This window comes from Salminus brasiliensis, chromosome 7 (genome assembly GCF_030463535.1).
Source record: "Salminus brasiliensis chromosome 7, fSalBra1.hap2, whole genome shotgun sequence".
Classification (NCBI taxonomy): Eukaryota; Metazoa; Chordata; class Actinopteri; order Characiformes; family Bryconidae; genus Salminus; species Salminus brasiliensis.
In genome coordinates this window covers 5,442,216-5,582,348 of record NC_132884.1, presented here as the reverse complement: position 1 = coordinate 5,582,348, position 140,133 = coordinate 5,442,216, and the positions used below count along the sequence as shown (strand labels likewise).

Here is a 140,133-nt window from a genome sequence, read left to right as displayed (position 1 = left end):
TACACAAATCCCTTGATTTATTATAACTCCTGCAGAAACTCACTGAGTGTATGATGCCTCTCCCAAAATTTATTTATATATTGTGTGTGTGTAGCTGCTGCGCTGTGCTCTGAGAGAGCTGCTGGAACTGCAGGAGGTGAAGAAGAATGTTCTGCAGGTCCACCTGAGCGGTGAGTGATGGCAGATGTGCGAAACGGCCCGTGGCTGTGGCTGTTGCCAGGGTGATTGCTCTGTTGACAGCGCTGTGTCTCTTGCAGGCTTGCTACAGACGGATGACCGGATCGCTCTGAAGGAAATTACTCGCCAGCTCCACCTGGAGAACGTCGTAGGGGACAAAGTCTTTGTGAGTCCGCGTGCGTGAACTGCAGCTGCGCAATACGAACTGAAGACAGTACTCAGATTCAGAACTGCAGCTATTTCAGTACCTCAGATTGAACTTTATCGGGGACTTTGCTTTGTTTTGCAGGGCAGCTTTGCAGAGAATCTAGTCTTTCTTCTGGAGGCTCTCAAGAAGGGTTAGTACCACTCTACTGAGTTTCTATAACCCTGTTTACATGTAGCTCTCTCATAACTCTCTCATTCTCAGTCATTTATCTTAAAGCTATCCTGAACTCTGCTGTCAAGTAGCAGTGGGCAGTGCTAGGTTATTGATCATAGGTGGTGTGGGTTCAAAACCTGTGTCCACTAAGATGCCACTATTGAAGCCTTAAGCCTTTAAACTCTAAAGGTCTGTACATAGACCAAGACTCCAATTCATGACCCCTAAACAGCATAAGTTACATAATTAGTTTTATAGTAGTTACTGAATCATTTATAGTAGATACAGAATCATATATAGGAATGACTAAATCATTTCTAACAGTCATTGAATCATTTCTAGTAGACAATTATTTTTGATGGATAATGAATCATTTATAACCGTTTCAGAATCATTACAGAAACATCTGACTCCTTTTAATCGAATCACTTATAGTAGTTACAGAATCATTTTAATAGATGTGAAATCATTTATAGCAGTTATCAAATTTTAATGGGTACAGAATCATTTATAATAAAAACTGAATCGTTTGTAATAGTTGCTGAATAATAGGGTCTTAAAATAAGTCTAGGATTTGAGCATCCTTACCCTCTCTTCTGGGGTGCTGTATACTGGCTGACCCTGTGCCATGTCGTCCTGTGCCTTGCAAAGAGAACCATTACAGTATACAGCTCAAATATACAATGACAGAGGTACTTAAGTACAATGGTAGTTAAACAAATAATATGAATAACCATATCTCTCTCTCTCTCTCTCTCTCTCTCTCTCTCTCTCTCTCTCTCTCTCTCTCTCTCTCTCTCTCTCTCTCACTATAGGTGATAAGAGCAGTAGTCGCCCGGTGTTCTTCATTCTGGACGAGTTTGATCTGTTCGCACATCATAAGAACCAGACCCTCCTCTACAACCTGCTGGATGTGTCTCAGTCTGCTCAGGCTCCTGTGGCTGTAGTTGGCCTTACCTGCAGACTGGTGAGTCTTACTAGTTTAACACACCTAATTAGGACCGCGTCTACACACACTTTTAAAAATGTACGCTAGCTTTTAAAAATGGGCTTACACAAGCACTACGAGTCACTGAAAACTAACAACTGGCTTTACTTTTCATTATACACACACACACACACACACACACACACACATTTGGATAAACTAATTGAGGTTTGAGTCTGTCTGAGTTATGAAAGCCTGCTGTTTGAACACAGTGTCAGAAAATACTTGTTAGAAAAGCTGCTTCAGCTTCATGCTGTGTTTAGGTCTATTTTGGGGGTTACACTTTCTTCTAGATGAATTTCACACGGTCTAGCCTGCTCACGCAAGCATTTCAGAGCTGTATTTGCAGAAACACTGTTGGAGGCAGATAGGAAAACCTATAGCTGAGCTTAATGCTCTGCGGTGTTCACTATCCCCTACATGTGAAAGTCCAGATCACTAAATAGAACATTATTATAAGGAACAGAATTTGTGAGGTACTAAACGATTTTGGGCGCGTTGTGTGTGAGCTCAGTTGGAGTGTGTTGCCTGACCAGTCGGAAAGTCTGGCTTCCTCAGGGAAGCTGTGCATGAATCTTTAAACCAAACAATGCAATACATTATGGGAATTCCATGGCAATTTAGTGTACATCGTTTGTACACAATGTAAGTCACCATGCATTGTGGGATAGTTACAGTGCACTGAGCGTTTGGCAAAAAAGAAAAAGTGAATAGAGCACAGTTCAGACATGGCTTATGTTTTAAAAATATGCAAATACATGTGGGCGGAGCCTAAAATGATCAAACCAGGTGAATCTGATTGGAGGCGAATAAACAGGACCTGAAGTAATATAGCATTTAGCACATAGTCTTAGACTTGCTACTGAACTGTGTTGTCAGACTCATGTTATGAGTTAAGCATATGACTGTGACTTCTGGACAAAAGTATTGGGACACCTGCTTATTCATTGTTTCTTCTGAAATCAAGGATATTTAAAATAGTTTATTTGCTTTCTACCAGATTTTGGAGCGTTGCTTTGAAGATTTGATAGCTTTTAGGGACAAGAGCATTAGTGATGTCAGCATGATGAATGATCACCTCCCCAATTCATCCCAAAAGTCGCTGGATGGAACGCCATCCATTATTCCAAAAAACACAGTTCCACTGCTCAACAGCTCAATGCTGGGGGGGATTTATACCCCTTCAGAGAGTCCTATTCCATTGGCAGTACTTCTCTACAGGGATTAGACAAGCTGTGTGTGTGTACATTTGCATGTGTTGACAATGGAAGCAACTTTAATGTAGCTGCATTCATTAGAAGGGGTGTACACGTACATTTGGACACAGTGTATTGCTATGCTATCGCATGTTAATTATGGTGTGTGTGTGTGTGTGTGTGTGTGTGTGTGTGTGTGTGTGTGTGTGTGTGTGTGTGTGTGTGTGTTTGCAGGATGTACTGGAGCTGTTAGAAAAGCGAGTCAAGTCACGGTTCTCCCACAGACAGATCCATCTGCTGAGTTCGATGACTTTCCGTCAGTATCAAGGCGCGTTCTGCTCCGAGCTCTCCTTGCCGAACACATTCCCGGACAGCAAGTTCTCCCAGGAATGGAACCTTAGTATCTCGGTACTCCACATAATGCTATACTCCAATAAAAGCTGGGATAACGTTTTATTGGTGAAAATTAAGACTGAGTGGCTTTCTGTTGAAAATGCAGTCAACATGTGATGGTGCCACCTAGTGTTCAAAAAAGAAATTCCAGTTTCAACTGTTTTGATTAGGCTGGTAGGCTGCAGATGACCTGCACACCTACCTATTTAGTCTCCCAGAGTGAGGATTTTGCAGCAGGATGTTGGAATTTATGGATTGGGGGTTGAGATGTAAGGAATGAATAAATAGGTAAATAAATAAAAATGAGAACAGAGCTGCCCCTTATGCCTCTTGGCCTCTCTCTCTCTCTCTCTCTCTCTCTCTCTCTCTCTCTCTCTCTCTCTCTCTCTCTCTCTCCCTCCTTCAGAAACTGTGTGAGGATAAGTCAGTGGAGGAGACTTTGCAGAAGCATTTTAACTCCAGCAAAGATTTCCGTTCGCTACACTTGCTGCTGGTGAGAAGAGCTGCCCAAATTCACTAGCATCAGTGTGCTGTTCCTGTGCTATCCTACAGCAGCTGACCCTAAACCATGTGTGTGTACGTGTTTTTCTTTCTCTCAGCTGTTGGCGTTGAGTCGTGTGTCTACCTCGAACCCGACTCTGCGAGCCGCAGACATACTGGAGGCCAGTCGGATGAGCTCTGCTGACTCAAAAGCCAACATTCTCCACGGTGAGTGTCAAGCGCACAAAGTACTCTGAACTAGTGTATGCAAAAATACACCAGAGATCACATGAGCTTAGCCAGCATGCTACAGATCCAATAGCGTGAAACAGGATGCAGCCTCCGGCCAGCCCAAAATTCTGGGGGAGAATCCCACCTCTCCCTCCAAACATAGCAGAGCAGCAGTTCATATTAGTATTTATCCGGCCCACAGATTTATTGGAGCACACCTCCTCAGATGATCACAAGTGGCAATTATCGGGGTCAAAGCACTGTGCACCATTATGGTGCCCGTAGGGCACAAATGATGGACAGTGTTTTTATTATGTAGATTTATGTAGATGTGGGGTCTCAAAAAGAGAATTTGGGACAATAATTGATTATTATTATTATTATTATTATTATTATTATTGTGCCCGTTAACCATAATCATTGTTTATTTTTACCACCACTACTGTTGACTATCAGCACACCTGAGCATAACAGTCAGACTAATGTGATGATACTGTGACTTTATCAGAAGTAGTTCTGCTTTCAGTTTTTCAGACCTCAGTTTTTAATTTATTTTTATCTAAATTTGCATAGTTGAACTGGAAAGATTCCTCCGAAAGTCTGTTGCATGGGGTTGGTCTTCTAACAGCATGAGAGCAAATCAAAATAAAATCTGTATCACTTGCAGGTCTGTCCATCCTGGAGTTATGTTTGATTATCGCTATGAAGCATTTGAATGATATCTACGAAGGAGAGCCCTTCAACTTCCAGATGGTTCACAATGGTATAAATTAATTTTTATTACTGGTACTAAGTCTAATAGGTTCCTTGTAAATTCACCACAGCTGCTATAGTAAGTGCACGTAGTAAGCGCATGTATCTCAGGACTCTTTCGGAAGTCATTAAGGTAATGGATAAATGATTTGGTTCAAACAAACAAAAGGGAGCATTCTGTCTCCCCTGGAGTTATTTCTGAAATTCACATATGTAGTACTGTATAAGAAGGTTATAATTTCTTTTCATTTTTAAAGCACATTATGTAATTATAGTAGGTGTCTCTTTACTTGGATGTTGCATTATAGATGCTCACCAGACTTTCTTTTGTTAAACTGAGTCTGAGGATACTTCAGGTGACACGTTTCTTTTTCGTCATTCCTCCACAGAGTTTAAGAAGTTTATTCAGAGGAAATCTCACTCCATTCATAACTTTGAGAAGCCAGTGGTGATTAAGGTGAGAAACAAAGACCTTCACCTGTGCTCAAACCCTCTCACTTAGTAAGCCCCCATCACAAATACCCAACATACACCGTCTGTAAGCTACCAGTCTTAACTCTGACTTTCAAAATGTTAGTTCGCAATGAGACTATGTAACCATGTATTGGTTCTGGGTGGTGAAACTGAGTTATTATGAAATGTACTTATAAAGAAAAGATGTGTAAGATAAGTGGAAAGTAACTAAAATAAGCACATGCTAATCAAAATATGATTGCGTGGAGTTTATATTTTAAATGTCCTATTTCTTCTAAAATGATTTCAGATCAGTTCTATTCATTTTGGCAAAATGCTATATGGCAATATGGTATAAATCAATTCTATGTGTTTTTGGATTTCATAAATCCAAAATGCTTTAGAATATGTGGTGAGCAATTTTTATTTCCAGGTTATTATTGTGTTAATCTCTATAGTATTTGGCCTATAGTGCAGCTATGCTGCCATCTAGAGGTCAAACTTGCATAGAAGAACATATTGCTGGTTTTCAGGCAAACCCTTCTTTGACCCCTGTAATATAACAACTAGTGCAGTTGTGGTCAGAAGTTTACACCCACTCATCATGGACGGGATGAATGTCATGGCAGTATTGGCCTTTCAGTTGTTCATTGGACTGTTTTATAGGGTAGAATGTGTGATGACATACAGCGCTAATGAATAAAAAAAATAATATATATATACACACACACATATATACACGTGTGTGTGTGTGTGTGTGTGTGTGTGTGTGTATGTATGTATGTATGTATGTATGTATGTATGTATGTATATATATATATATATATATATATATATATATATATATATATATATATATATATATATAACAAAAATGTGTTGTTTTTTGAGGTTTACTGAACTCAACACTGGGTCAAAGTGATAAGTACAAGGTCAAAAAACGCATATACATGTTTGGAAGATCAATTTAGTGGTGCTAAAAGTTCCAAAACTTTCTAATTTTCCTGTAAGTGATCATGATTGACTACCTGCTGGTAGCTTCTCGGAGACCTCAAAAGTGGTCTGTTTGACAGCATTCATTGAATTGACTTGCGCACACAGTACAATGGGGAAAGTCCAGGGAGCTCAATGCAGATCTGAGAAGAATGATCATGGATGGTCATAGAAGTCAGGAATGTCTATTGGAGACATTTCTAAACAACTTCAAATGCCAAGATCATCATTTCAAACAATGGGACATGAATACAAGGGGTGGGAGGTGTAGCCACTTTGCAAAGGTCTGGAAGAAGACCCAAACAGTCACCCTCGGTTAAGAGGAAATCGGTTCAGATGGTCAGGAACAACCCAAAAACCACCAAGACACATGCTTGCCATGAACTAAAGGCTGAAACACCAGTGTCTCTGTCTACAGTCAGTCAATCATGTTTTATACCACCATGGACTGAGAGGCTGCCCTCCAAGAAATAAGTCCCTGCTCCAAAATTGACTTCCAAGCTTGACAGAAGTTGCAGCTGAACCACATAGACTAAGAGAAAGCCTTCTGGAGGAATGTTTATGATCAAATGAGATAAAGACTCAGTTGTTTGGTCAAAGTGAGGCATTCAACCCTAAGAATACTCCTCGACTGTTAAGCATGGTGGTGGTAGCGTCATGATCCAAGGCTGTTTTGCTGCCAGTTGAACTGCTACGAAATGGATAGAATAATGAACTACCTCAGAATTCTTCAGGTTCACCTCAAACTTTCAGCTAGACGGTTAAAACTTGGACACAACTGGGCTTTCCAACAGGACAGTGACCCCCAAATGCATCATATATGCTTGTGGAATAGATGAAGCCGAATAACATGGAGCTTTTAAAGTGGTCTTCCCAAAGTCCAGACCTCAGCCCTATCAAAAATATGAGGCCTGTGCTTAAAAGTCAGGTATATGATAGCGGACCAGTGAATTTTACTGAACCCTACTAATTCCTCAACTAGAAGAGTGGTCCAATATCCATCCAGAATTCTGAGAGAAGCTTGTTAATGGATACCAAAAGCATCTGATTGAGGTGCGGCTTGCTAAAAGACATTGAACCAAATGTTCATTTTACCTTCCAAAATCCTAGCAGTTTAATAATCTTCAGAATTGTGCATTACGAAGCAGTTTTACATCCCGTGTGTGTGTAGGAAAATTTGTGCTGCTTTAGCTCAAGGTTTTGAATACCAGGTTACTGTTTTATGCTCCAGTGCACCTGAATCAACTGATCAGGTAATTATCGAGTTGACTCAGGTGCATGAAGCCGAAAGAAACACACACAGACACACTTACACACCCACACTCTGCTGCATTCCCTCAGGAGCCTGAGTACCCCCGATTTAGCTGATGTGATAATAGTAATTATAGCCTTATTACAGAGCTTCATCTGTGTGTGTGTGTGTTTTTGCGTAATGTGCTGTAGGCGTTTGAGCACCTGCTGCAGCTGGAGCTGATCCGGCCGGTGGATGGCGGAGTGTGTAAGGTGCAGAGAGAGTACCAGCTGATGCGGCTGATGCTGGATCACACGCAAGTAATGGAGGCTCTGCAGAGATACCCACAGTGCCCCACCGACGTCAAGCAGTGGGCCGTCTCCTCCTTCGGGTGACCTCCTTGTAAATGATGTAAAGATGTGTATTTTCAGCAGCAGAGAAAGTAGTATTTTGTGCATCTGTTGGACTCGATACCTCAACTGGAGGCACTTAGTCCAGCTTGGAAAGAGTATTATGGGGGAAAGAGCCGTGAATCTCATGCCTTGAAACTCTGAAGACTGAATTGTCTGCAGGTAAACATTTGATATGTTAGTATATGCTGCACTCATGGATCTTTACACACTCACAATACAAGGATGAGGATGAGACCAACGCTGATTATGTAAAGCCCTCATCAAACTTTTCCTCTAAATGTTTACTGTTGGAATTCAGCAACTGCCCAAGGGTGTGTATTTTGTTTGTTTGTTTGTTTGTTTGTTTGTTTGTTTTTGGAAAGCACAGGCAAACGTGCTGAAATTGTCTGCAGTAATACAGACACAGGCTGGATATCCCTTTAAAAAGCTTTATTGTAGGCTAAGTAATGTGTAAAAGTGTGTTGAAAAAAAGGAAAGTGCCTGAGAGAAAGCAAATGAACAACTCCACAACGTTTATAAGAAGAAGAACCAAAACAACACCAGTGGGGAAATTTGCTGGGAAAGTTGACTTACATGGCAAAGATAATAAAGTAAGCTAAACTAAATATCAACCGCTTCTGTTCACGACCTTCATATTCGAGAGTACAGTTACTTCCAAAAGTATTCACCTCCTTTAAAAGTCATAAGCTTCTCTTGGATTACAAATGACCGATTGATCCTATTGCAAACCAGTGGAGTCTTCAAGTAACATTCTCAAAAGCTCCATTTCATTATGTGTCAGCAAGTGAAAGCTAGAAATCTGCTGCTCACGTCATTTTTGTTTCCATAATTCATTTTTTTAAGTTGGAAGCTCTTTATAACTGCAGAGGCAAAGAAGTTCTGCTATGGGACCACTTGTTTGTAATGCTGCTATTGTGGTCAACCAGCACAACACCAGTATAAACCAGCATACAGCAGCAATTTGAACAGTGGTATGTTGGTCAATCCGTGCCACACACCAGTATCAGACCAGTATGAACCAGCATGAATCAGCATTTGTTGTGTTCTGAACACTGCTATGCTAGTCAACCAGCACAACACCAGCAATTTGAACAGTGGTATGCTGGTCAATCCGTGCCAAACCAACATCAGACCAGTATGAACCAGCTTTTGTTGTGTTCTTAACACTGGTATGCTGGTCTACCAACTGCACACCTGTATAAACCAGCATACAGCAGCAATTTGAACAATGGCAACCAACCCCACACCAGTACAGGACCAGTATGAACCAGCATTTGTTGTGTTTGGAACACTGCTATGCTGGTTAACCAACCCCACACCAGTATCAGACCAGTATGAACCAGCATTTCTTTTGTTCTTAACACTGCTATGCTGGTTAACCACTCCCACACCAGTATAAACCAGCACACAGCTGTGATTTGAACAATGGCAACCAACCCCACACCAGTATCGGACCAGTATGAACCAGCATTTGTTGTGTTTGGAACACTGCTATGCTGGTTAACCAACCCCACACCAGTATCAGACCAGTATGAACCAGCATTTCTTGTGTTCTTAACACTGCTATGCTGGTTAACCAACCCCACACCAGTATAAACCAGCACACAGCTGTGATTTGAACAATGGCAACCAACCCCACACCAGTATCGGACCAGTATGAACCAGCATTTGTTGTGTTTGGAACACTGCTATGCTGGTTAACCAACCCCACACCAGTATCAGACCAGTATGAACCAGCATTTCTTGTGTTCTTAACACTGCTATGCTGGTTAACCAACCCCACACCAGTATAAACCAGCACACAGCTGTGATTTGAACAATGGCAACCAACCCCACACCAGTATCGGACCAGTATGAACCAGCATTTGTTGTGTTCTGAACACTGCTATGCTGGTCAACCAGCACCGGCCTCATACAACCCAGCTTAGAATTCATGCTGGTCTATGCAACAGTTGTATGACTGGAGGCTTAGGCAGGAAGTCGGAGCTCAGCAATATTTCCTGGATGAATCTCAGCTGGAAGCTTCTGCACATGCAGCCATTCCGATATCCCACACCTGCATCCAATCTGCACCAACCTGGACCAATCACCATCTTTCTACATGCCTGACTTGAGCTGGTGTCTGACATCTGACAGCACATGCCTCTGAGCGCGTGTGATTCTACAGTTATAGCGCTACGCTAAGTTCACATACTTCTACACATTAGCAAGTGTAAATGTTGTTCATGTGCTGACGAGAAGGCCGGGCCTCTGGATGGACCTGCTTATAAATAACTGTGTTTACCAGAATGCGCAGTGGAGGGGTCACACCCAGTGACTGATACGAGAGAAAGAGAAGACAGACGAGACGTGAGGAGATGTTGAAATGTCAAATAAATGATGCTGAAGAACCCAGTGACCCTCTCTCTCTCTCTGCCTGTCTCTCACTCTCACTCTCTCTCTCTGCTTCAGCCTTTTTCCTCATAGGTAACGCAGCTCCTGATGTGATTCTTGCTGACAGCGTGTCCCCTCAGAACGCCGCGGCCTCACAAGAAGCACAAAAATAAACAACAAACAGCATGGTAGGTTGGATTTCAGCACTAACACACCACACACTCGGCTCATTGAAGACTTTGAGGACGTGCCGCGTTGTATTGCATTAACCCCTGGGACCCTGCATGTAAGCCCACTGCTGTAGAATAAACGTCAGTTTCACAGGCCCCAAAATTAAACCCTGTGGGACTCACAAGATATCAAGGTATGCTAAACTTAATGGTTAATTCACAACTGTGTCTGCACTAAGCTCAATAACTGAATACTAAACGTAGGGTTCTAGGGGTCAACGATGGTCACCAAGAGGAAAGATAGAGAGGGATTAGATATGTCCACATTTTGGGGGTTGGGGTTAGTCCAACCTTGTTTTAGGTGGAGATGAGAACTTACACACACACACACACACTGTATATAGAGTATACACCGATCAGTCATAACATTAACGCCACCTCCTTGGTTCTACACTTATTGCTCATTAAATCAGCTCCACTCACCATATAGGAGCACTTTGTAGTTCTATAAAACCAGACTGTAGACCATGTGTTTCTTTGTGTACTCCCATAGGAATGCACTGAAATGTGTCTGTAAACTTTTGACCCATAAATTCAAACCTACAGGGAACATTTAGGCCTCAAATTCTGTTCAATTGTTTACGCTCAGAAAATCAGCAAAAGGTGTCCTTTGACCGGGGGCGCCAATCAGACTGTAGATGGCATTAGATATGGCAATAATAATTCATTTTTACAAATATATCACATCATATGCTATTTCCTCCCATTACCCCCCCCCCCCCCCCCCCACCTTTTTACTTTTCTGACCAAATTGACACCCACTGTTACAAACAACTTGCTAAGGTATATTTCACAGTACTGCTTATCATATTGAATATACACATTATTGATATATGTGTTATTTTCTTGAAGTAAAAGCTTCATCCTAATGAGCTTGGACCACATCACAGGGCGTGGTCTCTTCTATAAAATGACACGAATGTGATTACATCAAATAGGGATCATAAGCTCTGAACAGAGCAGATCTGAGCATGCTCAATAGCCCTGCACTGGTTACTCCTGCTCCTGTTCATATTGCATCATCTCTGTCTGAGCTTCTGCACATACTGGCATTCAAACACACACACACACACACACACACACACACACAGAGAGAGACACCCTGCCTACCCTAAATCTTTCACACATGCTGTGTTTGTGTGTGCAGTCATAAAATGATGGACAGCCAACAGCTGGACTCTCCCTAATGTCAATTTCTCGTTGTTTGGCCGCAGAATAATAAACTAAAGGAAAAGTAGGTGTCTTCATGGAAATCTGAGGACGATGATTTTTAGAAAGCCAGGCAACCTTAAATGTATCTGTGTGTGAACAAATGTGTGTGTAAGTAATTATAAAAAAAAATAATAATAATAATATATATACACACACATATGTATGTATGTACTTCTGGCAGGTTTCCAGTATCCGTTGGTCAGGACCTACCAAAAGTGGTCCAAGGAAACAACAGGGTCATGGGCACCTAAGGCTCATTAATGCAATCCATGGAGGCCCCACCTCACAACCTACAGGACTTAAAGGATCTGCTGCTAATGCATTAGAACCACAGGACACTTCAGAGGTCTTTTGGATGCCTGGAATGGTCAGATCTGTTAGAGTCCATCATAGCAACACAAAGACTGCGTTTACACCTGGTCATATCAATTGACTAGTATCTGGATTATATCTTTATTCGATTTTAGCCACGTACGTTTACACTGGGTAGTCAAATGCGTCTCTGGTTGGTCAGACTGAAATCTGATTATTATTAGGACAGAATATGTAAATTTGCTTGTTGAGTGGCGATTATTACTAGTGTTTCGGGTTGACCTGGGAGGGGCTTTGGTTGTTTGATGTATCTTGGAGAGATGGATGCGTTTACACTGAACCTGTGTACACCTGGTCACTTCATGCGTCTGAAGAATCAGGATTAGATCTGGATAAGATCTGGATTAAAACGCGAGTGTAAACGCATTTACACTGCATTTAAACCAGATCCAAATCTGACCAAAACCTGACCAAGACCTCAAACAGATCACTTCAGGAGGTGGTCCGAGACGCATTTGAGCCACGTTACAGCAAGTTTATGCATCTTGATCTTACCCAGATCTAATCCTGATACTCGCGTCGGATGAAGTGACCAGGTGTAAGCGGGGTCACAGATATTCTGACCACATGTTCAACCATGGCAGAGCCTCCTGTAATGTGCTGCATTTACTGGCATCATGCTCAACACTGACCTGTGACCCCTTTTTTTATTTTTATTTTAAAGCAGTTCTGAACAGGGACCCCCGTAAAGCTGGAAAGTGTAATAAGCTGTGTCCAACTCGACGTCACTACACTCCACTACATTCCCCAGCAGTCTTGTTTTCTGAGAGCGAAAAAGAAAAGCCTGACAGCTGTTCCACCACACCACAGCCATCAAGAGCGGTAATTAGCATGATTAATATTAATTTGCTCACTTTGCATAAAAACATGTTTCATTAATTAGATTCGTCAACTCAGCAACTGGCCGCCCAGCACGGTCACAGTGACGGCAACCTCAGCACAATTTACCCTTTCCTTTATTTCGTTTTAAATAAATAAATAAATAAATAAATAAATAACATGCTGTCGGCAGAGTCTAATGGCACCTGCTAAATACTGCAGTTTCCACATAAACTTGGCATGAGAACATGGGTCTGCTGTTATCTAGAACCACTCATTCACTTCAATATCAGCACAGTAGAACGATGACTTCTCTTCTACAGTGTTCATGGGTTGAGCTCTCGAGGATTGGAGGAGCACCTGTGGAGGAAGGGGTTAATAGGTAGACAGGCAGACTGACACTATATGTCCAAAACCTCTCTTATCCACACATTCAGCTACATACACAGATACATGCAAACAGCTTGTCCTGTCCCTGTAGAGAAGTACTACCAAAAGAATAGGACTCTGTGGAGCAGACAGACATGATTTTTTTGGCACCATGCCAGGCACAGGCTAGAGGGGTATAAATACTGTGAACTCTGGAATGATGGTTGGTGCTCCATCAAATATTAGTTTGGGGTGATCATCCAACATCCTGACCTTGCTAATGCTTGTCGCTGAATGCAATCAAATCCTCACAGCAATGCTCCTCCAATTTTGAAGTACCACTGAATTAGGAAGAAAAAATGAATATCCATATAGTATAGATCCACAGATCGATAGATAGATAGATAAAAAGACAAACAGGTAGATAGACAGACAGGTAGACAGACAAGTAGATAGAAATACAGGCAGGCAGATAGATAGGTAGATAGACAGACAAGTAGCAAGACAGAGAGACAGGTAAATAGATAGACATGTAGATATGTAGATAGATAGACAGACAGTCAGACAGATAGAAAGATAGATAGACAGGTAGACAGACAAGTAGATAGACAGGCGGGCAGATAGATAGACAGACAAGTAGCTAGACAGAGAGACAGGTAAATAGATAAACAAGTAGATAGACAGGCGGGCAGATAGATAGACAGACAAGTAGCTAGACAGAGAGACAGGTAAATAGATAGACATGTAGATATATAGATAGATAGATAGATAGATAGATAGATAGACAGGTAGACAGACGGGTAGACAGAAAGACAAGTAGACAGAAAGACAAACAGGTAGATAGACAGGTAGACAGACAAGTAGATAGATAGATATATAAATAGACAGGGAGACAGACAGATAGATATAGACATAGACGGACAAGTAGGTAGATAAACAGGCAGATATATAGACAGACAGGTAGATAGACAGAGAGACAGGTAAATAGATAGACATGTAGATATATAGATAGATAGACAGACAGACACACAGATAAATAGACAGATAGATAGATAGACAGACGGGTAGACAGACAGACAGACAAGTAGACAGAAAGACAAACAGATAGATAGATAGGGAGACAGACATAGATAGATATAGACATAGACGGACAAGTAGGTAGATAAACAGGCAGATAGATAGACAGGTTGATAGACAGAGAGACAGGTAAATAGATAGATAGACATGTAGATATATAGATAGACAGATAGACAGACAGGGAAAACAGACAGGTAGATACAGACAGATAGCTACATAGATAGATAGGCAGATAGATAGATAGACAGACGGGTAAACAGACAGGTAGATAGACAGGTAGATACAGATAGATAGCTACATAGATAGACAGGCAGATAGATAGACAGATGGGTAAACAGACAGGTAGATAGACAGGTAGATACAGATAGATAGATAGATAGATAGACAGACAGACAGATAGATAGACAGACGGGTAAACAGACAGGTAGATACAGATAGATAGCTACATAGATAGACAGGCAGATAGACAGATGGGTAAACAGACAGGTAGATAGACAGGTAGATATCGATAGATAGACAGACAGACAGATAGATAGACAGACGGGTAAACAGACAGGTAGATACAGATAGATAGCTACATAGATAGACAGGCAGATAGATAGACAGATGGGTAAACAGACAGGTAGATACAGATAGATAGCTATATAGATAGACAGGCAGATAGACAGATAGACAGATACAGTATTTTATACAGTCCACAATAAATACAGCAGTCTGCTGTTGGCGAGGACGCCGTCAGCAGGTCTGAGGTCAGTATGAAGAGGACAGAAGCAGCAGGTCTGACAGAGCAGTCACTTTATTGAAGGGAAGAGCATACATTTCATCATCTGTACAGTATTTATTTAACAAGCACTCCTTCAAGGCCTGTTCCCAGATCAGCGGGTGACACTCTGCAGCACGAGAGAGACGATGATGGCGCGAGAGAGAGAGAGAGAGAAAGAGAGAGAGAGAGAGAGAGAGAGGTCCGGCAGAGCGGAGACACGGCGCAGGTGTCCCCATCACAGAGGTAATGCGTTTGGTAGAAGATAAACAATAAAAAACAACACTGCTGGCCAGTCCCATGCTAGCGTTCAGGCTCTGAACTCACAAAGCTTCTTTTTCTTAAACATCAACACTGATCTAGGATCAGCTCTCCTGCTATCCTTCACCAACCTCTGTCCCGGTGTGTGGCGCAACATGGAACTGATCCAGAATCAGCCCTCCTGTACTGAGATTGCTGGTGAACAGGAGTCACGTGGACAGAACATTGAGACCACAGTGGCTAAATCCAGTTGGGGGGGGGGGTGGGTGGGTGGGTGTAGTGCACTAGGAAGAGGGTCTGTCTGTACAGTGCACTCCACAACTCTACACTGTGTAAAAGTCATGGGCAGCCTCGATTAATGCTTAGACTGGTCATTTCAGCAGGCTGTATTTATTTAAATGAAACAATATATGGGTCAAAGACAAAGAGGGCATTAAAAATGTATATTTTATTTTAAAAATGATTTTACACACAGGCATGGGGAGAACATTACCGGCTGCTCCATCATGCCACCGGTCATGCTTTCTAAATTCCTAATCGACATGGATATAAAAAATACCCATATAGCGAACACTGGTCAGCGTGTGGGTTGTAAAGTTGTGGGTCAGTGAAGTTCTATAAGATGTTGGTTCGAAGAACACTGGCCTGGCTGGTGGCTTGGTGAACTCCAGCCATTGTATGGGTTAGTTCAGGTCTACCAGTGGCTCACCTGATTTACTTTAACGCAGGACTGATTGGATAAAGTAGGTGTTGGACGGGAACTGGGAGTAATGTCCTGTTCTCCTACAAGAGAGCTCAGGACATCGTTGAGCTCACACGAGTGTTTATCTGCAGGCCTTTGTGTGGCTTCTGACTTCTGCACAGTCTGTGTCTCCACGCCCTTCATAGTGCACTACATAGTGAACTAGGGAGTCTTTTTCTTTTCACATTTAGCCAGTGTGGTCTTACTCTGCCAGCACAGCGGCCATCCAGGGTGTCCATGCTTTCAGTAAGTCTCCGAGGTAAAGAAAGACAGGCGCCTTTCGGTGCGATTTTGTCTGATCCGAGGGAAAAAATAAAAATACATAAATATGAACACAAAATAAAACACTCTGAATCTAAAAAAACTACCCAAAAAACAAAAAACAGGGCCTTAAGTGAGTTTTGTTTTGGGGCTTCACAAAAAAATAATAATAAATACAATCTGGATTGTTTATCAAAAAAAAAAAAAAAAAAAAAAAAAAAAGGAATATCTTACTATGGAATCGTTACTTTACACTCCTCAAAATACAGGTGCTACAAACGGGCTTTCCATAGAAGAACCACCCTGAATCCATAAAGATCATATTTGTAAATTGTGTAGATGTGAGTGTGAAGGACCTTTAAATAGGAAAAGAATGTTTATAGGGACTTCTTTAAACCATTAAAAGGTTCTCAGCAGACAGACAAAAGTATTGGGACACCTGCCAATTCTGTCCTTCTTTCAAGGGTATTAATTTAATAATAATAATAATAATAATAATAATAATCTACTATACTATCCAGAATGGATTTCTAAAAGCTTTTGGAGCAGCACTGCTGTCAGGATTTGTTTGCATTCAGCAACAACCGCAGCGTTAATGAGGTCAGGATGTTGGATGAAGATCACCACCCCACCTCATCATCCTCAACTCCCCAACCCATCCCAAAAGCACTGGATGGAGCACCAACCATCATCCCAGAGAACACAGTTCCTCCACTGCTCCACAGCTCAATACTGGGGGGCTTCATACCCCTCTAGCCCACGCCTGGCATCAGGTTCACATTTATCTGCTCCTGATATAGAGTCCTATTCTATTGGCAATACTTTTCTACAAGCTAGACAAGCTGTGTGTGTGCATTTGCACATCTGTGTCAGCAGTAGGTGCAACGAATGCATTCATTAGAAGGGGCGTCCACAAACTTTTGGATGTAGAGTGCATCTCTCTTACAGAAGTGTTTCTTAATGGAACCAACAGCAGCCTTCCTCGAAGAACCCTTTGTAGCATCTCTAATTGTAAGAGTGTAAAAATAAAAAGACTTTTCATATGTATTATTTTTTGTGTCATAATTATAATTACTTCGGAAAATAAAACCCACCTCATGCTATATTGAGAATCTACGTACAACATTCACACCGTATTTACAGGTATGTGCAGTTCCACGAGGCCAGAGGCTCCCCGATGGGGCCATTCCTTAAGAAGGAAACATTAGCAGGCTCGTTTAAACATGACTGTCTGTGTATGCGTGTGTGCGCATGAGAGTGTGTGTGTGTGTGTGTGTGTGTATCCCTCTGTACAATAGTAACTCAACCCCCCCCCCCCCTCCCCCTCCCCACGCCACTGTGTTGATGTGTCACTCCTTCGACTGGTTGCCAAAACATCAGCATACACCGTAAGATCATTAAAGCACCTTTCTGAGACCCAGTTCCTCAGCAAGACCCCTGGGTGATGAGCAACAGTGTGGTTTAGTCTGGTTCGGTGTATTCCAGCATGTCGCCGCTGTCCAGCAAAAGCCTTGTATCTCCATGACATTTCACATTAGCCATTTTTCACTTTTTGGCATAATGTAAATGTAAATGCTGTTTTGGAGATACGAGGTTGTTGCATGACTGCAACAATGTGTTTGTTTGAGCAGCTCTGTATGTGTGTGTTTTAGTGTATGCTTTGAAGCGTTGGCACCCGTCCCCTTCAGGTACGCCTGACAATAAATAATAACCAAAGCAGCCCAATCGAGAGTTCAAAAATGCTACAGTTACAGAACGCTGCTGCCTCACCTGGTATGATTGCATAATTACTGTAACCTCTGCAAAAGCATAGTGCTGAATCCCTGAATACTGATGTAGTGTTTCCATACGGGGAGAGGGAGAGGGAGAGAGAGAGAGAGAGAGAGAGAGAGAGAGAGAGAGAGGAGAGAAGAGAGGAGAGAGAGAGAGGAGAGAGAGAGAGAGAGAGAGAGAGAGAGAGAGAGAGAGAGAGAGAGTCAACAAACAGGAGTGAGTGTCGTCACGGTGGCGACTGAACTGCATCAGATTTATGGGTGAAATAATAGAGCATGCACTGGTTTTGGAGTAAGGTCTGACCGATATGACAATCTTGTGGCCGATACTGAAAAAAATCTATAACCAATAATTGAATTTTCTTAATAGTTTAGTGAAACAGTGCTTTCCTGGCATGATTGTACGTTCTCCATTGTCACACATTTTAAACAGTAGAAACTTAGAGAAATACATATGTATACACACACACACACACACACACACACACACGTTATAGAATTGGGGGCGGAGTTATGCATAATTCTAACCCATTATAGGTTTCAGTTCATTGTTTATTCCATAAATTTCCATAAATTCTCTGAATTACAAAAGTGTTTATGTTAACTATAGGTGAGGTCTGGATGCACAGAGGTCTACATGTATCTTAATGGTGTTCAGTTCACCTGTAGGGTCAGTCTGTATTGCTGTGATACAGGTAAACTGGGGAACTCAGGGTGTTAGGGTTAATGTTTTGCCCTCAAATGCAGAAATGACTGTAATATTTACACTGATATTGATAAACCAGCAGATCCTCGATATCGGCCAAATGATATACCGGTCAGCCCCCAACTGAGGCCCAAAGAAAGTATTGCTTTCACCGCCTATACTGCACTGTGTAATTAGGCCCTCCACTCACACTAGTGTGTTCAGTGTGTTCAGAAGTGTTTCCTAAACAACCCAACAATCGTAACGTCGTCCTAATTGAGATGTTGTGAGGTCAGAGATTTACCAGAAGCACACACACACACACACACACACACACACACACACACACACACACACACACAGAAAACGAACAGTAAAGGTGCAGAGAGCTCCAGAAATAATGAAGTGGTGCTCAGGGCAGAGAGAGTACTGCAGTGACACGGCCTACAGTAAAGACCTCAAAGCTCAAAGTCATATCAGAATATTAGGACCACCCTTCCACTTCCCATACAGGAGCACTGTGTAGGTCTATCCTTCCAGACTGTGGTCCATCATCTGTTCCTCTACATGTTCTGTTAGCCTCATTTCACCCTGTTCTTCAATGGTCCCATGGTTCAGGACCCCACAGATCTGACCACCACAGAGAAGGCAGTATTTGGGTGGTGGATCATTCTCAGCACTGTAGTTGTGGTTTTAATATTCTGAAATGACTGTGTGTGTGTGTGTGTGTGTGTGTGTGTGTGTGTGTGTGTGTGTGTGTGTGTATAAAACCTTGTAATCATTCATTGTAAAAAGGCTTTTTTCTGCAAGGTTGCCGTTGTGGAGATGCAATGTTTTTGTGTCACATCAAACTTATGTATTTATACAGAGTACTGTGCAGATGTTTCTGACACCTAATCCCATTATTTAAAGCCACATCTCTCAGAGAGAGTTTCTACAGTAGAAGCTCCAGATCTCATCAGAACAGATAAAGCAGGTGAACAGAAATCCAGTAAAAAGGAGAAACAAGAGCTTCTCATTCTGAAGAAAGAAAGTAGTGAGATCTTGTCAGTGAGCTAGTCTGAAGAACAGAGCTCGGTTCCTCCAGGTTTCTCCTGGCCGCCCCCCAGTCCAGCCAGCACAGCGTGGAGGATGTGTTCAACTCCATCAGCAGCAGCAGCTCACCTGATTTACCAAACCAGGTGTTACTGATATCTACTTAATACTACAGTCCATGAGGAGAACCTTGGAGATGTTCTAATGATGAACACAGTGATGGAAAGACAACAACGTTTTGTATGAATAATAATATTATTAGGGAATATCAGGAGCTTCTTCACTCTAATTGTCCTAGGGGCCTAAAACTACTGCACAGTACTGTGTAAAATGTAATGTAATGTAAAATGGACAGGATGCAGAAGTCAATTAACACAACTAAAAGAAGCAAAAGAAGAGAAGTGACTCCCTCTCTCGGTCTCGTCAAGTGACTGCACCCACATCCCCACTTCATACTGTCCACTCAGACACGCACTTCCTCAATAAAGACGATTAATACCAGTCCATTCAAATCCAGCGGACACAAGTGCAGAACTGAAACCAGTACTGTGTAGTGTGACATGGAAAGGCAGAAACACTAGATTTGTAAGAGTGTGTGTGTGTGTGTGTGTGTGTGTGTGTGTGTGTGTTAGGGCTGGGGTCAGAACGGTCTGCTAAAACAACAACAGTACTGATTCAATTGCATTTTGAATCAACAGGGGAAGTGGAAACATCTTCAGATTTTCTGCATTTTTGTCAATCTGACACTTTCCCACAAATCAGACCTTGTTAACGCTCCAAAATCTGAACATTAAAGCAACTTTATGTAGATTTGTTTTTTTACCCTAAAATAGCAGCTTCAAAATCACTGTGATGCTCCTCTGACTGTAATAGGGACATCAGCTTCTTTACCTTCCAGGGGCGCGTCTGCATTCTTCTCAGCTTGTCCAGAAATGCCTGTGTAAAGCGTGTCCTTTAGTTGTGGCTTAAAGCACAAATTACACTTCCCGACTGTAAGGGGAGCTTAGTAGCAATACCAAAATACCAATTTTTGCGTAATGCTGCTTTAAAGGGAACGAGGTTTATTCCCAGCATTTTTAGAGCATTTGAAATCACTGAGAGGGCAGTTTGCATTTTCAAAATGTTTACAAAATGTTTAAAGCAACATTATGTAGAATTTTCCTGTAAAACAGCAGCTTCAGAATCATGCAGGACATAAATATCTATATAGGGGGAGCCCAAGAGCAAAAAAATAAATATGACAATTCTCACATTATGGTGTTTTAGGGGAACAAGATTTATTCTGTTTGTTTGATTGTTTATTTATTTATTTATTTAAATGTTAATCTTCTTGTTCTGATACCCAGGGTCGACCAGAGGAGGATGCGTTCCCTTTGTGAGTCTTGATTTATTTTACTTGCCGCTGTCACCCTTGGTTTGCTCAAAGGAGGCTCGGAGCAGGACCTCCGTAAAGCTACTTTGCGAAAACATTCGTTATACAGCGCTACACAAATACATCTGACCTGAATATGGATTCAAATTCCAATAAAAAGCCATTTTGGAGCATTTTTATTGGCCCAAACGTGACACGTTTATCAATACAGGCGTTTCCAACAAATACACCCTCGCCGACATGCCTCACTAAAAAGACAGAGGAAAAACAGAAGCTTCCTGTGAAGCCAGAGGTCAGTGAGGTCCAGGGCATGTCGAATGTCATGAACGATGCTTCCAACCCCCCTGTTTGATTCAAACGGGTGAATCAAATGTGAACGGTTTCAAACTCCTACGCTCTGAAAGTGCCCCCTGGCCCAGTGTGTATGGCTGTGTTGTGTATTTGGCTGGTTCCTGTTCAGCTCGAGCAGGGCCAGCTGCTTCTCTGAGAGGCTGGCTCTCAGCTAGCTCTGTGTTACAGAGGGGAGGGGGGTTGAGAAGGAGCATATGGCGGACTGACTGAGGTATACCTGGTTCAGGGAGGTCGATGCTTGATCTGATGCTGCAGCGCTGTGAAAGAAAACGATTCCCCAGCAGATTTGACGACGATGTGTGTGTGTGTGTGTGTGTGTGTGTGTGTGTGTGTGTAGGTGTGTATGCGTGTGTGTGTGTGTGTGTGTGTGTGTTGAGCAGTAGTACACTGGACATTCAGAAGCGGTTTCTTATTGGCATTACAATAATCATGTATAGAAACACGCCAAGAAAAATAATAGCCAATGTAGTCTGAATAGTTTTGCCCTTTCTTAAAATGAAAGTTTTCATTTTTTTCTCACTTGTGATAAAAGTTTTCACTCTTAAAAAAAAGAAGAAAAAATTGAAGAAAACAAGAAAATAAACAAACAAACAAACAAAGATCAAGGAGTCTCCCGCTTGTAGAAAAGAACAGTTTTGGTGCAAACGGCGACTTCCTTAAGCCTCCACTGTGAAGGTCCTTTGCTTGTGTGTGTGTGTGTGTGTGTGTGTGTGTGTTTTGCTTCACGAGTCTGAAGTGGTTCATTTCTCTCCATCTGTGCACAGGAGTCTGTAATGAGTAAATAGTCTCTCTCACACACACGTACACCTACACTTACGCACACACGCCTGGGGCTAGAGGTGCTCCTGATGCAGGCCAGGTCACACGCACCTCGCAACCCATGTCCTCCTGTTGCTGCAGTCTGATTGGTGCGTGTCTGGGCGACGTACTGCATCATAGGCTGGACTCCTTGGGCGGGTAGTCCAGGTTGGTCACCATGGTGACGACGGTGAGGATGTCGTCGGGGGCGATGAGGTTGGTCTGTCGCTGCATAGTGATGATGCGCTCCTCCACGCAGCCGGCCGAGAGCCGCGCCTCTGCCTCGTGATCCCAGCACTCCTCGATGGTCTCGCACAGCATGGCCAGTCCCTGCCACACACACACACACACACACACACACACATTATAAGAATTATATGCAACTGAGTGTAACATGAAATTATACACTATTACAACATCACAGCTCATTTTCTGCTTCTGCTGGAACGCTTTTCAACAGAATTCAAGGTGCTCTACGTTTTAGTCTCAATTAACAACTACATGGAAGCTGACTGTTCAGAGCAATAATAATAAGTAGAAAAGTGCATTTTCTGAAGGAAACACAGAATGGTTGCACAGCTAAGGTCGGTTTCATCCGTTTTTATGGTATCCCAGGCGGTTGCTATGGTGTTGCTATGGTGTAGCTGATGGTTTCTAAGCTAGGTGGCTAGGTGGTTGCAAGGGTGTTGTTATGCTGTAGGTGTGTGGTAAAATGTGGGGTGTCAAAACCTTTGGGGCAAAAGTACATCCAATATGTTGGCTAATAGAGCTGTGTCCACAAACATTTCGCTAAAATGCAGAGTACCATAATTTCTGCCCAAAAGATGGTTGGTTGAAAAGTTCATCCAGTATGTTTGCCTAAATGAGCTATGGCCACCAACCTTTGGGCAAAATGTGCAGTGCCAAGACATTTGCCTAAAAGCACATCCAAAACGACTGGCTAATAGAGCTGTGTCCACAAACTTTTGTCCACAAACTTTTCATTTCTATGGCAAAAAAAATTACGATAATTTTATGGGAAACTGTACGTCAGATGGGTCCATAAAGCATAAAGCATAGTCCATAAGTCTGCACTATTAGTTCTACGATTTTGGAGTTTCTAGCTTAGAAAATGTGATCAGTAGAGAAGTAGAGAAACTTTTGGTCAAAAGTTTGCGGACAAATTTCAATGTGATTTACCCTAATTTTACCTCACCTGAAATTTACCCTTCATGGCTCGGCATGTACCTGTACTGCTATTTTAAGGGACAATTGCTGAATAATGCTGCTCTTACAAGCTGTAGTTCACATGCAGGTATAAGTGTGTGTGTGTGTGTGTGTGTGTGTGTGTGTGTGTGTGTGTATGTCTATACAGACAGACGCTGGCTGTCTGTCTGCGTCTGCCTCAGTGTCTCACCGTGTGTTTCTGCCAGTACTCTCTTAAGGTGGGTCGGAGTTTCTTGTGTACGACGACTTCCTGCATGTCCTCTAATGATGGGTGCTGCCCCACCTCCTCCTCAAACGGCAATGCGTATTCATCAACTGGACCTAAGAACACACACACATACACACACACACACACACACACACAACCACTCAGTCAACCCTGTCTCTGCATGTGTGCTTTGAGGGGTGTGAAGGGCAGGTCAGTAGGATCATGTTCTGTGTGGTAAGCACTAATTTCACACACCCAGCCCCCTACACCCTCGCCCCACTCAGAGTCCCTCACGGATCCTTACACACACTCACACACACACGCCATGTATGTTAAGAGTTGCGGACATAGACATTTGATAATGACTGTGTGTAAATATGCATGTAAGTATGCAGCTGTGTGTGTGTTTGTGAGAGTGTGAGTGAGTGAGAGAGCGTGTAGGAGAGGGAGTTGACATATGTGTATATGTGTGTATGAGTGTGTTACCGTCAGCAGCAGTGCAACGGGACGCCAGTTCCCACAGAACAAGTCCCACAGTGTACATGTCGATCCTCAGGAAGGCGTCTCGCTGAAAATTTATAGCCCCCTCCAACACCTCTGGAGCCATGTAGCGTCGAGTGCCCACCTTAACAACACACACACAGACACACATTTACACTAAAAGCCATAGTGTGTAGAGATGGACCAATCAGTGCTTTTTTGGGCAATTCCATTGCCGTTCATGTCGGAGGCCTGCTGTAATCCCTAACTCATGAATACGATCTGATCAGCTCTCAGGATCAGCCAGGTCGATCGGATCGGATTTAGCCTTCTCTTACCATTTCTCAAAAAAATCCCCCTTGGTGTGTGAAGTTTGCACTAGAGCAAAGGTGGAGGTCATGGAAGCTTATACCCTCCAATTAGTTACTGCATGCCTAGATCATCACACACGTTCCTCAGACAGCTGGGGTACACACTTTTGGTGTGAGGGGGTGTATACATTTATATAAACAGGGCGCCTTCCTGCACACCACACTACACCACACAAAAGCCACTGACGTGCACAGAAGGGCTGACCACTTGCCATCTCTCAGACCAGCGCTGTGGTGCCAGTTGTGCTTGTAAAAGAGGAGCACATGTGGGGGTCAGCTCACCTGTCCATGCGTGTCACCCGCAGACTTTCCTGTCTCGAATTTGAGTGCCAGGCCAAAATCAGCAATGCAGGCAGTCAAGTTGGTCTTCAAGAGTATATTCTTACTCTTTATATCCCTGAGAGAGAGAGATTGCGTTAGACCCTCCTGGTCACAATTTCTGTTACTATGAATAGGAAGGTTTCAAAATTCAGACATTTTGAGCTCAAGAGGTCTCTGGAGAACTGTGAACTATGGTCATGGACCTTAATTTAAGCTTGTTAGGGCTATGTCTTCTTCACAGTCATTGTTCAGACCTCTCCTCATCAAACCCTGTCCCAACAATCAGCAGCCATGGCTTAGCTCCTGTAAGCAGCTGCCTAGCTGTCTGAAAATGAACATAGCTGATGCCCACAAAGCAGGAGACTACCATAAGAAGCATTTTCAGGTTAATAAGAACAGCAGCGGTCAAGTGGTCAAAACCCCTGTCTGACTGCAAAAGAGCTTTAGGAAGATTTAGCAGACTCTGGAGTGGGGGTGCACTGTTCTACTGTGCAGCGATGCCTGCACTTATAAGACCCTTACAGAAGAGTCATCAGAAGAAAAGCTGTCCTGCGACCTGACCATGAAATTCAGACTCAGATGTTTTCAAAGGAACATCTATGCATCTGTAGACTGATGAAGTCTATTATTTGCTTAGCTGTCCGGGGTGCCCAAACTTTTGCATGCCACTCTAAAGTCTATTAAGGATAAGCAGATAAAACCCCCCAGCAAAATCAATTAAATTAAAGTTGAGTTAGAGGGTCATTCTGCCCTAAAACTAAAATTTTACATCCTTTTTTAGTATTCATACCATCAGTATACTCTTACTACAGTACCCAGCATGCATTTACCACACCACCCTCCACCCCCACCTCCCCCCGGTGTAAATGCATGCTGGGATCCCGCGGAGTGACAAAAAATCTTTGTAGAGGCCAGAGTGCCCCTTTAAGACCAGTGTAGAGCGTGTGAAGCCAATCAGAGCGCACCTGTGTGCAATGGCCGGCTTATGACCATCCTTCAGTCCGGGGATGTCCTCATGCAGATACGCCAAGCCCCGCGCAAACGTCTGCGCTATGTGACACAGTTCATTCCAGGACACCACGTTTGCCTTCAGGTAGTCAGTCAAGGAGCCCTGCGGATACACAAAGACACACACACACATGCACAGGTCATCAAACAGTGTGAGATACTGTGGTGGCCACCAGGGGTCAGGTGTGAGCTGGGAGTGAATGGCAGGAGCATCTGCTGCCCACAGCCAAACAATGGTTGAATAGAACGGCCTAAAAATGTCATTAAACGAGAGTGTGTGTGTTGGTGTGTGAGTGTTTGTGGGGCGGTATGCCACACAAAAAAGCAAATACACTATATGTCCAAAAGTTTGTGGACACTCTATCTAATAAATGCATTCAGCTATGCATTTAAGTTGCACCCATTGCTGACACAGATGTGCACATGCGCGCACACACACACACACACACACACAGCTTGTCTAGTCCCTATAGAGAAGTACTGCCAATAGAATAGGACTCTTTGGAGCAGATAAACATGAACCTATTGGCACAATGTCTAATGCCAGTCGTGGGCTAAATGGGTATAAAGTATACTGCACATACGTGTGTGTGTGTGTGTGTGTGTGTGTATACCTTCTCATGGTAAGTCGTAATGAGCCACAGCTCAATGTCCATGCCGTTTCCTCTCTTCTCGGCTCCGATGAAGTTGAGAAGGTTCTCATGTTTCATCCCACTTATACTGTAAATCTCATACTCGTTCTGCCAAGACTGCTTATTCTGCGAGAGAAAACACACACACACACACACACTAAGTCATGTAGTCTTAGCACCTTTTAGGGATGTAAATACATGAATTAGCATCAAACACATTTACACACACACACTCCATTCTCTGTGTTACCTGTATGGGGAAGATCTTCACAGCCACATGTTCGTTCAGTAGCTGTGCCTTCCACACGCAGCCGAAGCGGCCCCTGGCTTTGACTTCCAGCAACTGCAGTGGCTTCTGGCCCAGGAGCGGAGAGGGGGGAGTTGGCCCAGGGTCCTGCAGAAAGGCCAGCAACGACTCAGTGCAGCAAAAAGCAAAACAGCCACAGGAAACTGACTATAAAAGTAATGGAAGCTGGAGTTGAATGAGTAGTAACGCTGGCGAGTGTACATTTTGGGGTGTGAATATTAATGAGTCAAAACTGTTATGCAACATTTCCCGGGGTTCTGGTATCGGCCTGTTGTAGAGCTCTGTTGTGAGTCTGTGGGATTTTCTTCTCTGACTGAAGAGACGGCAGAGCTGTAATACAGACTCTGTGGCCAGGAGCTGCCTGCTTTGACAGGAGAGACTCATTTGACTGACGTGAAAAAAGGCTAACCATAAACGGCTGTTTTTGGAGGATGTCCTGGCAGAGCGTCTCAGACATGCTGCTGGTGATGTGCTAGTGTTCAGCCTGATAGTCAGACGTTTGTGTCCAGAGGTGCATGGTCCCGTTCCACGTTTTCAAATACTCTGATGAGCTGATTTTATTGAACACTAACTGCCGCCCCAGGACGACTATCACCAGGTTTTAGAATTATTTCCATTCTGTTTTATTCCAACACAATTAAGACACAGTCATCTTTTCAGCTTGCTACCTTATACGTCACAGTAAAAGTTTCAGTATATACCCGGGTTTAAAGGTTTGAACAATATAATAGCAAAAGTTGGACAGCTTTGATATAATTTAATATATATAATGGCATAGAATAATACACATTTCAGATGGTTTTGGAATACATCCCAGTATAATGAAAACTTGGGTTGGTTTCAATATATATATATCATGGTATAATTACTATATAACTTTGAACAGTTTTTAAATAAATTAGGTATTATTACAATTAAATTTGTTATTAAAATTATTTATTATTAAAATATAAAAAAATAAAAACATAAAAATAATAAAAACTATTATTATTTTATATATATTCTAGAAATTATATATATATATATATATATATATATATATATATATATATATATATATATATATATATCAGGGTATAACTGAACATTTGGAATATATAACATGATATAATTAAAAACTGGGACAGTTTTAGTATATATAATCAGGGTATTATTCAAATTTTCTTCTGTTTGGGATATATAAAATGGTATATTTAAACTTTTATGGTATTATTTAAAAGGTATGATTATAAGTTCAGACAGTATCATGGTATAATTAAAATTTTCAAATGTATTTATATACAGTCATGCCCGAAAGTATTCATACCCCTGGCAAAGTTTGACTTAAATTTACTTTTATTTAACCAGAAGTTATATTTTTGCCTTGGAAGGACACAGGCATCTCCCAGGAGATAACACGATGATGTACATGAGGCATCATTGTGGGAAAAAGTATTTCTCAGCTTTTATACACATTTGAACAAAAAGTGGCATGTCCAAAATTATTCATACCCTTTGAAAACTGTCACAGTATATGGGAAAATCCAAAGTTCTATACCATTCCAAATAGTCCAAGCTGTTTTAAAGCATCCTAATTACCCTGATTCATTGGGAACAGCTGTTTTAATCAACTCAACAGGAGAAAAACAGCAGCTCTCTGCAGTTGGTTTGTGGACAGTCATGGCTAAGACAAAGGAGCTCACTAAGGACCTGCGGCTGTGCATTGTGGCCGCTCACAAGTCAGGAAAGGGCTATAAAGCCATATCAAAATGTTTTCAAGTTCCAGTGGCTACAGTGCAAAGTATTATTAAAAAATACAAGAAGTTCCACACTGTGGAAAATCTCAGAAGATGTGGTCGGAAGCCAAAAGTGACACCTGTGCTGGCCAGGAGAATAGTGAGAGAGGTGAAGAAAAATCCAAGGATCACCACCAAGGCCATCCTGGTGAATCTGGACTCTGCTGGTGGCGACATCTCAAGGCAGACAGTTCAACGGACACTGCACACTGCTGGGTTCCACGGACGCAGGCCAAGGAGGACACCACTTCTCCAGAAAAGGCACACAAAAGCCCGCTTGACCTTTGCAAATGCTCATCTGGACAAAGAAGAAGACTTCTGGTGTTCTGTTTTATGGTCAGATGAAACAAAAATTGAATTGTTTGGCCACAATGATGTGTGCACCATTTGGCGTAAAAAAGGAGAAGCCTTCAACCCTAAGAACACCATCCCCACTGTCAAACATGGTGGTGGGAACCTAATGTTTTGGGGGTGTTTTTCAGCCAATGGACCAGGGAACTTGATCGCAGTAAATGGCACCATGAAAAAAGAGCAATACATCAAGATTCTCAACAACAACATCAGGCAGTCTGCAGAGAAACTTGGCCTTGGGAACCGGTGGACATTTCAGCACGACAACGACCCAAAACACACAGCCAAAGTGGTGAAGAAATGGTTAGCAGACAAAAACATTAATGTTTTGCAGTGGCCCAGCCAGAGTCCTGACTTGAATCCAATTGATAGCCAATAAAGGCTTTTCTATTAATTATTGAGAAGGGTATGAATAATTTTGGACATGCCACTTTTTGTTCAAATGTGTATAAAAGCTGAGAAATATTTTTTCCCACAATGATGCCTCTTGTACATCATTGTGTTATCTCCTAGGAGATGCCTGTGTCATTTCCAGGCAAAAATATAATTTCTGGTTAAATAAAAGTCAAATTTATTTAAATTTAAGTCAAACTTTGACAGGGGTATGAATACTTTCGGGCATGACTGTATATCATGGTAAAACTCAATTCTGATATATATATATATCATTGTATAATTAAAATTTCTGATTGTTTCAGACATTTGATTTTCTGACAGTTTCAGTATCCCAACTAAAACTTGGGACAGTTTCAGTATATATATATATATATATATAATCACACACATATAGTCTTCAGACTGTAAATCTTTGCAGTGCTAATTTGTTGTGAACACTATTACAGTAGGCTGGAATGTTCTAGTGTACGACCCACTACTACTGTTCCCTCTGCTCATGTTCACAGTGCCAGATGCTGTGAGGTTAAGCAACAGCCTCACAGCGAGCTGTAATCTGTGCTCCGCCTCCCACTACCCTTTACTCCTCACTAATCAGAAGGAGAAGATCGGGAGGGAGAGGCTTGTCTCTCTGAGGGGACAGAGGGAGAAAGAGAACGAGGGGTGTGCGAGGCTGCTTTGACATTGGTCAGGGTCGCGCGGGTGGTAAACATGCGCAGCTACATGCTTACGTTTTGACTTTTCCTCCGCTCTCAATTATTAAAGAGACGCTGAGAGCTGACAGTGGAACTGAAAACGCTTTAAACCTAGGAGCAGTTTCTCCCTGAGCCCTGACACACACACTCACATCCACACAATCACACACACACACACACTCCTAGAAGCACAGAATGCCTGTATAGTACAGTACTAATAGTATATAGTACTTTCCTGTAATACTGAATTCATACTGGATTAGAAAGGCTTGTTCAGCATGAGAGATCCTGTGATGGGAAATTCCTCCTGGAGCAGGAAGATCTTTTCAATACAGAGAAAACCAAAGGCCTGCATAACAACACAGCATTCACACACAGACGTCCATATATTACCATGCAATACACCCACATCCTTACCCTCAACCCCTCCACCCCCCCCAACCAAAACCCCAGCGCCCTGCTCACACATTCCTTCCTACTATTATAGAGATGTGTCCATCTGCTGTAACCAATCAGCTGTTACCAAAACATAGAGAAGAAAGCAGACAGACAGACGGACAGACAGACAGACAGACATCACCATCAGCATCCATCCATCCATCCATGCACTCTAGAAATACACTCATACAAACACAGATCTGACAAGAAGCGTCCTTCCATGCAAACTGAAAAGACTCTGACAGGAATGAGACGATGGGGGGGGGAAAGTGTTTAAAGAAACCTGAATGGGGCAGCAGAGAAAACGAGGCAATATCAGCCACCAATAAATAAATAAATAAATAAATATAAAAATAAATATAAAAATAAATAAATCACTGAAACGAAGAAGAGAAGAAGAGAAAGTGACTTCATGAGTTAATTAAACAGTTCTTACCTCTATCATTATATGAAAGGCGTGCTAGCGAAAGAGAAGAAAGGCAAAAGCATTACTGCCTCCAGCACAGAGAGAGAGAGAGAAAGAGGAGGATGAAGGATGGACAGAAAAAGGGAAAGAGGCAGGGCAGGGGATTTTACCACCCCTACGGTTAGTCCACTGTTTCAAAAGCCAGGAGGAGGTGAGGGATTTCGGGCTTGTTTGGAATTGCGATTTAATATGAAAAACGCAATAAAAACCCCGAAAAGTTGATCGAACGCATTAAGGAGAAACGAAAATGAAAAAAAAGACAGTGAGAGAGAAAAGCGAAAGGACGACACAAAGAAAGAAATTCAAAGAAAGAGAGAAAAAGAGACAAAGAAAGAAAAAAGACAAGTGAAAACAAGGGGAAAAGAATGAAAAAACAAAAGAAATCATGAAAGAAAAAAGACAAATAAAAAGAACAAGAAGGAAAGAGATACAAAAACGACAGACAGAAAGACAAAATATAAAGAAAGAAAAAGGACAGAAAGTAAGAGAACAACCAAAAAAGAAAAACAACCAAAAAAGAAAAACAACCAAAAAAGTCCAAAACAAAGAAAGAAAAGGGAAAGACAGAAAAGGGAAAGCTCAGAGAGGACAGACGGACAGAGCCCTGAAACCTTTTTTAATGTTCACAGAAACACACAAACGTCCATGCCTGAGTCTGAGTCATGTGACAGAGATCTGTGTCATGCAGCCAATCAGACGCAGCGCTGAGTAAATCTACAATATTGATCTAAAATTCTCATACTGGGATTTCTCTCTCTCACTCAGCTCCCGACACACACACACACACACACACACACACACTGCCCAACAGCTTTTTATAGCTTGTCAGACATGCTGTATTATTCATGTGCATGTTCTGGGCCTTCCATCACCCAAAGCGCTCAATGAGTGTGTGTGTGTGTGTGTCAGAGGGGTCAGGAAAAATGCAGTAAGAAAGACAACGTGCAATAAGCTCTCCTCACACAAGCCACACAGCCTCCAGCACAACACACACGGCTGGAAAACATTCTCACTCTCATTCTCACTCACTCACTCACTCACACACACACACACACACTTCAGCTCAGTTTTAATCACTCACATAAAAAAACACCCACCCCCCCCAGCCACGCACACACACAGTCCTTGCTTTAATCTTGACCCTCATTAAGAGCGCAGTCTGTCATGGTTGTGTAGGTGTATGTGTGCAGAGGGCAGTAGGGCTTACCTGGGTGGGCACAAGCACAGCTGGGTAGGCCAACTTATGGTGGCGGTACATCCAGAAGGAAAAGAGCAGGATGGCAGCGATGCCCATGATGGGCACCAGAGAGTACAGCAGCGTGTTAAAGATATCCGGCTTCGGCGGGAAGGGGTTTGATGTGGCTGCAACAGAGAGAGAGAGAGAGAGAGAGAGAGAGAGAGAGAGAGAGAGAGATAAGATGACTGTTTGACCACCCACTTCACACAACCAACAAACTAACCAGCCATTTACCTAACTGAATAACTAACTAACCAGCTGTCTACACTCTATGGACAAAAGTATTGGGACACCAGCTCAGTCACTTCAGGGACTAGACAAGCTGTGTGAGTGTATTGTGAGCACTTGCACATCTGTGCTCAGCCATGGGTGCAACCTAAAGTAGCTGAATGCATTTATTAGAAGGGGTGTCCACAAACATTTGGACATATAGTGCGTGCCAATTTACCAACCATCCAATTAGGCAACTGACCAACCAATCAATCAGTTAATCAATTAACTAACCTAACTAACCAACCAGAGCGTCGCCCATGGGGGGTTTAAATCCCCCCAGGCCTTTGCTCTGTAGAGCAGGAGCTGCATTTTCTGCAGTGTCGCCTAGAGGGGTATAAATCTCCCCAGCGTTTGGGCTATAGAGCACGTAATGCGCTTTCTGGAGCAACAGAGCCCCATCCAATACCTCACTGCAATGAGTTAGAGTGGCGTTCGTGATCCTATCATCCAACATCAGCATCTAACCTCATTAATGCTCTCAAGGCTGACTACAAGCAAATCCTCACCACAATGTTCCAGCATCAAGTGTAAATCCTTCCAAGAAGAGTAAAGGCTGTAATTCACCGGCCGGATAAACAGAAGGTCAGACAGCGAGATTAGCTTCGGCTAGTCTCCACGTCACGCTTCCCAACACGCCACCGAAACCCCTCGCCACGCTCGCCACCTGCTCAGCAGCACACGGAGCACGCCAGCAGCCCTTATCTCACAGCCACACACACGTGTGTGTGGTGTGCTCGGCCAGCTAGCGCTGCACCTGCTAAGTTCGGGAGTGCTCCCTGTTACAAAAATAAGAGGAATTACACAGCCTCTCTAATCTAACTGCTCTCCCGGGGGTTCGACTGCTGACCTGGGATCAGCGCTGCCCTTCCAGCTCCCAAAGCACTCAATTACATTACTGTGGAAAACTGATCCCAGAGCAGCTAAGAGCTGCGGCTAAGAAGCTTACAGTTTACCGTCCGTGACACTTAGGAGGTGATGTGATTATGTACAGTAGTGTGTAACTTTTGACACCTGTGTGTATGGGTGTGTGTGTGTGTGTGTGTTCACTGCACGGATGGGGCAAAGGCGGAGGCCAAATTCGATGTGTCCAACACTAACGGTGAATATGGCGGTCTTGTCTTGTCTAGTCTTGTTAGGAGACACGTACAAGTACAACACTGGCTCTAATGGGTTTATGCAGCAGCTTGTGAGCTCCATGGTTCCATCTAACGGTTGAACGAGGAACTGCAGCGTCCTGTGACCAGGGGCGGCATAAGGTGGGGGGTTTGGGTTGTCGAGTTTGACGATTCATACAAGGGCCTGTGACCTAGCAGTAGGATCGTCTGATGGCTTCACTGGACATCAGCTCTAATAAATATTATATACAAATAATTTTGGACAAAGTATTTCTATTACTTTTTTAAAAATATATAAAAATGTAAGTAGAATTATTGAATAAAATACTGCTGAAATAACTAATTAAGATTAAACATAGTCTAAATTAATATAATCATATATTAATATTCACTTTTACCTAAAGCAGACAAAATACTGACCACTACTGAATCTCTCACCTCCCAGCTGTGGTGCTGGTGTCTTATCCCAGCATGCCTAGAGCCACAGGACATGCAATCACATCCAACCCAGTAGTGCCTATTCACCATGACCCGCTGTTGTGCCTCAGCACTGCGGCTGAACCAGCTGAGGATCTCAGCTGAGGATTCTAGCTGTGGGCCATGGACTGAAGACGCACATAATCACAACTCAAAGCAGAGCAGGACAGTGCGGCAGTGTGTGTGTGTGTGTGTGTGTGTGTAAGGGGGTTATTCTTAGAGCACTAAAACCTCACAATCACAACTTGCTGAGTGTGTGTGTGTGTGTGTGTGTTACTCACTCTGAACAGCTTGTGTGTCCGGGCTGTAGTAAATCTTCTCGTTGCACATGTTTCCCTCACAGCAACAGAAGAACACTTCGGGACTGTCCTTCCTCTCCACACACTCCCCGCTGCAGAGACAGAGAACAGCCGAGAGAATGAGGGGAGGAAAGAGAAAGTGTGTGTGTGTGTGTGTGCAGTCACGTGAATCAATTAAGACACCCCAAGAAACCTTTTTGTCTACGTTAACGTTGGGTGGGTGGGGTGGGGTGGTGATCATCAGTCAACATCCTGACCTCACTAACTTGTGCTCTTGTCACTGAATGCAATCAGATCCTCACAGCAATGCTCCTCCAAAATGTAGCAGAAAGCCTTTCTCACTGGACAGTAGAGACAGTTACTCCAACATAAGCAGGATACACTTATTAAATATCCTTGATATTGGAAGAGACAATGGATGGGAAGGTGTCCCAATACTTTTGTTTATTTCGTTTTTTGAAGGAGGGGGGAGCATCAAACAGTCATCTGTCTCTGTGTTGTAGCCAGCCTCTAAAGAAGAAACGATGAATGGGCAGGTGTCCCAATACTTTTGCCCATATAATATATGGCTCTATTGGTTATATGTCTCTCCTGGTTCTTCTACAGCCTACGGTGTGCGCTGATATTCACGACACTCTATGGAAACAGCCAGACGTCCTAGTCTACCTTGAGTGGACACAGTGGGTCTCAGGTCCTAATGTAGGGTTCATGCAGCTGCAGAGGTTCCTAGGGGAGTTCCTAAAGCAGTCGTATACCTGTCATAGCAGTTGACGTCATCCAGCCAGCAGCCTTGCTTGACGATCTCGATGGTTCCCGAGTTGTTCTTCCAGGTGGAGAAGCAATGCTGCCGTTTATCTTTCTCTCCGGAGCAGAGCTCGATGCCGCTGCGATTCGTCCGGTCTTTTTCCCAGCTCGTGTTGTAGAACACACACTCCTGTGTTTCTGAGCGGCCCAGGATTGCTCCTGAGAGAGAGAAGGAGAGAGAGAGAGATGTTAGCTGAGGTGTTCCAAATAAAGCCAAGTTTCAGGATAATCAATAGCGCCGAGCTCCGTGGGCAGTTATTAAAGAGAGATTGGATACGGAACATCACAACAACTTAAAGAAAAGCAAACAGGAATCAAGAAAAGCTTCGATCTTCTCAGGAGAGCCAAAACATACAGGTTTCTAATTGCTCTCACAGCACAAGGGATCTTACTACTCAGCATTAGGCAGGTGGTATTAATGTTATGGCAGATCGATTTATACACCAACACGCTCTTACGCTCTAGCTGCTGTCGAACCATTGGAAGCTGTGGTGGAAAATTTCCTGCAGTTAATTGGTTACATCATTTAATTGCTATCACTAAATTGACAAAAGAATTGGGACACCTGTTTATTCGATGTTTCTGCCAAAATAAAAGGATATTTATAAGGGCGTAGATCCTGCTTTTGTTGGAGGAACCGCCTCTAGGCTTTCTAATACATTCTGGAGCATTGCTGTGAGGATCTGATTGCATTCAGATGCAAGAGCGTTAGAGAGGTCAGGATGCTGGATGATCACCACCACCACCTCATCATCCCCAACTCTCTAAATAATCCCTAAATTACTGGATGCAGCACAAGGGATCCTACTACTCAGCATTAGGCAGGTGGTGTTAATGTTATGGCTGCGATGCTCAGATGACGCTCTGACTGCTGTGGAATCGCTGGAAGCTCTGGTGAAAAAATGTCCTGCAGTCGTTCCTGCAGTCGAATATGATCCCCATATCCTCAGCATTCCATTAATCACGATATGGACAAAAGTATTGGGACACCTGCTCATACGTTGTATTGGATTGGAGCACAAGGGAGACCCACTACTTAGCAGTGGGCAGGTGGTGTTAATGTTATGGCTGTGATGCTCAGACGAGGCTCTGACTGCTGTGCCATCACTGGAAGCTCTGGTGGAAAATGTCCTGCAGTCATGTTGGCGATAACCCACCCTCCTAACTCCTGTACACCCTTTTTTTGGTATTCTGCTTCATAAGATAAAACTTAAAAAAAGTAAAATGACATAGAAACTAAACTGAAATGTAAAACAAAATAATTTACATCTAAAAACATAAAACTGATTAAAATAAATATTAAAAAAACACAAATACAAACAGAAAACAAAAGTTAAACAACAACAATCCTGGTCTTGAGAGATCGATTAGAAAAAAAAAGAGAAAAAGAGAGATCCGCTCTGCTTGTCCCTTTTCCTCTGCCGTACATTCACCTGCCAGCTCCACCTGAACCTCCTGCGGGACCAAATATGACTCACGTGGCTCTCGTTCAATCAGTTACTCACACACACTCACACACACACACACCTGGCCGTGTGCCGAGTAATAGAGCAGTAGCGAGTGGGGTAAAGTCCAGCAGTGTGGGAGAGAATCAGCTCTTATACGCAGGAACTGCTGCTCTATAAAATGTAGGAATGTGATCCGCAGCTTCACACAACCACGGAGAAATTAGGCCGAAACGGGATACAGCTAAAACAAAGAAGGGAACACCACTGAAACTGAAATCACAGACAGATCAATCGCTGTTTTTGGGGCCGATATCGATCGTCTCGCCCTGCCTTTAATTGGTATCTGCGATTGGCCGATCGAGGGCGAGGCTAGGTGCCATAATAACATTAACCATTCCAGGCAAACTTGATAACACATCATCAGGCACAGATTCTGTAGCGTCCCTTTACTTTTTGGAATCGTCCACATTTAAAACTCTGAGATGTAGCACAGTATTCCATAAGCCTTCGGTTTCCGTACAGGACACACACTAAATTTCCATAAAATCGCTTTGTGTGACCACCTACATTCTGTTTTGCCTTCAGGTAGTGAGGGACCACCAGCATGGCGTGCAAATACTAAAGGGGGGGGGATTTCAGCAGGTGTTGGGAATACTGACGCCACCTCATCCTGAACTCCCCAACTCCTCCCAAAAGAGAACACAGGTACTCCACTGCTACACAGCTCAATGCTGGGGGGCTTTATACCCCTCTAGCCCACACCTGGTTCATGCCTATTCTTTAGGTATCTGCTCCAGAGAGTCCTATTCTATTGGCAGAATGTCTTCACAGGGACTAGATAAGCTGTGTGTGCACATCTGTGTCAGCAGCAATGGGTGCAGCTTAAAGTAGTTGAATCCATTCATTAGAAAAGGTGTCCATAAATATTTGGACATATAGTGTAGGTAGACAGTTCCAAGACCAGGAATTAGCAATGCTTTTGTGTGTTGTGTGCCTCTGGTTCTAAAAACACACATTCAAGCACACCTAACAACACACACACACACACACACACACACACACACACACACACACACACACACACACACTCATTCATTCATACGGCTGGGCCTAGTCCGGGGGTTTAAACAGGCTGTTTGCCTCGGCTCTCCAAGCTAATACAATATCATCCCTCAAAGACGTGAACCTCAACTGTCACTCACACACACACACACACTCACACTCACACACACACACACACACACACACACACACACACACACCCTCAAACACCTTCAGTTCATTTCCCAGAATAAACAGCAGGCCAGGTCAGGCCGAGGCTGAACAAACAGAGAGCGAGAAAAGCTACAGAAGTGCTTCATCATCATCATCATCATCAATCTGCAGAGAGAACACTGCGAGTCCACCTCCGCATCAACATGCCAACGGACACACCTGAGAAACACACACACACACACACACACACACACATATACATATATATATAAATAAATACACACACACCTACACACTGTTGCACAAGCTTGGGATCTGAACCTGAACACCTGAGGCCACACCTCTGGATACACCAGGATGTTCGCTTTGTGAAGTGCTGGCAGGATCTAAGGGCAAAAACGCTGGTCTTTAGGAAGTGCTGACTGAGGGATGTCATGGTAACCTGATTAAACTCCATTACATGATTTAAATATTTTTATTATATTTAGGTTTTATCAAGATTAATAATATAATAATAGTTTTCTGAGAGTCGCCAGTAATTACAGCAATAATTCAGCGAAAAATGAATTCCCGGATAATTTGTGGTTTGTAGCGGCTTTAATATGATTTCTGTAGGTTCTTAGAATGTTAATGTGTTTATCAAAACAACTGAATATGGCTTTTTGAAATATTATCATAATTTATATTTTTTATACTATGTATTTGTATACGACACATAATTACACTGATCTCACACGGTCAGTGTAATTATGTAGTGTATGTTTAGTGTATGTTATATGTGTGTGTGTGTGTGTGTGTATAATAGTATAAAAAATATAAATTATAATCATATTTTAAAAATCCATATTCAGTTGTTTATCAAAGCTCTGATTAGATTAGTCGATTAATACTCAAAAATACTCAGTATCATTTCTCAGTACATTACTAAAACAACCGTCACAGTCCCTGATAAAAAAAAACTCCAGCTACAGAGGTCTATTCACCCATACAGACCCTTAATATGCAGGTGGCCTGTGGTTTCTGCTACTAACCTCGGCGCTCCTGCTGGAATGGATGTGGCCCTGTTGTTGGTGCTTTCTGGTTAGGCCATTCCCATTGTATCTTACAGGAAAAACACTGACGTAATATGGTGAAGGATTCTTAAAAAACAGGCCTGTTATGACACATTCATCCTCTGACGAGCACCTTGGGCCACTTCCTCATACAATATTACAGCAATAATAGTAAAGGAAAACAAGCCTGCCAGCCCGAGTGAAAAAAGAGAGAAGTTGATCAATTTTGTGGACCATTTTATACAAATAAAAGCACAAGTTGTAGTCGATCATGAAGTTCAAAGTTTGTATTGGTGACTTTTACTTTACTTAGTGACTGTTCGTTTGTATTAGTGACTTATTCTGACATGGTTTGTTTGTTTGTGTAACTGACTTTTATTTTGATGCAGTCTTTTTGGTAGTTTGTATGTGACTTTTATCTAGACATGTTTGTATTAGTGACTTATTTTGACACAGCCTGTTCGTTTGTTCATCTTAGTTACTTTTATTTTGCCACTGTCGGCTGGTTCATTTGTATTAGCGACTTTTATTTTGCCGCTGTCGGCTGGTTCATTTGTATTAGCGACTTTTATTTTGCCGCTGTCGGCTGGTTCAATTGTATTAGCGACTTTTATTTTGCCACTGTCGGCTGGTTCATTTGTATTAGCGACTTTTATTTTGCCACTGTTGGCTGGTTCATTTGTATTAGCGACTTTTATTTAGCCACTGTCGGCTGGTTCATTTATATTAGTGACTTTTATTTTGTCACTGTCGGCTGGTTCATTTGTATTAGCGACTTTTATTTTGCCACTGTCGGCTGGTTCATTTGTATTAGCGACTTTTATTTAGCCACTGTCGGCTGGTTCATTTGTATTAGCGACTTTTATTTTGCCACTGTCGGCTGGTTCATTTATATTAGTGACTTTTATTTTGCCACTGTCGGCTGGTTCATTTATATTAGCGACTTTTATTTTGCCACTGTCTGCTGGTTCATTTATATTAGCGACTTTTATTTTGCCACTGTCTGCTGGTTCATTTATATTAGTGACTTTTATTTTGTCACTGTCGGCTGGTTCATTTGCATTAGTGACTTTTATTTTAACATGGTCAGTTTGTTTGGTCAGCTTAGTGACTCTTATTTTGACAGGGATAATGGATTATGGATCGGGTATGGGCTATTTTAATCCAGTTCTGAGTCTTCGTTTTAACCACGGTGTTCAGAGAGCGCCATCTGCTGGCCTCAAGGCCTCATTAACAGACACTGCCCCCAGTCTGCAGCAGCGCGGACGTTCTCAGAAGGTAAATAAAGGAGTGGAGGTTCTGCAGTGTGGAGCGATTTTACAGTGGAACCTGAAAACAGACCATAATATCTGACCCTTTATAAAACTCTCACTTTCACCAGCGGGAGAACCGGAGAACGCTTCAGGATCTAACAGAGACAGTAGAGAGACAGGTTCCCCAACCAAAGCAGGACAAGCTCTTTTTTCTAATACCCTTGATTTCAGAAGAAAACAACGAATAAGCAGGTGTCCCAAAACTTTTGTCTATTTAGTGTACACTGGTCAGAATGTGCATGCCTTGCGTGCGGTTATTTATCTAGTCCACTTGGCCTTTGACAGCGCAAGCATTTGCAAATTCCTTGTCCACATCCTCGTGATTCACATCTCCAGAACAATCAATCAAAGTCCACAAACTCCACCCTCTCCATAACCACCACGACCGCAGCAGGCCCCAGAACCACCACGACTATGGTTTTTGGGTCGAGCAGTTAACGCTGATGAGGCGAACGACGGCGTGCTTCATATACGAGCTGCTCTCCAGGGAAAGGCCGTAGAGATACGGCTGCTGCGAGCAAGACCAAAAAATCCCCAGCCGTGACAAAAGTATTGGGACACCTGCCCATTCAGTGCTTCTTCTGAAATCAAAGGTATTAAAAGGAGCTGATCCTGCTTTTGTTGGGAGTGACCGTCTCTACCGTTCAAGGCAGAAGGCTTTCTACTAGATTTTGGAGAAGCACTGCTGTGAGAATTTGATTGCATTCGATCAGTAACAAGAGCATTAGTGAGGTCAAGATGATCCCACCTCATCTTCCCCAACTCCCTCAACTCATCCAACTCACAAAAGTATTGAATGGAGCACCAACCAACCATCATTCCACAGCTCAATGCTGGGGGGCTTTACACCCCTCCAGCCCACGCCTGGCATTAGGCAGAAAGGTGCCAACAGGCTCAAGCATCTCTGCTCCAGAGGGTCCTATCCTACTGGTAATCTCTCTCCACAGGGACTAGACGAGCTGGGATGCGGGATGCGTTCGTTAGATAGGGTGTCCACAAATATTTGGACACACAGAGTCTAACATTTTTGCATTGATACTAGAGCTTGTTTGCTGCAAAGCTGTCCCTGAATCCAGGCCTTGAGCCTCACACCGTGCACTCGCGACCTCAGCGGATCAATCTAAACAAACATGCACGCGAACGGATTACCGGCAAAGCACCAGAGAGAGTCCGAGAACTTGGGATGCGACCCAATAAAGAAACCCTGGCAGTTGTCTGGCAGCAAACAGAGATACAGCTCTGAAACACAGCACGGTCAACAGCTGCAGTGTGCAGTGCGATGGGAACGTGGAGTAAAGGAAGCGGCATCCGTAAATCAGCGCTGTTTAAGTAATTAAATGTACTCAAGCCGGGTTTACGAGACAAGCAGGGAAAAAACGGGATGCCATTTAGAGATGTAGAGCAACATCGAGCTCCGCTAACGCCACCAGATAAAGACACAATAAAGCTTTTTTATGGAGCTAAACTGAATATTAGCCACCAGACGACCTGCTATCCCTCCTCTCTCTCCCTCTTAGATAGGCAGCGGCAGTGGAGCGCTTTGTCGGAGAGGACCGGAGGGCTGATTAGGAAGGACTCCACTCAGTCTGGAAAGAAAACCGCTCTCCAGTCCCAGCTATGCCACGCTGCTCCTCTTGTTCATTGTCCTAAATGTCAGTGCACAGTAATCAGCCAAGATCTACTGAAGAGTTAAAACTGTCCTGCGGGAGGGACGCTCTCGGAAAGCAGCTTTCTCCTCCTAGGAAGGAGCTACGATTGCAAAACTGGGGAGATTTGTTATCCTTGCATCATTTCAGTGATTCATGCCAGCCTGAACTTTGTCTATAGGGAGGACCATGGGTGACATTTGGGGAATTTGCTCCCCCTTAAATGTTTGTCAGCTCATTTTGATAGAAATATTGATAATCTGGAAACTATCTACTTAAATCAGAGACTGAACTCGCCGAACAGAGACGACACTAAGGGGCAGCCAAGTAGTGATAATATCGTAAATCGCAAAAAATAATAGCTAAAATACATAGCACAGCACAGCCCAGAGATGGACACACCTGTCCGTGTTTTGCCACAGACGTCTCTGCGGCCACAGGATTAATTGGGACCGAGAGGCAGCGCCATGCTAGCATCGACGACTAAGATGCGGGAGTCTCGACTCAGACGATTTCCAAAAATATAACACTGGCAAATGTGTGTCTGCCTCTAGTGTGAGTAGTGTTTTCTGCTGCTTTAGACTTAGACATCTTAGACATCTTGGCTCACCAATTGATAATTTGCTTGCTGTAGGATTAATAGGACTCAATGATTGCTGGGATTGCTAGGACTCATTGAGATTGCACAGGATTGCTAGGACTCATTGGGATTGCACAGGATTGCTAGGACTCATTGGGATTGCACAGGATTGCTAGGACTCATTGGGATTGCACAGGATTGCTAGGACTCACTGGGACTGCATAGGATTGCTAGGACTCACTGGGACTGCATAGGATTGCTAGGACTCACTGGGACTGCATAGGATTGCTAGGACTCACTGAGACTGCATAGGATTGCTAGGACTCATTGGGATTGTGTAAGATTGCTAGGACTCACTGGGACTGCATGGACTCACTGGGACTGCGTAGGATTGCTAAGACTCACTGGGACTGCATAGGATTGCTAAGACTCACTGGGACTGCATAGGATTGCTATGACTCATTGGGATTGTGTAGGATTGCTAGGACTCATTGGGATTGTGTAGGATTGCTAGGACTCATTTTTTGATTGTGTAGGATTGCTAAGACTCACTGGGACTGCGTAGGATTACTAGGACTCACTGAGATTGCAAAGGATCGCTAGAATTCTAAGGTCACCATCTCAATGCAAAAAACACAAGATCGTTGACTCTGGGACGATACCATCACCAGCTTCCCCAAGCCAAGTCATACGGGATCATGCAAACTACTCTTCGAAGTTCTGCTATGAGTGTAGAATAGCTTCTGGAGGTCTGTGTATTCATAGCTAATGAATACAAGCAAATCCAATTTGGGGCCACACAAGCCTAGCTGCTCTTACTGGAATTCAGCCGTAGCGTAGCGTAGTGATAATGGAGCTGCTTGCACTGAGCTCATCTCTGGGCCATCTCTTGATTAAGAATATATTCATTACTGCCAGAGGCCTGAGACTGCAGGAATTATCTCTGGTTCATGGACTTGCCATTATCTGAATTCTAGAAGGAATGCACAGGAATGTCTGGCAGTGTGTCAAACGGACAGGCTTTACTGCGTTTGGGTTTAAGAGCTACTCAGCACAGAGCTGTATTTGAAAAGGGCCGTTTAATCACCATTAAACAAACCAGCGTGAAACTGTAAAGAACTCTCCAAGCGCAATGTGTAGGAGGATCGGAGCGCTGCGCAACTGCTGCGACTTTTTTACGAAATCTTCCTTTTTCCGTAATCTGCTCCGGAAACGGTGAGAAAAAAGTGTGGAGGCACATTAAAGATACTAGAGTGGTGTTTTTGGTGATTGGATCAAGTTCGGACTTTACTTGACGACATGGAGGGCCAGGTTTTTAACCGTCCGGAACGCTGCAATCAGATTATGATGTAAACATTACCCTCCAACCACATCCGGGCTGATATCAACAGAATGTGCTAGGACTCGCTGGGATTGTTAGGACTCGCTGGGATTGTGTAGGACTGCTAGGACTCATTGATTGGTAGGACTCACTGGGATTGGTAGGACTCGCTGGGATTGTGAAGGATTTCTAGGACTCATTGATTGGTAGGACTCGCTGGGATTGTGAAGGATTTCTAGGACTCATTGATTGGTAGGACTCGCTGGGATTGTGAAGGATTTCTAGGACTCATTGATTGGTAGGACTCGCTGGGATTGTTAGGACTCGCTGGGATTGTGTAGGATTGCTAGGACTCATTGGTAAGACTCGCTGGGATTGTTAGGACTCGCTGGGATTGTGTAGGATTGCTAGGACTCATTGGTAGGACTCGCTGGGATTGTTAGGACTTGCTGGGATTGTGTAGGATTGCTAGGACTCATTGGTAGGACTCGCTGGGATTGTTAGGACTTGCTGGGATTGTGTAGGATTGCTAGGACTCATTGGTAGGACTTGCTGGGATTGTTAGGACTCGCTGGGATTGTGAAAGATTTCTAGGACTCATTGATTGGTAGGACTCACTGGGATTGGTAGGACTCGCTGGGATTGTGAAGGATTTCTAGGACTCATTGATTGGTAGGACTCGCTGGGATTGTGAAGGATTTCTAGGACTCATTGATTGGTAGGACTCGCTGGGATTGTGAAGGATTTCTAGGACTCATTGATTGGTAGGACTTGCTGGGATTGTTAGGACTCGCTGGGATTGTGAAGGATTTCTAGGACTCACTGGTAGGACTCGCTGGGATTGTTAGGACTTGCTGGGATTGTGTAGGATTGCTAGGACTCATTGGTAGGACTCGCTGGGATTGTTAGGACTTGCTGGGATTGTGTAGGATTGCTAGGACTCATTGGTAGGACTCGCTGGGATTGTTAGGACTTGCTGGGATTGTGTAGGATTGCTAGGACTCATTGGTAGGACTCGCTGGGATTGTTAGGACTTGCTGGGATTGTGAAAGATTTCTAGGACTCATTGATTGGTAGGACTCACTGGGATTGGTAGGACTCGCTGGGATTGTGAAGGATTTCTAGGACTCATTGATTGGTAGGACTCGCTGGGATTGTGAAGGATTTCTAGGACTCATTGATTGGTAGGACTCGCTGGGATTGTGAAGGATTTCTAGGACTCATTGATTGGTAGGACTTGCTGGGATTGTTAGGACTCGCTGGGATTGTGTAGGATTGCTAGGACTCATTGGTAGGACTCGCTGGGATTGTTAGGACTTGCTGGGATTGTGTAGGATTGCTAGGACTCACTGGTAGGACTCGCTGGTAGGACTCGCTGGTAGGACTCGCTGGGATTGGTAGGACTCGCTGGGATTGTGTAGGATTGCTAGGACTCGCTGGTAGGACTCGCTGGGATTGTTAGGACTTGCTGGGATTGTGTAGGATTGCTAGGACTCACTGGTAGGACTCGCTGGTAGGACTCGCTGGTAGGACTCGCTGGGATTGGTAGGACTCGCTGGGATTGTGTAGGATTGCTAGGACTCATTGATTGCTAGGATTGCTGCACCTTACAGTGCAAATAAACCAACTAATTGATTAACAATTAAGTTCCTTTTTTCCATAATCTACTTCGGAAACAGTGAGAAGAAGTGTAGAGGCACATTAAAGAGACGTTTTTGGTGATTGGATCAAGTTCAAATTTCACTTGACGACATGGAGGGCCAGGTTTTTACCCGTCCGGAACGCTGCAATCAGATTATGATGTAATCGGGTCCCTCTAACCACATCCGGGCTGGAATCAACGGAATGTGTTTTCCGTGTCCGGATACAGTTAGGCAAGCTGACACTCGTCTGTTGGAAAAGTTAAGAAGAGCGTGCGGGCGCTTATTTACCAGTAGATGATCGACCACAGCTGGCAGTATTCCAACGTGCGTTCATCAAAACTGGCCACGATCTTCCGCCTGAAACCACACCCACTTCTTCTCTGTTGTGTCCAAAAAGTCCTGTCCTCTGGACAGTAGTGGACAGCACAATCGGATCTCATTTGATTAATGCATTCGGATACTTTAGCTTGCACTCATTGCTGACATACACACACACACACAGCTGGTCTAGCCGCTATAGAGCAGTACTGCCAATAGAATAGGACTCTCTGGAGCCTATTCACGCCAGGCGTGGGCTAGAAGGGAATAAAGCCCCCAGCAGGGAACTGTGGAGCAGTGGAGGAACTGTGTTCTCGGGGATGATGTACGGTGATCCATCCAATACATTTGGGATGAGAAGGGAAGTCGGGCAAGAGTTGGATGAGGCTAGGTCCCAATACTTTTGTCCATATCGTGTATATCCACATGCTATCTGGATATGAAACACGAGCTAAGGCAAGGTGTAAACAGCCTGTCAGTTATTCTCACGTAATAATTCTGGTCTATTTCTAGATGAAAATATTTCTGAAACATAAAACACTCCACACACATCCCATTTAAACCATTACATGCTGGTGGTGCGACCGAACAGAGCGAAAACAGCAACGATGAAAGGAAGTCAACACCGACTGTTTCTTAATCACCATCATTCACTGAAACTGAGCCACATTAAGATACAGGTCAGGCCTTATGAAGACGTTTGTGTGGGAGACCACTATATAAGGCCCTGGCTCTGCAGCAAAAGCTGAAAGCTACTCAAAATCTGTCCATCTGCTCTTGCTATGCCTGTCCCCGGCTCTGGCTCGGGCTCGGGCCCACGCTCCGTCATTGTCTCCTTCGCTTGGCTTGTAGTGAAGGAAACAGGATTAAGTGAAAGGGAAGTGCTTTGACAAATTGCCAGTGTGGTTCATTCATTCCCGGCCTGTGCCGGGCTCCGTGCTGCAGAAGCCTGCGACGGGGCTCGGGGACTACGCCACTTTTGGCTGCTGATGGAAGACTTAGCCGCACCTGCGCGCCTGCCGGAAACCCGGCCTGTCATAACCCGGGCCGAGCGAAGGGGAGACGAGAGTTACCGGATTCCTACCCACCCCCACCACCCCCCTCTCCGGGAGCACTCTCTAGGTGAGGAAGTGACAGGTAGAGGCATTTAGACATGACAGGTGTGGCAGCTCTCAAAGAGCAGCGCTAAATATTTTAGCACGCCTCTGCTGCGACGCAGGAAGTGTCGCGTGTCCTTGGAGCAGAGCGAGCGTTGTGCGAAAGGCTTTCAAGCAGCAAAACGAACCCATCGCATTAATCAGGCGCCGCTTTGTGGGTCTGAATGCCTTTAAAACAATACACAGAAGAGCATGTCGGGATTCCCTGGAGGGGAGGGGGGTGATCTGGGGAACTGTCAAGCAGATGCTGGGTTTGAAAGGGGAGGTACAATACAGTTAGGGTGAACATCTTCATGGTTGCACTGAGGTCCCACTAGAAACAGCCTTCATCCAGAATCCATCCAGAAAGTGTGAATTTGATTGTGATTGGATGAGAAGTATAAACATCTACCATTCTGACTCCCTATTGGTTTATAAGAGATCCATCACACCTGCACACGTCCCGTCACTCTCCAGCGAGCTCACAGCAGACGTCTGTAGTCTAGTATGAAGACTGTGTCCGTGGCAGAGACTCAAGAGACCTGCAGTGAAACGTCCCGACTGAGCCCCACATTTACCTTCCAATAAAGCTTATTGATCACACGCCTCTGAAGTCTGACTTTCTGCAGCATTACAAAACTTCTAGACAACGACTCCTCATATTTTCCTCCATGAAGCTCATGTTGATGCTCAGTAGAGCACAGAGACGCTCCTTTAATAGAGCTGATATTACTGAAATGCTTCATTTTCAATGGGCAGATCTGCAGCTGAAACAGGAGCCTAGTGCAGCCCAACATTTTCAACATCAACATTTTAATAGATCATTCTCCTCATTATGGCTTTTAGATAATTTTTGGGGAAGGGGGGGGGGGGGTAGTGCAATATAGACAGACCCCTGTGGTGCGGCCTAAGCTTTCGGCCTTTGTTTTCCTTCCATTACTTTTACTTTTCTACTTGAAGTCGTTCTGAAACCAGTACTTTTACACTTTTACTGGAGTAAAAAACTTCAGTTGATACTTCAGCTTCTATAAAAGTCTTTTAAACCCTAGTATCTCCACTCACTTCTACCTGAGGAATGAGTGTGAATACTTTTGACACTTTTGGTGAAAGCACACATACTGAGCAATCCAGGCAAAATTTTCCTGGGTGGCCTTGAGGATCTTGAGAAAAGAAACTTGAGAAAAGGTGTCTCGCTTGAGGAATTGTAGGTGGGGTAGGTGTCCCAATACTTTTGTCAATATAGTGTCGGTTGACTTTCTTACTAAACCGTGATGATTATAATAGTTATCCTCGTGATCTTTCATGTACCTACTCTCAAGTTGCATAGGAATTGCGTCAGGCCTCTCAAACCTGCCAATGGCTGGCTCAAAGTTTCACAGGCCAACCTGGGTTGTTTATTTATGGGAGGCAATGGCTTCAGGGGTTAAAGAGTATACTTTGACCAAGTGTGCTGCCTCGGCTAGCGCTGAATACAACCAAACACAGGGCTGTGGGGCGTTACGCTCTGATTCATAGCCTGCCACCTTTCGCTTACAGCCATGTCAGCTTTTTGGATGAGCTGTTCCTTCAAGAGCTCTGAGCTGTTGTTGTAATGGAGCGGCAGTTGGTTCAAATCCTGGGTGGGGCGCCGAAGAATTTGGTCTCAGGCCTCAGAGCACTGCTGTTGTGCTTGCCCTGAGCGAGAAGGTCAGCAAGTCTCTTTAACCTGACCCAGTCCGTAAGTCCTTATTTCATACAAAACTCGAGTGACAACATCAAGTACAGAGAGAACAGCAAGGCCACAAAGCGCTGGTCGGGACCCAGGAGACACCAAACATCAAAACCCGAAAGAAGAACGGACTGAACTCGGATGCTGATCCAGTCCAATCAGGCAAGTGAACCTACTCGGACTCTGCAGTCGATTGGGTGACCAGCATTTGACAGGTACGGTAGTAAATAGGTCGTAAAAGGACTTTCCCTCCCCTCAGACATGATATTGCATCCTATTTCAGTAAAAGGCTGCAATCCCTAAGCACTGTTAGGCCTACTGTCATCCCCCCAGCCCTTACCGAGCGGGACAAGCCAATCTGAAGACAACTCTGGCTGAGGCTGAAACAATCAGCAGAGGGTTTAAACCTGAAGTCAGCGACCAAAAGCCTAAAAGCTCCAATTACACCCTTCTGGCATCAGGAGAGAGAGCAGTAGAGAGAGACAGAGGGAGGCTTGGCTCTCATTAATTTGAGGTAGAGCTGCTAGCTGGAACAATGCAGTGATTCTGGGACCGCCTGGCATCATTTCGGTCGTTCTGTCAATCAAACTGCCAAAATAAGCCAATTAGAGTCGGCCGTACTACTGTTCAACAATCAAACAATCAAACTGTGGGGACGCTCAGAGAAGGAACGCCGGCCTAAAAAACCCACTCACAGCAACTTCCTCTTACCTCCAATTTCATCACTTCCATTTCCCCAATGTATCCCCCCTCCCCACCATCAACAGGAGCTCGAGACTCACCTCTGAGACTCACCTCTGAGGGTACATGTACTGAAATGTACAGCGTATCTCAACACCGATCAGCCTCAACATTAGCACCACCTGCCTGATACCGAGCAGGGCCCACCAACAGCTCTGACCATTCCAGTCATGACCTCTGAAGGTGTTGCGGGGTGTCTGGCACCAAGATGTTAGCAGCAGATCCCATTAAAGTCCTGCAAGTTGTGACGTGGGTGGGTGGATCGCATCAATGAGCCTTAGGTTCACCGGCTGTCCTTTCTTGGACCATTTGTGGTAGATACTGACCACTGCATTGACCTGCCTGATGTTTTGGAGATGTTCTGACCCAGCCGTGTAGACATCACAATTTGGGCCTTGTCAGAGGGGCTCAGATCCTTATGCCGGCCCCATTTTGCCCTGCTTTAAACACATGTGCAGCATCGCCGGGCAGCCGACAGCCGACAGCATGGCTAATTGTGCTCTCTCTGAATCCGGCCACCGATGGCAAAGCGGCATAGCTGGGGATTTGACCTTGCAACCTCCTGTACATAGTGGTGGTACATTAGATGGCGGAGCCACGCGAGCCACTCTGAGCCCCCTTTTGTATTTATGTTAACCTGCATTTTCCATCCAACAGTATGGGGACAGAATCAGAGACAAAGGAGAGACTGAAAGGAGGAGACAGAGAGAGAGAGAGCGTGAGAGAGCACGAGCGAGACAGAGGTAAAGGTTGTATTACATACAACAACTGGTGGAAGGGACAAGGGCTGGGAGAGAGAAGTCTCCGAGCTGTTCAACATTTCTGCTGACAGACATCTTTGACCCCTCTCAATAATTCAGCGAGCTCAAAAGATTCCCACTCCAGCAGTACAATCTCAAACACACACACACACACACACACATACATCACAGAGAGAGAGAGAGAGAGAGAGAGAGAGGGGGGTTGAGTGAGATCAGAAGAAAGTGGCTGAATGTTTTACAGTGTTTGTCGTTTATGAAATAAATATGATGTTTTTGCTCAAAACGCCCGACTGACAGTCAACTTACTTAAAGCTCTTTAATCTACTATTCAAAGCTCAGCGGAGGGAGTAGCACACGCATACAACCAAACACCACCACGCCACCGACTACTAACCAATACATGGTCAGGTCCGATAGGATAAAAAAAACTCCCAGTATGCCCATAGCTGTTCTATGGCGTTTAACTATAGCGGCAAAGGCACACGACCAACCTACACTGCATGTCCAAATGTTTGTGGACACCCCTGCTGCACCCATAGCAGACACTCATATAGCTTGTCTAGTCCCTGTAGAGAAGTACTGCCAGTAGAATAGGACTCTCTGGAGCAGATAATACACATATTCCTAGTAGCACCATGCTGCCTAATAATGCCAGACCCAGTAGAGGGGTATAATAAAGCCCCCCAGCATTGAGCTGTGAAGCAGTAGAAGAACTGTGCTCTCTGGAATGCTGGCTGGTGCTTCATCCAATACTTTTGGATGGGAGGAGTTGGCGAGTTGGGAACGAGTTGGGCTGGTGATCATAATCGGCAGGACCAAACTGGTAGAAAAAGGGTAAAAAAAAAAAAAAAAAAAAAAAAAAAAAAGAAATATATATATATATATATATATATATATATATATATATATATATATATATATATATATATATATATATATATATATATATAGTTCTTCTACGGCCTTGTTCAAAGGACCCTCTGTAGGACCGTTATTCCCTAAGAGTATACGGTCATTTCTTAGAAATGGTGCGCAAGGTCAATTTAAGACCATGATAATCGCTCCATCAGGCTGAGCCACATCTGGGTCGGTCGCAGACTTGTGGCCGGAGAACTTGGCGATGACCCAGGAAGTCATGGGTTCGATCCTGACTGATAGCATCCTGCTGCGGTCAGTGTGCCCTTAAGGGAAAAGCACTTAACCCGCCGAGCCGCTCCACAGAGGCTGACCCTGTAAATGGCATCTGTGAGCCACTCTGGACAAGAGAGCCTTCTAAACGAATACGATTCACTGTAATGTCCTTTTCAGGAAAAAGACAGCGGAAGGAAGGGCGGCATTTCCTAGTCACAAACATATTAATATTCTGTATCTGAAGGAAATTACGCATCGTGTATCGCGTCCTATTCAGAAGCGCTACGCTCAAATTCTTGAAAGAACGCGGTAGCAGTTTCTCCAACGGATCTCAATCTGTCGCAGCTGCAGCATATGGCCAATTACCACGGCCAGTAATTCGGATGCGTCTCCCGGTGCTTCGCGAAAGGAACAGAACACCTGTTGACTTGAACACGTGTTTGATAGAAGATAATAGACAGGGGATATATACACCGATCAGCCATAACATTAGCACCACTGACAGGTGACGCGGAAAATGTTCATTATCTTCACATACAGTGCGGGATGACTGGGTCAGAACTGGGTCCTCCGGACAGGATCAGTAGCTTCCAAAACTGCTCCAAGAAAAGAACAACCGGTGAACTGGAAACATGATCATGGACACCATGAGGCTCACTGACTGATGCGGTCCATCATGTAGGCCCCACCGCACCCCACCTGGTTGGTTCTGGTCTTGGACTGCTTTTGGTAGGTACCTGCCTGATGTTTTGGAGATGCTCTGACCCAGTCATCGTCTAGGAGGCCGCATCACAGTTTGGGCCTTGTGAAAGTGGCTCAGATTCTTACGCTTGCCCATTTCTCTAGCCTTTATCGCCTTCAAGAGCTGACTGTTCACTTGCTGCCTAATATGTAGGTCCCACCTTGACGGATGAAGCCACTGTAGACGATAATAATCAATATTTTTGATTATGAATCACCTCACCGGTCATCCCTAGTTTTAGTGCGGGTTTCACTCCTCTCACGACTCTCTCGCTTCTCCACTTTCTGGGTTGTGCTCAGCCCTCCACCGCACTCACTGCCAGCAATAAAAAGTCAGATATTGTGTGATCCCAAGTGGGACGGTGTGTAATTCTCGACAATTCGCCAAAATTAAATAAATAAAAGTTTGTATGTGTGTATATATATAGTTTCATGAAATCATGAGGTGTATGAGAGTCTTTAAGGAAATGGAAAAATACAAGCTCTGCACTGAAAAGGAGACATAGGGCGAAGGTTTCACAAGCGTATCCCTCCTTTTCCCTGAAGGAATAACTTATTAACTGCTGAACTGGCTGCACATAAAACTGGCAGGGGCCGCCTTAACTTCAGCACATCCCAAAACCGGACTATTCTCCAACCCCGTCCAATAATGCATGTACAAATAAAGCACCAGCAAAAGTGAACCTCCCGACCATACCCCTAAAAAAACAAAAAAGGGACACAATAAAAGACGAGGCTGTATGGACAGCATTGAGGCCTTTCAGGACGAACAGAAGCATTTGCGAGACAACCAACTGTTTGTGTTAGCAAATTGAGCAGGTTCCTTCATCATGTACACGCTATTGCTAATTCCTGAGCCAAACACACAAGCTTTGTGCCCTCAAACGTCAAGATGTACTTCAATTTCCCATTAATTATAGTATATTCGTTTCAGAGTAGCTGAGTCACCTTTAAAATACTGGGAGAATTTGAACCTGCAGTGTTTATTGAGCCCAAAAAACACGATCTCCGAGAAACTACCATACCATTTTTCTCATGTGTCATTAGTACACGACCAAATCTCTATAATTTTCAGGATTACATGTGTGTGACCTTGTTTACATGATAAATGTATTAAAAAAAAGCCTTATATATTTGTGTGTGCCCCTCAGTTGGACTTACCACCCCGTCACACAAGCTCATTTTGTCTCGAAATAATGTACTGTTGCTTTAAACGGCATCGCAAACAGGAAGTGACATCATTTGAGGCTTCATTGAAGCGGCCAAGAACAAACAAGGCATTTACATTGTTTACGTATAGCTTTTTACGTTAGACAGGGTGCGTCAAGCATGAACCAACCACCCTGTCATGGGAAACTGTCTGGATTTCCCAAATGGATTGGTATGGGTATGTGTGCTAGGTCGGGAACTTGGTCACATGGAGACCCTGCAGACATTTGGGATGAAATTTACCACCCAGTCACATTTTTATTGTGAATATGGCTCCCGTGTCTGAATAGGAAAGGGATAATATTAATGAATTTTATGCCTCAGGTAGGAAAAGAGGTTTTTAGAGGATAAACGTGGAAATAAATGGCACTCGACTCCTGAATAATAAGGATAAAAGGTTGAAAAAGAGGCCTAAAGGTGGAAGAGCTTAAACCTAAAATGAGTAGAGAGAGAGAGAATGAGAATGCGAAAGAGCAGAGAGTTTGAAAGGCAGGCCTCTTTCCATAGGGGCGGTAAACAGCAGAACTCTTGCCGCAGAATCTGATCTCTTAATCCAGGCTGGAATGCAGCGCAGCCGATCAGTCTCCACTTCAATTACACTGCAGGGCGGCAGCTGTCCCGGCACAAAACACCCCCGCTGAAACTGTACTCCCACACTGTACGCGAGACACTAAATACCCAAATCCAAACACCAATACTGTACTTTTTACTGTACGCTCGGTCTCAGTTGCGGCCATGGTGACGAGCTCTAAGACGACGTCTGGATCTGATGTCCTGCTATGGGGTGTAGGATGGCACGGGAGGTTGGGGGGTATTCTAACCTCTTTTTAATCTACTAGCCTCTATTAATAACGACGAAGCCTCACTGATACAGTTACGTTTACTTGATAGACAATCAACCAGCCGTCCCAGTCCTGCTCAAGACGAGCTTCACTCTTTTCAGGTCAACAACCACCTGAGGTCAGCAACCTGGCTGCTGTGGTTATCAGGCTAGGTCCTGAAGGCCACGGTCCTGCATATCTTCCGCTGGATTGCAGATTGAGCTGGATTAGTTATGTGCTGGTTGCAGAGAATACCTGAAACCTGTGCCGGACAGTGGGTCCAGTATTCCAGCTAGGGCTGTCCTGTCTTTACCCCCCTTACCATCGTTTAATGTCATCTGGTATTAAACTAGTCATACATGGGGACAGAATACCTCCCTATCCCCAGACCATCAACACCTCACCCACCTCAGCAGCATTCTGCCACTCCACCCAGATGCTAGCAGTGAGGGCGCCCTGAAACATAAACGCTGACCTCGTCTCCTCACTGCGCTGCATTCATTCCTGCCTCCAGATCTGCCTTCTCCACTCCTCTGCTGCCCAGTCAACAGCGCTCTGCATTCCTGCCTGGTGCCCTTCAGGCCAGCCAGCCTGCACATAGCGGTCATTCTTCCTGCTCAACCCTGCAGGAGAGCGCCTCTGAACGGCTCTTTAACATAAACCAGGGGCAGCGTCTGGAGTTCAATGCACAGAGCGGTGCGATAAGGGCCGAGGGGGCAGGTTTAAGGGGCCTGGATGGCATAGGGAGAAGGCGGGGGTGGATAATTTAGTGGGCACTGTGGGAAGGCTTGCGCAACAGGAGCTTAGGAAGCATATGGGCCTGCTTCATTAGGAGCTGGAGAAGATTCAGCAGTACTGGAGTCCTGGAAAGCACAGGGCAATCACTAATAGTGGACTGGGCGGAGTGGACTAAGCTTACAACGTGCAGAACTGGCAAATTCTTGATTCTTGGGAAGACATGAAAGACAGATTTACAAGTGTTAACATGCAATTTAGCGTTATCGCCAAAGCCGGAACAGCTAGCTTCAGTAGGGCGCTACCTTTACTGCACTATACTTAAAGCAGCATTATGCAAGAATTGGGATTTCACGCTCCTGGGCTCCGCCCTATAGTCGGGAAGTGGAATTTGTGCTTTGAGCCACCACTAAAGGACACATGCATTCCTGGACAAGCTGAAAGATATTCATATTGAAAGATATCACCGTGAAACTGTGGACATAGTTCGGGCGAGTGTTGTCCTACACGCTTCTCCAAAGTTACATAGTGCCGTTAGCTGCGTTCAGAGTGCAGACAGGCAATGATAGAGGCGCTATTCTCCCTATTTAAAATTTTAAGCTGCTATGTCAAGGTAAAAATGCTACATATTGCTGCTTTAACATCACTGAACCACCCGTCTCCTCTGTTTTCACCATGCAATAAGTCCATAGCCATGTGTATGTGGGTTATAGCAATCTGTTTTAAAAAAAAAATTTGGTTATTAATAGGGATCTGATCTGATCTGATCTGATCCAGGCATTTTTACTGGATCGGGAATAGACTTTTAAGGCTGTTAAGGCTCCAATCCACTTCTGATCATTAGGTTTGCTGCAGCAGAGTGCCATCTGACGTCCTCTAGGCGTTGTTAATAGACATAATTTTTTATAGAATCACAAAAAGATCTGATCTGCTTGGTCCGATTCAATATTAAGAGTTTCAGAATGTGAGTGTGTTTGTGTTTGGGGGGCACTTTTTATTTGGGCACTTTTTCTGCTACTGCTCCTGCTATTACTACTACTTCTATTACTAGTAGAAGTAGTAACAGTAAAGCAATACTGTAGAGTACAGGCTCCAGCACCCCTGGAGCAGAGAGGGTTATTAGCAGATCCCACAGCCCTGTGATCCATAACTCTGCAGTCTAACCACTGAGCCACCACCGTCCAAGTAGTACCTACCTTCAGAGCTCTGAATAGCACTGGACAGGGCCATTATTGTTATTCTATTATTACCAGTACCACCGTTTATTACTATCATTATCACCGCACTGCAGAGCAGAGCAGGCCCATAATGACTATTTTCAGAGCTCTGAATGGAGCTATGGTTGTTTTTATTATTACTATTATTAGTTTTACAACAACACCACCACTGTAAATGGTGTTAAATTGTCCTAGGAGATTTCCTTGACATAGGTAAATAATGAGAGTTCAGTAGTTGGAAATGACAAACCATGAACCTCAAACACAGCTGCTAACCAAAACAGAGCTGGAAAACGGGTCGATTCCAAAACCCCCAAACTGTTACATCACAGTCTTGACTCCTTCTATTTGCATACACCCAGCCCACTAGCGGAAGCCTTTCGAACCTAAACCCAACACCTACTTTGGGAGAATTCGGAAAACAGAGGCTAACAAGATAAAAGCTAGCCACAGACCAACCAGAGAAGCGCTGCTATGGGTATTATTCTGCAGGAGTGGCTAATCGGTAACGCTAGGCTGACTAGCGAAGGGCCTCCAGGAGGGAGCTGGTGATGCGAGTTGGTGCTAGCCTGAAAACTAACCAAGCTGACTGGCTACTATGTCTTCAGGTAGCTAACCAAACACCAAGCCATCGGGACACTGAGGGCAGCAACAATAGGCGTATAGTTATATATATCTAAGGTGCACGTTTCCCATAGTTACGATAGCAAAGACACATCGCCACGCCCTCACTCAAATCTTAAATGCGTTGGACAGCCCTGAACTGTCCATCTGATCTAAATCCAAAACAACCTGAAAACCCTTCAGTCACGTTTAGGTTCATTCTGCCCTTTGGATCCTGACCTCAAACCCAGGCTGAGGCACGCGGCAATCACAGAGAGGTCATTACAGTACAGGACAGTCTGCGTGGCCAGAAGCCTCAGTTCAGCAATACAGCAAAGCAGCGAATTAAAGCCAATGATAAGAGGCACCTTGGACTTTGGACCAAAATAAAGAAACATGGCAAGTCACACTTTATGGACAAAAGTGTTGGGACACATCACTAAATACAATCTAATTCATCCCGCAGTATTGGCTTGAGCACCATCATTCCAGAGAACACAGTTCCACTGCTCCACAGCGCAATGCTGGTGGGGCTTATTATGCCCCTCTTTGTTCCGTAATGTTCCAGGATGTGTGAAGAAGGGGGAAGAACCTTGAACTTGGTCAAATGAAGGTTCTTTAAATCTTTAAAAGGTTCTTGACATTCACACTTTTTTCCCCAAACATAGTTCTTCATGGAATCAACACTGGTTCTTACCACAGAAGATTACATCTATTACAACCGCTTTGGTTCTTCATAGAACCCATAGTGGTTCTTTATGGAACCCACAGTGGTTCTTGCCATAGAAGAACCACATGTTTGCTAGAGACGTGAGAGACCTTTACCTTTAAATTGGTAAGGAACCTTTTTACTTTAAATGAAGGTTCATTCAACACACACACACACACACACACACACACACACACACACACACATGTCTATTACAAACATTTAGATTTTTCATAGAACCCACAGTGGTTCTTGCCGTAAGAGAACCACATTTTTGTTAGAGAGATGTGAGAGAGACCTTTTTTGACGTCAAATAAAGAAACACACTCACACATGTCTATTACAAACATTGTGGTTCTTCATGGAACCAACGCTGTACAAATACATCTGATTTGATTCCATTCTTATAATTGAAGAACCACATTTGTTGTAATAAAGACGTGTGGCAAACCTTTAAATTTGACCTCAAATGAAGGTTCTTCAAGTCGTTCAGCGTTACAAACATGGTTCTTCATGGAACCAACTGTAGTTCTTGCCCCATTTTTTCTATAGAGACCTTTAAATTAATAAAGAACCTTTTACATTTAAATGAAGTCGTTTATCACACTCACACACGTCTATTACAAATGTTTTGATTCTCCATAGAACCAAGGCTGGTTCTTGCCATGGAAATGTGTGAGAGACCTTTAGATAAATAAAGAACCTTTTTACCTCAAAAGAAGGAACACACTGACGCAAGTCTATTACAAACATTCCGGTTCTTCATGGAACCAACGCTGGTTCTGTCGCCGTTGGCTTGCACACTGGGGGTCTTAGATTTTTCATATCTTGCATTATACAAATACATTTGATTTGATTCTTGGTAAAGAACCTTTAACCTCAAATGAAGGTTCTTCAAGTCGTTCAGCGTTACAAACATGGTTCTTCATAGAACCAACGCTGGTTCTTGCCACAGACGAACCACTTTTTTGTAATAAAGACGTGTGACTTTCAGCATCTTAAACATGGTTCTTCATGGAACCAACGCTGGTTCTTGCCATAGAAGAACCACATTTGTTGCAATAGAGACGTGTAATGAAGAGTGAAGACCTTGGCGGTTCTCACATTTCGGTTACAGACGTGGTTCTTCGGGGAACTAATGGCATCTTTCAAAAACCTTCTGTAGCTCCTTTATTTGTAAGAGTTTATTATGAGAGCGAGGAACATCAGAGCTGATCCCGTTCCTCAGAGCTTTCACAGGATGGCTGGAGAGAGGGAGTATGGAGATGAGGTGGCGAGTGAAGGGAATACTAAGTAAAGGAAGAGATGGAGAAGAAGGCAGAAGAGAACCTGGAGAACTTTAAACAACGCAGTGTGTGAGATAAACGTACAACATCTAGTTTTAATGAAGGATCAAAGCGGAGTGCAGCAGCCAGTGTGTCTAGACTGCAGTCTGCTGGAGGAAAGGCTCTTAGGCATATAAAGCACCATCTGTAACTCTGATTAATCTCACTACTCTCTCTCTCTCTCTCTCTCTCTCTCCCCCAGCAGTTACTGCTGTCTTAAACACACACACACACACACACACACACACACACACACACACACACTCACTACTGTCATAACACCACAACCCATTAATCTCCCAGCAGTTACTGATATCAGACAAGGCCCTTACTTAAACACACATATACAGGCATCAGTCTCACTTACAGTCATTTATTTATTTAATTAATTACTTTATTTATGTTTATTTATGTCATAGCGTAAATCTGGCCGTGAATTCCCCGATCAACGGACCAATAGAAATGAAAAGTCCCATTAAAAGTTACGAAGTTGCCATTTCGGAAACACTACACATGCATTCAGCTACTTTAAATAGCACCCATTGCTGACACAGATGTGCAAATGCACACACACACACACACACACACACACACACACACACACACACACACACACACACACAGCCCTGTTGAAAAGTACTGCCAATTGAATAGGACTCTCTAGAGCAGATAAACATGAACCTATTGGCACCACGCTTGAGGCGTGGGCTATAGCAGGATATAAAGCCCCCCAGCATTGAGCTGCGGAGCAGTGGAGGAACTGTGTTCTCTGGAATGATGGTTTCTGCTCCTTCCAGTACTGCTGGGATGAGCTGGGGAGTCCAACATCCTGACGTCGCCAACACTCTTGTTGCTAATTGCAATCAAATCCTTACGGCAATGCTCCTCCGAAAAGTAGAAAGCCTTTCCTGGACAGTAGAGACAGCTACTCCAACAAAGTATAAAGTATAAAGCTGTGCTCTCTGGAATGATGGTTGGTGCCCCATCCAGTACTTAGGGGATGAATTAAGGATGAAGTGGGGTGGTGATCATGCTGGACAACACGCTGGCCTCGCTAATGCTCCTCCAAAACCTAGCCAAAAAAAAAAAAAGCCTACTTTCCCGGACAGTAAAGACAGGATAATGGATAAGCAGGTGTCCCAATACTTTTGTCCATATGATGGGTGTACAAGGTTCTTGTGTGACCGTGTCAACTTGTGGAGGGAATGTTGCTCAAACTGTAGAATTCGGATCAATACAATGCAAGGGGTCTTCATTTGATCTTTTCTTGATGACTCTTGACATTAGGAGTGGGAAACGGGCCTTTAGCATCTTCAATATTGTAAAAGTGATTCAGAAAAGGTGGAGACGCCGGCAATATCCCACGCAGCATGTACAGTATGTACGTCCTGCTCATAAAGTTGTGGTAAAAACCCTGCAGAAATGTGGGATCTACAAAGTGGAACTTTTTTGCATGCCGGTGTGGTGTTATGAATCATTAACGGCACATGCAAACGAGGGAAACGGGGGGTAGTGCCAGATGTCACACAAGTTGTAAAGCGGCCTGTTACATCACAGTAATCTGGTGGTGTGGTTTACGAGTCCTGATGTCTAAGTATTTATGCTTTTGTTGATTTGAAACATTCAGTTGCTCAGAGGTTAAGTACTGATTATATCAACCCTAAATTGTATTTTAAACATTATTAAGACGTTAACGAAGACACACGCACACGCGCCAAAACAAGGCAACTTCTCAACCTTCTCAACTTTCAATGGAAGTAAATGTGTAGTATTCTGGTTTATTCCAGGTCATTTTAGAGCATTTCTATTGGTCTGTTCGTCATGAAATTCTGATACAACGCAAAAGAACAACTGCCAGATGAACACCATTATCGAGCACCACTTCCAGCGTGAGGTCCCATGTGAGAGCCTTTCCATGTTTGTAATAGAGATATGAGTGTGTGAGGATGTGAAAAACCGTCATATTGGTAAATAAACTTTACATGGCGTCTGTGTATGAGTGAAGTCCTGCACTTCAGCAATAAGAGCTGTAATCAGCTTGCTGGTTACGCTGCAAGTGGAGTTGGATCAAAGCCCACCTCGATCCCACCATAAGATCCAAGTACAAGCGCAGTATCCAATACTAGCTAGAAAGCTTGAGCCAGACGCTACAAACGACGCAGACCTTCAGTTTTCAGTATTATTCAGCCTCTTCCCTTTCACAGAGATGAGAGCCGGGTCTCGTGTCACTGGAAAGAACTTGACTGATACAGTATTAGTGTTAAAAAGCCGTGCTGTGGTCTCTAATATCCCTACGGTTAGAGCGCTTCTCGACCAATCAGACTGTGAGGTCGGAAACCAAATGCTGTATAGCTGAAAATAGCAGCTTCAGGATCATGCTAATGCTCCACTGGCCTGTTGTGAGGCGAACGGCGCCTCGATTGTTGCTGCTGCTGCTCTGGGGCTCGACCTGTTATAGCAGTCTCGGTCCACATGCGCCTTCCACTTTCAGTGACTATTCTGTATCTCTCAGCTTGTCCAGAAACTCTTCCTGACGGGGGGCTCGAAGCACACATTCCTCATCCTGACTGTAGGGGGAGCACAAGAGCAAGAACTACCAATTTTCGCATAATGCTGCTTTAATCGGCGTCACAGAATTGTGCGGAAGCTGGCAGGCGTGTGTGCATATATATATATATATATATATATATATATATATATATATATATATATATATATATATATATATATATATATATATATATATATATATGCGCATACACACACATACCAACCTGCCTGTCCGGTTATCCGACAGTAAGCCTGCTCTACACGTGGAGGACGCAAGAACGTTGATACTGATGAGGAGAAATCAGGACAGCGCTAGGCTCGTATCCTGATGTTTGAGAAAGTGTGTGTATGTGTGTGTGTGTGTGTGGTTTAGAAGACTTGTCCGAACAAATGCACTTGAGCTCGCTGAGCTCTGAAGATTTTTCTCTGTCTCTTTTTGCATACACACAGCTCTTGTTCAGCCAGAATGAGAGTGTGTGGGTTTGGACAGTGATGCTAAGCTCCTTCTCCACTCTCCTGCCGCTGTGAGGGTGACGGTTCTGCTCACTGTGCACTGCTTTGTGTTCTGATAAGCAGGGATGATTAGAAATAATGGGCTAATATGAGCTTTAATTGTGCTGGTGGTGAAGGACTGAGGTGGAGAGCGCTGCGGTGAATTCAGTTGAATAGAAACAGTACTCAGCTCTGCTACCTGAAAGCCCAGTCTCAGTAGTGTTTGTAGAAGCAGTGGTAGCGGCTTCTGGTTTTCGGCCAGCGGTTTTGGCCCTCAAGGTTCATGTCGATGCATCAATACTTTGCACGTAAAAAAAAAAAAAACAATTAAAAAAGGGATCCACATCGAACCGAAAAACGTATAGTTTGTTATACATACACCATATGGTCGAAAGTATTGGGACACCTGCACAAAGAAAGGACTCTATCCTGCTTTACATTTTTACATTTTTATGGCATTTAGCAGACGCTCTTATCCAGAGCGACTTACAAGGTGACTGGTATTACAGAGGAGGGTCAGGGTAGTGTTAGGAGTCTTGCCCAGGGACTCTTATTGATGTAGCGCAGCACAGTCACCCAGACTGGGAATCGAACCCCAGCCTCCCACATGGTGTGATAGCTTAGTGGCAGGTAGTTGGAGTAACTGTCTCTACTGTCCAGGGACGAAACAGTTTGGAACACTGTTTTGAGGATTTGATTGCATTCAGTGAAAAGAGGTAAATTAGTGAGGTCAGGATGCTGGATGATCAGCACCCCACCGTATCCCTAAATGCAGCACCATCATTCCAGAGAACACAGTTCCACTGCTCTGCAGCCCAAAGCTGGGGGTTGTCCGCAAACATTTGGACTATTTAAACATCCAAATGGTTCTTTGAGATGCCATGATTCGATATAGAACCACTGCCCCTTACTAAAGAACCCTTGAAGAGCCCCCCCCCCCCCTTTTTTTTTTAAAAGGAGTGCAGACAGAATGTAAAACCACCTGGCTAGTATTGTGAAGGTCCCCCTTATGTTGCCAAAATGACCAAACCATTGAGGCGTGGGCTCCACAAGACCGCTGAAGGTGTCCTGTGGTATCTGAGACCAAGACGTTAGCAGCAGATCCTTCAAGTCCTGCAAGTCGTATAGTAGGGCCTCGATGGACTGCATCAATAAACCTTGGGTGCCAATGCCTCTGTCGCCAGGTCACTGGTAGACCTTCATTGGAGCTCTTTTGATATGACCACTGCATACCGGGAACTCCCCACAATACCTGCCTCCTGTTTTAGAGATGCTCTGACCCAGTCGTATAGCCATCACAGTCGGTTCTGGTCAAAGTGTCTCAGATCTTTACACATCACCTTCAAGAACCGACTGTTCACTGGTTGCCTAATGTGTGGATCCCAGCAGATAATCAGTGTTATTCACTGGACTCTGTCCCTGGTTGTAATGTAATGGCTGGTTGGTGTATATTAAACACCATCTCCAACAACACTCAACTATATTTAAAGAGCTCAGTGCTTTTGTGGAGAAGGAAAAACAGATGCAACCATGTCATTTTAACACATTACACCTGGACCGGGATGCTATGCTAGCCAGAAGGGACAAAATATACACAGGGCTGCCAGATCCACACAGGAAGAGAAATCAATATACCTCCTGGCTCTTTGCTTAGTACTCACTGAAGACATGCAAGGAGGAAGATAAGAGAACCACAGACGCTGTTTAAAAATAGTCTGCCCAGACTGGCAGGCAAGGAGTGCCGAGCTGACTACTAGTGGCTTTAGCATCATCATCAGCAGCATCATCATCATCAACGGCGTCATAATATGGATGTGTAATCCTAGCAAAACCGCCAGACATGCTGGGGGAGTTGAGGCGGCGTACGTATGAATGTGTGGTTGGGTGTGTCTGAGAAAGCACTAAACAAAGCCATACACAGATTACAATAAAATACAGATGTGTTGATGTATAGATACAAAGAGCAAGCCAGGACGCCATGCAGATGACTAGAAGTGAGCAATAGGATGATGATTAACACTAAACAGCTGGATGTTTCACTACATATAGAGCATATTTAGACTTAGTTAGGCTTAATTGGGTAAACATGATGAACAATAAACAATGAATAATAATGATTTTGAAGAAATCTGGCACTATTAGGGCATTTTATCTGCGTGTCAAAACATAGTGCATCACGAAAATGTCTAACTATCGTGATACACGCCTGCTCACTCAAGTTTATCCTGCTTGCGTTGGTCCAGGGAAGAAGGCAGCTTTCTATTAGATTTTAAAGAAATACTGTGAGAATTTGAGAGTTTACAGCAATAGGAAGTTCAGGATGTTGGACGATCACTACCCCACCTCAACCCCAACTTCCTAACCCTCCGAAATATATTGGATGGAGAGAGAACACAGTTCCTCCACTGCTCAGTGCTGGGATCCTTTACACCCCTATAGCCCACATTAGGCATTAGGCAGCATGGTGCCAATAGGCTCAAGTTTATCTGCTCCAGAGAGTCCTATTCTATTGGCAGTACTTCTCTACAGGGCCTAGACAAGCTGTGTGAGTGTGTGCACTTGCACATATGTGGTTGTCAGCAATGGGAATAAGTCATGCATTCATGAGAAGGGGTGTCCACTAACATTTGGACGTATAGTGTAGGTTAGCCGTGTGCCGTTACCGCTAGCGGTAGAACAGATATGGCTGTATTGGCAGTTTTCCTTATTGGACCAGACTGTGTATTGGTTAGTAGTCAGTGACAGGGTGGTGTTTGGTTGTATGCGTGTGCTACTCCTTACTGCCCAGATCAGGAGCTCTTCATTGTAATTTCTACAGAGGCCTAAAACTGCTGCACAGTACTGTACATGTATAAAAGCAGTCTATAAAGTTCCGAGCTCAATTCTGCAACCCTCTAATAATTCTGGCACATTTGTCCTTGAGTGCCCCCGAATGCCGCTGCCCGGACCCTCGAATGCACACACCCACACACACAAGCAAACACTGCCAACACACAAACACATCCACTCAAACAGACTAATGCTGGCAGACTTCGCTGCTTCCTTTCCCAGTAACACCCTCGCCCTCCTTGCTTTCTAGCGCACGATCACACACACACACACACACACACACACACACGATTTCTCAGATCGTCTCAGTGTGCTCTTTGCGAGTGTGAAGAGGCTCCAGGTCGCGGTTCTGGGTGTATGTGGTGTGCTGTGCCGATGAAGAGGAGCTTTAGTGTGAATGACACGCAGTGAAGCTGTGCAGTGAACTAATGGACGGTTCTCAATGGTCGATCCTCTGGAGTAGGGAGGCAACAGTGGTGTGTTTTAATAAAGAACCACAGTAGGAAACTCTGGGCCTCTGGGCTTGCCTGCTCTCAGCAGGAGAATTCAGAATGGAGGGAAACCCCAGCCATGAACCAGCAGACCTCAGTGACCCAGCCTGAGCTGATGAACTTCACTAGTGACCTCCTAACATCACCCTGCCTTCTCAAGACTCCTTAACGAGCCACAAGACTGCCACAAAAATCTAAAAATCTACCCGAACGTCATCAATCAGCTAAGACCATGTATGTGTTGTCTGACGTTTGCTTCGGTTGTTTCTAATACTGTACAGTATGGCATATAGCGAACAACTGCAGGCCATGTTTCTATACCAGTCCGTCATACAGTGTCAGAAATAAGCAAGTCTATTAGCATGATGCTAATTGCAGGGTTATCAGGTTCCACTCCTTATTAACTGCTAAGGGTTTTCCATTTATTTTCATTTCAGCTAGGCTTAGTTCAAGCTAGGCATGGTATGTCGCTAACTCGCTACCAGCTTAGAGCTTAAGACGGAGGCTCCCGACCTTCTTCATGCTGCCTAGACCCACCTGTATCTGCTTATATTCAGTGTAGTGTTCCTAAACAATAATAACGACCTCCATTTGTTCCACATTTGATGTGATCCAATTATCTCCAATATACAGAGTAAATTCCACCGATACAGTTGAGTGATATTTAGACTGATGGGTTGTCTGCTCTATGGCTGGGTTCCCTGTCAGCATCACATGACGGAGTCCCTCATCATTAAGAATGATTGCAATACAGTGAAGCGGTTAAGAAACTGCCTTGGCGTCAGATCGGCTGCTCTGTACTTGATCAACTGGGAAATATCCAGTCACTATGTACCGAACCATGACGTCCGTACTGAATTCATGTGACATTACATAGATATTTGGCGCATTCGTGCAGTGACAGTGAGCACACATGCCCGAAGCAGTGGGCAGCCATCCCTTGGACGCCCAGGGAGCAGAGAGGGTAAAGGGCCTTGCTCAAAGTGGAAGCTTGCTGAGCCTGGGTATCGAACCCACAACCCTGTCATCAATAGCCCGGAGCTCAAACCACTGAGCCACCAGACATGTCTTGGCTAAGGTCTTCTAGTTGTTGAGGTAATGGAGCACGCAGTGCGTGTCTGTATATATGTATGTATATGATACTCCTCTGTCAGATAAACAGGAAAACATCTATCTACTCAAAGCCCACTGCAAGCCGAAGCTGTGTTCTGACACCACTTGACACACTGGCATAACATGAGGGTGCTGTACGGTGCTGCAGGCTGTGTCTTGACGCTGTAGAAAAGTTCTGTAAGCTGCCAAAAATCCCATCATCTGTATAATAAAGTTAAGCTGCCTTCATTCCTGCCTTCTTTCTAACAGAGGCCTTCCAGAGTGAGTGTGTGTGTGTGTGTGTGTTCGTGCGTGTGCGTTTGAGGGCAGGGATTTTCTGAGCTACATTAACCTTGGCATATGTCGGACGGAGCTCTGTGGGCTTAAGTTAAAGAGGATGAAGCCTGCTGTAGACCTTTGGCCTATTTCGGAAGCAGACAAGCGAGAGCCGGGTCTCCAACTGCGACCCTATAGTCAAAATACAGCGCTCTGTTCTGTAAAGTGCGCCGTCACTTCTAATAACTACGTACAACACCGCTAATCGGCAATGAAAGAACGATCATTGTGGCAGCGAGGCCTGCAATTAGCTTTCCTGAGAAAGCAAACATTGTGCCAGGACACGCATGTCTCGAGTTGGGTAATGTGACACTGCTAACACTGCGGTATTTGTCATCATCCTGACATTCTAATACTACGGTTCATGATTCAGAACACCAGGATTTCGCAGCTTTTGGGACTGTTTGATGAGTCTTTGAATAGCTCAGCTGGAGAGTTCCTGTTAAATACAAATTAAAAGGTGTCCTGGAATGGAAGAACTGTATTTACCTTGGAAGAGCCGAATAATGAGAACTCATTGTACATGGAAGTGACAAACCGTGAGCTTCAAACTGTAAACCATTGGGCCAGTTTCAATACTTCAAACATCGCATACACCCAGCCCACTAGCAAAAACCTGGAGGTAGAGATGCACAGATCTGACATTAGGATCGGATATCAGTCCTGATATTAACAAAATTAGCTGGATCGAGTATCAGATAATTAGGCTAATCCATGGAACCAATCCTTTCACTTTAATTTGTTGGTGTGAGACTGCACTAAATGTGCAAATAAATAAATAAATAAAATGGCGATTTCTATATCTGTGTTAATTTGTTATGTTATATTATATACAGTAATGTTTAAGTCAGTCCTGACGCCTCAAGTCTCTCCCACATAGAGAGGTTTCCGTTGCATTAATTCAGCAATGGTATCGAACAGGTATCGAGTATTGATCGATATGCAAAGTTTATGTATCAGAACTGAAAAAGCCAGATCGGTGCATCCCTACCTGGAAGCAAGGCTCAAACGGCCAAAAGATCACGCCAGGCCGACTGAAGGGAAAACAGGAGTATCTGGAGGCATGGCCAACGAAGCAAAAAGGTGTTAGGTGGGTGCAAAGCTAAATAAATAACCCAGCTGACCGGCTACAACCTCTTCATTTAGCTAACCGCACACCTCTCCGACTGGAACCTTAGGAGGACACTGCAGAGAGGACATCAACACTTTACAGTAAATCTTATCTGGTTACAGAGCTAGGCAAGGCAATGCTGGGCTAGGCTATGTGGCTACTGTGTGCCGCCATCACGGTGACATAACCCAGCCAATTGTGCCCCCCCTACACACACACACACACACACACGCTCATAAAAGGTCAAATCAGTGTGTTCAACCCATCGAAACTGGCTCAACACCAGCATTGAAGTGGAAAGAAATAACAGCAGCTAAAAATATATATATATAGAATAATAGCATAATAATAATATTAATATTAACAGCAGCATAGCACCCCCGGGCGGAGAATTTTCTGCCAGTTTACGGTAGGTGCGTGAGGTACTTTGCATTTAAGAATAAAGCTGAACTCCATACGTCTCCCTGCTCCCTAGTGCTCTATGTGAGTCATAAAACGCACGCCTTCTACAGTACTGGACGAGCCGTAGGCTCTTTGTTAGACATATAATGCACTGTTTGAGTACAGAAGCCTCTATCTTCATCACCTATGCAGTGTATTATGTAGGGAGTAGAAAGCCACTTGAGATTAAAGGCCGTTTTCTGGTTAGTCAGACAGTAATCCGATTGCTGTGTGGGACGGGATATGCAAATTCACTCCTTTTGTGGCAATTATCACGGGTGTTTTAGTTGTACTGGGAGGGGTTTTGGATCTTGAATGCACGTTAGAGAGACGGATGCGTTATCACTGCTATAACGTGGCTCAAATGAAGTGCATGAAGTGACCAGGTGTAAACAAGTAAGGGTTGGGGAAACTCCAGTTCTGGAGGGGCAGATTTCTACATAGTTTGGTAGTGTATAAATAGTACATTAACATTAGCAGACCAAGTGTATGTAGTTATAAGCCCAGATTTACATGTTAATTTGCAAAATTTACATTTACGGCTTTTGACTGCCTGATACATAAAACATTGCACAGGTAGGTGAATGTGGCATTAGGAGTCTTCCCCAAGGAGTCTTATTGGTGTACTGTGGTGCAGCTTGCCTGGCAGGGAAATCAAACCCTAGTCAGCCACAGGAAAGACAGTGTTGTTAGCCACTAAGCTACACCAACCACCTACATTATACAAACATTTCATGTGTCAATCAAAAAGGCCCAATATTACATTAGGTTACATGGCTTTTCCTTCTCCTAAACAAGTTCCCAGCTCAGAGATCCGAGTTCCAGTTACGACAGCAAAGGTCCGCGAAGGTATGTCCGTTTCAAGCTTTTACTCTCTCTCATCATCCAATCAACTGCCTGCACATGTCGGTTCATGAGAACTCCGGTGTAATCCTAAGAGTGGCAAGGACAAAGGTCACAGCTGCGTAATACTATTCCTCTTACTTGTGTCATCAGCCTTTAGAGGATCCTCTTGAGCAGCCAACTGTCGGGCAGCTTTAAAAAGCAGCGTTATTGTGCTTAATGTGAGTGAGCAGGTGAGCGGGGACAGGACAGCGCACTGAAAGCAGCAGAGCAGGGGCTTCACAATGCATTATGCAGAGCAGAACACAAGCCAGTACAATACAGAACAGAGGAGCACATCCATGTCCAAAAGTATCCGGACACCCCATATAATTAACAAATGCTGACGGCTTAAGATACATACCCATTATCACTCCAGTATGAAGCTCCATTCAATACCATTGGGACGGATCTAATCTTCCCTGCCCTCACGGATGCTTTCATGGCTGAATACAATCAAATCCGCACAGTATCATTCCAACTTGTTGTTCCCAGAAGAGTGGAGACTGTTAACAAAGATAATGGGCTGCAAAATCCCAAATACTACCCTTCATTTAAGAGGAAATGATGGAGGAGGAGGCCCCTACGAGGCCCACTCCACACGACCATCAACAAGTCTTGGGCACTCATGACCCTGTTGTCCATCCATGACCATCTTCTGCATACCAGAAACAGCCTACAAGACCTGCCTGATGTTTTGGAGATGTTCTGACCCAGTCGTCTAGCCGTCACAGTTTGAGCTTTGTCAAAGTAGCTCAGAGTCTCAGAGCTCAGAGCAAACGCTGTTCACTTGCAGCCTAATATGTAGATCCCACCCTGATTTTGGCTGCCCAAACTAGGGCTGCACACTTTCTCGCAATCTCTGCCTTTGCAATACCGATACTGCCGAAGGCTGCATGCACCAATACGTCTCTATCAAACTGCTATTAGCTGTGAGAATCCTGACCAAACCACTGCTGACCCCCAAGACGTTTCTAAGGCTGAAGATGTTCTCCAGGTCCCCTATCAAGGATACACTCATGTTTTATCACACCGCACGGCACGCTGCCATCCCAGCATAACTCAAGGTGCCCGACGCTCTCTTCTGAACTCAGATTAGCCGATTCCTTGGTATCGCACTCAAACGAATGCCAAAGCTTTTGATCCGAATCTCTGCAACTGTTTTCATATGGAGGCCAAAACGCTGAGCAAGCAGGCTGCAACAGGCAGGCAACTGATATGACTCGCTGTCATTCTCACACACACACACACACACTCTTACACACACAAGCCCCAAAGCGTAATTCCTCATCTGGAATACATGCGTTCACTGCATGTCCCGAAAACGTCTCGTAGATTCAGTCCTTCTGTTCTTATCTAATCCCATCCCTCCCTCCACGAGAAGAGTGAAAGCGTAATTAACCTTGTTCTGGGCACCAGCCCAACTCTACAACTGAACACACACATACACACGTACGGCGTTACACAACCACGAATGCACCATGTTACACACCCTCAAAACAGAGCAAGACATACTGAAACACTAGCAAGAAACACATTTGCGGAGTGTGTGCAATGTTGTTATGATCCTCTGTCAAGGTCAAACCTGCTGAGGAGCAAATAAGGGGAAAATAAGGAAATAATTAAATAGCAGAATTTCATACGGAATAATATACTAGACTAGAACAGCAAAATACAAGCTATAATCTAATCTAGGTTTATTAGAACCCTAAGGAGAACCCAGAAACCCAGCAGAGGAGATCTTGGATACATCAGAGGAACCCCCCTTTCCCAGCACATCCACCCTGAATCCTCTGCACACAGGATGAGCAAAGCTGGCCGTGCTTCACCATCAGCACAGCAGCTCCAGCCAAACACAACTGTTGCGAGAGAGCGGACAGAAGCGTTCCCCCTCGCTTGTAAGCAGGGCCTGCTGGGACACCAACAAGCCAGCCAACGCAACAGGCTTACAGCGTGCTGCTGCTGCTGCTGCTGCTGCTGCAATTTATTGAGTGCAAACGCTGCATCGCACATAATCCGACCCATGCAGCAAAAGCCTTGCACGACTGCAGCTACTGGTTTCACCACCAGCAAACGGTGGGATCACTCCCACTTCCATACCAGGGGGGCTCCAATCCCCACTCAAACACTCCCTAGCATAGCAGCAGCAGCAGCAGCTGGAGGAGGAGGAGGAGGATGATGATGATGATGATGATGAGGAGGAGGAGGAGGAGGAGGATCAAAATTTAATGCAACCATTCCGCAGAAATGATTACAGCAAGAATGACGTGACACAGATTACAGATTACGAGGTCACGTGGGTGCGATCATGGGCTTCGTCCTGGTGGAGGAGAAAGGCGTGCGCGCGCGCGCGTGTGCGTGCGTGCGTGCAGATGGTTAGCTAGCTACCCACCTGAGGAGCAGGAGATGAGGAAAACGGCGATTGCAAGCTTGGTTGCAGACCCCATGCTCAGCCCCAAGCCCAGCTTCCTTCACTGGGGTAAATCCGTCGGGCTGTAAATGTCCCTCCGACCACGCGGGGATGAGTGAAGACGCCGGCACGAGCACGAGCACGAGCAGCACCAGCAGCACGAGCAGCAGGGAGAGAGAGAGAGAGGGACCTTCAGCAGGAGGCTGGAAGAGCAGCTCCTCTCCGGCTCTGGAGACACTCCGGCCAGCCGAGAGCAAACATCTTCAGTCTCAGGGCTTCTGATTTAATGAAAAAGAGCCAGAGAAGCAGCAACAGCATGGAGCCAGCCAATGTTAGACGTAACGTAGCTAGCTATATATGGCCCATATGTTCTTTAATGAGCCTGAAAGTCAAAAAAAGCTCCGAAATGTGGACAATACGCCGAAACCTGGCTGCCTGGCTAGCTATTCCTGTCAGGTCTTGAGTTACGAGTTCATAAATAAGCCTCAGAAAGCTCAGGTTTCGGGGTAAATACTAATATAGCCGAGCTAGCTCGTAGCTATTGTCCAGGACGACCGTTGGTGCTGCCCACCTGACCGAGCGACCGACCGAGCGAGTGTCAGTTAGTCAGGGCGAACAGCTGAGGGCTCAAACTCTCCCTCATTCAGCCTAATCTTCATAGAGTTCCTTAAATCCTCCCACTCGAGGAGGATAGTGATGGTGATGATGGTAATGATGAAGGTGGTGGTGGTGGTAATGGCCACACGGGTAAATCAATATCATCCTGGTGTAAAAGAAGGAACCGCAGAAGTGTCCTCAGGTCTCCTCAAAATACCAAAAATATTTCCCCCGTCAAGCAGACGTTCACCCGTTAATGTTAGCTATAGCTAGCACTAGCTAGTTTCCACAGTGGCTTTAGCCAGCAGGCACCAGCCAGGCAGCCAGACAGGTAGCCAGGCAGGCAGGCAGGCAGGCAGGCTAGCTCTCCACCGAGCCGAGTGAAAGTGCGTTATCAGCCGAAGCCGATCCGACCGGGCTCGTCCCGATCTTCCTCCAGAGGTGCTCGGAAATCTCCACACAAACGGCCCGCTCCGGCTCCGGCTTAGTCTTCCCAGATTATTTCGGCTGCAAATAATAAACGTCGAGAGACTTGACTTGACTTTCCCCTCCTCCTTCTTCTCCTTCTCCTTCTCCTTCTCAAGCCCAGAGCGCTGGCTGGCTCCCTCTCCTCATTCAGGGGAAACTACACTGGATTCAAGATGGCGTTCAGCTCGGGGTTGTTTTTGTTTTTTTCTGCCTCGCGCTCAGCTCCTCCTCGACCTGCCCCTTTTCCCGCCCGTTTTCCACCAGGCCCCGCCCACTGCGCCGGGATTGGCTACTGCTTCACACTGACAACTCGATGATTGATTACTATACAGTCACAGTCACGAAGTACAACATGTACAGGGCACCTCTGCTGGTGCAGGTGGCAACACAAACCCCCCTCTATATTTATTTATATATATATATATATATATATATATATATATATATATATATATTAGTTAGATTTTTTTAATAAATACATTTTTATTACATTTAATTATTACATTATGGATTGTATATATTTTGTTAGATTTTTATATATGTATATATTGTTATATTATAGATTTGCTAAGTATTTTGTAATATTTTGTCAGAATCTTTATATATATTGAATATATATAAATGTATAGAAATACATTTTTAGAATTTTTTCGATTTTTAAATTGTTACATTATGGATTGTATATATTTTGTTAGCTGTTTGTATATATGTATATATTGTTATATTATAGATTTGCTAAGTATTTTGTAATATTTTGTCAGAATCTTTATATATATTGAATATATATATATAAATGTATAGAAATACATTTTTAGAATTTTTTTCGATTTTTAAATTGTTACATTATGGATTGTATATATTTTGTTAGCTGTTTGTATATATGTATATATTGTTATATTTTAGATTTGATAAATATTTTGTTATATTTTGTCAGAATCTTTATATTTATATTTTGATGTATTATAGATGTTATATATATTGTTAGATTATATATATTATATAACTAAATATATTTATAAAAAATCTATAATATAAAAATATATAAAATATAACAAAACATATATGTAATCTATAATATATCTATCTATAATATGATACTACATAAAATATAACAATATATATACAATTTATAAAAGATCAAAATATAAATATTTAGATTATGACATAATATAACAAAACACTTATAAAATCTAAAATATAACAATACATACATATATAAAATCTAACAAAATATATACAATCCATAATGTAATAATTAAAAAATGTAAAAAAATCTAACTATATATTTCTATACATTTATATACATGCTAACAATATATATATAAAGATTCTGACAAAAATACTTAGCAAATCCATCATATACCAATATTTAAATATATAAAATATAACAAAGTATAACTTTAAATAATAATAAATGTATAAATATATTTATATTATATATATATCAAATATAAACACAAAAAATAAGGTTACCTAAATGGTAGTGTTACCTGTTTTAAAGCATTTAGGGCATATTTGAACACAGTGGATAATAACTGAAAGTTAACTAAAGTATTTACCTCGACACAGGTGGATATCTGGTCACTAGTGTTTCAGGAATATAGGCTAGTCTAGGTTCTGACTGTAGGATTTGGCAGCATCTCGTTTGAGGTCTCTTTTGGGTTCTAGCCTGAACAGTGAAGCACCTCTGTAAGAGAAGAGGATCTGCCAAATCTCTTAAATGTAAACAACGTAAAAAAGGACATTCAGCTTATCACGTCCAGTTAGAAAGTAGCTGTATATGCGGCCATAAGCACAGCGGCACTGACTGCAGAAGAGGGGACGTGGGATTGGTCCTATAGAGGCACCTGTTGGGACACTACTCGCCAATCACGGCGCAGTGGGGCGGGACCCTACCGGTTAATCGTAAGGCAGGTGGCTGAATCTTACTAACCAATAACGAGGCAGGAGGCGGGGCGCTAGCCACCAATCCGGTTGAAGTGGGCGGGGCTGTCGAAAGCAGTGCCCCGCCTTCTCCTCTAGTCTTCAGCTCCGCTCGGAATCCAGTCGGAGGGGAGTTTGATTGACACCTGAACGCGTCCAATCAGTTTAGAGGAAAACCGCACGAGAGGCGAATAAATGGATAAACTAACGTGCCCAGATCTCCCAGTGTGGAAATTGTAGGGGCTGTTCATGTGTGGGCTGGACAGAAACAGCGTGCGCACAGTTAGTTGGGGATAAAGCTCACACACACACACACACACACACAGAGCCACAGCTGTAGCTAAGGGAAATGTGAGCATGTGAGCATGCATGATTTTATACAGTTAGAAGCCAGATGTTGGTGTAAAGGTAGTTACAGCTGGTGTCCTGTTATCACAGCAAGCACTCATTAGCATTTTTATGGCATTTTAAGTTATCATATGATGTATAAATAGTAAGCATGTGACTTGTTTGGGGGTGAAATATTATATACAAGCCTATCTACCACCCTGTTATTGTGCCTCAGATGCTGATTAGCTTTTATGGTGGACGTATGGGGCAAAATGATAAGCTCTCATTTTACTGGCTGGTAATGGCACTGCAATGTCACTAGCTTAGCATAGCTTTGAACAATGGCACAGATAGCGAATCTCAGCAGATAGTGTTGCTGTCCTCTCTGCGTCCAGTCGAAATTGAAAAAAATTGCAGTAAGGTCTGGTGGGGTTAGCTCTTAGGTTTAGCTCTACCTGCCGAGCGCCTGTTTGCTTCACTGGCTCTGGCACCAGCACTGTGTGGCACTCACAGCTCCCCCCTTAGCTATTCAGGTTCCTCTAGACGGCCCTTTCGGCCCAGTGGTGCTTCACCTGTTTGGCTGTTATTAGTGTTTAGCCTTATTAGCCCCGAAGCCGTATTCTCCCAATGCTGGCTTTGCAGTTTGCTTAAATATATGTATTGATATATGTAGGGCTCTTACTTGTAGATGAACTGTACTGTCCATACAATCCATTTATGGACGCTAAGCAAAAATATGCATTCATTGTCTTTGGTATGTCATGTGAGTGGTAACCTATGGGCCACTGGTGCTGTTAATTACTGTATATGTATATATAGACAATCATATCACAATATTATGATCCCGAAAGTGTTCAAAGTATTGGATGGAGCGCCACCTCCATTTCCAGAGCTCCACAGCTCAATGCTGGGGGCCTGTATGCCCATTTCGCTCATGTCTGGCATTAGGCACAGTGCCCATAGGTTCAGAGAGTCCTATTGTATTAGCAGTACTTCTCTACGAGCACAATAACTGCTGTTTCACCAATGGCTGCAACTTAGAGTAGCATAATGGATTCATAAGTGTCCACAAACTTTTGGACACACAGGCTGTCATTAGCGTTTAGCCGTTTTAGCCTCGAAGTCGTATTATCCCAAAGCTATACTGTCCATTTAATCCATATATGGACGCTAGGCAAAAATACGCATTCATTGTCTTTGGGATATTATCAGCACCACACGTTTCCATATGTCTGCCTACAGCAGTTTAGCCCCGCCCATTCCGGCTGAAGTTATAAGGAGTGTTTCAGGCTGGACTGTACTTTAAATGGGACAGAGTACAGGCCAGCCAGCAATTTGCATATACAATATGCACATCAGTAAAAACACTGTTATAAAATTGCATGAAACCATGCAGAAATATGAGGTATGGGGCCTTTAAATGTCACACTGTGGTAAAATATTGCTTTTTCTGATTTTTTAATAATAATCTCCGCCTCCCCTCTCTCTCTCTGTCTTGCCCTATAGGGCTCAAAAACACTGGAGCACAGTTTCTTCCTCCCACATCTCGTGCGCTGGACTCATTTTCACACAATGGCAGCTTGTGGACTATAGAGTTTCAGGGCTGAGTGACAGGTGGTTGTTTATGCAGTTCTGCTTTAAAGGGAAGGTATCATTGCTCCGTCAGTGAATTACTGAGCCATTTTAGTTTAAGTGTGGAGCCCTGGGATCCAGCAGACAGCATGAACACACACGCACACACCGTTACTGTACACTGAACCAAGACCGCCCAACCAGCAGCCAGAGTTCAGGAGTGCAAACACAGACAAATAAAAATGTTTATGGGAAGAGCTCTACCATTCCTGTCCCATGCCGTGAAGAAGTCTTTGCCCCCGTCTGAGTTCTTGAATTGGTGCACCTTAGACCAAACCCTAATACCTTATTGGCCTCAGAGGAAACACGAAACCTCCTGTGTGAGACAGTGATTGCCCGCTCCCTTTCGGAAGTTGGTTTACATCCCTGTTTGCAACAATAACTGCAGCCAAAGTTGTTCCTTAGTGTCTCGAGTTTAAGCTGCACGTTTCAGGTCACAGCGTTTTAATTTTCTTTGATTTGTTGTGGATCATTTTCTTGTAATTGGACCAAAGGGACAGTTGACGTGACATTTTCATGACATATATGCTAACTTTAAGGGAAAAGGCCTCTTAACTCTCAATAGAAGTCAAGGTAAAAAGACAAAAATCCATCCAAGTCATTTCAGGGCATTTCTTAGACCATTCATCATGGAAAAACAGTGAACAGTGAACAGTGACCCCCTCAGTGACCCCCACAGTGACTCCTCCCACATTGAGTGCCACATGGGCCATTGATGCTGTTAATTACTATATATATACAGTGAGTCCAAGAAGTATTTGATCCCTTGCTGATTTTCTTTGTTTGCCCACTAATAAAGACACTATCCTTCTGCACTTTTAATGGTAGATATATTCTAACATGGAGAGACAGAATATCAAGACAAAAATCCAGAATATAATTTTAAAGAATATATTTTAATTAATTTGTATTTCAATGAGGAAAATAAGTATTTGATCCCTCTTGCCAAACACACTCAATACTTAGTGGCAAAGCCTTTGTTTGCAAGCACAGCGGTGAGACGTTTGTTGTAGTTAACCACAAGTTTAGCACACACACCAGGGGGAATTTTGGCCCACTCTTCTTTGCAGATCCTCTCTAAATCATGAAGGTTGGTGGGCTGTCGCTTGGCAACTCTGACCTTCAGCTCCCTCCATAGATTTTCGATCGGATTGAGGTCTGGCGACTGGCTGGGCCACTCCATGACCTTAATGTGATTTTTCTTGAGCCAATCCTTTGTTGCCTTTGCTGTATGTTTAGGGTCGTTATCATGTTGGAAGACCCAACCACGGCCCATTTTCAGATCCCTGGCAGAGGGGAGGAGGTTGTCCCTCAGGATTGTGCGGTACATGGCTCCATCCATCTTCCCAGTGATGCGGTGAAGTAGCCCTGTACCCTTGGCAGAGAAACACCCCCAAAACATTATGCTTCCACCTCCATGCTTGACGGTGGGCACAGTGTTCTTGGGGTCATAGGCAGCATTTTTCTTCCTCCACACATGGCGGGTGGAGTTGAGGCCAAAAAGTTCAATTTTGGTCTCGTCTGACCACAAAACCTTCTCCCAATAACTTGGTTCATCTTTCAAATGATCATTGGCATACTTGAGGCGCGCCTCCACATGTGCTCTCTTCAGCAGGGGTACCTTTCGGGCACTGCAGGATGTGAATCCATTGTTGCGCAAAGTGTTGCCAATTGTTTCCTTGCAAACTGTGGTCCCAGCTGCCTTCAGGTCATTTGCTAACTCCTGCCGAGTGGTTGCAGGACGATTTCTGACTGTTCTCAGCATCATTGCCACCCCACGAGGCGAAATCTTCTTTGGAGCACCGGGCCGAGGTCTGTTGATTGTCATGTTATACTCTTTAAACTTTCTGATAATTGCACCAATAGTTGTTACTTTCACATCCAACACCTTACTAATCTTTTTGTAGCCCATTCCAGCTTTGTGAAGGTCAACAATTCTGACTCTGAGGTCCTGTGACAGCTCTTTGGTTTTACCCATGTTGGAGACTTGAAATCTGTGTGATCTGTCTGATTCTGTGGACAGGTGTTTTTCACACAAGTGATTAGTGAGAACAGGTGGCTTCAGGTCAGGTAACAAGTTGATTGGGAGTGTCTAACTGGTCTGTAAAAGCCAGAACTGCTAATGAATACTAAGGGATCAAATACTTATTTCACTCCATGAAATACAAATCAATTAATATATATTCCTTAGATTTATTTTCTGGATTTTCTTTTTAATATTCTGTCTCTCCATGTAAGAATACATCTACCATTAAAAGTATAGAATGATCATGTCTTTATTAGTGGGCCAACGAAGAAAATCAGCAAGGGATCAAATACTTCTTGGACTCACTGTATATATATCATCATATCAATCATATCACAATATTATGATCCCAAAAGTGTTCAAAGTGCACCACCTTCATTTCCAGAGAACACAGTTCCAGAGCTCCACAGCTCAATGCTGGGGGCCTTTATACCCATTTTGCTCATGTCTGGCATTAGGCACGGTGCCAATAGGTTCAGAGAGTCCTATTGTATTGGCAGTACTTCTCTACGGGTACTATAGCTGCTGTTTTATGAATGGCTGCAACTTAGAGTAGCAGAATCCATTCATAAGTGTCCACAAACTTTTGGACATATAGTGTATAAATCCACACAGACATGGGGCATGTTATTACTACATATATAAGTATAGTAATACAGTATATGCTATTATTATTATTATTATTATTATTAATAACAATATCATTATTATTATTATTATTATTATGAATGATCTGCCTGTATGACCACATGTCCTCCTGCTGCGGTAAAACAAGGAGACACAGAGTGACAGAGAGAACGAGGAAGGGTGAGGGAGGCCAGTTATTTGTGATTGACTGAGTGATGAGCTTGTATATCTGTGAATGTGTGTGTGTGTATATATAAGTGTGTGTGTGTGTGTGTGTGTGTGTGTGTGTTTGTGGTGGTTATTCTGAGAGAGCTGTTCTCTAGGGGTCTGGAGCAACATTCCAAAATGCACGCCCAAGGTCTTTGAGGTCAAATAGTTCTTACTTGATGGATGAGGTTGTGATGAGGTAGCACCCAATCTTACACAAAACACACACACACACACACACGTACACATACTCTGCAGCGTGAACACACAACACCTCTGTCCTGCCATTCCACATTTATCCCTCCATACAAGGTCTAGCCCTCCAGGCTAAGCCCCCTGGAAAGCTTTGTCGCCAGCAGCAATTTGTCATCGAACGTTTTTTTTTATTTTTGTGTTTTGTTTTCTTTTTTTTGTCCATTTTGAACGTATGACGCTGACTCTCCCACAGAGGTTCACTCATGATACACCAACACGGGTCAGGGTTGCTATAATAAATCGGGTTGCTGGGCAAAAGTGGCTGGTGCTGGGCTTAAGATGCCAGGAGCACGAGAGGTGAGTTATGAGCTGAAACGTAACCCTAAAGATGGCGGTGTGCTTTCTGTGTTTGTTTTTCTGCAGTAAATCTGGTAACTTGGCAAACACACGTATGATGGATTACCAAGCACAACAATTCAGCCTTTATGGCACCCACACACACAGAGGGGGGAGAGAGAAAAGCTGGACGTTTAATACAAAAAGCACTTAACTGCATATTATCTTAGCGGCACAAGTCAGATTGATGTGATGAATGTGATTATTAAAGCAATCAGTTATCAAATATCAAAATATATCAAATATAAATACAGGTATTATAAAATCACTCCTACCACTGGGGACACATGGGCATCCATTGTGGTTAGGACACTGTGGTCGGGGAGCTTAAAGTAAGCCTTAAGTTATAGAACCCTGGCAGTGTGTGTGTGTGTGTGTGTGTGTGTGTGTGTGTGTGTGAGAGAGAGAGAGAGAGAGAGGGTAGGAGGGAGTTAAATACCTCTAAATTCATGCATAAATATTTATATATTATTATTATATATTTATACTCAATTACCAAAACGAATAAATAGCCTGGATAGCCTACATGGCCAAATCACCACCAGCTTATGTATGAACTTAAGCAGTTTGACCAATGGTTGGTGTAGATACAGGTACATATAGACCAATAGTGGTGGTGAGAAGGCGGGGCTTAATTAGATTGACCAATGGTTGGTGTAGATGCAGGTACATTTAGACAAATAATGGTGGTGAGAAGGTGGGGCTTAATTAGATTGACCAATGGTTGATGTAGATGCAAGTACACGTAGACCAGTAGTGGCGGTGAGAAGGCGGGGCTTAATTAGATTGACCAATGGTTGATGTAGATGCAAGTACATGTAGATCAACAGTGACCTTGAGAAGGCGGGACTTAAGCAGTTTTAGCAGTGGTTGGTGTAGATGCAGGTACATATAGACCAATAGTGGTGGTGAGAAGGTGGGGTTTAATTAGATTGACCAATGGTTGATGTAGATGCAAGTACATGTAGACCAGTAGTGACGGTGAGGCTAGTACATTTACTAGCATTTGGCACAGTTTACAGTTACATGATATGGACAAAAGTATTGGGACATCTGCTGTATATAAGTCTAAAGTGTACTGAAGAAGAAAACTTTGTCTACGAAATACAATATATGGACAAAAGTATTGGGACACCTGGTCATGGTCAATGGACAATAAAAATGATGGTCCTTTGCTGCTTATAATAGATGTCTATATTTACAGTAGCCATAAAGTAAGGCCATTACCATACGATGGGTTGCTCTAGGCCAGCTTTACAGAAGCCATAATGGTCATTACGGCCATACCAAGGGTCAGTATAGGACAGTGGAGCCCAACAGTAAAGCTGGGTTCTCTACAGTGGTGGATCTCCATCCAATATCGTTTCGATGAGTTGGAGTGGTGTTTGTGATCCAGAACGAATAATCCAACGAATGCAATCAAATCCTCACAGCAATGCTCCAGAAGAATAGAGGCCATTTCTGCAACTAAAGGTTGGACAGTCTCTCTGTTGACACTCTTTCAGAAGAAACGTTAGGTGTCCACAACTTGTGGACTTTTTGGACATATATTACATGCAAAACACCTCCACCCTCAACACACACACACACACACACCCTCTGTGACAGTTGACAGTTAACCTGACGTTCTCAGCTGCCGTGGAATTTCCCTTCACACAAACGAGGGCTGTCCAATTTCACTCCTGCCGTTAAATGCTAATCCCGGCGTAGGACACACAACCTGGGAGGAAAGCTCAATCAGCAGACGCCCTGGACTGTGTGTAAAATGGCTATATGGAGGAGCCTAAATGACGCGGTTCAGACCCGTCATTCAGAGGGAGACAACTGAACGTTAGCAGGAAAATAATCCTCTCAGTTTACAGTAATCTGATATGAACTACTGCTGAACTTTCAACTCACAGCTGAACCAGCGATATGTTCCAAGTAGGAGACAGTGGGGTTGCTTGGCACAGCTTTCACTCTCTGCCGCATCCACAAGTTCCTCAAAAAGCCAGTGGGCCCTTCCATGACACCCTCGTTATTCCTGCTTATTGGTTTTGTGCTTCTGGACGCACTAGAACCAAAAACATGTCCAAATATTTGTGGACACCCCTTCTAATGAACGCATTTAGCTACTTCAAGTTGCACCTATTGCTGACACAAATGTGCAAATGCACACAGATACACACAAACAGCTTGTCTAGTTCCTGTAGAGAAGTACTGCCAATAGAATAGGATTCTCTGGAGCAGATTAACATGATGTCTAATGCCAGGCATTGGCTAGAGGGGTATAAAGCCCTCCACCCCCCCAGCATTGAGCTCCATCCAATACTGCTGGAATGAGTTGGAGAATTGGGAATGAAGATGGGGTGGTGGTCATCCAAACATCTTGACCTTCCAAACGCTCTTGTCGCAACCCTCACAGCAATGCTCCTTCAGAGACAGTTACTCTGCAAACAGAAGCAGGGTCAACTCTTTTTTAAATACACTTGGATTCATTCGCTCAAAAAACAATGAATGAGCAGGTGTCCCAATACTTTTGTCCAAATACTGTATGTAATATAATACACCACTGATGTGTACATACATCACTGCAAGTTCTCCTGCCACCAATGCCGCTGCACTTGCATTGGTACCCACCATTTTAGCAGCTCCTCCCTTTGTGTTTTGCATTGCATTGTGGGATAATAGTGTTTATGGTAACCACACTCAGTATATGCACTATGAAGACTGGGTAGTATTACTAATTGGGACGTACCCACTGTCCCAACCAACCCCTGTGCTGCTTAACCCCTTAACGCAGGAAGGCTTATAAGGCATGTTACTTAGTAACTACAGGGACATCTGTACAAACCGGTGGAGCTATTCTCTGGTAGGCCAGTGGGCCATAGGCTTTTTAAGGGGTTACAAATGACTTCCTGACAAATCGATAAAGTCCTCTGGCTCCTAACTTCCTCAACTTGAACTTTATCCCAAAATAACTTTGCTGGTTACAGTACTGGGTGTTCCTTACTGTCGGGACTGAATCACTTACTGTCAAACCTCCCTGATCTCACCTCTGACCTCTAATTTTAACCTCTACTGATGATACGGAGGCACATGGCCATGAGTCAATGATCAAATTTACACTGTTCCCCCACCTTCTACCCCAAATGTAGTCCTTCCATCAGCATGTTCCTCAAGTTCCTCAGTTTTGCACTGAAGCTACAAGGCTAAAGTATCTAACAGGCACTGGAAGCTTACAGTGACCAGTTCAGTATTGTGCAAACTACATGCCTAAACACACAACTCACACCATGTCCAGATGTGCTAATGTGGTTTTAGACACAGGCACTGACGCAAATGCTTATCTTCTTGAGTTAGTTACCTCCAAAAAGCTAAAATAAATAGATAGCTTAGCTAAAAACAGTACTAGCTGTTATGTTGAACGCCAAATTAATAGAAAATACACCAGCAAAAACCAGCATATGCTGTGTGTTGAACGCTGCTATGCTAGTTAACCAACATCTCACCTGCATAATCTAGTTTAGCCAGTTTAGATTAGCATGATATGAAATGTTAGGCTAAGCTAAGCTTGGTTGGACAATGCTTGGTTTCAGTGCCTGTTAGCATTATTAGCCTCATAGCTCCAGTACAAAACTGCAGAGAAAAACCTCAGCTTCCAAATCCACTATATGGACAAAAGTATTGGGACACCTGCTCATTCATTGTTTCTTCTGAAATCAAGGGTATCAAAACGAGGTAATCCTGCTTTTGTTGGAGTAACTATCTCTACTGTCCAGCAAAGGCTTTCTACGTTTTGGAGGAGCATTGCCGTAAGGATTTGATTGCATTCAAGCGACAAGAGTGTTAGCTAGGCCAGGTGGTTGGATGATCACCACCACACCTCATCATCCCCAACTCCCCAGCTCATCCCAGCAGTACTGGAAGGAGCAGAAACCATCATTCCAGAGAACACAGTTCCTCCACTGCTCCACAGCTCAATGCTGGGGGGCTTTATACCCCTCTACTAGCCCACGCCTGGCATTAGGCAGCATAGTGCCAATAGGTTCATGTTCATCTGCTCCAGAGAGTCCTATTCTATGTAGTACTTCTCTACAGGGACTAGACAAGCTGTGTGTGTGTATGTGCACATCTGTGTCAGCAAGCCAAATGCAGTCATTAGAAGGGGTGTCCACAAATATTTGGACATATAGTGCATGCCTTTTGGGGGAAAACTGACCATCAAACTTGCCTCTGGTGCACGTTTTTTTTTTTTCTCCAAAGGTGCACGTTTTTTTTTGTCACTGTACAGTGAAATGTGTCCTCTGCATTTAACCCATCCAGTAGTGAACACACACTCACACACATGTGTTAGGGGCAGTGAGTACACACACAAACCCAGAGCAGTGGGCAGCCAACTCCAGCGCCCAGGGAGCAGAGAGAGTAAAGGGCCTTGCTCAAGGGCCCAACAGTGGCAGCTTGCCGAGCCCGGGAATCGAACCCACAACCCTGTTATCGATAACCCGGCGCTCCAACTGCTGAGCCACCACTACCCAGTGGGCGAAAATCTACCCCATGCTGGTTGACCAGCTGGTTTAAGTGGTTTTATGTGGTTATTGTGGTGTTTGGTGGAGTAGCTGGGCCTTGGGCTTGACTAAACTGACAAAGTTCTTCAAGCTGGTCATACTGGTTGACTAGTTTGGTCATGCTGGTCAACCTGGTAGACCATCCAAGCCATCAAACTGCTTGACCAGCTTGAGTTAGCCTGGCTGTTTCCTTTTTCCAGCAGGTAACTGGAGCAGGGAGCTGCGTTTCTCCTCCACTCTCGTCACAGCAGTCACCTTCTCTCTGAAGATGATCACCCTCCTCTCACTCTCTTGTTAATTTCACACTTTCTGACAGGGAGTGAAAAGGAATGGCAGGAACGACATCTGTATTCACCTCCACTCATTAACTTTTCCTTTCCAAAGATGGGAGATTATTGAGATGGATGTGTGTGTGTGTGTGTGTGTAGGTGTGTATAACCTGTTTGTCCTACAGTTGTTGGAGGGTGGACTCGTCTGTCTCTCGTGCTGTCTCATGCCCTCTCGCTGTCTCCGTGCCCTTCAGGAAATGAACACACATCGCAGCGAAGGTGCTCACCGCAGCTTATTAATAACAGCAAGTGTCGTATTTCAATTTCATATTTGTCCAAATGTTTGTGGACGCCCCTTCTAATGATTGCATACTTTAAGATTCTTTAAGTTGCACCCATTGCTGTAAAGCTAATCAGAACAGGATGTGCAAATGCCAATGTATTTCCAATAGAATAGGACTTTCTTGATGTTAAATTTTACAGCTCCTTGTACCCCCTAATTTTGGTCTGATTGCAAATACGTCCATATGAATGTAAAGCTAATCAGAACTTGAGAGCCTGGTCCAGACGAAGGGAACCTAACTAGAAGTATAAACATACCCTTTAAGGCAATCCTGGCTTTGTGCACGCCTTCAAACAGAGTACATGTCCAAGACTAATCAACGATGAAGTACAAAATGTCCTCCAGTTACTTTCCAGCACACAACGAGTACCAGTCTTCTTGGTGGAGAACCAGCACTGAGGGTGGAGTTTACAGTCAGATGGTATCAGACTGTTTTGTGTCTGTTTACGGGAAACAGCTCTCAGCATTACTGAAGAAACAAACACACTCCATGACAGTACAGAGCCTGTTTGAAATGGTACGAACCCATGAACCAGGCTATGGGCAATCACTGGAGAAGTTCCAGCCTGCAGCAGGATGAGCTCTGGGTTTATTTCAGAGATCTGTGCGTCATAACCTTCGGCTGTTGCTGCTGTTTCAGCCGCCTTTGTTGCTGAAAATATTGCGGAGGTGCAGAATTTCTGGAATGCCAGATTGGATGCCCGAGTGTTGACACTCTATCGAGTGGCTAGGGTTCAAAGGACCTGACTGAAACCTCCTTCCCATAGCTGTGACTTGATGGATGATCTCATGCCAGTTGGTGTGAGATAGAAGAACAGTGCTTGTTTATGGAGTCAGAACAGGCGTTATGGCCAACCTATCACACACATACTCGAATGCAGTCATCCTGTATATGATACACTGTAAAATAAGTAAATAAATAAAATGGTAAAATGATTAACTGATTAGCTGAAGTAACTTATTGTAGTCGAAAGTTCTTCTAACTCACATTTTTTAACTTCTGCATCTCAGTTTGGCCAACAATACATACTGAGTTGAGCCTCCAAATCGTTAGTAAATGAGCTGCAGCTGAAACTGATTCAATATTGTGTTAGATGTTTAGTCTGTGGCTCCGCCCCCTCAATCTGTTTACTGTTTATTACCATCTGCAGGTTAGAACTCCCCCATCACATGACGTCGCCAGACTGGGAGACTTTGGACAATGGAGCGCTGAAACCTTGCTGGGATTTGAATATACGATCTGCTCACACTTAATACACAGGCAGTTAGACTGTAGGGCCACCCTAGAGCTGTGAAATTACACTGCATAAAAACACAGTGCTAGGTAAACACACTTTTTCCTTCTTTCTTGGACACAGATGTTGTATGTAGATGGCGTCACAGCTCTAAAGAGGCCCTACTGTCTAACTGCCTGCTTCTCAAGAGATTCAGGAGATCATGAGTTAGAATCCCTTCAACACCACAGCCCTCCATGGTCAGGAGTCTGAGAATAGGATGTCCTTCCCTCTAGTTCTAACCTGTGGATAGGAATACATAGTAAACAGATTAAGGGGCGGAGTCAGAGACTAAATATCTCACACAGTATTGAATCAGTTTCAGCTGCAGCTCATTTATTAATGATTTTGAGACTCAATTAAAAATGTTTTGTTGATCAAACTCAGATGTTTTGAGAACTTTTGAATAAAGTAAGTTGAGTCATATTACCCACCCCTGCCACTGCATGCTGACCAACCAATCAGCTTAAAGAAGAATTCCACCAACTTAACATAATCAAATATTTGACCTAACTCTTTAACTAACATTCAGCAGTCTAACAGCTAACTAACAGCAGTCTAGAATCTTACTCACCCCCATTTCCTAACAGCCGTGATGATGGTAAACAGGGCTCATGTCACATTTACAAGGCAAATATAGCCATTTTGTACTATCCAAAACCACTAGGTTTAATAGCTTTCTGTGAGATCTGTGAGAATCTTGCTAGACCACCTAGTGGGCCGGCCCATAAGACGCAGTTTCGCTTACTGCCAGGCTGAGTTGAATGAGGGACTAACTGACTGTTGTTGTTGAATGCCCATGCTCAAGGACATGCCTCCTGCTTGCGTAGAACAGACATTTTCTCATCCCGGCAGTCTGAAGACTACAGTTAGCCACAACGCTAATGAATATCTGTGCTGTTGAGAGGAGATGTTATCTCAGACAAGCTGAGGTTCGATCTCCTTGCTTCTGGTGTGAAGACATTCTGTGATGTTGGAGTCAAAATCTGCAGCAATAGCATGTCAACTAAACATCGCTACCGTGGCTGCCGGCCTCAGCCTGCATCACTACTGTGGCATTAGCCTTGCTAGTGCGCTGACTGCCATACACATCTAGACTTAGGAGGGCACGGCTTGAGGCCTTTACCAGGCAGGGTCACATGAGTTCATTCTATGCCACAGAACCTTTTTCACAATAAAGAGCAGATATTTTTGACCTGAACTCCCCTCTGTTGAAATGCCATTCTAACAATTCTATGCAGCCAACGGCAGTCTAAGAGCATTAGACTCTTCAGACGTCTCGTTCTATTCACTGCCACTATGAACAGTTCTGACTTGGTAAGTTTCCCTAGAATAGAGCATTTCACACCAGACCACTCAGACCTACCTTTGTTGAAACCCTCCCTGTTCACTTACTGTTTAAAGAAACAAGGAATTCCCCTGTAACCCTTGTGTTGGTGTTGCCTTAGGGGTCCCAGCAGCGTCTCTACTTCCTCTGGAAGCTGAGAAAGGCCCGTCTCCCTCCACCCATCCTCACCCTCTTCTATAGAGGGACCATAGAGAGCATCCTAAGCAGCTGCATCACTGCCTGGTTTGGGATCTGCACAGCTTCTGACCGCAAGACCCTCCAACGCATTGTGAGGACAGCTGAGAGGATCATCGGAGTCTCTCTCCCCTCCGTCATGGACATTTACACTGTCCGCTGCATCTGCAAAGCAACCAGCATTGTAGATGACTCCACCCACCCTTCACACAGACTGTTCTCCCTCCTGCCATCAGGAAGAAGGTACCGCAGCATCCGGTCCAACACGACTAGACTCTGCAATAGCTTCTTCCCCCAAGCCATCAGACTTCTCAACTCCAGAGACTGAACTGATGTTTTTTTCTGTTCCATGCACACTCCCTTTGTTCCTACTTCCATGAAAGCTGTCCACCACAGGGTACACTGATTGTCTTCGGGACAAGGGGAGTATACAGAATGTAAAGACCACATAAGGGTTAACTCTCTCGTGTGTTGTGTGAGGTAGGCCACATAGCGGATTCTGTTTTTCCTTGTTCCAGAGTTAGTTACAGTTCTGGCAAATGCCAGTAAGAGGATCCTGGACCAGAGGGAGTCGTCTCTTGCAGAAATGATGATTTCTTCCCATCTGCTGGGGTCACGAATGGCCAGCACTAGTTGCCATAGGAACACCAGTCATATAGGCCAGATTACGGAGATGGCAGTCCTGTTGGCTAGTTGTGGTTGGACAAAACTAAGAGGCTGGAGCATCACCATGGAAATCGATGGAGCCCATTGATCCATACATCAGTGGCGTTGTTGGCGTTGCTGACAGTGTTTCTATCCTACAGATTGCAACAGCTGAGCAGCAGGAGTAGACCTGCCCTATTTAGCCATTTCCCCCTGCAAACTCCAGCCAACTTTGAAAGCGGAGGAGGGTCAAAGACTGGATTTTGTCCCCCTGTCCCCTGTGTAAAGTACGCTTATGAGGCAACCCGTGGCTGCTTAACCCGATTTCGGTCCCAGAATAACAACCCCATATCTGCAAGGCCCGGCTATAAATTCTGCAGGTCTTGTTTATTTGATAGATTGATTTCGGTAGAAAAATTCTAGGACAGCAGCTGAAGTGGGCGGAGCTTGGGTGGTGGCTCTGGTCGTCCAGATGAGCCGATTCTGGGTTTTGTTTGGGCTGGCTCTACAGCAAGGGCTTCTGTTTGGGAGGTCTGTTCTGCGCCCATAATTAGCTTTCCTGTCCAGAGTAATGAACCAGCACTCTGCCAGCTGGGACCCTCGCCAACACCAGCACCGGGCAGAAGCTTGGTGTACACACACACACACACACACACACACACACACACACACACACATACTAAAACCTGCTGAGACCTCCCATAGTGCTGCACTTAGTGTTGAAATCCAGCTCTGGCGGTTTTGGGCTTTGCAGCCGTAAACACCTCCAACCACAAACAAATCAAACAGGCTCCCTTTGGCAAAGAGCAACCGGCCACGTGTGTGTGTGTGTGAGTGTGCAACTGTAAGTGTGATGTTGAGAGATTTATGGGAAATGTAGTTCTAAATGGATTCTGGCATGGCTGGATTGCACTGTGGATTGTTGGTTACATGCATATGGTTGTAGTGTGCACTGTAACAGTGCCATGTCCTGCTCTAATATAAGGCAGAATTAACACACTGAATAATCTATAGTGGTTACTTGACAATTCTTAATAGATACTGAATAATTCTTCGTAGATACTGTATGATACTGTCAGCCCCTCGGTATCGCGCCCTCCCCCGGGGCAATTCCGTGCCACCGCTCACAGGCCCAAATAAGGACTTCCTCCTCATTTGTGTTCATGTTTGGTTCACTGTGTCGATTCAGGTTGATTTGGTTCATGAGTTACACCTGGGATTGGGGGTATTTAAGAAGCCATTCGGTGCCGAGAATTGTATCGTCTGGAACCTTGAGGCCACCCGAGAGGTTCCCCGTTAGACTAGCGGTGTGTTAAGGTCAGCTTCAGCTCGACTTCCACGTTCAGGATCAGGTCACCCTGCCAATCAAGTCATCAGCGAGGCTCGCTCGCTCATGGCCAGGAGTTACTGGCTACCCACGTCTCAGCTAGGCAACCCACGCTCACGGCAGCACTCTGCGGTTCCAGGTTTGGTCGGCCTAGTCGTTCTTGCTAAGTAGCTGGTCCCCCAGCTTAACCCCCAGTCACTGTCCTTCATGTTTTGCTGCTTTTTTGCCTTACTTGCCCCCTTTTGTTTGTCTCACAGCGTTAATAAATCTGCTTGCTTTGACTCCATCTCTGCGAGTGTTCATCCCTTCGTGTCTGGCCTAGCATGCCAAGACAGATTCACAGTGGTTATTGAATAATGGGTAGGAGTTTGCGTAGTAGAGTATACTAACAATCACAGTGGTTCCTTAATAATTCTTCATAGCTACTGAATAATTCACAGTGGATATGTAATTCATAGTGGATGCTGAATAAATTATAGTGCTTACTAAATAGTTTGTAGTGGTTACTGAATCATTCATAGTAGGTCATATATAATTCATAGTGGTTACAGGATAATTGTAGGAGATACTAAATAATTCATAGTGATCAATGTATAATAAACCTCAAAATTAGGTCTCACATGTGCTTAAATGTCATTTGGCATGATTGACAACCAAGGGCACAGGATAGAGGCTAGACAGAGTGCAGTGGACGATGGTGTGGGTGGATACTATTGTACTATATGCATTATATTAGTGCATGTTGATAGTAAGTAAGTAACAGCTGTAACAGGTTGGACTGTTGTCACACATGTCATATCACAATTATGTAGATAAAGGTGATAAACAGAGATGAGGTAGCTAAGTCTGAACGCAACTGACCAACAAGACTTCCAGGAACATCTGTTAAGCCTAAGGGAAGGCAGGCGAACTCTTAATGTGTCTAGAGGACTTTGCCCGGGCGATCTGTAGCCTGCATCCAAACAGGAGGGATGCAAGGGATGGAAAGATATCCTTCCTAATGCTGCAGGCTTTCCTCATACACCACTTGGCATAGATATCCTTATAGGCAGGAAAACTTGACCCAGTAATGCACTGGGCAGTCCCCCTGCAGTGATTCACCACCTGCTGCAGTGCTTTCCAGGCTGAGATGGAGCAGCATCCATACAAGACAGTGATGCTGGAGGTCATGATGCTCGTTATGATGCTTCTGTAGAAGCAGTTGAGAATAAGTGCACTCATGCAGGTCTTCTTCAGGCCTTCGTCTCCTCAGGAAGTAGAGTCGCTGACGAGCCTTCTTCACAAAGTAGGACATTTTCAGAGGCTGTCAGTAATACGACTTTCTAGGAATCGGCATGAGGTGCTTGCATCCTTCTGAAGTCCACAATCATCTATTTTGTCATGCTGACATTCAGAGAGAGTCCTTGCCCTACTGTCTTACTGATGTTGGAGATGAACTCCACAACTGGAAACCAAACACATCTGACGACATAGCCATGTGTGAGCAGGAGAGGGCTCTGTAATTATTCCTAGGGGGGGCTCTGGTGTTTAAGGTTTATGATTATTTAGATTAATGGAGGGTGATCATGGACACCACAATCACCAGACCTAACACCCATTGAGAACTTATTAGGAAATAGGTAAATAAAAACATGACATCAAGCCATTAAACCTCTCTTGAAGACTGGAGGAGGACCTTCCAGACTGGAGGAGGATCCTCTGGACCAGTCCCATGCGCTAATTAAGCAACGGCCCAATGATGTTCTTTGGAGGTAAGTCATGAGTCGACAACAACAGAGATGAGGTTGAAAGATTCTGGACAACTCCTTTACAAAAATAAAAATGCTAAAGCAAAGCTTTTTCAACCTGTTAAAAGACTTCCCTCATTGACCATCAGCTTTCAAGGTCTTCGATTGTATGTGTGCCTGTGTGTGGGAGCACTACAGACAGTCTGTCAATGTGTGACGGCAGTCGGCATCAGCTGAAGTGCTTACTGTAGAGTAAACCCAGTGAACTCTCCCTCATGTTATTCGAGAGTAGCGAGAAAGAAACCGAGAGCCAGGCAGAAAACATCAGCTAGAATGAAGCTAGAATCCTCTCAAGACCGAACCTGTTTTTCTCTGAAGGCCTGTGTCTGAAAGCTGACCTTTATTCAAGTGCTGTGATCAGACTGAGCCGACAGCAAAACATCAGCCTGCTCACTCTCAGATTCACCCAGCCTTCAGGGTAAACTTGATGAACCTTGGATTTGGGAGCTGCTCCATCATTCTGAACCACTTTTGACTCCGAACTACTGAACGGTATGAGCTATGTTGATTATATTCAGCGATCAGTCAGAATATTAGACACTTTATACACAATAGACACTTTAACAGTGGTTAAACTTTTGCAAAGTCCTCCAATGAAGGACAACAAGTGACCTGGCGACAGGGTCATGGGTGCCTCGAGCTGATGTGGATGTGATCCATGGACTTAATTGCCAGTGCCACTGGCTGCAGCACAAACCCCAAACTTCACAGTTGGCAAGATGGTCTTTTCATGAATTACGGTTCATTTTTGTCCAAATGCAGCTTTGCTGATTGTGACCAAAAAATAGCACTGCACTTGTTTCCATTCAACTCACCTGGCTTCTCTGGGTGTTCTGTAGCATACGTCAGACATGGCTCTACCCTGAAGATCGTTTGTGCAAGTAGCACTGCATAGTCGAACAGTGCACCAGGTTCTTGAAAGTCATGCAGGGTTTTGATTGGCCTCTCTTGACTGCATATGAGCAGTAATCTCCAAGAGTTTTCTTGGTCTTCCAGGTCTCATCTTGACCTCTACAGTTCCCCTAACCGTTTCCTCATAATTTCATAATAACAGTTTGCACTGTAGAAACCACAGGCCTCAGTTACTTTTGCTTTCAGATCTATAGACAGTTGCTTGGAGGAGCCTATGTCTGATGAGTGTTAGGTTTGTCCATTGTTGAGAGGACATCTACAGCATCTCATCCAGAACGACTTACAAGTTTACTCATTCTACAGTGGCGAGTTTATGTTTATGAGGTCCCCTCTACCTGCATCAGACCAGCTACCAGGACCTACCAGTCCAACCAGCAAGCCCTGTTCCCACCACCACCCATGCCAGACCAGCGGCACACCCTCCTACCACTGCTACCTGCCTAATGACCATGTTAAAATCTAAATGGACTCTTAACTATATAAGATAAGATAAGATAAGATAGTCCTTTATTAGTCTCGCAGTGGGGAAATTCCCAGAATTTGCCAGGATATGCCACTATTAATATCACCACTATTAACCTTCATTACTCTGACCATCACTGCCATGACTATATTAAGTTCTACTACACCATGATTATTATATTATGATTATGATCAGAGCAGTTCAACAGTATAGATGGTTTGGTGAGTTATATTAATAAATATTTCTGATCAGAGGAGGACGGGTCGGGTCCTCCTTGTAAGTCTTGGTTCCTCACAAGGTTTCTTCCTCCAGCTCTGAGGGAGTCACCATTGTCTGCTCACTGGGGGTCTTGGATTTTCGACATGATTTTCTTAAGTTTCTTGGTGTAGTGCAGCATAGTCAGCCGTGACTGGGACTCAAACCCTAGTCCACCACATGGTGTGTTACCCACAGGCAGGTAGTGGTGTTATCTGTTGCACCACACCAACCACTACCATAGTTCGTAATAACAATTGGTAACAATTTGCATTGAGCCATGGACATGACTCAGGCCTGGTTTGCTAATCAAGATCTAACCAAAGACCATTTGCATCACCTAGCTACAAGATAAGCTACAGCAACATCGCCTAGCTCCGTTAAACTGGAACCCCAACCTCATGTAGTACCTCCAACCCAAATTCATTAGGTTCAGCAGGATTTTTGCCAACAGCTGCTTTGTGGGAGGAGCACGGATAGGTCAACCAAGGGTCCAGCATGCCACTGAAGACAATGGAGGTGATGGACTCCGAGGCATGACACAGAATACTCTCCACCTGTGCCAAAACCAGCCATCAACAGCTATCAGCTATGGATTCTAAACTTCTTTTGAGGCACCATGCCAAGCTTTCAGCTCTTAAGAAGAAGAAAAAAGCAAAGCCTTCTCCAGAATATCACTCAATTCAAGCTGAGACAAATTACTAGGATCAAATTCACACATGAAACAGCAGGCTGGTGAGCTCACAAATGACAGCTTTATTTTTGAAGAGGGACCTGCTGTGACAATAGGGGTTTATGATGGATGTTGCAATGCCAAGTGCGAACCCATCCCCCTCTCTTTTCTTCTCTTACGCACTTAGTTACGCTGTGCTATGAATTTCGGCAAATGTCACAACATATGCACGTTTCACAATTTCCAATCCGAAGTGTCTATAAATGCACGCTTTAGGTAGACGTTCTCATCTAGAACGGCTTACAAAGAGGTAAAGTAGCACAAAAGGTGATCAAAGCTGTACAGTATGTTTTTGCATTCATTTCAGTCTCCAGGAAAGTCATGTTTGAGCATTTCTATTGGTCCATTCATCTGAAAGAATATCTGTCAAACCAGGAAGATACAAGGTCTCAGGGCTCAACAGTGACAATACACACAAGCCTACGTACAGAACAAGTTAAATATTTTGACACATCTATTCATGCATTATGTGGACAAAAGTATTGAGACACCTTCTCATTCATTGCTTCTTCTGAAATCAAGGGTGTATTTGTTTATCTTGTTTTTGTTGGAGTAGCTGTCTTGACTACTGTCCAGGAAAGACGTGATGTGCTTTCCTCTAGATTTTGGAGTGTGTTCACTGCTGTGCGGATTGGATTCAGGGTGTTAATCAAGATATTGGATGATCACTACCTTACCTCAAACCCAAAAGGTTTGTGTTTGTGTATCTGCTCCAGAAAGTCCTATTCTATGGGCAATACCTCTCTACGATGACTAGACAAGCTGTGTGTGGTTCATTAGTTAGTTTATTACAGCGTCCACAAATATTTGGACATATAGTGGAAATATTTTCCACATTTGAGCATACACTCTTTAGATGGTTCTTTGAATGATGCCAATAGATCAACATAGATATTTCCTATGGACCTAAAAGTGGTTCTTCTATGGCATCGCCATTCTTCTGCATTTTTAGACCCACTATGTAGAAACTACACCAAGGACATGGATCTACAAGGAACCAGCTCAAAGCATAAATGGATTGAATTGGCAATGAATGGCCCAAATCCATCCAGAACCATCTGAAACCATCAAAGGTTGGTTTTGCACCATGTTTTCATGCTGCAAACCAACCAAACCACCAAGACCACCTATTTTGGTTGGATCAACTTTTGGTTCTTTGGTCCCGACCCTGATTTGAGGCACCTTTCACACCTGCTATTTCGGATAGGACCAAAATAGTCTGAAGTCTGAAGGTCCTGACCAAACAAGGTAGGTGTGAAAGCACTTTAGTCTTAGAGCCATACAAGCTCACCACAACCACCCAAGCAAGGTCTGTCCACAACACTAACAATAAGACCACCATAAGATGCTGGAGCAGATATCACCTTCGGTATTGCCTCATCTCTCGGCTGCCTCAGATTAATCTCACGCTATGTTGCTACTGAGACACTGAGCTCAGTGTGTTTATCAGCCAATCGCAGCCTCCGTCCTGTTCCCTCAACCAATCGGGTTCTCAGGGCCGTCCTGGTCTGAACTCAGACACTGGATCTTTCCCAGCTGTAAAATGTAAATCTCCCTTACTGTTTTGCACACCCAGTTTCACATGCTGAGTAATGCACATATGAACCCACCCACCGCACACACACGGACCACTTCACACACACCGTTTAATACACATCAATCACCAGGCCTTGAAGAGCATTCCTCAGAGTCTAGTTTCGCTCACATAGAACATCAAAAAGCCATCATTTCTTCACTAACTGTTTTTATAGCATTGAGGTGGGTGGATGTCTATGTGTGTGTGTGTGTATATATATATATATATATATATATATATATATATATATATATATATATATATATGCATATCTGTGTGTGTGTGAGAAAGAAAATGTGTGTAGCAGCAAATCACCATGACCTCCTTACAGTTGGTGGACAGAGGTGGATTTACGCAGAAGAATATGATATATGAGCTGTGTGTGTAAGAATGTGTGTGTGTGTGTGTGTAAGAATGTGTGTGTGTGTGTGTGTTTGAATGGTGGTACATGTGGAAGCACCTGAGCTCAGAGAGAAATGATGCAATATGAACAGAAGCAAGGAAAACTGGCACACGGCCACCGAGCATGCTCAGGTGCATTCTCACCTTCCTGCAGTCCATTTGCAATTTTGGAGACAAAAAACTACACAATCTGGACAAAAGTATTGGGACACCTGCTCATTCATTGTTTCTTCTGAAATCAGGGGTATTAAGAAAGTGCTTATCTTGCTTTTGCTGGAGTGATTGTCTCTACTGTCCAGGAAAGAAGGCTTTCTACTAGATTTTGGAGGAGCATTGCTGTGAGGACTTGATTGCATTCACTGACAAGATCTTCACCCCACCTCGTCATCCCCAACTCTCCAAGTCATCCCAAAAGTACTGGATGGGGCACCAACCATCATTCCACAGTTCTACTACTCCACAGCTCAATGCTGGGGGCCTTTATATACCTCTAGCACGATTTGTAAGATGACAGTGTACATACTTACGAGCCCTCAAACTAAACCAACATGCCTTTGGTTTAGTTTATAACACTGTTATGAAGCTTCTTATAAGACCTATAAGGTCTTATAAGAAAAAGAACATTGAGATTGGACATTAGTTGGACTCTTTCAGAGTGGGCATTGGCTGGATTAATTTAGATTGGACATTGGATGGATTCTTTTAAATTGGGCATTGGATGGATTCTTTCAGACAGAGCACTGGTTGAGATTGGACACTGGTTGGATTTGTTAAGATTGGTTATTAGGCAGCCTTTTTTATAAAGTGAGCATTGGCTGGTTTCATTTAGATTAGACATGGGTTGGATTCAGTGAGATTGGGCATTAAATGGACCCTTTTAGTGTGGGAATTGACTGAATTTAATTAGATTGGACATTGGTTGGATTCATTACTGGTTGGATTAATTGAGATTGTATAGACTTAGGCCTTTGGTTTAGTTTATAACACTGTTGTGAAGATTCTTTACTATGTACTATGAAGCTTCTTCTACTAGATTGGAAGTTGGTTGGATTCTTTCAGATTGGGCATTGGACAAATTCTTTTGGTTTAGTTTATAACACTGTGATGAAGCTTCTTTACCATGTTATAGTGCTATAAGGTCTTATAAGAGGCTTATAAGATCACTGTATAGCAGTTCCATGTCCAGTTCTGTATATTCCCTATATGCCAGTTCTGTGGACGTTTCTGAGACCTAAGTAATAATTTTTATACATATTCTTTCATAAATATTGCTAAGCATGTTTCATAGTTCAACTGAGACAGCACGTGGCCTCTGCCTTAAAAGACCATTTGTCCGATAGAATTGCTTCAATTTTATGATACCTTGACAAGTAGCCTACATTATCTGTCATTATGCATCCTGTTAAGTCTGAAGTAATTGTGAGTAAATGTGAGGTAGGAAGGTTGAGGTGTTTGATAAGCATGCTTCCATATCTGATTAAGTGGAATTTAACTCTTGCATGACTTTTACAGAGGAACTAATGTTACATTTACTAGTTCAGAGCAAACATTGAGATTGGACATTGGTAGGATACTTTCAGAGGCGGTACTGGTTGGATTAATTGAGATTGGGCATTGGTAGATTCTTTGAGATTGGGCATTGATTGAATATATTAATAGTGAGCATTGTTGAATTCATTCAGATTGGGCATTGCTCAAATTAGTTGAGATTGGGCATTGATTATGTTCATTCAGATTGGATTTTGGTTGGATTCATTTAGTGGGGGCATTGAACACATTAGCTGAGATTGGGCATTAGTTGAACTCTTTCAGAGTGGGCATTGGCTGGGTTCATTCAGATTGGATAGAGGGATTGGGTATTGGTTTGATTATTTCAGAGGGGACACTGGTTGAGGTTGGACATTGATTGGATTTATTGAAATGGAGCATTAGTCTCACTCTTTAAGTGTATGCATTTGTTGGGTTCATTCAGATTGGGCATTGTTGGATTCTTTCAGAGGGGGAACTGGATGGATTATCTGAGCATTGGTTTAATTGAGATTGGGAATTGGTTTCCTTGAGATTGGGCATTGGTTGAAAGCATTCAGAGTGAGCATTGTGGAATTCATTCAGATTGGGCATTGGTCAAAATTGCTGAGATTGGGCATTGGTTGGGTTAATTCAGATTGGCCACTGGTTGGATTCTTTCAGATGGGCATTGGTTGGATTTATTAAGAATGTGTAGTGGTCACTTTAGCTGAGTTTGGGCATTGGTTGGGTTCATTTAGATTGAGCATGGGTTAGATTCTTTCAGAAGAAGCACTGGCTGGAATCATTGTTCTGAATAAAAACCCCTCAGAAAATCTACCAGAAGTGAAAACACCAAAACCAACACTAATAATAATAATAAACCAATAATTTGAATTCTGTTTTTTTTAGTTGACATGTTCAAACATATTTGGAATCTTTGAGATAAAAAAATATCCTGCAATAAAGGACAATTTGTGGCTCATTTATATGTTTATAGAGACATGGTTCACAGATGTCTAATTCTACATGCTGATAATTTTGCTTCATCAATGCTGCTGTACCCATGCTGTAACTCCACAGGCAGCAGATTTAAATTATTTTCAAAAATCCAACCAGTAGTTGGTTGCTGGGTAAATTTTAGTGAGTAAGCATTTTTGTTAGGTTCAAGAATAACACTATTAGTCCAAAGGTGGCTTTAGATACCTGCAAGCTACTACGCACTAAAGCCAGAAGTCCAGGCCAATCACAACCAATCATCTACCCATAAAACCAGAGATTCAATAACTAAATGGCTCACTCCCAGCAGGCCTTTAGTTTGATTGAAGTTAATGCCATTAGTTCAAGCTGGGCTTGATTGCAGCCTGCTATCAGCCTCACTTTGGAAATCGTACACAGTGAAACCCAGATGGTTGCAGACTGTGAAAGTGCAAATGAAGAGGAGAGGGAAGCTTCAATTCTCAACTTTCAACACTACACCCTTCCAGCACAAGCTGTGCTCCTGGTGACTCCCTTTCGATTTGAATTTAACCCCTCCCTGCTTGAGGGAGTAATTACAGCTGTAGCATATGGTGGAGATGTGCCTTAATATCCAACCATAAGTCCTGAGGTCACAAGGTCACATATTTGTGCTGCTGTGTGATCTTTTACTGAAATTAAGCAAACGCCTTTAACCCCTTAACACAGAAAGGCTTATTAGACAGTAAGTGTATTACTCAGTAACTACAGGGACTTCATGCAAACTGGTGGAGCTATTCTTCTATATATACTGAAATATTCATATTAGAAAGAGTGGACATTGGCAGTATTCAGTGAGATTGGACATTGGTTGGATTCTTTTAGATCAGGCATTGACTTGATTCTTTCAGAGGGGGCATTGGTTGAGATTTGACATTGGTTGGTTTTGTTGAGATTGGGCAGTAGTCTGACTCTTTTAGAGTTGGAATTGATTGGGTTTATTGATTTTTATATTAGTTAGATTAATTGAGATTTGATGTTGGTTGGATTCTTTAAGATTGGTTTAAGTTACAACAATTAAGTGGGAATTGTCTGGGTTTGGTGAGATTGGGCATTGGTTAGATTCTTTTAGAGGGGCATTGGTTGAGATTGGACATTGGTTGGTTTTGTTGAGATTGGGCAGTAGTCTGACTCTTTTAGTCAAGTCAAGTCAAGTCAAATTTATTTGTATAGCGCTTTTTACAACTGTTGTCGTCACAAAGCAGCTTTACATAATTATTACTTAATATTACTTAATAGAGAGTTGGAATTGATTGGGTTTATTGATTTTTACATTAGTTAGATTAATTGAGATTTGATGTTGGTTGGATTCTTTAAGATTGGTTTAAGTTACAACAATTAAGTGGGAATTGTCTGGGTTTGGTGAGATTGGGCATTGGTTAGATTCTTTTAGAGGGGCATTGGTTGAGATTGGACATTGATTAGTTCTGTTTAGATTGGGCATTAGTATGACTCCTTTAAAGTGGGAAATGTCTGGGTTCAGTGAGATTGGGCATTGGTTGGATTTTTTCAGACAGTGCATTGTTTGAGATTTGACATTGGTTGGTTTTGTTGAGATTGGGCATTGGTCGGACTCTTTTAGAGTTGGAATTGATTGGGTTAATTGATTTTTATATTAGTTGGATTAATTGAAATCGGATGTTGGTTGGATTCTTTAAAATTGGGTATGGTTTGATTCTTGGGGCATTGGTTGAGATTGGACATTGGTTAAGGACATTTGTTGGTTTTTAAGGGGTTCAAATGTGAGGTGTTGAATCTGAGATGTTCTCTTAAGAAAGAGTGGGTATTGGCTGGATTTATTGACACTGAGTATTGGTTAGATTCTTTTAGAGTGGCATTGGTTGAGATTGAACATTGGTTGGTTTTGTTGAGATTGGGCATTGGTTAGATTCTTTTAGAAGGGCATTGTTTGAGGTTGGATTCATTGAGATTGGGCATTAGTCACACTATTTCATGGTCCACAGGTTTTTGTAAGGGGTTAAAATGTCTTCTGAACCTGGATTAAGAAGAAAATACAACAAAGTTCTGAGTTGTTTTCTTCATAATGTTCGAAAATCTTAATTATCTTCTAAAGTAGGCTCCTAGGGTGTTTATCATGCTACAGCTGATCACAGACGGCACTAGATACATTTACAATTATAATGGCTTGGCTCTAGCCTAGAGGACTGAAGACAATATGGAAATGTAGGAAAACAGCCATATGTTAAAAACATTTAGCAAACAAGAAGGGTTGGTGCCAAACTGCCAAAAGTTGCAGGCAGAATTTTTTTCCAAAAAAAAAAAGTTGAAGAGAAACTGACTGAACTAACGTTCAACACCACATATAGCACATGGGTATAATACAACAACATTTACCAATAAACCTTTTCATAGACTATATGAGCCATACTGGTGTCTGTTTTGAACCTGCTGGGTTCACTGGGTTCCAGTTGTGCTAAATATATCCAGGGTCAAGCACTGGCAAGGTGAAAAGGGTCAATTCGGATTCTGTTCCCTTAGAAACTTCTGTGAACATGAGAGGCTGAAGCTGATTAATCTGCGGACAGAATCATTTCAGGTCGAGTCGCGAGTCAGTTAAGGCAGACTTTTGTATTGAGTTGTAAATAAGTTAAGGATGAAATCGAGTCAAGTTGTGAGTGAGTCAAGGGCGAGTTCAAACCCAGTTGTGAATCAGTTAAGTGCAACTTTCAAAGTCAAGTCGCATGTTAATTATGGGTGAGTCAATCAAGGGAAGTTCACATCTAGTTTTGAGTCAGTTAACAAAACGTCTGAGTCACAAATCAGTTAAACAATTTCACACAGTTTCAATTAATGTTATTTTAAAGTCATTACTGATGTGACTTAATTAGTTAAGTCACATCAGTGACTTGAATTGAGCAGCGAGTCGGTTTAGGATCAATTTGAGTTGTGAGCCACTGAAAGGCAATTATGAGTCAAGTTAAAACTGAGTTTAAGTCGAATTGCTGGTCAGGTATGGTGTTACAGGGTTACGGGGTGTCAAATTGTGAGCCACCTAATGAGTTGAGAGAGTGAGTTGAGTCACGATTCAGTCAGTCAACTTTAAATTGAGTGGTGAGTCCTTAAAGGGTGAATTTGAGTTGAATCGTGAATCAAGTTGCGAATCAGCTAAAGGAATCTTCGAAATGAGATGTGAGTCAGTTAATGGTCACTTAATGGCAAGATTGAGTTGAGTCACGAGTCAGTTAGGGAAAACTTAACCAAGTTATTAGTCAGTTTAAGGAATCTTGAGCTTTGAGTTAGTCAACATCCCACTTGAGTGTGACTTGGAGGCGCCTTTCACTCTGCAATAACGCTCCAGAGGATCACACGGTGTGTCCGTACTGGCTTACAGCATTACACACTACTGAAGCATCTGCAGTATTTATTTTCGTGCTTCCTGTGAGGCTGGCCTTGGACACAAAGCCAGGCATGAACCTGTAAGAAAAAAAAGCAAAAAGAGAGACAGATGGACAGACGGAGACAGAGGAGGTCACCGAGTTCTTCAGCATCATGTATTTCGCATTTCAACATCTCTCCACGTCTCGTCTGTCCTCTGCTTCTCCCATGTCGGCGGCTGCGCGTGACCTGCAGCTCCGGGTTCAAACCCTGATAAACACCCAGTTATTTATGAGCGCTTACAGTAGTGCCTTATATTTAGGGGTGGATGGATGGGGGTGAATCTCTATGTCAGCAGCCCTTAAATAACATTAACACTATTGATGCCCTGTGATGTATGAACTCAGCACAGGGTCATAAACTTACATTACAGGGGTATGTGTGCGCTCAACAAATCTGACACCTTATTTTAGGTGCCATGCCGACATGCTTGGCCTGTGCTGTCACGGTGGACGCTCGGGACAGGGGCTAGAAAAGCCCTATCCAGTCAAATAAGAGCCAAGTCAGCTCATAAACATCCGTGCACTGCAAAGCTCAGACAGCAGGGCGATCGTGTGATTCCCGTTTATAAACACTCGCATACGCTGCCTGTCAAAAGTTTGAGGACGTGCCTGCTAGGGCTTGTCTAAGCTGAAGTTAAGCTGTAGCTTCTCAGTAAGTTGCTGCAGCTCCAGGCCTTAACTGTCTTGATGTGACAAATGTTGCAAATGCAGTATGATGACATTCAAACCAGCGTTATCCTAATTACATGGCCAACGCTTAGGCAGATGGGCCACCTGGGAGCCCCATATACACAAGTTTAAGTGTTTAATAAATACATAATTCACATTATTATTCATCAGAATTGTAGTTATCAATTTAAACCACTTCAGAATTTCGAATTTTAGCCTGCTTAACCAAAGATGCATTGGACTACCCAGTGTAAATGCCTGTGTACAATCCAGATACTAGTCACACGAAGTGACCAGGTGCAAACTGGACTTACATTCTCCTGTAGAACCTGCAGGTGCTATCCAGAATTCATCGGTCAATCAATAATGGCTATTCGTCCTGGACCTGAGGCAGCTTGAACAGCCCCAATCCATTATTACAAATTATATTTTACAGTTTTCATTGAAACTAAAACCCATCTGTCCCATCTGTCCACAGAACATTCTTCCAGTAGGCTTCTGGCTTATCCATCTGGTCTTAAGCTAAGGTGACCACACATTTTTTTTTAAAAAGAGGACACTGGACACATGAGCATCTGTCATGGTTAGGATGTTGTGTTGGGGGGACTGTAGGCCTTAAGTTGTACATCAGTGCACAAATATTTACTCCATAGACCAATAGTGATGGTGAGAAGGCAGGGCTTAAGCACTCTGACCAATGGTTAATGAAAACCTCTACGTAGTAGCTTGTTGGTCACCTGTTGGCCCGCATTGTGTGTGCGCAGAGAACTGTGGGTAACCAAGAACCGGGAAGAATACATCAGGTGTGTCTCCCAAATCGCCCGAACGTAGGCTGCATTTCTGGCCTGTATACAAAGTGTCCTTTACTTTGCAACAGCCTTCTATGACCTAGCGGCTAAGAAATGCAGCCTAAGCTTCGGAACACAGCCTCAGTGTGTGTAGATGCAGGTACATATTGACCAATAGTTGTGGCGAGAGGGTGGGACTTAAGCAGTGCGACCAATAGTTGATGTAGATGCAGGTACATATAGACCAATAGTTGCGGTGAGAATTTGGGGCTTAAGCAATCTGACCAATGGTCGAGGCAGGTATGTGTAGACCAATAGTGGTGGTGAGAGAGTGGGACCTAAGCGGTGCGACCAATAGTTGATGTAGATGCAGATACATATAGACCAATAGTTGCGGTAAGAAAGTTTTTGGGCTTAAGCAATCTGACCAATGATCGATGTCAATGCAGGTATGTGTAGACCAACAGTGGTGGTGAGAGGGTGGGACCTAAGCGGTGCGACCAATGGTTGATGTAGATACAGGCACACATAGACCAATAATTGCAGTGAGAAGGCGGGGCTTAGACAGACACATTAAAAGCTATAAAAATCCACACACAGCTGCTTACCAAAGCCTATCATGGACAGACTTCTTCTTAGTAGCCTGCTGGTCACCTGGACGTTCGGTCAGCCTACTTAAGCAAACTTAAGGCCTGTTCTCTCCGGACAACAGAGGCTCTCTCCTGCCATCCTGCTTTTCCTGATGGTGGACTCACTGAACACTGGCATCTCCTAATGCGAGAGAGGCCTTTGCTTTAGGCTTTAAGGCTGCAATCCCATTGGTTGCGAGCGGTGGTTTCTGCCGAAGGAAGGGTTGCTAAGGTATCCAAACATCAGCAGAACAATAACACCCGTATTCCTAATGTCCACCGCCATTAGGCAGAACTTTATCGGGTGGAGGACGGGTGGCCTGATACGATATTTCGGAAATGACTCTCCATGGGCTCTTGACATGGGCTGTTTTTTTAAAGGATATGATTTACACAGGGAAGCCAGATAACACAGTAAACTGCGTACGAGGGAACAATTCCTCAGAGCAGCTGGATTTTATCTGGAAGGAGGAAACGGTGGAGCACACAGAACCGCCTCAGATCAGGGCCGGAGAGGATGGAGTGGGTTGTGTACAGTGTACTAATTGTCGCTCTGAATGAAGAGAAGAAAGTGGGTTTTATCTCAGAGGCAAATCCTAACTCACCACATTCTTTAAGTGCTCTCTCGCCCACGTACACTTCAAAGGAGGCCTTCTGAACCTGCCTGATCTACATGCAGTTTGCATACATCCTTTTTCCTCAAACACACACACACACACACACACACGCACACACACACTCATACACACTCACACATGGACACACAGCTCTCGTATAAGGCCTAGGGACTGCATATGTTTATGTGGCTTGAGTGTGTGTGTGTGTGTGTGTGTGTGTGTGTGTGCTCCAGGAAGCTCCTGGCCAGTCTGAGATTCATGCTTGATAAGTGGCGCCAGCAGTGATCTCACCATCTCTGGCTGTGGCCCATTTCTTTTTCTATCTCTCTCTCTTTCTCTCTTACACACACACACACACACACACACACACACACACACTCACACACTCAACACCCCCCCAGTCTTGGCTGTGTTCCAAAAATGTCAAATATTTCCCTTAAACTGGACGAACCAGTAAACAATAGGGGGTCAAGCAGGCTGGGTGGCTACTGGCCCAAATCGTCGGCTGTGTGTCTACTACAGCTCTCTCTCTCTCTCTCTCTCTCTCTCTTCCCCCTAACACCCACACACACACATAGTCCAGGCTGAGCTCTAGGGTGGCCAAAGTTTCTCACTTAGTCCGAGGAGATTCGTTTTCTGTCTCTCATGACCCCATGCCCCCTCTCACACTCACTCTCTCTCTCTTTCTCTCTCTCTCTCTCTCTCTCTCTCTGTAGAATCCTAATCAGTCAGGTAGCTCGGTTGGAGTGTCCTCCTCAGCTGAAGAAACTGCACTGCATACAGAGCAAGCATGACTCATGTTGTCGTGTCTCACCTAAGCCGTGTGTCGATGCTGAAAAAGACAAAGATGCAAGTGTGCAGATGCCAGTTTAGCACATACAATATAGGGACAAAAGTATTGGGACACCTGCTCATTAATCCGTTCGTCCAAGTTTAATATTCTTTTGTTGGAGGAACTGTCTCTACTGTCCAGGAAACATGGCTTTTTGCAAAATTTTGAAGGAGCATGGCAATGAGGATTTGATTGCATTCAGCGACAAAAGCGTTAGTGAGGTCAGTGCAACTCATCCCAGCAATATTGGATGGAGCACCAACCATCATTCCAGAGAACACAGTTCCACTACCCCACAGCTCAAGCGCTCGGGGGCTTTATCTCCCTCTAGCCCACACCTGGCAGTAAGCAGGATGGTGCCAATAGGTTCATATTGGTGGCTCTAGAACGTCCCACAAAGTCAGCCACCCTTCGCTCGGTTCCCATTTATCATGCCCTTTAGGACTTTAACCATATCATGTCCTTTACCTATGATGATTTGATGTTGGGTGCTCTGCTACAGCTGACTGATGTGCTTTCTTTATTTATACGCGCAGCAAACCCTGTCCCGTGACATCTGTGACGTCCCAGGCCGGGGTTGACCCTGTTATACTGATTCCCTCAACAATAAACAGCTCCTAAAATATCTACTCCTGGCGTGAGCCGGGGGATTTCACCAGACTGCATTTGCTGTTAAAAAGGGTAAACCAACATGAAAACCACAGAGCTGTCTATGGAAGAAAAGCAAGCTATTTAGAAGCCGAGATAAAGGAAGGGGAGATTGTTGCACAACCCTTGGCTACAGTCAGTTCGGCAGTTTGGAATGTCCTGAAAGAGAAATAAACCAACTGGTCTGCTAGTCTGCTAACAAGCAGACATCCAATGGGTCGGCCAAAGAAAACAGCAGTCGACGACAGAAATATTGTTAACAAAAAAAAAACAAAGACAACAGCCAGTGACATCACCAACAATCTCCATAGGGCTGGGGTGAAGGTGTCGCAATCCACCGCTTGAAGAAGCAGAACTATGCAGACCATACCACAAGATACAAGCCATTATCTTGTCAGGTTGCCGGGTTGAAACACAAGGATGATGAGCCACAAAACATTGAAAACAAAGTTTTATGGATGGAGGAGACCAAGACTGAAAGAATGATGCAAAGGCAGAGGATGAAGATGGAGAAGCACAAATGAGCTTATCTGTCAAGCATGGTGGAGGTAGTGTCATGGCTGCTTCTGGAACAGGCTCGCTAATCTTCAAAGCCAATTTTTCAGGAGCAGCATTAAAGACAATGAAAGACTTGGAATGGAAGACTCTCTGCTCTACACTGGTGGCTGGTCTGCCACCAAAGGTATGATGTTGTGAGTTTTTGAACACATCAGATTAGCAGAACTTCTGGTATCATCAGACTCCGGAGACATGAGTGCAGCGAAGCTTACATTTCATCTCGACAGATACTGAGATGGGAAGGATGTTAGCAAGCTGAAATTCTTAGCTGATGGATAGAATCTCTGGCGTAGGCCCCACTGCCAGCCCAGGACTTCCAACATGAGGCCTCCCGCAGATCCTGCCGAGGTCCGGGTCCCTAGGTGGAGTCTAGTGATTGGCTAAAGAAAGGAGATGCTGCATTAGGGTCTCCTGGGTTGAACTTTCGCTATTTTGATCTCAAATATAAAAACAAATGCATAAACAGAATTCAGAATTCAGGTCAGACACTATTTCACTGGACACTTCTCAGTCCTCCTGGTCTGAGGGACAGGCTATAACTGTGTATGACATTGATGTGATTATTGATTTGGACTTGGATTTGATTGGAATTGATTTGGTTATTTTTTATTTATTAATGTATTTTTTTAACAGCATTTGAATCTGGCAGCTGTTCTTCATACTGTGGTAGAAGTTCATGATTGATGGACATCTGATGATCTACTCATCTTATTCACCTTACTCATCCATTCTACACCCGCACACCACAGCTGACACCAACATCTGCCACAAGCTAACACCAACCTTCCAGAATTGTTGCTGAAGGCGGTGGGCGCTATTAGCTGGCTAGCGCTGCGTTGTATCCTCTCACTCACTGAGTCACCCGGCTAAGCTCCTGTTCCCTTTTTGTCTTTGACTGGTTGGTGTCCACTCTTTACACTCGGACAAAATGGACAAATTCAGACCTCAAAGCAGCTGCTGCTACTAACTTTAGCTACAAGTTAGCTAGTTAGCTCAGAAACCTCATAAGCAAGCTGATTTGAGACTAGTTAATACCTTAATTTCAGCTAAGTGTGATTATTCATGCTAGCGGTTTTCACAGTGCTAACTGATGGCTACACAGTTGCATTAGCCCCACATTAGCATCTCAGCTACACTGGAGTGTAAAATTGGTCACCACACACCTTACCTTAATGAAGTCATTACATTTAGGCTAAGACCTATATGTATATGTGTGTAAATGTAAATTTGTACACATTTTGTGTTTAAAATTATTAAGATTTATCAATAAAAATATATACTATTATCATTAGTTCCCAGATAGCGAGCACATATCGGTTTGCTGGCGCCCCATTGAGTGTGTGCCACTGCTGGTAGTACCTTAGCCCACCCAGATAATTCTCATGTGTACAAGAGCTAACTAGTTTCAGTCTTCTCAAACCGAGACTTTTATTTTGGAAAATAACACAAATATTACAAACAACTGAGAGAAATAATAATAATAATAATAATAATAATAATAATAATTACTACTACTAATAATAATAAAAAATAAAAATAATAATGACTAGGTCTAATATAAAACGATTTAGTTAAAATGTTGTTGCTGAAGCTGATTTACTACATTAATTTATAAAGGATAAATAATTTATTAAGGATAACACATGTAAAAAAAAAAAGAAAGAAGGTAAAATAAGTAAATCAGGTTGTTTGTGGAAAATAAGCAATGAAAAGTGGCTTTTTGTCTAATAGCATGTTTAACCATGTCATGGCGTGTACGGCCAGACCAAGAAAGATATACACTCGCAGAGATGTAATCAAAGCAAGCCGTTTTATTAACAGGGTAACAGAAAGGGCATGTGAGGTGAAAGGCAGCAACTAAGGGTTACAACGATAAACAAAACCAAGACGGGACAACCAAAATGGGATACAAAAGGGGAAAACAGAGAGGGAACCTGAACAAAAACCTACAGGCAGAGCCTGGGCTTCGGGGCGTTAAAGTAAACAGAGGCTAGAGCCGCGCTCTATAAACTACAGAGGGGTAGCTGGGGAACCAGCCCCTAGACCAAACGGCGAGGCCGACCTAACCTGAATTTGCAGCGTGCTGCCGTGAACGTGGGTCGCCTTGCTTGAACGTGGGTTGCCTGGAAACCTGGACAGGAAGCGAGCGTGCCCTGCTTGCCACGAGAGTTGACGAGAGACCTACTCCTGAACGTGAGTCGAGAGCTAGAGCTGACCTGAACCCGCCGGTAATGTGTGTGGAACCTCAGGGTGTCCAGATGAGTCAATTCTTGGCAGTGAACTAAGGGGGTACAGCTCCTTAAGTACTCCCAGTCCCAGGTGCAACACATGAACAAAACCAGTGAACAATGAACGATCACAAATGAACATGAATCAACCCAAGTGAACAGAACCAAACACACATAAACAAAAAAAAGGCAGAACTGAGGTGGAAATCCTTATTTGGGCCAGCGGGCGCGATAACGAGGGCCTGACACACCACCGGCGGTCCTCCCAGAAAACACTTCGCTGTTAGTGAGCCACTAATCTTTTGCTATTATAGTTATTAGCTCCGGTGCTAACAAAAATGATCACTACATGCCTTACTTTGATTAAACTGATTGATTAGATTTGGGGTAAGAGGAAAATTTATTTAGATTATTATTAAGATTATTAAGAAAATAGGCCTAATTATCAGTTAGCATTATCACTATTTCCCTACAGTTAGCTTCAGTTGATTCTCCTTAATGGAACATCATGGCTTGTAACTCACTCACTCAGATTTAGCAGGATTCTCCACAAGGAGGCACTCTTCATACTGGATTAGCTTGTGGTGCTCTGCATCAATGACACTGTGTGCTTGTTTTCCAAGCGATCATTAAGGGGAATTTTGTTTTAGTTGTTTAATCAATGGATTGATAAAAAATATATAGTCCAGTCAGTCCAGACATGTTTGGTGTCTGAAGTTCGTTAATACATTTTTGTAATTCAGAAAGATTTCAGGTGAATTTTCATAGGCTGCCATTACTTGTTAGCTACATTTGCTAAATACTTCTTGGGTAAAACTTCAGAAGGAAACTTTAGAAACCAGAAATATATTTGCTAATGAAATAAGTTAGAAATAGAGGAAAAATAGTGAACATTTGATTGTTCACCAACCTATTCCTTTAACTCCTTAAACCCTGTACATAGGCCTACACCTCAGGTATTCACCCTCACAGCTACATTGCTGCTATAATTAATGGTATCAGTACATCAGTTCCATAGGCCCTAAAATAGAACCCTGTGGGACACAAAATTGAAATACTTAATTTTTCTAACATATATATACATATACAAATATATTAACAATATTAATAAACCTATGGTTCAAGGGGTCAAGTGCTTTAACATGTAAAAATACCACCCTTTGACAAAGCTGCCACGCCAGCCTTTAGCCTCGAGTGTTTTTTCCAAGCTCCTCTTGGAAGGTAGGTCTGGCTATTCTTATAAACGGGCCCACAAGCTCTTTCAAGACGGACCTCATCGACTGCTCACCCACTTAATGCATCGGTGGAACATTAAAACCAGCGGACCTCCAGAACCCAAATATCAGACACCCAATCCTGCACACAATGAGGGAGGCTCGCACTCTAATGTACGTCTTCCCTTCACCCTCTCCCACCCAGTCAATACCCCCGGCGCCATGCACACACGCCTCCATCACTCATGCCCTGACGCACCGCTCAGACGACCTGTTGCGGCGTGAAAAAATGTGTGTGGGTGCAAGTGTGTGCTTGAGATAGAGGAAGGTCCCGTTGGCCTTTTGACTGCCTTTTTCTCTCTGTGGGTTTGGAGCTCAGTGTGTGTGTGTGTGTGTGTGTGTGTGTGTGTGTATGTATGTGTGTATGTAACTTTAGATGCTTAGCCCTGCACAGAATAGCCATTCTATCCCTCTGGTCAATACCCACTCCCTGCTCTTTCTGCTAGCCCTGCAGGCCACAATAGTGGACAGGGACAGCAGGAGAAGGAGCAGGAAGGAATAAATGGCACTTTCCCCTTTGCAGGGAGGGAGGGTGGATGGGCGAACACCGTACATTAGCCCGGTCTGGAGCTTTAGGCTAACGGTAATACAAATCAGTGAATTAAAACTGCCTAATCTCCTTTTAGCCCACGCTGGGGAGACCAGACTCTACATGTTACACTGGTCACCAAATCCTGATAGTACGGCTAATGAGACGCAAGGGAGCGGAAGCGAAGATGGAGGTGGAGGGGAAAAGCCAGGGGGCTGCACAAGTGGCGTAGCTAGAGTTTCATTTTAGCGGGCCTGGTTACAGTTTGTGGGGTGGGGGGGTGGGGATGCGTAGGAGCAGGTAGGAAGCACTATTGCCTTGAGATATCGGCAACGTGAGGATGACAACCATCAGCTAGCCAAGCTTGCCTGCTTGTTTAAAGCTCCTATGAACAGAGAGTTGGCTAGAAAGACATAGGGCTGCGTCCCAATTGCGTCCTACGATGTAGACTGTGTACTAGAGCTGGGCAATATGACGATATTTTATTGTATCGTGATAAACTTTGTTATTGTGATAACAACATGCTTTTCTAAGCAGATGGAGGAGACTGTAAGTGCCTAATAAACACTGATCAGCTGCAGAGTATAAGTCACTGTATTCAGTACGGGAGGGAATCTGAATAGTAGTTTTTAAGAATCTGTCACTACTGATGTATTTAGTCTGTGATTTATATGTATCGTGATAAATATCGTGTATCGCGAAAAAAGTCTTTAAATATCGTGATATAGTATTTGTACCATATCGCCCAGCCCTAATATGTACTAATCTTAATAGGCAGGTTTTGTACTAACAGGAAGTGATGTAGCATTGCTATGCCAATCCAATATAAGTAGTTCTCCTGCCACTATCGCCAACCGTTCCGTTTCGCACTGCATTGTGGGATAATAGCGTCCATCGTAAACACTCAAAAACTGACAAGTACTCAACTTTGACACTTTTATACATACTACATACTACATACTACGACCTACATACCAAGTCAGATTAGTCAATATTAGTAATTAGTACGCAAACCGGACACACCCGTAATTGCTGACCTGCCGTTTCACCTCCTGTCCTGTAGGCCTCATAATGGACAGTCCGAATGGAAATCGCCTGGTTGAATATTTTTGTGTTTTTTGTGTTTCTATTGCTGTAAACATTAAATACGACCAAGAGATCGAACTCGTAATCTCTCAGCCCACTTCTCTGAGACCTGTTTTCTGGTTATCAAGACACACAATATGGACAAAGGTATTGGGACACCTGCTTATTCATTGCTTCTTTTGAAATCAAGCTTTTGTTGGAGGAACTGTCTCTACTGTCCAAGGGAAGAAGATTTTGACTAGATTTTGAAGGAACATTTTGGATGATAGATGATGATCACCACCCCACCTCATCATGCCCAACTCCCCAACTTATCCCAAAATACTGGATGGAGCACCAACCATCATTCCAGAGAACACAGTTCTTCTAATGCTCCACAGCTCAATGCTGAGGGGGCTTTATACCCTTCTAGCCCACGCCTGGCATTTAGTCAGCATGACGTCAATAGGTTAATCTGTGTCAGCAATAGGTGCAACTTTAAGTAGCTGAATGCATTCATTAGGAGGGCTGTCCACAAACGTTTGGACAAATATATATTACTCTACACCTGATAATATGATACATATCACAGGGGTTATGAAAGAACAGTGTGTTCCTTTTTTATCCAATCAGAACAGTGGGATCTAGGGGTATAATGGTCAGAGGTTTAAACACAACCCACAATGAACCACTGCCGGCCACCAATATCTCAATACTTCGATATGTCAATGTCTTCTTACAGCCTGACTGAGTAACACGAGTCAAATGAAGGTCACTCTGGATAAGATTGTGTGAAATGCTGCCAGTATACTGTAGTATAACTGTACTCCAGCAGCCCCCATGTAACCTCCACCACAGCCTGTACAGCACTACTTGGGTGTAGTGAATAAAAGTTGTTATTTCATGACCTACATAGTGCACTACGTAGGGAGCTGGGAGCCACGTGAGATTCAGGGAGCGAGAGACATAGACAGAGCTAGAGAGAGACAGAGAAAGAGGAACCTTGAAAGGAAACAATAGGTCAGAAACCCAATCCACTGAAAATTAGTCCAAATGAAAGGCGAGTTCGTGTAGCTGGAAAGGCTGCGGTTTCAAGTACAGATGTTAAGGAAGGCCCGTCCGGGCCCCACAGCCGGAATCAACACTATGGCTGCAGGCTGGCGCTCCGGAGATATACGGTGAAATCCATACGAACGGCGGCAATGACATCATTGCGCATCTGCTCAGCCTTTCTGCATGAGAGGCATGAAAAATACATGGCCTCTCTCTCTCTCTCTCTCTTTATCTCTCTCTCTCTCTCTCTCTCTCTCTCTCTCTTTATCTCTCTCTCTCTCTTTTTCTCTCGCGCTGTGGTATGATTCAATCAGTGTAATGCTACAAAATCAATGATGTATACCGCCTGCATGTACACCACTCTGCCATCAGGAGGACATTCTGACCTACTTACACACACTCACACATACACACACACACACACACACACACACACACTGCATGTGCCTGTACAGTGCTCTACATGTTGTTGTGGTGGTTTATCAGTGGCCTTTCCCAAAGGCCTGGTATTACTGAACGATCTTTAAAAATAAAGGTGCTACAACGGGTTCTTTAGGCAATGCCATAGAAGAACCATTAGTGTTAAAGATCAGCTGACAGGTGCTAGCATTATACTAGCTATTACACAGAAAAAGAGAGAGAGAGAGTGAAGAAGGTTCTTCGCCAGCTTAAAGGTTCTGCCCAGTCAGATCTCTTTAGAAAAATGACTGTTATTCTACTACAGCTTCGCTCAAGGAACCCATTCTGGATTCACGGTGCCAATAAAGAACGTTAAATTGAGAAGATGAGAACTCAGCCGTCCGTGAATTTAGCGCTAATAGTCTACGCCTAGCAGTCAGAAGCCGTGTTGCCTATAACCTGCGTGCATTTGCCTGTAGTACTGAGGCCCATCATGGCAGATCATCGCAGGGGTGTATGAATTAGTGTTGGTAATTGTGTTTGCTGTGAAGACAGAGCGGCTAAGCGATGCGATGGCTGTTCATTTTTGGCCGTCCTGTTCGGTAAGTGGCCTAATGTTAGCAGAGCCTCTGGCGTTGAGGCTCATCTGCTCCCAAATGCGGCATTATGCAAGTGCTTATTCTTTCCACATGGTGTGGAGCCACATTTACGTGTTAGATCTGACAGCTCTGCGCTGAAGAACTGCAGCTCCGCCGCGCAGGATGTGAAATGCACAGTGTTTCTTAACACCGCAACAGCTGAAGGCACTGACGCACCGCACAGTGTCATACGACCCCCTTCCCGCTGCTCTCACATACAGCATGTACACACATAGATACATGCACATACACACCACACACATGCACACACACATACACATCGCAGAGCCTTGTAACTGTATAGCACCTGAGCATGCTATTATGTGAAAACGAGTCTTGCTCATAGTGTTCCAGTATGTCAGTGACTCAGAGAGGCCACAGGCAGGAGGTCTAGGAGCTGATCTGTAGTTAAAGCCATAGCTGAATGTCTGTCAGAGTAGGCATAGGCAAGTTAGTGTATGTAGTGACGTTGCTTTGTGAGTGAGTTTTGCACTCGAGCTGGAAGCTAGGCTGAGCTAACCTGAGCTAACCTCCTGTTTACCAGCATGAAAGCAAGTGAGACCGAGCCAGAAAGGAAGATTTAGCAGGCCCTTGAGTGGTGGTGCACTGTTCTACTGTGCAGCAGTTCATGGAAGAGTCACTAAAAAATAACCTTTCCAGTATCCAGTGGTTTTCAAAGGAACATCAAAACCAGCCAGTGACAATTAAACTTTTAGGTCACAATCAGCAAAGGTATATTTGGAATAGAAGGGGTGCATGAAAAGAACACCTTTCCAACTGTTAAGCACAGGGGGTGCTTAACAACTACACCAATAAGAGTCCTTGGGCAAGACTCCTAACACTGCATTGGCCCACCCACCTCTGTAATACCAATAACCTTGTAAGCCGCTCTGGAAAAGAGTGCCTGCTAAGTGGCGTAAAGGTAAATGTAGGGGGTGGATCAACCATGCTTCGGGGTTGTGTTGCAGCCAGTGGCACGGGGAACCTTTCACTTGTATATACTCACTTACTTAACTTGTTCGAATGTGTTGTCCGTGGTTGGTGTGGCACAACAGATAACAACACTACCAGCCAATGAGCTACTACACCATAGAGGGAGACTGGGGTTCGATTCCCAGTCTGGGTGACTGTGTGGCTGTGCTACACCAATAAGAGTCCTTGGGCAAGACTCCTAACACTCACTCGCCCACCTCTGTAATACGACTACTGTAATATGTAATCTGGATAAGAGCGTCTGCTAAATGCCATAAATGTAAATGTTGTGGGTGCAGGACTGTATTCCTTGGACAGCTGCACTGGGGCTTTGTGTTGCTATATGATACGGCAGGGTGAGATTTTCCCTGTCCCTGGGTTTCACAGAGGAATTTTCCTCTGTGAAACCCATAAGAAGATACATTAGAAGTCTAAAGGGTTTGTCAACCCCTAAGGGCGTTTCACACCGGTCCGAACCATGGTTCGTCTTTTTCTTACATTGTATACTGGACGTTTGGTCCGGTTGGTTTTGGGCTCACACTGCACTAAAGGTGACCTACGTCACCTACGTACATTTGCTGAATCTGCTTATACTTTACACTGATTGGTTTGTAGAAGGACGTGCGTCTGACATTGGTGTGTTGTCAATCTGACGGGTCACCTTTCACGAATATAATGATTGCACACAGCTTGTCTGGTACCTGTAGAGAAATACTGCCGATAGAATAGGACTCTCTGGAGCAGATAAACATGAACCTATTGGCACCATGCTGCCTAATGCCAGGTGTGGGCTATAGCGGGGTATAAAGGCCCCTCAGTAGTGAACTCAGAAGACACAATGAATAAGAAGGTGTCCTAATACTTTTGTCCAGTGCAAAACTGAGGAAGCAAAGTTTGGAAACTCAGCCTGTTTGCCTGATTGACTAGGGGATTAGGGGTAAATGAGACTTCTGGTCATCTCTCTTTTTACGGCAGTTTTTAATGCAGACTCTCAGGCGTCGTGGGTCGCTGGAAAAAACGGCTGGTGTGTGCATGTGTGTATGTGCAGCTCACTAACGGGAGCGTACCCCCACCCCATACCCCCCCACCCCCACGCCTGGCTCTTTTTGTTATGGCTGTGAAAATCAGAAACATAAGGACCGAGAGATAATCCAGCGTAAAACACGATTTGTTAAGTGCTTACAAATGGGCTGTGGAAAATGATTACCTTCATTCATTCGGCTCGTTCATACTTAATTGGGTTGCGTAACTTATGCTCATAAGCACAGCGTGCCCACAACAACTGCTTATCCGATTCCTTAAAAAAACGCATTTCTCGGAAAAGCAGAAAGACAGAAATAAGAAAATGTTCTGAAGGGAGATTCGGGAATCAGCAGCTCTTGGTTTGGCAGTGTTGAAAACCCAGCTGCAAAACTGTCTCATGGTGTTCCACAAGTCAACGTGTCGCAGCAACTGGTAACACTTTATTTTACGCAACACAAATGAGGGGTTTATTAATTAATTAATTTATTTATTTATTTGTTTGTTTATTTATTTATATTTGTTTGCCGAATGTTTCCCCTTTTCTCCCAGTTTGGTTCTGTACTGCAAATTAACCCACTGTTTGTAGTGCCCCCTAGCACCAGCAATGCGCACGACACTAGAGGGTAAGGACTAAACAAACGTCTTCCCCGATACATGTGAGGGCAGACTCCGCCTCTTTTCCAACTGTCGGGCAGCCGACATGCTCGGGGGAAAGTGCCGGGGGACCCAGCTTCACCACGCCAACTAACAGACGCCTGTGCCAGGCAATATTGCTTTTACAGTAATGAAGGGAGAGAGCGCCATCTACCCACCCGGAAAGAGCATGGCCAACTTACTACACCGAAACCTACCTAACTTAATCCACTACACCTAAACCTAATTCTAACCTGAAACTAACCTACACCTAAACTTAATCCACTACACCTAAACCTAATTCTAACCTGAAACTAACCTACACCTAAACTTAATCCACTACACCTAAACTTAATCCACTACACCTAAACCTAATTCTAACCTGAAACTAACCTACACCTAAACTTAATCCACTACACCTAAACCTAATTCTAACCTGAACCTAACCTACACCTAAACCTAATTCTAACCTGAAACTAACCTACACCTAAACTTAATCCACTACACCTAAACCTAATTCTAACCTGAACCTAACCTACACCTAGACTTAATCCACTATACCTTAACCTAATTCTAACCTGAACCTAACCTACACCTAAACCTAATTCTAACCTGAACCTAACCTACACCTAAACCTAATTCTAACCTGAACCTAACCTACACCTAAACTTAATCCACTACACCTAAACCTAATTCTAACCTGAACCTAACCTACACCTAAACTTAATCCACTACACCTAAACCTAATTCTAACCTGAACCTAACATACACCTAAACTTAATCCACTACACCTAAACTTAATCCACTACACCTAAACCTAATTCTAACCTGAAACTAACCTACACCTAAACTTAATCCACTACACCTAAACCTAATTCTAACCTGAACCTAACATACACCTAAACTTAATCCACTACACCTTAACCTAATTCTAACCTGAACCTAACCTACACCTAAACCTAATTCTAACCTGAACCTAACCTACACCTAAACCTAATTCTAACCTGAACCTAACATACACCTAAACTTAATCCACTACACCTAAACCTAATTCTAACCTGAACCTAACATACACCTAAACTTAATCCACTACACCTAAACCTAATTCTAACCCTAATCCTAACCTGAATTTAACGTAACCTCAGCCTTCACCATAACCTAAACTTAACCAAACCTCTACCCGACAACGAGCGACAAGCTCCATGACGGAGAACAGCAGAGGACATGTTCAGTCTTCAAGGGCATGACAGGCTGGGTTGTGTGTATTTGGAAAAACAGCGCCACCAGTGGACGGGAGGTCCCTGTAAATCATGTAAATGTTACACATTTCTTGAGGTGCACTTTATTTAAATATATACATATTTTATTTACGAGATCAGATGTAAACAATCTGGACTCTGTGTACGGTGTAGAATTTCACCCCAAACCACTCTGTCTTTGTTGGAAAATTGGTTCATTTCCGCTTTGATACAGACCCTCTATATACATCAGACCTCAGAACGCTATGCTCACCACCACAGCTGCCACTGCAGCCAGATGTGTGAAGACAAGCAGTGACAAATGTTAACCGTGAGAGAGAGATACAGAAAAGGAGAGAGCACTCCTCCCTCTGGGTACATACAGCCCAGCCAGCATGCTCATGTGGGGCTCACATGGGTGGAGCGTGGGAAATGAGGGTTCCAGGTGGACATGGGCAAAAATATGTGCAGAAAAGCAAACGCTCGAAACTGTGCGATCGATGATTCACAGTACTGTATGAAATTCTTCTGTGCAAAAGCAAACCAGTGATGATGACCCCCTGCTCCAAAGAAGCCCACAATAGTGCCTTTAGGCTCCGCTCACATTACAAGCCGTCTTAATCAATCCCCATTAGTTAATCATTTTTTTGGTCAGATTGGATTTGACATGTCCACACAGCCCTGATAAAAATCTAATCTGTGTCACATGAAGGCAAAAAAAAAAAAAAAAAAAAAAGAATTCATCATAATAAGGCAAAAAAAGCTCTAAGCAACAAAATCTGATCTGTGACACATAAAGCAAATAAATCTGATATGTGTCACAATAAAGCAAAAAATAATCTAATCTTTCACATCAAAGCAAATAAATCTGATCTGTATCACATTAAAGCAAAATAATCTGATATTTCACATCAAAGCAAATAAATCTGATCTGTATCACATTAAAACAAAATAATCTGATCTGTATCACATTAAAACAAAATAATCTGATCTGTGTCACATTAAAGCTAAATAATCTGATCTGTCATCTTAAAGGCAAATTAATCTGATCTGTGTCACATGAAGGCAAAACAATCTAATCCGTCATATTAAAGCAAATAAATCTGATCTGTGTCACATTAAATCAAATAAATCTGATCTAATAAAAAATAAAAATCTAATCCATCATATTAAAACAAAAAATCTCATTTGTTTTCATTTGTTGATCTGTATCACATTAAATTAAATAAATCTGATCTTTATCACATCAAAACAAATACATCTGATCTGTGTCACATAAAGGCAAAACAATCTAATCTGTCATAATAAAGCAAAAAAAATCTAATTTGTGTCACCTTAAAGCAAGAAAATCTGATCTGTGACACATTAAAGCAAAAAAAAAAAAATCTGATCTGTCACCTTAAAAGCAGATTAATCTGATCTGTATCACATTAAAGCAAAAATAACAGCTGAATAGATGAGAGTTCCGGACATGGAAGTGACAAACCGTGAACCTGTGAGCTGTCACAGTCACATGAACTAGCCAATCAGAGCAGAGATTCCCCCACAAGCCCTCCATAAATAGAAAACCAGCAGATTTCATTCTGGGGTAAAAAACTAAACAAAACCAGGGTGGTAAATAGGCTTTAAAACCACATCTTAGCATTTCGCCCCAACTAAAGCCACATATTTAATATTTATACATCAATAAACAGATTAAATGCTGAATACATCTGTTCAATGGCAACCTTACGCATGTCTACCTGAATCTGGCTGGAAAAGAAGGGCCGTAAAACGGGCAGACAGTATGGGTAAATGATGAGCATGCAGTGAAGGGTAAAGAGGACGCGTAGCGCTATGATGCAGTAATAAACGCTCTGGTTCTCTCAGTTCCGGGTTGCCAAATCTCTGCCGTTATGCTTAATGTGTTTTCTATCTGTGTGAATAAATAAACGCCATTACCCTATATAATGTATTTTTCCTCACGGTGTGGCAGCCCAAAGTGACTAGATGTTTATCTGCCGTATTGATGAGGCCTTGTTTGCCTGTGTGTGTGTGTGTGTGTGTGTGTGTGTGTGTGTAAGAGAGAGAGAGAGGTTGTTAAGACGCACATTGTATTCATGAGTTACTGTCAGGTCAGAGCTAACAGACTGACGAGACAACACACAGCATAAATTCTGCCTGCTTGTTTGTTTATATGTGTGTGTATGTGTGTGTGTGTGTGTGTGTGTGTTATTTGTCTTGGGTGACATTCAGCTGATTAATACAGGAACGCCCTTCAGGATGAGAGCGAGTGTGTTTATCTGTGTCGCATGCATTTCTGTGTGTATGTACCACTTGAGTGTGTGTGTGTGTGTGTGTGTGTATGTGTGTAAAGTAGCTTGCAAATGTTTGGGCACCCCTGGTCAAAGTCTGAGAGTGAGTGAGTTTCCCTGTGTCTCATGCATATGAATGGCATGTATGCATGTGTCACTCGAGAGGGTAGGTACAGTGGCAAGCAAAAGTTTGGGTACCCCTGATCAAAGTGCTGTGCTGTTGTAATTAACTGGAAGTAATAGGCAGCTCATTGGAGGATCCTATGGCTGCTGATTGTTGGGACTGAGGAGTTCCTAGCAATCCAAACAATGACTGTAAAGAAGCCCTAGGCCTGAGAACAAGCTAAACATGGCCATGGAGATCTTTGTAAAAGTTATATGAGAGCTCAACTCTCTTGGGGTGCTCAAACTTTTGCATAGCGCTCACAATGAGAGTGGATTTTGACCAGGGGTCAATCAGTCAGATTACTGACCTGCTCTAGTCTTGACCTCATGAGATCCATCACACACATAAGCACACAGCATTCATTATTCCAACAGACTACAACAACTTAGACCATGACCTCCTCTGGATGCTAAATCTAAATCAGGAGCTACAAGCTCTTCAGCGGTCCACGCGACGCTCCATGAGAAGCTCTACGAATTTGGACGAGTGTTTGTTGTGGCAGATGTCAGCCCGGAGGTTCCGGAGTTCCAGGAAGAGTCTCTGACGCTCGCACCCGGCAGCCTGCACACAGCATTTCCCAGGAGGCTCTGCTCATTTGGCTTACCACTGTCCACCTGCAGGCTTGCGGTGGAGCTGCAGGTGGAGTGTGTGGAGAGAGGCAGCTGTGGAGTGCTCAGATGCTGACGGACACCGCTAGTCTTCCAGTGTCTTGTCTAGTGGGTGAGAATTTACAGGAACAAGCCAGCTGTCTATTCACTTCATGAGAACTACGGAGCAGTACTTGCTCCATGCTCTGACCCTTTTCCAGAATTCTGCAGGACTCAAGTATGTTTTCGCAAGCTGTCACCCAGTGATTCTGTGTAGTGTTAGCATTGTGTTTTGTAGCCTCTGTGTTTCTGTTCATGAAGCCGTCTGTGGATGGTAGTCTCCTCCTGAGGGCTGTTTCTGATCGGTCAGACAGACCAGTGAGGGCCTACCGCTCTTCCTTGGCCTACTGGTCCCTTTTGTGATTAATGAGCTCACCAGTGACTTCCTTATATATATAGAGAGGTGTCAATCACAACGATATGCTGTCATTAATTATGATGATTTATCACAAGTTAAAATGCTAGCTAGCATACCCTTGAATTTTTGGGGCGGGAGGACAAATAAATGTGCCTAATAAACTGTCTAGAGGAATCCGTTTATTTTTTACTTTAGCCTCGAACTCACGACGAAACTCTTCACCAACTTTTTTAGAGATAAATGGATGATCAGTCATTGGGCTGAATTATGCTAAGAGCTAAGAGGTAAGAGCGGAGCAGCTGTGTGTGTGTGTGTGTGTGTGTGTGTAAGAGAATGAGAGTTAGTTATGCGATTTAATCCATATTTCAGCATAAATAAAGTATAATCTATCCTCTGGGGTCAGAAGTAAAAGCATTAATACACTAATCACTAGTCTCTGTAAAGAAGTTGAGGCCAAACTCTGTAAGTTAATTCATTTGTGTTAAAAAAAAAAGGTTTACGAAAGTTAAATTAGGTATATATATATATACCTATATATATAGATAGATAGATAGATAGATAGATAGATTGATGGATAGGTAGATAGATAGATAGACAGATAGATAGATATATAGATAGACAGATAGATAGATTGATGGATAGATAGATAGATAGATAGATAGATAGACAGATAGACAGATAGATAGATAGATAGATAGATCGATGGATAGATAGATAGATAGATAGATTGATGGATAGGTAGATAGATAGATAGACAGATAGATAGATATATAGATAGACAGATAGATAGATTGATGGATAGGTAGATAGATAGATAGATAGATAGATAGATAGACAGATAGACAGATAGATAGATATATAGATAGACAGATAGATAGATAGATAGATAGATAGATATAAATAAATGAATAAATTGACAGTTTTTGTGCTTCCTGTAGCTGCTTCCTGCATCAGATTCAAAACCCTGACGCTGGCCTGCAAAGCCAAGAACGGACCAGCCCCTCCGTACTTGATGGCAATGGTCAAAAGCCGATCCGCACCAAGAGCCCTTCCAGCTTCAAGTACGGCTCGGCTCGACCCGCCATCCCTCAAAATCCACGGAAGACAAGCGTCCAGGCTTTTTTCTGTCCTGCACCAAAGTGGTGGAACAAGCTTGCCCTGGGTGGCCAAGTCCAACGCTCGCTGTCTTCAAACCCAGACTAAAGACCCTCCTCTTCTGAGAGTACTTGGGTGAATAGCAAAGTGGTCACCTTACTGACTTGTGTTTAGTAGAGTCTAAACTTTGAGATCTTTGAATTATTAGTCTATTTAAACTAGCTGAGGTTCTTCTTGGGTAAATAGCAAAGCACTTTTGTGAGTCGCTCTGGAGAAGAGTGTCTGTTAAATGCCTTAAATATAAATGTAAATGTTGCCTCTGATATAAAACTGTAAAAAATCTAAAAAATTGCACCCAATTATGTCACTTTCTCTAGCAGAAAACATGTGATGGGCAGTGAAATATGTCACCTCTCATTATTTTATAAATCAACAGTATTTTCAGTATTGGTCAGATCTGGTATTGTGATATTGAGTGAATCTCCCTTTCAGTTATTAATAAACATTAATCTGTTGAAAACCCATCTAATTCCATTTTAGACGCGCTGTGTAGAATCTAGTTTGAGGTTAAGAGCATGGAGTTATGGCACAAAATAATGGAAAATGTCAACTCTGTAACTGGTTTAAATGGTTTAAACAGTGTGAGGCGATAACAGAGTTGACCGATTCCTATAACAGTCAGTGTATGGAGGCTTAGAGTGGTCCAGTGGATCGCTGGTTTGAATTTGGGGTCATTTCGAGTTGAATTTCGGATTGAATTTGGGGTCTACAGCATTTGGCAGCAAGTGAACAGTCAGTTCTGGAAGGTGTTAAAAGCTGGAAAAATGGGCAAATATAAGAATCTCAGCCCCTCTGACAAGGACCTGTGGACTGGACAAGGACTGTGATGGCTAGTCACTGACTGGGTCAGAACATCTCCAAAACATCAGGCAGGAGTTTTCTGGTATGCAGTGGTCAGTACCGACCAAAAGTGGTTCTGGGAAGGCCAGCTGGTGAACTGGCGACAGGACTGGGGATGCCCAATCCCTGATGCAATCCCTGGAGGCCTCACCTCATGACTTGCAGGCCTCAAAGGATCTGCTGCTACGGCCATGGTGCCAGCTACCACAGGATGCCATCAGAGGTCTTGTGGAGTCCATGTCAGTTTACAAAGTCAAAGCTTGTTTTGTTCAAATGTGTTGAACCCGTCGGGTCACGTGATTTGTCCTAAATCAGAGCTGGTTTCGTTGGTTTCCTCAAGCCCACCATCAGAAGCCCACGCCACACACACTTTTGCAGCTGTTTGTGCAGCCAGGAAAAGAACAGTGTGGACTGTACAGATAGTGAGAGTGATTAGGAAAGAGCTATGTTGGTCAGTCTGTGTGAAAGTGTGTGTGAGAGAGTGTATGTGTGTGTGAGAGAGAGAGAGCGAGTGTAACTAACTCCTCACAGATGTTTGGGGTATTTGGCAGGGCAGATGGAGTTTGACTCAGTCTGACAGGCCGACTGTGTTTGCGTCCGTCGTTAGCTCGAGACTCGCGCCACACAGTCCGGTCCGGAGAGACGTAGAGGGTGAGCAAGACTTCCCAGAAGCCATTTGGATGGGAACTGAGTCAGGAGCGGATTGGAAAAGGCTGTGGGTGATTTTTGCGCATATCGTTCTTATCTGATGGCTTCTGGGCCGTCTCCAAAAACCATTTGGTGAGGCTTGGTGAGATCAAGACAGACATCTTGAAGATCATGAAGGACATGCAGGGCAATACTGGACAGACCCCACACTCACAGCCATACTAATACTTGCTGGAGCTTCCTTTTGCTCTCAAAACAGCCTCAGTTCTCCATGGCATGAATTCCACAAGATGTTTGAAACCTTCCTCCCTCTTGACAGGATTGCATAACTCTGAACATTTTTCAGGAGAACTTTCATCCTTTGAGGTTCCTGTTCTACTGAGGGTTGGGGGGAATAACGGTAATACCACATACGGTGGTACTACGTATTTAAAATGTTGATGGTATCTCAAAATCATTGTGTCTATCAAGTTTACGGCCAAATCCGGTTATTTCCCCTTGTGCATTTAACAGAACCACAGGTTGGAGGCGCTGTGGGAGCTCACTAATGGTCACGCTCTGAAATCTAGTGGGATCCCTTTGAGTGCCCATTCTAGGCACTTTTGAACAAGGGTCAGCATTGTGCACTCTGACAAGCGCTGCACTGCATGTTTTGAGGTATTCCTCCCTTAACCATCATTATACGTTTCTCTGACCTGTGCCACCCAGCCGGGATAGCCTTCATTGCACTCGCACATGAACAAGCCGCCTTGGGTCGCCCAACGCCCTGCTGCTGGTTTGCTCGGACCACTTTTGGTAGTTGCTCACCACAGCTGACCAGGAGAACTCGGCCAGCCTTGCCGTCTTGTTGTTTCCCTCCTTTTAGGGTTGAAATCTGGTGGGAAAGAAACAAAAGAGAATCAAGCAAACCTGGAAACAGCCGAAAACACTCCTAAGACCACTACCTCAACTCTGTGCTCTCAGATATGAGGCCGTAACCTCGGAATTTGTGTGATCTGTGCCTCAGTTAGCTGGATCTCGGCCTGTGCTGTAGTATTTAGCCTACTAGCTATCTAACTTATCTTATCACCTTTCTGTTACTCCCAACACCAGTCGCTCGACTTCACCCTCTCAGACATGAGTTGTTGCCCTTTTGGGCTGTCTGATACTAGGTGTATCTGCAGCTGCGATAGCTAGCTAAGCCAAGGCTAGCTTAGCAAGTGGGCTACAGATCCACAACCATGGGGAACTTAAGCAGTGGGCTTTCAGTCAGCCAGACTTGAGTTTTTTCAGTGGTGAGCAGACTGTTCTTCTGCTTACTAAGCTAATGCAAGACAGAAAAAAGCCTGGATGCTCGTCTTCAGTGGATCTTAAAGGATGGATACTCGGTATACTGTAATGCCGTATTCCGTGGTAAGACTTTGAGACGGTGTGTCGGTGTGACAAGGTTTAATCATACCAATTCCTGCACCAATATAACCTGTGCTTGAGTAAAAGTACAGTGCATACATTCTTACCAAAACATTAAGACCTATTTCTAATATGCCAATACAGTGCCATTGCTCTAAGGTTCAGTCCAGTCCTTTGCATCAGCATTGTGCACTCTGACATGTCTGCAGCTACCCAACAGGGGGCGCTGCACTGCATGTTGTGAGGTATTCCTTCCTTAAGCATCATTATACGTTTCTCTGAGCTGTGCCACCCAGCCGGGATAGCCTTCATTGCACTCGCACATGAACGAGCAGGAAAGAAAAAAGCCTGGATGCTTGTCTTCAGTGGATCTTAAAGGATGGATACTAGGTATACCGTAATACCGTATACCGTGGTAAGACTTTAAGACAGTGTGACAATAAGGGCACCACCCCACCTTACTTCTACCACACCGTAAAGACGCTCCATTGGACTCATTTGATCTGCCGACTGGAAAGAGGCCACTGAAGAACAACATGCTGAGCTTCTGTGCTCAAACAGTGTTAAACCTGCACTGACTCTCATCCTTACACTCTTCACTTGAGGGATCCTAAATGAGGCCTGATCTATCCCGTAATGCCACCGTTCAGAGGCTCAACAGCTAGAGGCAGCAGAGGAGCACCCTGAGAAGCCGCTGATCTATCTGCTGTCTAAGAAACGTCTATTCCAGTCTCTGCTGCAGCTGAGGAAGCTTTTACGCAGACACCTAATATCTGATGGATTAATGAGCATCCATATATAGGGTAGAAGCAGCCCATGAGCGGTGTAATGCTAGCCTGTGAGCTAGGTGGGGGTCTCTCTTATTTTTTTTTACTGGCTGCCAAAGGCATTAAGCAATAAGTTTATATGGCCCATGGTTGAGTTTGTTACGTGTGAAAGCTGTGATCCACCACTCTTGTGGGTAATGCTTAGGTAATTAGCGAAGGCTACCTGCATAGAGACTTCTTAACACATGCATAGGCACTGAATATTATTGAATAAGAAGGCTATGGTAGTAATTGCAAGACGTCACCAGATGTTTTTTGAAGTAAATGACATTGAGTTGACATAAGGGGCCTTAAACTAAAAAGTGACAGGCATTTGGTTCATTTATAGCACTGTTATGAAGTGTCTTGAGGCTTGAGGCCTAGTTAGGGGCCCTGTATAGCAGTTCTGTGGATGATTTCTATGCCCTTAAAGTGGTCATTTGCATACTTATTTCCCCTAGGCTTAATTATACCAATTCCCGTACCAATATAACCTGTGCTTGAGTAAAAGTACAGTGCATACATTCTTACCAAAACATTAAGACCTATTTCTAATATGCCAATGCAGTGCCATTGCTCTAAGGTTCAGTCCAGTCCTTTGTGTCAGCATTGTGCACTCTGCATGTTGTGAGGTATTCCTCCCTTAACCATCATTATACATTTCTCTGACCTGTGCCACCCGGGACAGCCTTCATTGCACTCGCACGTGAACGAGCCGCCTTGGGTCGTCCCAACGCCCTGTTGCCTGTGTTTGCTCTGACCACTTTTGGTAGTTGCTCACCACAGCTGACCAGGAGAACTCGACAAGCCTTGCCGTCTTGTTGTTTCTCTCCTTTTAACTCTCTCCTGGTTAACTGTAGGGTTCTCCTGACCTCCTGCAGAGCCACATTGCCGGGTTTAGTAATTTCCTTGATCTAGCACATGATTTAAGATCAGATTTAACTGATTCGGATTCTTCTTGGTTCATGAACCAGTATGTGATTTTTTTATCCTATAAGCATTTCAGAAGGAGATGCATTTAAAAATCTGTCTCTATATGGCAATGGATAGAGGTTCTTTGACCTGTAACAATAGTGGAATATACAGTTCTGCATATAACCCTTTGGCTTTACTAAAGCACCCTTGAAGAACCCATTTTCTAAAACTTCAGCACAAATTTCAACAAATTTCAGTTGAGTCACTCTTTTTTATGGTTGAAGTGTTCTCCTGAATTGGAGCAGTTCCTCTTGTATATACTTTTTGTTCCCTTTTCTTTCATATATAAACAGATCAGACTGAATCACACCATCGCGTAATGTGTGGTTAGCACAGAGCTACACATGTTTTTCATCTGGAATTTCTTAGATACAACCTTCACAATAAGCTAAAACACCTGGGAACCTAAACCTGAGTGGTCTTTCTAATGACGTGAATCTGGCTCCTCCCTCTCAGTGTACACGTCCAAAGTATGCCTTATGAAGATCTTCCCAAGGTCTAATAAACTGCTGTCTGCTGTACTTCACCAGTACTGTTCTCCTCTCCATGTGGAATGGGCAGTCCTAAAAGTGGGTCATGTTTACGTCAGCATACCCCTGCTGACCAATCACAGGGCCAGGCCAACATGACCCCACCCTCTTTTTAAACCATAGCTAAAGCAGGTGAGCTAAAGCTTGAATCGCAACTGCCGCTGTCCCTCATATCCGGAGCCCGGTGCCTCTCCCTTCACAGCGGAGCTTAGTAGCTGGGTTCCTGGGACACCCACTCGTATCCTGCCCCACTGGCACAGGGCATAGCCGGCCCTGCCGAAGCAGGGAGGCGCAGGGGCAGCCACTTCCCCAGCCGCGGCTCGAGCTGGTGACTTGGTTCCAGACATAAAGTGAATCTGTGAAATCACAACTGCAGTTCAGAGTAAAAAGCAAAGGCTGTGTGTGTGTTGCCATGGTAACGTAAACCAAATTTGTTCGCCGGTGATAGAGAGCTGTCAGTCATGTCAGACCATGCCCAGATCGTACTCAGAGGGGTGTGAGGAGTGCATTTTGGTGATTTTTGAGGAGTGTTTTATCAGAAAAAACGGTTACAGCCTTATAGCTCACTGATCGTAGACCTGTGTCCCTGATGTCCAGTTAAGTGTTCTACATCAGGGAAAGCACTGCCTTGTACAACAGTGTGGCTCTGCAGGCGGCAGTTTGGTGGTCTTTTTGACAGTGATTACATGAGCAGCCTGATTGAGGTTTGTGAGACTGCTGAGTTTAGCAGCTCCCCCTGCTGGTACAAAAGCACTATAGACCCTTCAGTAGGACAAGCTTTCTCCAGTGATGGTGATAGTGGTTGTAGGTCCTATTCCAGACGTTTGGAGAAGGTCAACACCATCTTATTCCAAATGGAGTCAACACATTTTGGATGGCAAACAACCCAACATCTGCTTCCTGGCAGGGAATATGTAGTCCAAGGTGAGCCACGGTATCACAGACAGTTCGTATCTGAGGTCCTGCCTCAACTCCAGTTCTTGGAGAGCCACAGTGTTGTTCTCTGCTCCACTGACTCTATTGACTCCGCATTGGCTACTTATCAAACCCTTCAATGGGACGAAGAGCACCTAAAACATCACACTTTACAAACTCCTGTAAATGGTGACGGCCCACTGACGCTTGTTTAGCCTGAGCTTCTGAGGGCTCAGGGTTCATGCCACGGCCTGGGTGCAGCTGCGTTAGCAGTAGTGAGGTCACTGTAGGTGTTCTGGGCTTCTCCTCAGATTAATGCTCTTTCCCTAAAGCTTGTATTATCCTGCTGAACATCAGCATCACTGTGTTACACAGCATAATCTGCACTGATCAGATCATCTTCAGTATAATAACGCATAATATGATGTGCACACACACACACACACACACACACACTGATTCTCTGGAGACATGTGTTACATAATTATTTTATCATTTGTGTGTGTGGGTGCATGTAAATATATATAGTGTAATATATGAAGTCCAGCATCAGGCGCGGGCCTGATGAGGGGACTATAGCCCCCAGAATTGAGCTGTGGAGCAGTGGAGGAACTGTGTCCTCTAGAGTGATGGATGGTGCTCCATCCAGTACTTTTGGATGGAGTGAGTTGGGGAGTTGGGGATGATGAGGTGGGGTGGTGATTGTCCAACATCCTGACCTCACTAACATGGTTTGTTGCTGAATGCAGTCAAATCCTCACAGCAGTGCTTCTAAATCTAGTAGAAAGCCTTCTTCTTCCCTGGACAGTAGAGACAGTTACTCCAACAACAGCAGGATCAACTCCCAATGCTTTTGTCCATATATGGTATATAACATGGGTCATATATAAATATAGAAATAATAATCAAGGTAACTGTCCATGTTTGAGCCTTCTGTTCACCATCCTTTATCTGTATTACAGCTTCCATACTTTTCAGAAGACTCACTTTCATTGTTTCTGCAGATGGAGATCTTTCCACTTCTCCAAACCTCAGCATTATCTGCTCCTCACTATCCTGTCAGTCCTGTCAACCACATTCAATGACGCTGAGGTCTGGACTCATTGCTTCGTTATCAGCTCCACATCCTTTCAGACTGACAGTGTTGAGTCGTCTTCTCAACACAGTGGTGGACGGATGGACAGAAACACCCGTTGATGTATTCCAATCTGAAGTGATAGTGTAGCTGGATTTTCTGGTGGTCTACCAGGTCTTTGTTCGTGGTTGTTAGGGGTCCCATTTTCTCTGTAGCTTTCAACCGTTTTTTAAACTCCAGATTTGGAAACTGCTCAGACGTATCTCCTGAATATTCACGTGGTTTAGTGTAGGCCGCATTAGGTAGCAGCCTTAGGTAGAGCTCAGCTAAAGCTTAGCCTGGCATCTAAGGCAGAGATCACTCTCCCTGGAGCACTTCATAGTTATGGTCTTTGCACATTATCAGCTGGGATCGAACCCACGACGTCTTGGCTCAAAGCCAGCTTCTGTGAATGATTAGCCGCCACCACCACTATAATTGCTAATTGCTAATGCCGTTAGCCCTGAGGGGCTTATGATGCTGCACACTGACCTGAGTTTGAACTTGAGCTCACTACCTCGATCACTCTTCACTGGGTGACTTGGGGTCATGTGTTTGCAGCAGCTCGATGATGCAATTGGACGATGGGCTATGAGCTACAGCAGAAATACTACTATTATGATAAATTCCAGAAATTACTTTTTTTCACTCTGATATGAGACCTGCTGTTTCTGACTAGTCTTGGTGTAAAACATTGCAATAACAAATGAAAAAGACAGTTCTCAGATCAGTGCTATTAGCATTCCTCATACGCATACTCACATTCAGCGAGGAAGAGGGGTGGAGATTAGATGGAAAGGGGGTTAGTGAGATGTTGGCGTAACTACTGGGAGCTCACTGTAACATGGGTGGGTCCATGGCGACTGGGCCTGCTACTGGCTTTATTGGAATGCGTGTAGTGCCATTACGCTTATGACGAATGGGATGGTAGCCGATGTCAATGTTGGTGCTGCCAGTTAACCCTCCAGTTCATAGCTCGCCCTAGCACTAGCAATGCTCAGTCAATTGTGCTCTCTCTGATTCCGGCTGCTGATGGCAAAGTGGGTATTTTATTCTCTTAGTCTGAGGAGAAATAAAGCAGGTCTCAGTACTGTTTCGCTGGTTTCTGGAGGAGATCAACATCACCGCTTAACTGGGAGGGGTTTCAAATGAGGCAAATGAGAAAAGCTTAAGATTTCCTTCTTCTGATTCTGATAGTCAGGAGCTGGATTTCACAAACAGGAGATTCACAGACTTACATTTAGCAGGCTGATGATTCTCCATAAGGGGGTGCACTTGCATCTCAAAAAGCTTGTGGGGGTCTCTTCTGTGGAGTTTCTTATTTTTTTGCCACATCATCCACCTTTCGGAAAGAAAAAAAAGGAGGCGAAAGGGGAGGGAAGGGGGAGAGGGGTTAAATAAGGAGAAGGAGGCGGAGAGGAGAGGGGTGTCATCGAAAATACAGGGGAGGAAGTGCTGAGGGGTGGGAGGGGAGGGATGGAGTAGGAGGATGAGGGGAACTGATGAGCGAGGATAAGAAGCTTATAGACGCTTAACTCTCTCTCTTTCCCCTCCCCACCTCTTCTGGCCTCCCCTCTTGCCTCCCCTCCAACCCCCATGCCATCTGGCGGCGTGGCTAAAGTCAGGGATTTAGAGGTTAGAGAAAAGGGAATTAAGAAACCGATCGTGTAAATACCAGCCATTCTGTTCCTCATTTTTGCCTTTTCCCTCAGAAGAGGCTCTTTTGTGTCTGAAAGGGGCTGTCGCTGCAATCAGGGTAAATCTGAGAGCGCTCAGCAGCTCTGCACTATTGCATTCAAGCAGTAATCTAATCAACCAATCATGCGGCAGCAGTTCAGTGTGTAACATCATGCAAATGCAGGCCAATGGCTTCAGGTAATGTTCGCATCAACCATCAGAATGGAGAAAAAATATGAATATGTTTTTGGAGTGTCGCATGATTGTTGGTACCAGATGGACTAGTTTGAGCATTTCAAGATCTGCTGATCTTCTGAGATTTTAGCACAATATTCTAATCAAAGTCAGAGTTTTTATGGATGGTTAGGCCAGACACTGAGGGACGAGCACTCACAGAGATGGATCCAATACAAGTACTTTTATTAACAAAAGGGGTACAACCAAAACAGCAACCAAAGTGACTAAACAGTAAAACAACGTAAACCCCACAACTTAAATGGGTGGACAAAAAGCACACCTGAGACCGGGGGGCTCTGGGAGCTGAGCTGGGTGAGCTGGGGAGGGAAAACTGGGAACAACACAAAACAACCAGCTAAGAACAGATAGCTGAGGCTGCAGTGCCGAGGCACAGGCTCACTAAAACTAGACAGTAAACGACTGGAGAAACGTAGCCTGGTCTGAAGAATTTGCTGCTGTCAATCTGTTGAGGACTTTCAGTGATTTTCAATGGCCACTTCTGGGAGGCTCCTGAGTGACGCAGCCCTACCATTGGGAGATCATCGAGAGATTAACAAGACAGATCATCAATCAACATCATTATCGATCAACAGAGATTGGCGGCTTCGACTGCTGTCAGCCAAGAACAGAAAGCTGAGGCTGCAGTACTGAGGCAGTCTCCAGTCTGGACAGCTGAAGACTGGAGAATCATAGCCTGGCCTGATGAATCCTGATGAATGTCTGCTGAGCAGATGGTAAGGTCAAAATATGGTGGCAACAGCATGAATCCAGGGACCCATTCTGCCGTGTGGCGATGGTCCAGGCCGGTGGAAGTGGTGGTGTAATGGTGTGGGAAATGTTTTCTTGGGCCTGTTAATAAATTTGGGCCCCAATCAATTATCACTTGAAGGCCACAGCCCGTTTGAGTACTCATGCTGACCATGTCCATCCCTTCATGACCACATCTTTCTTCTCAAATCTTCTAACGGCTACTTCTAGCATGATAAAAGCAAAGGTCTTCTCAAACTGTTTTCATGAACACGTTAAGCAATCCAGTTTTCTTCACTGGTATTCCCAGTCTCCGGATCTGAATCCAATAGAAGACCTTTGGGATGTGTTGGGGTCAAGGGGAGACATACGGCGTGGAAGTGCTCCTGAAGAATCTGCAGAAAAATGTGGGAGACAATCATGTAAACGTGAAACCCAGAACCTCAGAGGAATCTTGTGGAATCCATGCCCTGATGTTTTGGGGCCTTAGGTTATTAGTATACTGTTCTTAATAAGGTGCTCATCTTTTTAGTGAATTATGCTGTAACTAGGTTGTCCTGGAAAAGCACTGCGATGAAAAAAAGAATAAATAAATATTAATAACTATTTAATTTTCAAAAATAATAAAGAACCAAGACATTTTCACCAGCATTTCACCACATTTGCTCACTAATAAAAGACTCCATTTGCAGTTCTGCTCTCATTATCTCCAGTGATGCCATTGATGACTTGATTGAGTAGCTGATTATCTCGATATTTGCGGGATTAATTAGTAAACATTTTAATGAGAAGCTCATAATATATTAAATTACCCCTAAATGACTCACACAATTAACAGTAAATTATAATCAGAATAATTAGGCCACTCATTAAGACGTTATCTTAATGACACTGAGCAGGTCTGTTAATTGGATCAACTCGGCACGAATAAATTAGCAAAAACAGCTGATTTGTTTGCTTATTTGTTCCCTGAAGGGATAGAACAGAGAGAGAGAGACTCATTTAATGGCCCCAATGATGCAAGCTAACGGCAATCGTCTTGATGGAAATAACTGTCACTCGATGCCCGAGCTATCGCCAAATATGGGATGATAGAGGGCAGTCTGATTTTGCCCAATGATCCAGCTTGCCAGGCAGACAGAAGTGGGACGTAGTGGACTACTAATATGTTGTTGGCACAGTTGGTAGAGTTGGTACAGTTGTAATCTGGAACACATACCTGTACCATGTATTCTCTAACTTCACTGGAGAAAAATGGTCTCCATCAGGTTACTGCATATACTACATATTTCTAGGAGGTTCCTGAGTGGAGCAGCTATTTAGGAGTTGTCCCTATCATCTGTTGATTATGGAAAGATCATAGGGGGAAAATTTTCCAGAGATTATAGGGAGATCACTGAGAGATCATAGAGAAATGGTCATTAGATCATCAAGAGATTATAGGACATTGAACTATCATAGGGAGATCATCAAGGGATTCATCTAGAGATCACAGTGAGACCAACGAGAGATCAGTCGAAGATCATTGACAGGTCATTGAGAGATCATAGGGTGATACTTAAGAAATTATTGAATAATCATAGGGAAATCATCAAGGGATTCATCTAGAGATCCTCTAGAGATCATAGTGAGACCAATGAGAGATCATTTGAAGATTCGATTCGAAGGTCACTGAGAAATTCATTGAGAAATCAACCTTCGAGAGGTCATCAAGAGACCATAGGGAGATCTTCGAGAGATTCATTGACAGGTCATTGACAGATCATAAGGAGATTGCTGAGATCATGTGGAGATTATTGAGAGACCACAGGGAGGTCAGTGAGAAATTCATTTAGAGATCACCAAGTGACCTTGGGGAGGTCTTCAAGAGAACATAGGGAGATCTCAGAGAGATTCATTGAGAGATCATCTAGAGATCATCAACAGATCATCAAGAGATCATAGGGAGATCATTTAAAGAGGTCATAAGGGGGTAATTGGGAGATAAGAAGAAAAGATCATGGGGTAATCACAAGTCCTATAAAATGATGCCATAGATGAACCATATTTAATTCATTAAACCTTCCAGTGTTTTTTCAGCACCTTCAAATAACCGTCAGTTATATGGTTCTAAATCAGTAAATCAGATGGTTCTTTGTCAGACATGTCTGGATTGAGTTAACTTAAATGGTCCAATGAACCATTTAAGAGCCTTCATATTAGCATGTGTTCGCTTGCATGTAGCATGTCTTCTTCCTATTATGACTACTTTAAGGGCCTTGTAATTCAAGCGACACAGTTCTGGATTTGGTAAACGTCAGTAAAGCAGGATCAAGCAGGGATGATTTCTGAAAATGCCATTCCTTTTCCCCCCCTAATAAATAATAGCTCAGATCCGGGGCTCATCTGAATGCTAATAGCGAACTACAAAAGGAAGACACGTCCTCAGAGATCCGCAACAGAAAATACTGCAAATTCTTTTCATCAGCGAAAGCACAGGAATGTCCTGTAGCTTCCAGAACCATCCTTTGAATAGTTCTACCTCACTGAAAGCTCCTCTCGTCCTTTCAGTGTGTTTCTTTCCTCAGGAGCTTTTGTCATCAGCTTTAGCTGAGGGGTACCAAGAATTCCAGAGTGTGTCTATATGGGAGACGGGCTAAGTGAGTGTGTATGTGTGAATATCAGGGAGTGAGAGTGGTCGTGAGGGAACGAGAGAGTGTTCAAGCTATTAGAGACACAGTGTGAGTGTGTGCAGGATCGATGGGGACCGGTTGAGTGTGACAGTGTGCTAGTGTGTGTGTGTGTGTGTGTGTGAGTGTGTTTCAGCCTGTGTGTGGCTCAGAGTTTACCCAACACTGTCAGTCTGGATCTCGTCAGGTGGCACAGCAGGTTGCAGTAGGGCACACACAGCACCATGCAGACCAGAGCTGACCACAGCGTGGACACTGGACTTCCGGAGCATTTACAATTTGCTGCTAGGCTTTCTTTGCTAGACAGTCCCAGAAGCATAGCCAAAGCCACAGGGGTGTGTCTTAAATTGAACACTAGTGCTGTTTGTAGTAAACTACTACTGAAGTGACCTCTCCGGTCATGAAGGGGGTATATTGGGACACTCCAGCATTGAGTTATCTGGCTAGAGAAGTATTGGAGCAAGTGGTAGCCAGGTAGGGAATTTAGCTAGCTAGCGCTAGTCTGTAGCATGGTAACTATGTCATATGTTATATAACAGCTTCCTACAGTTGTCATTTACCTGATGGCCAGATGGTAGAGGTACGGTATGAGTACAACAGGAGGAAAAAACAAGAAAGGCCTAAAAAATGTTGGGACAAAAGTATTGGGACGCCTGTTCATTCATAGTTTCTTCTGAAATCATCTTACTTTAGCTTGGGAATTGGGAAGGCCAATTATCCAAGCATTTGAACTCCTCCTACCAATACCCCCAACACTAGGAGGGTGAAGACTAGCATATGTCTCCTCTGACACATGCGAAGTCAGCCACCACCTCTTTTCGACCCTGAGAGAGCAAGACCGATTGTGCTCTCCCGGGCTCCGGCTGCTGATGGCAGCAATTTGATTGCATTCAGTCACAAGAGCGTTAGTGAGGTCAGGATGTTGGATGATCCCCACTCCGCTTCATCTCCCCAACTCATCCTAAAAGTACTGGATGGAGCACCATCCATCACTCATGCTCCACAGATCTATGCTGGAGGGCTTTATACCCCTCTAGCCCTCGGCTGGCATTTGACAGCATGGTGGCCATAGGGTCATGTTTATCTGCTACCAGAGAGTCCTATTATTCTATTGGCAGTACTTTTCTCTACAGCGCCTAGACAACTGTGTGTCAGCAATGGGTGCAACCTAAAGTAGCTGAATGCATTTATTAGACGGGGTGTCCACAAACTTTTGGAATGTTGAGTTTGTGGAAAAACAGTGAATAACGCCTCGTCATTCTATGGAGATTGAGAACTGGCATTATTGAGCTTAAAGGGTTGAGAAAACTGGTCAAGAGGTAGTTGTGTGTGTGTGTGTGTGTGTGTAAGAGAGAGAGAGTATTTGTGAGAGAGTATTGAGTCTCAGAAACCCCATGTCCTCCAATGTCTGCCTTGTTGTTGTTGTTGGACACTGAAATAGCCATGGTATTCCAGTCCAGTCCAGCCACTGGCAGGGTCAGTGCTACTGCGGGGTGTGTGCTGGCAAGTAGTGGGGGTTATTTTTGATGGGCTTCACCCTCACTCACCCCCCCTGCCACCCTCCCATCTCCTTCCTTTGAGCCAAAAGTCAGGCAGGCGCCACATAGCATCACATGAGGCATTTTGCCGGCCAACTGCCAGCTTACATCACTCTGGATCCGGGTCTACTAGTGCATGTCAAAGAACCCCCCCCCCCAGCCCCGCAGCCCCCCGCACTTTACATCCCCTCTTTTCTCTTGCTCTCTCCTTAAAGAGATAGTTCAGCGAAAGGTCAAACTTAGTTTTCCCCTCTGCCCAAATGTGGTCAGCCGGACACATGTTTGGTGTCCCGAGTTTGCCTCTTTGGTTTCGCTGCAAGGCTAATGTGACTAACAAGTAATGGAAGCTTATAGCCCAACAATTAGCATGCCTAAATCAGCACTGAGGTCCTGAGACCTTGTGACACACTGTTGTCTATATCTATGTCTACTGTTTTTAGCTGTGAAGTGTGCTTTTGTATTTTTATATACGAGTATCGAAACCTTGTATCTTTAAAAGGGAAACTTTACAGGAAAAGGAAAAAACCTTCTTAACTTTCAATAGAAGTCAATGTAAAAAAAAAGATTCCATGGCATTTTGGAGTGTTTCCTTTGGTCCATTCATCATGAAATTGGGATACAATATAAAGGTCAGTTGCCGGATTCAAATTACGTCAAAAAGAGAAAAAATGAAAAAATGACGTTAATTCCATCGTTTTAAACCTCCTGTCTTCCTGTTTCTTGTCATTTCCTTTACTCAAATCCCCTCTTTTTCATCCCCACTCATCTTCCTCTCCTCTCCTCTCCCCTCTCTCTAATCCCGTCCAGTCTGGCTCCTGTCCTGCAAGACCCCCGCTGTGAGCCTGTCTGTATTTGCAGGTCCAATTCCAGGAGGCCGGACACAGCGTCCTCTTGCAGGGAATTTCAACTGTGGAGGACACTGTCTGATAAGATATTAGTGTGTGTGTGTGTGTGTGTGTGTGTATTTAATGAGTGATGTAAGGCCTGGCGTATCCTTTGTACGAGATGTGTGTGAGAGTGATAGTAATACAGTATGTGATGACCACTGTTTCTCTTTCTTCCTCTCGTGTTGTGTGATTAAAGCAGTAATATGTAGAATTCTTACCTTAAAAGAGCAGCTTCAAAACAATCATGTTGATGCATCACTGACCTGTAACAGAGAGAATAGGGCCTTTTGCGTTGCAACTCCAGACTCGACACGCTGCTGACTGCACTATGCAACTCTGTTGAAGCGGGCAGGACAACGCTTGAGCGAACTGTGTAATGCTGCGTAACCTGAGTCATACTTGTGTAAAGTCTTGTGTTATTACTCTCATGCCTCAGTCTACATGCTTCTCTTACTTTTTTATTTGTGGTCCTGTATCTTTCAGCTTGTCCAGGAATGCATGAGGGGTGGCTCAAAGCACAAATTCCCTTTCCTAACTCTAAGGTGGAGCCCAGAAGCAAGAATTACGAGGTTTTGCACAATGCTGCTTTAAAGGTTAAGTTTGCTGTCAGTTTACTTTCAGGATTATATGCGTGGCCCTGTTTACGTACAATGTATTGATAAAAAAATATAAACTGCTGCAATTTTGTGTGTCCCTGTTACTGGGTCTGCCTTACCACCCCGTCACACTCACTTATTTTCTCTGTAAATAATGTACTGTTGCTTTAAATGACATCACAACGTGGAAGTGACCTCTGATGTTTCTCCAAAAATGCAAAGAAGAACTTGGGAACAAGTTACCTTGCAAGAGCGAACTAGCAGGAACACGGACATGGTGCATTACTGCCACCTACTGAGTGGCACAGTTTATTTAAAAGTAGTTACGTGGGTGGTGGGTCGTTCCGTTCGTTCTCAGCGACCAATGCTAAGTCACCAACCAACGCATCCTCGGTTTTCAGGGCAGAGAAAGAACACATCTAGGAACTTTAACCGTTCTTGTCTTGAAAATGTTTTAGGATGCAAGTTATTGGAAGATCAAGAGCACGAGAAAACAGAAGAACAGCCACGGTCTGTTAAGCTCAACCCAACCACCCCGTCACGCAACACATATAGGGAAAATCGTTGTTCTTTTGTTGTTTTATTTAATAATAATTGTTTTATTGATTCATTCTTTTATTTTTATTAATGCAAAGAAAATGATCTCAGACTGATTGGCATGTGTGATGGGTCAAGAACTTGACCTTATTTTAGGATGAAATTTACAACCCCGTAACACCCTTTTTTTTTTTTTGCAATTTCTATTAAAATTAAAATGGCTTTGTTAATTTGTAAATTTGTTAATTTGTTGATTTGTTTTCTCGTCTGTTTCCATAGAAGGACTCCACTACAGTCAAACCGTGGGCCCATAAATCAGTAGCGGTGATACATCCGTGCCACACTCCCCATTCGTACCAAGCCCACCTGTCCTCAGATAACCCTGATTCTGAGAGGAACGAGGATTTGCTTCCACTCAGACATGCAGCCCGACTGTCCTCACACAACCCCAGCTCTGAGGGGAACGAGCACGAAGCTTGGATAAGGAACCAGGGATAAGAGTGTGAGTGTGTGTGAGTGTGTGTGTGTGTGTGTGGGCCTGCGTGTGTATTAAGCGATATTATGGTAATCTGAGAAACCGACGAAAGCTGTTGCTGTGTTTTCGTGTCTCCGCCAGCTTTCAAATTCATCTACAGTAAACACAGTGCATTAGATAAGAGGATATTACCGCATGGGATGTGGGCTGTTTATGCTGGAGATATTTCAGCGACACGAGGGGGCATCATCAGTCGTTCGTGCGAAGCGCCGCTGTTTCTATTAATACCTCGGCCTTCTTTTTGGAGACTTTCCAATGACCTGCCTCAGAGAGAGAAAGAGAGAGAGAGAGAGGGAGAGGGAGAGGGAGAGAGTGGGGAAGGTAAAGAGGACAGTATGAATGCTTGTTACAGGGTGGAGTAATGGAGTGCACTGGGTGGGGTGTGCTGGGCTATAAATTAGCTAGCTGAGAGCAAATGGATTGGCTGGCGATGATGTAATTCACCTGATGAATTATAACCGCCTCCCCTTCCACTTGCAAAACCAGTGCCCCCACCCACCCCCCAGCAGAATGAGCTCATTGCCCTTCATCTGCAGGCTCATATCCCAGCATTCATTTCAGCCCGCCAGCTGAAATACACACAAGCTTCAGCCTTTAAAGGAATTGTATATAAACACCACTTTTGGTGATTTTTTTTGTCATGTCATACATTATTGAGGGTGGGCCCTATTTGCATTGTGGGTAAAATACCATGAATTAACACCATGAATATCATTATAATTAATTCTGCATTAATTAGGACAAGACAAATCATCACTCCGCTTTACATCAAGCAGATATGGCATTTAAAATGGAATAAGGCATGAGGTTGGCACGCTAGCTTTTGGACAAAAGTTTGTGGACACCACATGTTCTAGAGAAATTTAAATGCGTCTTCAAACAGAGGCACTGAGAATAGAATGGGATGCTCTGGAGCAGCCACACGTGAGCCTAAGGTCATCTAAGGTCTCCCTTATGCCAGCTAGAGGGGGTGATGGAGCTCCTTCCCAGAGCTTGGGTGGAGCTGTGTTGGTGTTTGTTTGAACAGGGGTGTCCACACACATTTCTAGTAAATATAGTTTTTATCATTTGAATCAGAACAAGGTGAATTGTGGCATGTGGATGTGGTGGAACAGGCATGCCAGATGAACACCACACACACACTTTCTCACACACTGAGTGTAACTGTAACTGAGTGTCTTGCTATACCTTTCTGCTGTTACACTGGGACTTTCCCCACTGCGGGACTAATAAAGGACTATCTTATCTTATCTTATCTTACACACACACACACACACATGGTATATGGAAATATTTCTGTGCTGTTTTTCTTTTTGCCATTTGTAAACTTCTACTGCCCTCTAGAGGTCACTGTTATGACTGAGCCAGACCCAGAGCAGACTATGGACTGCAATTATTCACAACATTTCTGCCACCTAGTGGACATTTTAGAAAAGTACCACTGACTTCTTGATACACTGATTGATGAGTTCACAAGAACACAAGAGTATGGACAGGCCGTAGTTATTCAGGACAATGTAACATCTCAGCAGGGTTTGAGGTACAGCTGTGGACAGAAGTTTACATACACCTCATGGTGGACACGAATGTCATGGAAATATTGAGGTTTCAGTGATTTCTGGGACGGCTGAATGACTTACGACAAACATCTTTATCAACACAGGGCCGGAACCTCACATACA

General features: G+C 43.8%; 2 protein-coding genes across 4 annotated transcripts in view; one reads left to right on the top strand and one right to left on the bottom strand.

Moving 5' to 3' along the window:
* The window catches only part of orc4 (origin recognition complex, subunit 4), an 11,090-nt gene extending 2,816 nt beyond the window's left edge, over nt 1-8,274 (top strand). For both annotated transcript variants that reach the window (XM_072682841.1, XM_072682842.1), the window contains exons 5-14: nt 95-170; nt 258-343; nt 467-515; nt 1,354-1,505; nt 2,957-3,130; nt 3,522-3,608; nt 3,715-3,823; nt 4,494-4,589; nt 4,969-5,036; nt 7,469-8,274. In XM_072682841.1, the coding sequence (XP_072538942.1) occupies nt 95-170; nt 258-343; nt 467-515; nt 1,354-1,505; nt 2,957-3,130; nt 3,522-3,608; nt 3,715-3,823; nt 4,494-4,589; nt 4,969-5,036; nt 7,469-7,651 (1,080 nt within the window). In that variant the 3' untranslated portion in view covers nt 7,652-8,274. The remainder of the gene's footprint in view (nt 1-94; nt 171-257; nt 344-466; nt 516-1,353; nt 1,506-2,956; nt 3,131-3,521; nt 3,609-3,714; nt 3,824-4,493; nt 4,590-4,968; nt 5,037-7,468) is intronic.
* A 10,174-nt stretch (nt 8,275-18,448) lies between these two features.
* On the bottom strand, nt 18,449-72,232 carry LOC140559843 (activin receptor type-2A). 2 transcript variants are annotated; one of them, XM_072683524.1, is made up of 12 exons: nt 71,004-72,232; nt 34,966-35,173; nt 34,193-34,302; nt 32,017-32,171; nt 30,780-30,803; nt 26,635-26,778; nt 26,367-26,510; nt 25,710-25,855; nt 24,706-24,820; nt 24,059-24,197; nt 23,555-23,685; nt 18,449-22,488 (listed from the first exon to the last, which is right to left on the bottom strand). In XM_072683524.1, the coding sequence occupies exons 1-12, from the start codon at nt 71,056-71,058 to the stop codon at nt 22,294-22,296; spliced, it is 1,566 nt and encodes a 521-aa protein (XP_072539625.1). In that variant the 5' UTR covers nt 71,059-72,232; the 3' UTR covers nt 18,449-22,293. The 2 variants fall into 2 exon arrangements, with proteins under 2 accessions (XP_072539625.1, XP_072539626.1); XM_072683525.1 differs by lacking the exon at nt 30,780-30,803.
* Between the last annotated feature and the right edge of the window lie 67,901 nt (nt 72,233-140,133).

Coding starts and splice junctions, on each gene's coding strand:
- LOC140559843 (XM_072683524.1), bottom strand. CDS start 71,058: ATGGGGTCTGCAACCAAGCTTGCAATCGCCGTTTTCCTCATCTCCTGC. Junction 35,174..71,003: donor CCTCATCTCCTGCTCCTCAG/GTGGGTAGCTAG, acceptor TCTCTCTCTCAG/GAGCAATCCTGGGCCGCTCA. Junction 24,821..25,709: donor AAGCCGGCCATTGCACACAG/GTGCGCTCTGAT, acceptor TCTCTCTCTCAG/GGATATAAAGAGTAAGAATA.